Here is a 144,179-nt window from a genome sequence, read left to right as displayed (position 1 = left end):
CTATGTGCCCTGCGATTGGCTGACAACCAGTTCAGTGTGTACCCTGCCTCCTGCCCGTTGACAGCTGGGAAAGGCTCGAGCACTCCCCGCAACCCTTGTGAGGATAAGCGGAAAAGAAAATGGATGGATGGATGTTTTAAGAAAATTGTTACAACATTATTAACATGAATAATTTTAATAATGCGAGAAAAAGGATTCTTGCACTGACAATGGTGAATTTTAAGAAAAAACTTAACCATGTTATTTGTATTAATTGAAATGCAATGAAAAAATATTTTTCTCAAAAAGAAAATGAGAATACATTCATTATCATAGTAAGAATCTATTAATTAGTCATAAATCATTATGATGTGTTTTCCCCATTTAAAAAGTTAAATAATCCTTTAATGATCACCAGTAGGGAAAATCAACTGTCACAGCAGCACACAGTAGATGAAAATAAATAAATAAATAACATTCCCTACTATTCAACAAATAGTATTGTGCCCATACCGTATGTCTGTACTGGACTGCTCCGATACTACGATGCCAATACAACCTTTCAAGCCTGACAATGTCGAATTCTCATTTCTACCCTCCATGAGGCGGGGGTCTGTAGTTTGACAGTTAATGAGCAGTTCCTCAAAAAGAGACTTCTCAGCTATTAAACCAACCACAACACGATCATAAGAGATTTTGTGTGTCATACAGTGGTGTATAAATCCATTTCAGGGTACAAAGTAGTTGTCCAAGTGGGCCCTTTAAGAAAGTAAAAGTGGCACATGCCAGTAGTCACTTGGAGTGGGAGCCAGGAGAGCTCTTTACATGAAGAGAGGAAATTACATTTTTAGAACATTTATTCCCGCTCGGGCCCATTTGCTGGAGCCGTGGGGCTTGTTTGTCTCCACTGTGGAGACGAGGAAGGCTTTGCATTACGCCAATGCTTTTCGCTTTACTTGTTTCCAGAAGAGAGAGCGAGGGAGAGGGAAAAAAAACGAATAGCTTGTCAAAGTCACCGTAGTGAATCGTTGCAGTGTCTTTTGGGACAAAGCTCAGTCGGGGTGGCTGCAGAGTGCACTTCATCACCCAGGGGGGAGAGAATCACTTAGCGGGAGCTTTTCCAGACACAATAAAGACAAGAGGTTGCGAAGGAAGGATGTGGGGACTTCATGATACTAAAGCTGGGTATACATATCACGATTTTTAACATTTTAACATGTTTTTTTTTCCAACTCGAGAGCCCACACATGACAAGGGACAAATGTATTCAGCACATGTACTGTCGCTGATTGGCAGAGGTGGATAGTCACGCGATACATTTACTGTTACATTCACTCGAGTAACATTTTACATTGCCTGGATATGACAAAGTACTTTAAATGCATCTTATGTAACAAAGTATTGATACTTTTACTCCGTTACAAAGATCGACATGCCTTTTTATTTATCCCTTCATGTGTGAGCGTGTCTATTTTTAGACTCATCGGGCGCCCGTTGCAGCAATTAAACGTTACCACAGTGACATTTAACACACGTAACAGAAAGCAGTCACATGACTGCTCACATAGCCTTCATGAGCCAATCAAAATGACTCATTTTTGAAGAACCAAAAAAGAACAGCAGCACAACTGTCCCTACAGACCATAATGCTGCTTTATAATGAGACTGTCCAAACTTGGGTACTTTAGCCCACTTGAAACTTGCACTATGTTGCAGATGTTTGGGCAAAATTAGCACATTCACAAAGTCTCGTCAGCAAACAGCTTCTTCATGAAGTCATGCAGTGAATAAAGCAAATCCTGTTTCTGTCGGGCCCAAAGTAGGTTATTGTTTTCTTTTTTGCTGTTAAAAACTGAAGTGGTGACATATCTGTCGACTCATATATATTATTTTTCATTTGATGTTCACACTGATTAAAAAAAATTCTGAAGTTACAAATTATTCTTCACTTGAGTATTTTTTTCAGAGAGCTTTCTTACTCTTCCTCTAGTAAATATTTGGATGACTACGTTTTGCTTTTACTTCGGTCATATCGAAACTAACAGTAGCCTTACTTGAGTACATTATTTGGCTACTCTACCCAACTCTTCTGATTGATGGCCCTAACTGTTTTCCAAGAAGATTGGGGAGGAAAAATCACTCTTAACACAGCCCACACCACAGGATAATCACTTAGGATAATCCTTTAAAAACAAGGCTTCATTGAATTTTTCTTTAAGGGAGGGAATATGCTCAAATTCTTCCTTATGTGCATACCGCACTTTATGATTGATGAGTGGTTATTTTCAGAGCAGATTAGGAAGGAAAAATCTATCTTCACCCACCCCTCATGTCATGAAGGTCATTTCAAAAAGCTTTTAAAAACATCCGATAAGTTGGGGTTGGCTAAATTTGACCGCAAGTGAGGGAAAATTTACAATTTCAACTCCATTGTCTGTATGAGTGTACCCCACATTAAATGTGTCAGTCCTGACTGTTGTCTGAGCATATCAAGAAGAAAAAAAGATTACTTGTAACACCCTCCACACCACAGCACAGTTGATCACGATGATCCAATAATCAGGTCTTTGTGTATCTTGATTACGAGGAGGTGAAGTGGTCCAATTCAGCCTGATCATTTGCTTGTGGGTACCTTGGTTTACAATTGACAGTAGTGAACGTTTTCCAACCAGATTGGGTTATAAAAAAAATCACTCTCCACAGCCCTGAGACCACAGGATATGTGTGTGTGCACCCTTTTTATTTTTTTTTTAACAAATGTCAGCACTGACTGTCCAAACTGCTCGACCGAATTATCCCTCCCACACTCAACACACACAACACACTCCAGATCACATTATAATTGCTCAAGTCTGATAATCGGGGCCTTGCCCAACCAAGAAGGAAACTTTACCATAATTTCTGGCCTACAAACCGCAACTTTTGTCACACACTTTCAACCCTGCGGTTTATGCGATAATGCGGCTAACTTGTGCATTTTTTTCTAACGGCTGCAAAGGGGCACTCGAACGGAAAAGGTATGAATGAGACCGATGGAATATTTGTGCCGAGGGAAGTGACTTTTACCGGCCCTGTTAGCAGTGCACTAGCGTTAGCGCTGTACTAGTGTGTTGCTGCTGTGTTACTGGCGTGTCTCAGTGATATTTACTGGTAAATTTTGTTTTTTTTTTACCCGATCCTGTTAGTGTTAGTACTAGCTTCACTGCGGCGTTAGCATTAGCACTAACTTTAGTGCATGAAACTCTGTGTACCGTCTTTTGTTGTAAATATCTCATATTTGAATGTTGGTTTCAAAGTGGTTACTTGCGGCTTTTATACAGCTGTGGCGTATCTATGAACCAAATGGTATTTCCTTTACAAATGTAGGCCGGGAATTACGGTAGTCGGAATACTGAATCATCCACCCATCCATTCTCTACACTGCTTATCCTGTTCAGGGTCATGGGTTGCAGGTGCCTATCCAATCTGACTTTAAGAGAAAGGGAGATTACACCCTGAATTGGTCGTCAGCCTGTCGCAGGGCACAAATAGAGACAGACAACCATTCAAACTCATATTCACACTGACACTTTGTGGAAAGTGAACCCACGCTGCTGCCCTCAAAGCCCAATGCACGTCAGTGACTAAATACTAAAACATGAATTGCTCAGGATATTTGGTTACTCAGGCCTATGCTGACTTTGATCTCAAAGGTGAGAAAATGATCTGATTCGACACAAATCTAGCTAACAAGAGCTGCAAAGAGTACATGATTTTTTTTTTTTTTTTAATGAGTACTAAAAATTAGTCAGGAAGGACTTCATTGTAAAGCTCACTGGAGCGGATGCATAAGGAAAACATGGTTTCGTCATCAGTGCGAGGAATGACGCAAATATGAACCGCGTATTTGATTCAAAGATCGGGAAAATTCCGACCACGGGTGGTAATACACTACAGGTCCCCCTGGATACATGTTTTTTTTTTTTATTTCTTTTCTAATTTTTTAGAAATATTCCCATTTAAAAAAAAAAAAAATCTTTCATTCCAGTAAAGTTACTAGTTGGGTCTGGAACATGTCGGAAAATCAGCAAATATTTAGATTTTTCTTTTTTTTAGGATCAAAATAGGTGTTTGCAAACATCTTTTTTTGCTGAAACCCAAAGATAACCACTCATCTTTCATGGAGGACATCTGAAATATCAGGAAATTTACATAATAAGAAGAATTGGACAATTTAAGTTAAACAAGGTCTCCAAACACTGTTAAAATAGTTATCGATTAATTTGATAATTGATTTGTTGTCTAAGAATCAATTGTTGTACTTAGAATCCCCTACACCTCAGGATAATCATTTCAGGTAATCTTTTAGAGACATCTGATAATCGGGCCTTAGCTCAAATTCATCTTGATTTTTATTCATGCAGTAAAGAACTTTCTTCTGTTAAGAGGACAACGTACAAGAACATTGAAAATCAAGGTGTGTGTGTGTACAGTACGGTATGCCGCCTTCCACTTGTTATGAAACATAATTTTTCATATAATTGCAGCTAAAAGTACAAAATTACACCAGCTCATGTTGTAAACCAGCCGAGAGGTACAACAAAGCACTTTTCCCCTTAAAGGTTTCAAGTCATCACGATCAAGGAATAGAGGACAAATTCCAGGAAAAGCATCCAGCACCTGACAGGCTAGATAATTATGGCCAATGCGCGTGATTAAGGTAAGAGGTTCAATAAATTACACAAACATACTTTTCGTATCGCAGAGGGAACCGTCGATGAGGGTCCTATAAGAGGTAGAATGCAACTATTGATTTGCCTTTTTTCCCCTCTGTGGAAATTTATTTGGTCGCTGCTGAGCAATGAGGCCCACAGCCATCCAGCCGCCTGCCTACCCTTCTCCTCAGAAGTTCTTCCGGAAAGTGGAAGGAAGAATTTTTTTCTTTAAAAGCCTATGCAGCTGGCAACGATCTACCATTAATAGTTACACCAATTTAAAAAAAAAAAAAAAAAAAGGTACTTAATTTAATCATGTAAATGCACATGATTAAGAGGTAGTCTTATCCTCAAAATTGATCGAATAACATCCATCCACACATCCAGTACGTGAGCCGCTTATTCTCATGAGGATTGCAGGAGTGCCGGACCCTCTGTCACAAACGGGGCTCGAGGGTGGACCCAAATGCACGACTCCAGAGACAAGCAGACAGTGCAGAGGAAACCTTTATTCGGTCCAAGGTCTGGGATCAGGCAGACAGTCCAAACAATCAGAAGTAATAGTATAGCAGGTTTACGAGGATGGTCAGTGGACAGGCGTGGGTCGGTGCATGGAGAGCAGAAGTCAGGCAAACAGGACTGCGGGAACGAGGCATCAAGGACGACGATCTAGCGAAGGACAAGTCGTCCCCCACGTCCTATCTATACTGGGCGTCATCAACTGTAACACGGTGCAGGTCTGCTCTGACTGATTGGCTGGCCACGCCAGCCTGGGCAGGAAGCCAGGAGCATGACACCCTCCTTCTTCGGCCAGGAGTTGGGGTACACCCTCAACCAGTTGCTAGCCAATTGCAGGGCGCATACAGTATGTTAGTGAAACAAGTTTTAATCACTTTAATCAACTTCAGGTTTCATAGAAAAGTTTGGGTTTAAAATTAGGGGTTCAGCCCGTGATGTGGTTTTAGGTTTACGAATTTAAATGAAACAAGACTTTAAAAACGGGGTTATGTTTTCAAAGTACAGTTTTACAGGGTTAGAATTTTAAATTAGCGTCTGAATTGTGTTTGTGAATGGCCATTGAAGAGTCACCTACGAAAAGTCATAATCCTTAGTTAGGGTTTCAATCAGGGCTAAAAATGTCAAATAAGGGTTTCAAATTTGGGATTAAAGACAGGGTTACAGTTTCAGAATAGGGTTTCAGGCCAAGGTTGGGGTTTTAAATTAGGGTCCAAACCAAGGGTTAGACCTACCTTTTAAGGTAGGTCTTTAAACCTGGGTTACAGTTTCAAGACAAGGTTATGGTTTCCAAGTAGTGCTCCAATCATGGGTTAAAGTTCCAAACAAAAAGAAACATTTCAACTCAGACGTTTAGTTAGGTGAGGGTAATAAAACAGAACTTCGAATATGGGTTCAAATTTAAAGTCCTGGTTAGGGTTCGAAAGTAGGGCTACAAGCCAAGACCAGGGTGTCAAGGCTGGATAAAGGTTTCGAATTAGGGTTTTAGATTAGGATTTGAAATTGGGGTTTTAAGATTGGGGGATTAAAGTGGGGCTTCAAGACCTTATTAGGGGTTCAATTTAGGGTTTAAACCATGGATGCTCAATATGTGATCGGCTGGTCGATCGTGAGGCAGTTTTGGTTGATCGCGTGACAGCGTGCCAAAAAAAAAAAAGGAGGCGTCAACCTATCATCCATCTCGTGGCTTGATTCAGTTATAGCAGATACGTCAATCGCACTCACATAAAGGCGTGTTCAAGCAAGCTGGCCTCCTATTTAGGGTCTCTCTTTTGCTCTCTTTTGTCCCCCCTGCCCTGTCAATAGATTGCGAGAGTCTGGCTGCTTGAAAAGTAGATCTTGGGGTAAAAAGGTCTGGGCACCCCTGGTTTAAAGCCTTGGTGAAAGCTGTAGCTAGGGTAATTGTTTCAAATGAGGGTTTCAAATTCATTATTAAGTGTTAAGGTTTGAAAGTAGGGTTTTAAGCCTTCATACATCTAAGATGTCCTCAAAGTTTATATTTTTGAGATGATCGCACCTGCTAAATTTTGGATTTTTTTTCACCATTTCCTTTTTGTGATGTGATTAGAGGCAACTACTGCTGGCTTGAATGTACAGTACTGTGTCTGATGAAGTTGAGTAGAAAGCCTGAAGTGATAATTTATGGAACTCCTGTAAAAGTGCAACTTTGGCAGCATGCATGGAATAGCAGCTGGTGGCTTTTTCTTATTTTTCAGCACGGGAAAGATTTCCCAGTGCCAAGGAAGCATGCCTTCAAACTGGCTCAGGAGACTCACTGGCCGGCGTGCAATTGCACGGGGACCCCGCTGTCGTCTCCACGGTCAAAAACGCCACCTTTCAAGCTCCATCTGCTGGCCGGGAAAATGGTGCTGTAGCGGAAAATGCGGATTGTGCGGGACGTCTCCAAAGCTGGCGGCCCTGGCAGCTGTCCACAGCTTTTTCTCCCTGAGCAGGCTTAGAAGAGCGCATCACTTGTCGGGGATTCTTGGTGGAAGCCAAGACCCAAGTTTTTTTTTTTTTTTGCCTTTTTCTTTTTGTTCCACCTCTAGTTTCTCATGCAAACTTCTTGGGACAGCTAACGGCTACAATTGACACTGAATAAAACAACGAGATATACTTTAAACATAAACCTTAATTAAGGGTTTTATGCATGACTACTTTGTTTCTGGTATTATGTTTGTTACATGTTCGTGGTGCTTCTAGTCGTAAAAATAATGAAATCTAAAGTTGAGCAATAGTAATAGTTTTGGGATATTCAGTCAATGACTAACGCACATTTGTTGCATCTACTGGACATCTACAGAATTGGTTTGTGAAAAAGTATAAACCTCCTATCATATATATTATAAATACACAATTCTTCCGATTACTTAATTTAATTATGTAAACAGTACCACATCAGAGCTGTACTGTAATATATAGTACTGAGTCTAGGGTGTTTGATTTTAGATTGCAATGGTTGAATTTTTAATGATCAACCCTGATATGGTTGTGGTTTTGGGAAGACAAATTTGTGCATCCCCTTCGTAAATATCGTGACATCAGAACAGCACTTAAAAATAAAGCTAGACCTAGTCACTACAAAATTAGTACAGTTACAGTGCCTTATGAAAGTATTCGGTCCCCTTGAACTTTTCAATCTATCGCCACATTTCATGCTTCAAACATAAAGATATATATATATTTTTTTTTGTCAAGCATCAACAACAAGTGGGACACCATCGTGAAGTGGAATGAAATTTATTGGCTATTTTAAAGTTTTTTGACAAATAATAACCTGAAAAGTGGAGCGTGCAATATTATTCGCCCCCCTTGCATTAATACTTTGTAGTACCACTTTTTGCTGCAATTACAGCTGCAAGTCACTTGGGGTATCAGTTTTGCACATCGCAAGACTGAAATTCTTGCCCATTCTTCCTTGCAAAACAGCTCGAGCTCAGTGAGGTTGGATGGAGAGCATATGTGAACAGTAGTCTTCAGTTCTGCCCACAGATTCTCGTTTGGATTCAGGTCTGGACTTTGACTTGGCCATTCCAACACCTAGATAAGTTTTTTTGTGAACCATTCCATTGTAGATTTGGCTTTATGTTTTGGATCATTGTCCTGTTGAAAGATAAATCTCCGTCCCAGTCTCGGGTCTTTTGCAGACTCCAACAGGTTTTCCTCCAGAATGGTCTTGTATTTGGCTCCGTTCATCTTTCCATCAATTTTAACCATCTTCCCTGTCCCAGTTGAAGAAAACCAGGCCCAAACCATGAGGCTGTGTTCAGGGTCATGAGCTGTGTTGCTTTTAAGGCCAACATATTGTTTTGCATTGTAGCCAAAAAGTTGGATTTTGGTTTCATCTGACCACAGCACCTTCTTCCACATGTTTGGTGTGTCTCCCTGGCGGCTTGTGGCAGACTTAAAACCAGACTTTTTATGGATATCTTTAAGAAATGGCTTTCTTCTTGCCACTCTTTCATAAAGGCCAGCTTTGTGCAGTCTACAACTGATTGTTGTCCTATGGACAGACTCTCCCACCTCAGCTGTAGATCTCTGCAGTTCATCCAGAGTGATCATGGGCCTCTTGGCTGCATCTCTAACCAGTCTTCTCCACATTCGAGGTGAAAGTTTAGAGGGACTGCCGGGTGTTGGTAGATTTGCAGTGGTCTGATACCCCTTCCATTTCAATTTGAATGCTTGCACAGTGCTTCTTGAGACGTTTAAAGCTTGGGAAATCTTTTTGTATCCAAATCCGGCTTTAAACTTCTCTACAACAGGATCTCGGACATGCCTGGTGTGTTTCTTGGTCTTCATGATGCTCTCTGCACTTTAAACAGAACCCTGAGACTATTGCAGAGCAGGTGCATTTATACGGAGACTTTATTCTGAGATCCTCAATGAACTTCTGGAGTGAGTTTGCTGCACTGAAAGTAAAGGCCCCGAATAATATTCTACGCCCCACTTTTCACTTTTTTATTTGTTAAAACAATATAAAAATATCCAATAAATTCCGTTCCATTTCACAATTTTGCCCCACTAGTTGTTGATTCTTGACAAAAAATTTAAATTTTATATCTTTATGTTTGTAGCCTGAAATATGGCGAAAGGTTGAAAAGTTCAAGGGGGGGGGGGAATACTTTCACAAAGCACTGTATGTTTAGGTTGCTATTGTAACATTTTTCTTGGCATTTTTTAATAACAGGAAACCATTCATCTCTTTTTCTGTGATACCTGTGTGTCGTGTGAATAACTACATGAATAGCATGACATCACAGCCAGACGTAAAAACGTCAAACTGGGCCTACACGCCATGATTTTAGGAATATGTTTAAGAGAGTGTACAAATAGTTGAGTCTCTAGAGTGCATACTCAGCACCATGAAACTAAACAAATCTTTTGAAGATGTGTGTGAAAGCAAGAAATTCTGAATTTTGTCACAAGGTGATATCAAAGTGACACTAATTTACATTATACCGCCACGACACAAAGCTTCTCTGCTCAAGACCAGATCAAGTAGGCAAGGCCAAAATCCAGAGCCACTTTCAAGCGACAGCAGGGGTCCTGACGGCACTGTCTCAAAGATCTAATATGTAGCAATATCCACATCCCCACACCTCTGTGTGTCAAGTGCTGCCCCTTTGAAACACTTTCATGGTCTTTATGAGCTATTCATTGCGTTTTTGAGCTGGTAATTAATGTGTCACATACGTAAAGTGTATAACATCACAGCAGCTGTTCCATTAGGTGGCGCTAACATATGTCTCCAAGTCTTTCAAGCAAGTCAGGAGAATAACATTTCAAGCATTCTGTCAGCAATATGTTTTTTTAAAAAAAAACCTACAGTACATACTTGTTTCCAAAAGTCGGTAGGGGGCTCTGCGAGGTGTCTCAACAATTTGATGAAACACAAGTCATTAAATCATCTCCATAGCCTGACATTCATCAAACTGACAGCGAGCAGCATGTGCTATCAACCACATGCATAATGGAGATGTGACATGGCCGCTTGTGCTAAAACCACCTGCCACGCATACATCAACTTTTCCTCAGACCTCACTTGTTGCTGCACCAAACACTTCTTTAAGTACACTTGCTGGACAACAAAATCTTCCATTGCAAAGGCAATGAGAAATGGTAAATTAACACTATGTACTGTATACTTTTTGTCATTGCTGTAGAACTGGACTGCATCATCGTGGTAACTATCCATTTCGACCCTCAAATGTACCAACATTTCTGTCTGTGTCTAACTACATATCTGTCATTTCCGCAGCACAGTGAGCGACTGGTTGGCGCATCTGCATCACAGTTGTCAGGACTGGGGTTCAAATCCCGGCCTCACCTGTGTGGAGTTTGCATGTTCTTCCCGTCCCTGGGTGGGTTTTCTCCGAGTACTCCTGGTTCCTCCCACAAACCAAAAAACATGCGTAGTAGGTTAATTGAAGACTTTAAGTTGTCCGTAGTTGACCCCGCACCTGTCCGTCGTTGGAAATGTTGTTGTGATTCACTACAATGACATTGAATGTTACATTTTTTTTTTTTTTTTTTTTTAGCAAGTAATCCTTAATTCAGACTTTTATGGCTGCAACATGGTCATGTCACCATTCTATATCAACAAACATGTCAATGAGGCCACTCATACTTGAGGTACCACTGTGTTTTCGGGCCGCAAAGGTTTACAAACAGTGATTTAATTCTAGGATATTTTCCATTTTGCACTTTTAACTGGTACAGTGTCATCTGCGTGGCCTCATCTCGGTGGATTGTGTGGAGAGATAGCAGTATGTCCTCCATCCTAAACTACAAGACTGATTTGCAAGTCTTTCTGGGAATAATCCCTGCAGTCTGAATATAAAACTACCGTTATTTCCGGTCTATAAGCCGTGACTTTTTTCACATGCTTTCAACCCTTCGGTTTATGTGGTGATGCTGCTAATTTGTGCATTTTTTCTAACGGCTGCAAGGGGGCACTCGAGCGGAAAACGTAAGAGTGAGACAGGTGGAATATATGTGCTAAGGAAGTGACTATTACCGATCTGGCCCTGTTAGCGCTGCGCTAACGTGTTACTGCTGTGTCTCAGTGATTTTTTTCCCAGTGTGTTTTATTTAACCGGCCATGTTAGCGCTGTGGCGCTAGTGTTAGCGTTAGCACTGTTGTGCTATCGTTAGCACGGTGGCGCTAGCGTTAAACTCTCTGTACTGTCTTTCTTTGTAAATATCTTCAGTTTCAATGTGCACTTGTGGCTTTTACACGGCTTCACCCTATGTATGTACCAAATGGCATTTCCTTTAAAAATGCACTGGGTGAGGCTTATAACCAGGTGCACTCTGCTATTGATGGCAAAAACAAGTCTGTTTGGGTGTGCAGAAGCCTCGGAGTGGCTGCAGAATAAGTGAGAGCGAGAGAGAGAGAAGGTGGAGGTTGTGTGTGTTTTGAGGGTGTGGGGCGATAGTGGCATGAAAAATTCACGCTTTGCAAGGCGTGTCATACAGAAATTGCTTGAGGTCAGGAAATTGTGGGTTGCATCTCCATCTTATTCTCCTTTTCGGCCGTCTCATTCTGGTTTTCTTCGTCTTTACCGCTGTTCAAATGCCAGGTTTTTTTGATTTAAAAAAAAAAAAGCGAGACCACGATAAATCCTTTCAAAACGTGTTCGACCGTTAATCTGACCTATAACCTGTCAAGTGAAAAAAAAAAGAAATCTTTTCAATAGGGGATGTAAAAATAAAGTGAGATAATGTGATTGCATATGTGTGCACAGCCTCCTACAACTGGGGATGTGGCTGTGTTCAGAACGAACCAATCACGTTCAAACTCATGTTAAATGGCAATGATGAAACACCTGCTTCCATTTAAAGCAGGGGTCACCAACCCTTTTGAGGCTGAGGGTTACTTCGTGACCATCAATCGTAAAAAGGGCTACATGACCTGTTTGCGGCAAACTTCCAACATAGCAAAACTCCTTATACTTTACAAATATATAAATACTTCTAAAATGATGTTATTTTAAAAAGATCATTAACGTAAGCAAGTCATAATAAAAACTTAATGCACAACTAATAATAACAACTATTTGTGCCCGGTGCTATTTTTAGAGCATGCCTCGCGGCCGCCCTAACTGGTCCTCACAGGGAACCCCGCACCTGTGGGCACCGCATTAATGACCCCTGATTTTACGTGTCTCTGATTAACCCCCAAGTAAAGTTCAGTTGTTCTATTGAGGTTTTCCTAATGATTTTTTTGCTTTTCTTGCTGCATTAGTTACTTAGTTACAGTAACTTGGTTGCATTACTTCTTTGCAATTACTTACAGGTACTGTTAACTAAGCTTTGCACATTCCAGATTTTTGTGGTCGATCACCAATCAGCGAGTTTAAAAAATACAATAACTGATAACTGATATATTTACAATGAATAATGTGTCTTTGTTCATCTATTTATGCCAGTGAGGCATAGTGACAGACAAATTAACGGTCTTCTATGAGATGGCAGTCAGTACATACAGCAATTAATGTAACTTAACTTTTTGGGGTTCTGACCAGAACAAAGAGGTCTTAGCATATAACTCCAATTCTGTAGTCTTTACAGTGGTTTCCAGTCAGATTTAGAATAAATTTTAAAGTTCTGCTATTGGTCTATAAATCACTAAATGGTTTAGGTCCTGAATTCATGAAAGAAATGCTACTGAAATACAAACCCAGCCGGGCGCTGGGATCAACTGACTCAGGTCTTATAATGGAGTGCAGAGTCCAAAGCAAAGACGGCGAAGGAGCATTTAGCTATTATGCTGCACACAAATGGGATAAATTGCCAACAGAGGCAACATGAGCCTCAAGTGTGAACGTTTTAAATCCAGGTTAAAAATTTTGTTCTCATGCTTTTAATTGTGTTTCCATCTTTAAATGATAGTTCTTGCAGTGTATGCTGTATTATTTTTTAAAAAATGTTTTTTTAAAACATTTACTTACCTTGTGTATGAAATGCGCTATATGTACAATTAAATTTGATTTGCTTTGGTTTGCCTCCTTTTTGTGACATTTTTGTACATTGGTGTCCAGTGCGATTTTTCAATTGTAAAGTAGGTGCTCTGGCTCCAAAGAGGTTGGAATTCACTGCTCTGGTCAGATTATGTGTTCAACAACCATGGGTGCTAGCACAAGCTTGTTATGCCATGTAACTTTTTGTTGCCTGTTTGCGAGCTGTATCGTATTAAAAGTATTTGAACATACCTCAAAGAAGGCGTACGCAAAGTCCTCTCCTGCCATGGGCACCGGTGACCACCAACACGTCGCCCATCGCCATTTTCTTCTTAAAAAACAGTCGGCGAGATCCACTCATGTTGTCATTCCCACAGTAATGAGTGTATACAGTCACATTTGAGTTGACAAGTTAATGCCCAGCGATTGTAAACGGATGTTGTGGTATCGGAATACAAGATTTTATTGCAGTAGTCTGCAATAGTGCAGTGCATGAAAGAGCAAATTTGTCTTGCAGTCTGATCTGCACATTGTGTTGTCTCTCACCTGTCTCGTCTCTCCCATGCAACTGACTTTTCTTTTTTTAATAACTTAATTGGCCATCGGATATTTACAGATCATGATAAGTCGCTATTGATCTCACAGATTACTTACTTAGTTACTTAAATTCAGGGGATGTGACTTACTTGAACTTTTTTATAGTTTTCAATGTTGAGGTGTTTTGCTAGGTCAGACTGTGCTGCGCTAAGTTATGACGACCAGCAAACAAATTCTTCTGCATCCGCCATGAGGTCAATATTTCTCAATGAGAGAAAGAGCAAAAGCGGATCAGAGGAGTACAATAGCAATTCTTTGCTTGCAACACTTCAGTGCCAAAAATGAGGCAGATTCAGCACCATTGAGCTGTCCTGATTGCATCAGCGGAGAGGGGTTGAAATCCAATCAGAGCGGTCACTGAAGGGAGAGGAGTCGAGACGTTGGTCGTTTGGACGGAGTGTGAAGACTCAACAGGAATGGGCTCGCAAAGAGACAATTGGGAGAGGAGATTTATTGGGGGCAGGAAGTAGATGCTGAAAGGTCACATGACCAATCCTGAAGCGTTATTCGCTTGGGGGCGTCAGTGTCCAATCTTATTAGGGACAGAAAGTTTGATTGAAATGATGCTCTCGTCCCTTCTACTCCACCTGGTAACACTTTCCTTTCATTGGGTAGACCGAATGAGATCTATTACAAGAGCTGTGTCAAAATAAGAAGTGCAAGGACACTGGGTGGAGCCCATACCTATGCCAAGGTGGAAAGACGGCAGAGGGTATATGTGAACATTAATGACAATGTAAAAGCAACCATTTTATCTAGAAATGGTACCTGACGACCAGGCGTAAAACCGCATGCCAGATATCTATGGATGAATTCGCCAAAACCCCACCTAAAACAGAGAAATCGTAGTCATGTCAACTTTGGCAGATTTCGAAATTTTCATGTGTGGAGTTTGTCACTGATAAAAAAAATATATATATATTTTAAGGTTTGAAAAATCTTTATGTTTGCACCGCGTTTGGTCCGACACTGATGAGAGTGGGAAGCAGGGCAGTTTTGCAAATTGCGGATCGCGGAAATATGTGTCATGCCGTGAAAAGGTATTTGGTCCCCTCCTGGTTTCAGTTTTTTTTTTTTTTTCCATATCTATTACACATAAAGGTTTTAGTGTCATTCATTTCCACACCCAAACCTGATTACCACCATACTTGTTGAATCAAGAAATCACTTAAATGGAATCTGTGAGAAAACGTGAAGTAGGCTAAAAGTGCTCAAAAACCGACACATCATGACAAACCCATTTAAACATGGATACTCTTTTTTTCGTGCTCTTGCTATCTCGGCATGTATAATTCACTTTTTGGATCTTGCTGGCTACCTGCCAACTGGCTGGCCCCAAGCTAAACCCCTCTCCTTTGGTTTAATGACCACAGTGAAGCGACCGCCACCACTTGTGCGAGCGCCCGCCGCAAACCAAGCCAGCGGCGTTTTTCAATCGTAAAAGCATGAATCGCCGATCGCCTTTGCGGGCCACGACCGATTGACATAGCTGAAGCCAGCAGTTACCGGCATTCCCAGCCAGCCATGTATGCACCTGACTGCGTGCCAAAAGCTCAGTTCACCACCAGTTCATCTGGCAGGAAAGTTACACGCACACCTCAAATGAGAAAACAACTTTTCTTCTACCTATTTTTGTTTGTTTTGGCTTCAACCAAACCTGCCTTCGGGCTCCCAATGTCTGGGGGAGGACCACTCCATTTAACTGCTGTGCTGTTAATAATTTTTGAAATTACTAGTTTTACACGAACCCTCAATGTTGTTACTCCCACAGACTTATACATTAAATGCCAATGCACCTTTTGGTCTGTCCATCCATCCATCCATCCATCCATCCATCCATTAATCAATTTTCTGAGCCGCTTATCCTCAGGAGGGTTGCAGGAGTGCTGCAGCCAATTCCAGCTGTCATCGGGTAGGAGGCAGGGTACACCCTGAACTGGTTGCCAGCCAATCGCAGGGCACGACGTGGGATGAAACTGGAGTGCCCGGAGAAAACCCACGCAGGCATATGGAGAGGATGCAAACTCCACATAGGCGGGGCCGGGATTGAACCTTGGTCCTCAGAACTGTGAGGCCAATGCTCTACAGCTTTTTCCACTGTTCCGCCTATACACAATGTTTTATTGTTTATTAGTTTGTTTGCACCACCGCCTGATGAGTCACCAGGCGGCCCTGCCACGTTGTCAAAAGCCATTTACATTCCTTCATGGTCCACAAACACAATGGCCGGATGGCAGAACACTGCAAGAAACAGAAATAATGACTCTGTTCCCTCCCGCCAATGAGCAATTTTAAAAATTCATGTTTATGATCTAATATTCATGTCCAAACAGAGGATTTAATCCACATTACTGAGGAGCGAAAATAAAAAAGATCCCTCTGTGTAATTTTGGTCGTTAAGACGAAGCTGCTCGTTTTATGCCTCACACGTGATATTCACAGCATGCCAACACCATGCTGACACCAACGCCTGCACCTCCTAACGCAAAAATATGAGACTATTATGTGTAGAAGCATATACTCCCCGCGCCCTTTTGTTGTTTGTTTTTTTTCTTAAAAGACCTGGCAAGCCCACCCACTTGCACACGAACACTTAATTGTGTAGTTGTAATGAAGGTGGAGAAGCAATCAAAATGTTTGTGTTCTTTCTCAAATGTCAAAGCCTTACTTTTCGCCATACTGAAATCCATTAAAAAAAAAACTCAAATCGTTTCACGTATCAATCTCAAATGCTTTCATACATGCTATTGAAAATTTTTTGGGAGGGTTATTTGAGAATATTGTGAGGCCCTGTAGCTCAGTGGTTAGAGCACTGGTTTGATAAACCAGGGGTTGTGGGTTCGTATCCCACTGGGGCCTCCACTCCCTGAGAAGGGTTGCGTCAGGAAGGGCATCCGGCGTAAAAATTGTGCCAAACATATGTGCGTTCATCTGAGATGACACGCTGTGGTGACCCCGAAAGGGACAAGCCGAAAGAAACAGATTTGAGAATATTGTCCAAAAAATTTCAGTGATCATAGATTCTTAAACACTGAGGTACTTCCCACCTAATTCCTACATTAAAAAAAAACACTTTTTTTATTCAAGCATTTATTTTCATTTTATATTTTAAGTTTTTGAGGTGGCGAACTGGGGGGTTGTTTGCTATGAACTATAATCATCAAAATTATACATATATATTATGAAATACTTCACTCTGTGTGCAGTACATCTCTGTAATGAGTTTAACTTTTTGAACTGAGCTTCCTGACAAAATAAAAATTGACTCTGCATGTGAGCACAATCGAGGTGTACATAGACGTGATTGATGTGAGTGTGGATGATATTGACGTGTGCGTGAGCACCAGTGACATGCTTATGTGAACGCGTTTGTCTTGTGTTTATGAGAGCAAGACTTTTTGTGGTGCTTATGAGTGTTTGACGAGTGTTTATAGGAGCATTTCTGTAGTGTGTGAGAACATTTTAATAGAGAGTCTGAGAGCTAATGCTGGATAATGTCCCTAGCGGCCCATCGAATGACAAAAATTTGAACTTCTTCACATTGTATTTAATTGTACAGTTACTGTTATTTTTTTCTAAGTACAATATTGCAGTGTACCCATTACACTTTTTGTTAATTTCGTTGTGAGGCCGAAATAGTTTAAGTGCATTTCTATTTCTGACCAGTTGGTGAGCATCTGTTTTTGCTGCAGAAGTAAATACTGGCTTGTTTGCATGGAATATCAACAATTGTATGAAAGTTATATGCACTCTTCAAGGTGGAGAAAGTATGGAGCAAATGCACAGTGACAGGACTCCCAATGGAGTTCGATTAGAAAATCAATGCAGGATCTGTGGACAAAGGGTCTACTGATGAACAGGAAATTTGTCGCCGCACCGCTGCCACCTGTGTCGATAGCAAAACAAGCTCACCTTGTCTTTTTGGCTGCCGCGAGAGGTCAATTGGAAAAACAGCATGTGGTTCTTAGCAGTGAGGTAGGATTCTTTTCGTAAAGACCACCACCACCCATCGCTGCCGCCATTTGTGTGCATAATTGTGTGAAGTCCACGTAATGACTTGTACTTTCTGTGCTTTTTTTTGCACCTGATGGAACATCTCAAAGGCAACAAAAAAGACAAAATCAATAATCTATTCCATTTAGTTGGCAGAGCAGGCAAAGCTGTAGCGACGCTTCCAAATGAGGGGGGAAAAATCTGATCATACCCACCTATTTTCCAAACCGCGTATCCTCACAAGGGTCGTGGGAATGCTGAAGCCAATCCCAGCAGTCATCGTAACTTTTGACTTTAACTGTGAAGTCCGACACAAGTCAAAATTCGAGTTAAGTCCCTACTGTGGAAACGGATCTCAGGCGTAGACTGAGGACCCCCTGTATTCCAATTCTTAGCCTCTTTAGTTAAGTTTTACTAAGAAGACAAAAATTCCCAACAGTCTGCTTGGAAACATCTGCACTTTTGATGCCGGTCACCTGGCTATTATTTCCCTCCAAGTGATGCATGTTTTTGGGGTTGTAGGAGGAAATCGGATTGCCCAGAGAAAACCCACACAGAGGGAGAACATACAAACTCTACACAGGCGGGGCGGGTATTTAAACCCTGGTCCTTAAAACTGTGAGACCATTGCTCTACAACTACGGCACTGTGCTGCCCAAAATATGTATTAGTACTAAAATATTAAAATATATTAAGTATTTAAAATACATTAATTGATAAAAAAAAAAAAATATCCACCATCTCCTTTCAATACCACTTAGCCTACCCCAGTTACTTTTGGGCCAGAGGTGGGGTACTCTTTTAACTGGTCGCCGTCCAATCACAGGGCACATATAAACAACCATTTGGACCTACCGCCAATGCAGAAATTTTAACACACCTACCATTCTTGTTTACCTGGAGAAAACCCATCCAGGCACAAAAAGACAATGCAAAATCCACACAAGAGAGGCCATATTTGAACCCAGATCCTCAAAACTGCGAGGCACATGGGCTAACCTCGCCATCAAAAATGAAACAGTACGTACCACATACACCGTATTGAATGATCCCGCTTCGGCACAGTTTGGAAGATAGTGAACATTACGCCAAAAAAAAGTGGCAAAGTCTGCTTGCTGGAAATGTTTTGCTAGTTCCATCTGTTAAAAATGCATAGTCGACTCGTCCACATTCACATTAAAAAGTAAATTTTCCATTTCTCCATTCTAGAGCAAACTAACTATATGTTCAATCCATTGTACATTTTTGAACATCACAAATGCACTATGTAATGTAATAATTGAATGAGGGTCATAGTGGAGAAATAACATTTTAGCATTCCATGTTCATGTTGGGCTTCGCAGATGCCAACACCTCCGGCTGGGAAGACGCCTGCAGAGAGCCCAAAATTGGCGCAGCGCTCAGCGGGAATCAAACTCGTTTGTGCGTCTGAATAGGCCATGATAACAAAAAGACGCTTTAGAGGCTGAAGCCTGCAGGCCAATTGCGTGCATTTACTGCTCTATGCTGTCCTTGTGTCCTGCATTTTCTCATAAAGAAAGGAAAATGAGAAACGTTTGTTAAAATTCAAACATTATTATTATTAATGTTATCATTATTATTTAAAAAAAAACACCTTTTGATTCCAATATTGGATTCCAATACTGTATGCCCATCCCCATTCACAGTTACCTGTTCATGGTCCCACATACTGAAGGATTTTACAGTTTTTTTTCCCCTATAATGCAACATATTATCACAACCATAAGGTGCACTCAAAAGTCGGCGGGGCGTCTTATAATGTGCGCCTTTATGTCCACACCAAATTCCAAAATCTTTAAATGTTGGTGTATGCTTGTTCCAGCGAAGTACTACAGCCAAAGACGTACACATCACATTGTTAACATGCATGCTATCATGTGTTTCATCGAGCATGAAAGTTACCATGTGACGGCGCTCACAAGCCAGTGAGGAGCAACTGCAATTTTATATGTGTAAGCAGAAGAAGCTGTCATGATCCTGCCGGTCCAGTCCTGGCTGTGCGGGTGCCCGCGTGGCACACATAATTGGCATGTTGTATTATTATGTGCCGGTCCATTTTGGAGAAAATCTAAGACTTTCCAGTGAGCATTATGGTCACGAAACTATGGTACATATCATACATACAGCTTTTAAAACTCCATCAATAATTTGTTGATTTTCAGGATCGGGGGTCATTGCCCCTGCAAACAATGAGGGAACACTGTAAAACTGATAAATTGTCCATATGAGGAGAAATTTAATTTTTGTTTCTTAGCATGATTAGCTGTTTATTGGTTATTTGCTTTCCTGGAGTCCACAACACCGTGAAGCATGTGAAACTGAAGAAATTGTTTATATAATTTTTTTAATATAAGTTTGTTATTTTGTTTGATCGTTTGTTTGACTTAAGTACAGATGCTTTGTATTGACGTCAGGCCTAACACATGTTTTTTGTTTAAGACACCATCTTGGACGACAAGATTGTGTCTACATATCATTGCGGACTCATCATCGTCGGACCTAAACTCGACGGTTTTGTCAGATATTACACAACAGTTGGACAATTATCATAAACAACGATATACAGAAAAGATACAGTCAATCAGTCTAGATTGCATTTTACTAGTTTTATTGATTTCGTTTGTAAGCCAGATCTACGTTATATTGACATTGACGACTACACATCTTGTGATTGTTGCGGCGTGGAGATATCAGAAAAACCAGACTCTTGAAGAGGCAGCTCATGACTCTCACTTTGTTTGGAAGAAAGGGAAGGTGTTCAGCTACCCCGATTACAGCTCCCCGTCCCCTCACCACCACCATCGACATACATATGTACAGAACATGTACCTACCAGAAATGAAATGCTTGCTGCACAGTCCAGAGTACATGGTGGGCACCCAGTTGTCCCTCTTCACGGGAGATACCCATCTGCCGCACCTTTCTTTGTTGGCTGGGAAGCCATAAAGGTGTATAATGTAATGTTTTAGATATGGTTATCGTTTGATCTTTTATCTTGAAAGTCCTCTGACAAACGAACACTGTAACCAGAGGTGATTGAGGCACTTGTGCTGGAGTGAGGAATAAAGAAAGAAGCCACATGTGAAACTCGAGAGTAAGTATCGTCTGGTTATTATTAGATTGAGCTATGGTACTTCTCGTATATAGCAAGATCATAACATGGTCTCAGATAGATGGTAGTATAACTACGGACTCGCGCGGGGAGGTTGGGGGGGGACAACGAAGACGAGGAATTGACCACAATGGAGGCATTCAGTGTTCCAACCCCGAATATGGACTGAGACTCATCCAATTTACCAGATACGTGGCAGAGAGTCAAGCAACACGCCGAACTCATGTTCACGGGATCGCTTTAAAACAGAGCTGAAGAGGAATACTGCAGTTTCCTCCTACTGTGGATCGGTGATAAAGGATGTGACGTCAGCAATACATGGACACTGACTGTAGACGAAGATAAGTCGCTAAAAACGTATTACGAAAAATTCTCTTGATTACCCCACTCCAAAAGCAAACCTCGTATTTGCTGGATATACGAGTAAGTATCATGAGACGGCGCAAGGTAACCGTGAGTCATGTGAGCACTTTGTGACAGAACTCTAGCTGTTGGTTAAAGACTGTAACTACACAAACAGTGATGCGATGGTCAGAGACTGCAACGCTTTCGTTTCCAACTCACCGAGTATACGCCAAAAGTTACTCAGCCATTATAGTTGTCTTGAGGTTTTTCCATTCTTACAAAATATTGACTTGTTCTCTCAAATTTATTTTTTTCCTTTTAAATGTTTTGTTTTCAGTTTGCCCCAAATACTCTGTGTATTGCTTGAATGCAATTCTCACAATCTGGTCTCCAATTGGGAAAGGCTTCATTCTTGGTGGAGATTTACAAAAAATTAAGTGCCACTACTGATTGACAGTATAATGGGAATAAAATGTTGAATTAGTTATTTTCTTCCCTTTCCCCTTGTAAATCTGAATTTTATGCATTTCAGTAGCTTAAGTGACACTCATTTCCACAGTAAAATGTTAATTTCTGTCAAAATGTCAACTTTTCATTGCTCATAGAGATTTTACACACCATGAATGTAATGAACTTTGAATTAACAAGAAAGTGAAAATGATACGCACCAGTACCCAAATATGAAAAGTATTTAAATGTTTAAATATGTTCCTCAGAGAACATCGCTTCAAAGTTTCACTATCTTTCACTTGCCAAATACATGAATTATTTTGTTTGAAATAACATTTGAAAAAAAGGGGAATCCCCTTTCCATCATTCTCTTTATCTGACGTTGGAAGTTTGCTTCAAAGCTGGGAGAAAAGCCATGAAGGATGTCCTTGTGCTAGTTTGTTAAAAGGCTCCAATATTTAACCATTTTCATAAATCGTGTTTGTTTGTTTGTTTGTTTGCTTTTTCTAGTGCTTGTCAAAAATTTCTGAGAGGAAAATGCTGTTTGGTAAACATACCTCGAGAGATGTGTGGTCTCCCCCTATTGGTGGGTGAAAGTATCACTGACTGCATTCAATCCCGTTTAATTTATTTAACTTTCTACTTCAATACATTTGAATGTGATGATTAAGAAAAGCTATTGTTTAAGAATCTATTTAGGTACAATTTTTACTTCAACTGTATCACTCATACATTTTAATTTAGTCATTAAGTACAAGTCTAATCATCTATTTTGTTATATTTAAGTTCTGTGTCGAGGTTCAAACTGTACATAAACAGCACTTTGCAATAATGTTAAGTTCCGGTATACTTTCTCAAAATAAAACATCTGTCTTGTTTTTTTATGAACACTTGGGTCTACTGTGCTGTTGTATTTTAACGATCATGATGGTAGTAATTGGAGATTGAAGAACTGCAACACGATGTACTTTAATATTGTATTGTTATGACATTTCACCTGTCAAGACAAACATTAAAAACGATGGTTACTTCAAGCAGATGGAATTGATACTGTTGTCATGGTGATGCAATGTCAGACGTTTCCAGGACAACGAGCATACCCCACCCATCTGCCCCGCAGAGGGGAAAAAAATAGTCCAAACTTTATTTTTTGGATGTAATTTATATTCTTACATATAGCAAATTACAATTTTTGTGCTGTATCTTTGTTTTTTGTAAATACATTAATATGACATTAATATCAAACCACAAATCTATATTAGTTTTATAAGTGTAGTTTGTATTTTTCGCCTTTTTTTGGTTGAGTTCTAAGGAGGTTCAAATCCGGCCTCGGCTGCGCAAGTTTTTTCCAGATATTTCACTTTCTTCACATATCACAAAAACATACATGGTAGGTTACATGAAGTCTCTAAATTGTATGTAGTTACCTATTATTATTATTATTATTATTACCAATAGTACAAGTACATATGTGTGTTATCTGTGAAAATTACGAATTAATGTACGTATGTTTTAAGTCGTTTAGTTGCAATAACTCACTCTTCAGGGTTGTGGTTGAAATGAGAACCAAAAGATTTCAGTACAGTTTTGGCTTTTTGAGAGGCTAACGAGTTGTGATTTTTTTTTTTTAAATATAATGTTATTCATGGTCATTATACACGTGGCATGATTTATTATTCCATCCCTCATATTGCTTTTAGAAATGAGAAATCTATTGAGTTACAATATCAATCCCATGTTCATGTTTTATATGTAATCGAGATTTTTGTCATTCATTTTCATAGATTTGACTTTCCTACAACGTATTTTTTCATCCATCTTTCAATTACGGTAGTTTAGTTCAAATACCACTGCTCGTGTGTTATTCCAGTCAGAGGACGTGTGCCACAATATTTCATTTTGCACTCAAACTGCGCTCAAGTCATCCTCGTACGCCCAAACGCATCTAATCATAGGCAGAGGCGGACCTCCTGATGTCAAGCGCAGGCTTAACCCACCATTATTTGTCGACGACACGCTCTCCTTCCCGATTGTCTGCAGTCCTTCACATCTCCTCTCCTCCTCTCTCGGGGTGACAACGCACTATTATGCGCCACATAATTGCACTCGGTCACGCCACACATTACCCCAGTATGGAGAATTGCAGTTATTACCAAGGTGGATATAACATCCAGTCATAGCAAATCCATCTTTTGCTCCCTGAAGTACTGTAATACTATGAATATATTTTATAGTTATTTATCTTTCAGTTACTCTGCTCGAAACGGCGTAGTCTCCGGGGGAAGCCAATTAGCTACAGAATTCATTATGATCTGGATGTAAATGAGACATGTGGACTGATAAGCGGTTGTCCCTTGGTGTCCCACCACCCGCAGTCTCTCAACGGGGGCAGATGGGCCTTCCTGTCCAATCCAAGGTCATGTTTTGCTGCTAAATCTTGTCCTTTACCGTCTGATTTGTGAAGTTGTTTTATGGATGACTTTCAACTGATTATATGTCGCTGCTCATGCTGCGTTATCCTTGCATCCCGAAAAAACATTTACCCTCCAAAATATGGCGTGTTTGTTGAGCCATTAACATTGCATCTTCAAAAAGAGGCAGCCATTTTTAACACTATTGATTGGTTCATAAATTGGAAACACACATATGAAAAGAGCCCCGTGGAGAATGACCAGTGGGATCATTTGCAGGAACAAAAAAAGGAAATTGGACAGAGAAGGTTTCCCACAAGACCGATAATGTAGAGAATCACATTTATTCAGTGTGAACTGAAGAAAGGGAAGTAACCCACTAGGGATAGTGACTAGAAACTTACTTTTATGTGTGTGTTTGTGTACTATGCCATTTCAGGTATGATTCTGACTGAAGTGACAGCATCTGCATTTGATAGCTTGGGCTTTGCAGTTTTTTTTATCATTCCCTTCCTCACAGCTCATCAATTGACATTGAGACAGCGTTGCAAAATTGGTGCGTGACAAGAAAGTTTTGATGTCTTCCACCGCAGTTCAATGCCAATTTGAGAAGGATTCTCTTGTCGCACAGCTCCAATGAATTGTACCGACTATTTATAGTAATTCACAGTATCCATGTCAACTTCGTTGAAACAGGACCTGTTCTTGACATATGTTGACACAGAAGGCGACTCTTAGAGCAGGCTCTCGCACAGAGCCAGAGAAGGTATCTGGAGGGCTGTACTGGAACATCAATAATATTAATATTTTTCAGGTATTTTTGTAAAAATAGTCATAAGGGGGCGACAATTTTGCTAAATATAGCAACCCTACTAAGTTGTTAGCAAGTAGTACCCCTCCCTCAGTCGTAACGCTCAACCTAACTTTGTACTAGAGAAAATTGGTTAGCCCTAAAATGGTTGCCGGTCAAATGCAGGAGGGCACTTACAGTGGGTCCATATTATTACATGTGTAATATGTAGTATTCAGACTCTCTGTTATATCGCAACCATTTGCTAAAATTATTTAACTTAATTATTAACCACATTAATGTACACACACCAAAGCATATGTCAGAAAAAATGTTGAATTTTTTGTCAATTCATTTAAAAAACACAAACTGAAATATCACACAGACATAGGTATTCACACCCTTACCTAAGTATTTAGTAGAAACAACCTTTTCAGCTATTACAGCCATGAGTCTTTTGGGGAGTGATGCAGCAACTTTTTCACAGTCTTGGGATCCTCTACCATTCCTATCTCAGCCACTCTCACATTTACAACGATGGACGAATTTAGACCAGAGGTCACCACCCTCTTTGAGGCTGAGGGCTACTTCGTGAGCACCCACTGTATGAAGGGCTATATGACCTGTTTGTGGAAAATCTCCAAAATAACAAAGCTCCTCTTATAAATACTCAATATTATATGACCTTATTTTAAAAACGTCATAAATCTAAGTATGTCAGATTCAAGATTAAAAGCACTAATTATAATAACAATTTGTGACCTGTGCTATTTTTAGAACATGCCTCGCGGGCAGCCATGCAACTGCAGTCACCACATTGGTGACCCCTGATTAAGAGACTTCATTTAACCTTGAATGCACACTTTTGGAATATGGGAGAAAATCAGAGTTCCCAGAGAAAACACACAAGCAAACAGAGGAAACTGGAAGGTTGAGATTCAAACCCAGAACCTAACTAACTAACTAACTAACTAACTAACTACTGTAATTTCCAGCCTACAAGCTGCAACTTTTTTCACACGCTTTCAACCTTGCGGTTTATGCAGTGATGCGGCTAATTTGTGCATTTTTTCTAACGGCCACAAGGGGGCACTCGAGCGCCAAAGGTAACAGTGAGACTGGAATATATGTGCCAGGGAGATGACTTTGACTGGCCCTGTCAGCGCCGCTAGCATTAGTGCCACGCTTGTGTTGCTGCACTAGCATTAGCGTTAGCACCGTGCTAGCGTTAAATTATTTCTGTGTATTATCTTTCTTCGTAAATATCTCGTGTTTCAATGTGGGTTTCAATGTGGGCACTTGTGGCTTTTACACAGCTGCGGCGTATGTATGTACCAGATGGTATTTCCTTTACAGATGTACTGGGTGAGGCTTATCACCAGGTGCGCTCTGTTGGCCGGGAATTACGGTAACTAACTAACTAACTAACTAACTACTATTAACCTTGTGTTGACCACAAAATTCACAACAGCACATTCATTCAAGTGTTCTTGACTGTCTACCCTGTTTGACTTTTTCTCCCCCCCCTTCATATTTTAGTTTTTTTTTTCTTCATGTCCTCTGCTTAAATGACATTTACAAATGAGAGTAAAATCAGAAAGGCAGTGGATCTGAAATTGGGGGAAAAAAGCACCAGAGGGAAGATAATACCACGGGCTGCTGCATGATATCAAACCAAAATGATATGAAATGTCAAAAGATGTGATGTCGTCACGCTGATGAATTTGATGCACCCGCCCTATCAAAGGAACTTTAGGGTTTTTTTTTTTAATCCCCTAAGGACTTGTGTTCAAATTTACAAGGCAGTTCAAACCGGGTGAAACATGCTATTTGGGGATTTGAAGTGTAATGTTATGGCATGCGTTTTTTTTTTAGAATAATGATGGGAGGATTTGGATGAGATAGTACTAAAACCTAGCTTTAAATCACATGGCACACACGAAACCATTTTTTGTAGAACCAAGACTGACCTATGAGAGGCACTGGGGTGCTACAGGACGGAAGAGTAGTACTAGAACAAGACAAATAATAAAGCTATAAGTAAAATAAAACTGTCAGTAAATCTGGTAACTTCAGTGCATCGTTTTGTTTCACACCACAATAACGAATTTCGTGGATCAGATTTGCAACCGTAAATATTGAACGGGTTTCACAATGACAATTGTCGAAAAAAGGACATTGGGGATGGGAAATAAATCACTCTTACACACTCTGTTATGTCACAAGATAATAGCTCAGGATAATATTCTAGATGCCTGAATTCTACGGCAAGGATAATTTTAATTTAAATTTGAACGATAATCTGTATCGTTACGATTGTCAGTCATATCCATTTTCTGAGCATATTGCCAGAGTAAAATCAGTTTTACCACACTTCACATAATTGAATAATGCCCCTGGATAATCCTTTAGAGACTTCTGACAATCAAGTGTTTTGTTGACTTTGTACGGGATGGTAAATGCTCAAGTTTGGCTCAATTATCAGTATGTGTATACCCCACTTTACAATAGATACTTTTCATTGACGTCACGGCGACCACATGTTTTTTGTTTACAACGCCATTTTGGACGGCAAGATCGTGTCTACATATCATGGCTAGGAAGCGCTAAATGTAATGTTTTGGCTATCGTTTGATCTTTTATCTTGAAAGTCCTCTAAGAAACGAACACTGTAACCAGAGCTGATTGAGGCACTTGTGCTGGAGTGAGGAATAAAGAAAGAAGCCACATGTGAAATTCGAGAGCAGGTATTGTCTCGTTATTATTAGATTGAGCTATAGTACTTCTCATATATATCAAGTGTGGTGTAATTGTGATTGTGGCGACGTCAGCGGGGCACGACGAGACAGGACAATAAGGAAGTGAGCTAGAGAGGTTGTCGGGGGGTAAAAGCGAAATAAATATCACCCACGTTAAAAAGTACAGTTGGACTCACGTCTACGTTATTCAATAACACGACAGCAAGATCATAACATAATGTCAGAGTGACGGTCGTATAACTAGGACTCACGGGGGGAAAAAAAAACGAAGACAACAAGGATGCGTTTGGTGTTCCAACTCATCCAATCTACCAGATGCGAGGCGGAGATTCAAGCAACACGCCAAACTCATGTTCACGGGACCGCTTAAAAACCGTGTTTAAGAGGAAAAATGCAGTTTCCTCCTGCTGTGAATCGGCGATCAAGGACGGAATGTCAGCAATACGTGGACACTGACCGGAGATGGAGATAAGTTAAATACTTATTACGAAAAATTCTCTGATTACCTCACTCCGAAAACAAACCCCATATTTGCTCGATATAAGTTTTACGAGAAGGCGCAACGTAACTGTGAGTCATTTGAGCATTTTGTGACAGAACTCAAGCTGTTGGTTAAAGACTGTTACTACACAAACAGCGATGAGATGGTCAGAGACCGCATACTTTACGCTACCAACTCACCGAGTGTGCACGAAAAGTTACTCAGCCACGCTCGAAAAAAGCTATCGGGATAGCCCGCTCCCACGAGTTAGCAAAAGTGCAGCTAAAGGCTATGGCAAGCGACAGCTACGAGGTTCGCGTTACCCACCGCAAACCTGAAAAGCAAAGTTTCACTGCGGGTGCTAGTCGGCATATTGACAGCCCAAAGCCCTCCATAAAGATATGTAGCAAGTGTGAAGAATACCAAAGTAAATTAGCTGAATGCCCAGCAGAGGGTAAACAATGCCTGAAGTGTCAGACCCTTTTTTCTGTCTGTTCTTACAACCATAAGTCACACAATGAAATATCATCATGAAAAGGTCGTAAGACGCTCATAAGCAAGCCAATAATCACAAAAAGATCACTAAAAAACACGAGTTGAATTTTAGTTTTGCCGTCCAGTGGGCGTCGTAAACAAAAGTCATGTGACTCGTGACGTCACGTGAAAAGTATCTATTGTTGGCCCTGACTGTTTTCTGAACAGATGAGGGAGATAAAATGACTCTTACGGCTACAGCATAATCACTCAAAATAATCGTGTAAAGACTTCCAACAACCTGGCCTTCGTTGACTTTGATCATAAGGATGTAAAAACATCCTCAAATTGGTCAGATTAATGATATGCGTATGCCTTGTTTTATACATCATACATCTTTTTGTTTTTTATTTCATTTTGTTGGAGCAAAGTCCTCTCAGCTCCAGCTTTTCATCGTTGGTCCCCTGAGGTCGGGAGCAGCAGTTAATTTGCAGTAATTTGTGAGACAGGGGAAAGAGGGGTGGGGGTGGGGGTGGGTGAGCAGGATGAGGGCCCGGGTCATTGTTTAACTCGAGCAGTCAATTACACCCATTCTAATGAGATCAAAGTGATGGAGGCCATCAGGATGTAACATAAAGCCTCATCAATTGGGCAGATTAATAGAGTCAGGCTGGAGCCTTCGAGATCCTTGACTTTAAATGAAGTTTGAGCTCTGGCAAACAATCTGCTGGTCAGTCTATTAACCTTACGAATCACGCCGTGGATTAATGACGCATAATCTGTGCGGGAACTCTGAAAGTGAACAGCATATGGATTTAAACTAATTAAAACCAACGCGGATTATTGTTTTTTTAGCTTTCTTGTGCGTTGAACCTGTAAATCCAGAACAACGGAGTGAGCGACTGACATTTCCTCACCACTACCATTCTCCTGTTTGATTTACATGTAAAACAGCAACAGATAATAGCTGCTAGTTTGTACCCCAAAGATGTCTCCAGTACTTGTAGTGGTGCCTTGTCCATATTTTTGCCAGATGTACAGCGCTCATGTTGAAAAGAGAAAGTGTCTGTGTACGTGTATTGTACGTGTCAACCTGAGGCAAATGAGCAGATGCTTCATTATCTTCTGTTGTGTTACATACAATATATCTATATATTCTTATTCAGAACATAAAGGTAACTTGACTTCCAAGTAACTGGACACCCAAGTCATTTTTTTTTAACATACAAGTGATTTTTTTTTTTTTTTTTGTCTTGGATTGCAGACAAAAATAGCGTTTACGAGTGTTATGTGTAGTAGCAGCAAACTTTAGCACTTGCAGCAATTTTGCAGATAGTGATCAATTCTTCACAGTGCTTAATTAGAGTTATTTTATTTAACCAAAACACATGAACTTGGTTTTATGAAAGTTCAATAGTATAATGTACAATGACATGTTATAAAAACTAGCATTGATGATGCAGTAATTATAAACCTTTTCATAACTTTGATTTGAACACAGTTGGTGGCAACATACTGTGGTCATTTATTCAAGAATATTTATTTTTTATCATCAGTGGAAAAATTACTGTTTTTGAAGCTTATTTGAGAAAAGTCATGTGTTCCATCACCATTGGTTCTTGTACGATGTCAGTATTCATATAAAGCCCAAGGTGTACACACAAGAATGAGCACAATGTCTGTTGAATAATGAGACACAAATGCTTTACCTTTAATTGTGTTATTGAGTGAACCCTTTTTCGGGTGGTGGGGGTAAGATTCCAAAAATCTACTTAAGTACAGTAACATAATTATACTTTATTATCTCCCACCATTGGTGCTGATTTGTCAATATTATTAAAGGTATAATGAAAAGTGAGACCGATTGTATAAAATCCTAATCTGACAAATTTCAGAAGAACCTGTGAACGATGACTGCGATAGATTTATTTTAATCCCACTGTGTTTGTCCTTTGAACCTAAAAGTCCAAAGCAATGTCAGTCCACATGGTGCGGGGCAGGACTCTGGAGAAACCAGATGGAAGATTATCAAAAAAGCACTTTTTCATCCTGACACAGCGCATTCAGTTAGAGGGCGTTTTATGACCCTGGCGAGGACGCTGTACTGAATGTGATGCGGCCTAAACACTTTCACACTGAAGCACACACAAATGTAAAAAGGTGATGGGGTTTTTTTAATGTTGATTTCTTTTCATCTTCCCACTGCTTTTTTGAAGGTGCATTTTTCGTTCCTTTTCTATTTTTCTTTTTTGTTTGCAGCACTGGAAAGGCCGGGGGTCAGCCGCCAGGGTTTGCGGCTAATCTGAGGATTGGTTGCGTGTCGACCACTTCCATGTTGTCAAGGAGCTGTTTATTTTTTTGGGGGTTGTTTTTTTTTTTTTTTTTTTTTTTTAATCCGTGATAATAAAACTATCTGGCAATGAATCCTTTGAATGATTCTTCATGAGATTTGAATCCTGACACTCGAGTTTCTTGGGTTAACCGTGATGCTTTCATTCATTTAAGGTGGAAAATATGGTGGAAAGGAAGTATTGGGTCATCTGGCCATGACTTTGGATGAATGATAGAAACCATCTAAACCTATTTGGAAGACCTGTAACGGAGCAGCACGGCAGGCCGAGTGGTGAGCACATCTTCCTCAAAGTTCTGAAGATAAGCTGTGATCAGGCATTGTATTCACTTAGGTAACGTTAACCATTTGACGACACATTAGCCTTGTTAGCCTTGATTATTAAAATAAGTGAATATGTGCCCAATATATACAATATATGGAATGTGATCAATACTAAATCTTGCAATATTAGAGTCAGCAATTTGATGATGCAGCCACAATATGTAAAAGTAGTATCGGTGATTCTGGCCCTCTGTTTACTTGGTATGAGATTGTGAAATCTTGCAGTATTATATTTGGAAATATGTTGATGCAATCTGGCTGACTCTTCAAAAATATCAGGAATACAGGATCTGTATTTACTTGATAACAGATTGATACCTAATACCTCAGTATTAAATATAGCAATTTCATGATGCATGACCTTATTTATTGCAGAGTAATGTATTGGTATTACCATTGGTAATACTAATGGGCTTTACACGATCAGAATTTTTAGAGCCAACCAGCAAGCAAAAAAAGATCACTGATCCGATCATAAGATGGAGCAATGTTTCTATTTAAATGGCCTGTTCATTTACGTTATATACTTGTGTACTTGATTCCTCAAAAAAATTATATATATATATATATATATATATATATATATATATATATAATTTCTGCTAGTGAGGCATAGTAACAGACCAAACAAATTAATGATCTTCTATTAAATGCCAGTAAGTACATACAGCAATTAATATATCTACTTTTTTATGATGTTTTTGTTTGTTGATGTGCTGTTAGATTTTTAAATGTAAAATATCTGAATTGGCCCCATAAAAGTTAGAAATTACTGCTTTGGTCAGATCATGTGTTGTAATCATTCTGGTGAAATCAACATTACAAGAAGACAGAAATAATCCTTACTAACTTTCTGTCATTCAATTGCATATTGTAAATAATTTACTTCCTTTACTTTAGCGCATGACTTGATAGAACGGCAGCATGTTTGCATTGCATACAACCGCTAGCATGAGGGGTAGCACTAGCTTGCTAGGCTACATACCATTTTTATCATACTTGCAAGCCTTGTCGCATTCAAAGTATGTGATCATACCTCAAGCAAGCCTTGAATTGAAGCCCTCTCCTGAGCATCGGTGGCTACCAACATGTGGTTTTCCCAATTTTGTCCTCATAACACATTCTGCTCAATGCACTCGTGTTGTTGTAACAAGTGTATTTCATCGCATTTGAGTTGACAAGATAAAGCCCCGTGAATGTAAAATATGGGCTGTGGTGGTCTCGGAATTAAAGATTTTATTGCAGTAGTTTGATTTACTGGCCCTGTATCAGCTCAATATCAAATCTCATCAATTTGATTATTAATGTGTCTACACTAATTATCGATATTAATCATTGTTCAATTGCAAATCTTTATCCACTGTCACAATTCATGTCATCACTTATCAAAGTTAAAACTATTTTTGATAGTAATTAATATTAGTAATTAATAGCAGTTTAATAATACGCACCTACCTGTCATTTGGAACCCGTGAACCTCTCATCCTTTGCACCCATTTAATCCATTTTTCACGAAAAAACGGGTGTTTTGGAAAAGTGTGAAGAGTGAATCCATCTTCCCCAGTGTTCAAGCAATATCCAGCAATACATCCAGCATTTTGGCTAACACAAAGGAACAAAGAGCTACCTTCCCGCAGGTAAAACTAGTATAAACACACAAACCCGCCTGAGTGGGCTTCTGCTAATAACGTCACTTCCTGCTTCCTCTTCAAAACAAATCCCTTGTGAGGATTTTCATGGCGGGCTTTACAAAATGCCATATACGTCAAAATCATGTCGTGTGGTGAAAAATTGGTTGGGTCCATTCCAGCTGCCTTTTTTTTTTTTTCATTAAAAACATACTAAAAATAATGCTTTTCGTGTCAGTGGGACTCTAAGGTAGAGTTTGTTTTTGTTTTGTTTTTATTAATAGTGATTGACGTCTTTTTACATTTGTGACAATAAATGAAATGTAATGCCTCCTGACAATTGTACAAATGTAACGCCTCTGTCCTTAAAACACCTGCCATGGGAATAAATGGATATACATTTCATTCATTAAACGTGAATGTCGTACCAGGGCGGCACCTACTGCTGGAGACAAATTCCTTTTCCTTGTGTGTTATTACATACTTGGCCATTAACGGTGATTCTGATTCTGATTGAGTCTAGGTCGGCTAGTAGAAAACCAGCTCTCAGGTTGACAGTTAATGGAGTCAAGTTCCTCTCCACCATAGACACTGTGACAATGATGTACTTATTCATTTAGATATGAAAAAAAGGTCCAAAGACAGATTGGCTGCAGCTGCTCCAAGACATTAATTACCATATTGCCCCGCTTTTATCAATAAAGAACCTTATTTATGAAAAATGTTCGTCACTGACATAAGAAACAGCAACTTGCGGCGTGGGAGGTGTTTGTGTGTGTGGGGAGGGACTTTTTTTTCTCCCAATACAATTATGCTGAGACAACAGCTATTATGGCCTGTTGTCCTTTGTGATTGGTTTTTCCAATACACTGCGACTTGTTAATAACTGTGCCAAGAGCATGGGAAGGACACCCGCTCACTCCCATCAGCGTCACTGTCAATGAACAGCAGTCCCCACGACGACCAAAGGAGGATAAGATAGTTCAGTGCGCTGCTAAACACTGGAAGTTGCTTCTGACATTGGGGACCGAGACAGGAATCCTGGGAGAGGGCTTCTTCAAATACCACACGTGGATAATTGCAGAATTGGAGAATTTACATACTTTCATTTTTGCAAAAACAACAGGTATTAAAGGATCATAGAGAGTTACAGGTGCATGTTTCTGCAGGAACCTGTGCTAATGTGGTATGAATACAAATATTTCTTGGAACTGTTTCACGCTCCATCTTGAACACTGTTGCCACTCTCCAATGCAAAAATAAAAAATACACATACAGGTATTAATGGTATGAAAACTTTTCAAAACGTTTCAAAACTCCTACCATTACCACCATCTACATACAAAATGTGAAATCATAAATGATTTGATTACCACATTCATCGGAAACATCTTTCTCTGAAATATGATACTTTTATGAAAATATATAACTTTTTTACTACTAGATTTAGGAAACAAAATTACTCCTTTTGGGGGGAAAGCATTCACACACATTTTGAGTCTTCAATAAACCTGCCATGCATGTTTTTGGAGTGTGGGAGGAAACCGGAAAACCTGGAGAAAAACCTCCACAGGTGTGAGGACAGCATACAAACTCAACACAGTTGAGACCAGATTAGGACCCGAGTTCTGAGAACTAGGAGGCAGATGTCTTTACCAGCCATCTTGTGCTGCACTTCAGAAATATACAACTTCTTTTAATAAAGAACATTATATAAGATTCACAAATACTTGACATTGACTTATCACACAAAGGTAAATCTAAAATCCATTTTAGCTGATGTCAAATTTAACAAAGAACAGCCTCATTGTACACAGATCTTGTAGCATTTGTACAAAAGAATGACCATTTAAAGTATTTGAATCGAGTGGATTTTGGCTCACTTTAGGAAAAGCCCTAAAAAAAAAAAAAAAATCAAAGGGGGTCAAATTCAATCGGAAAAATAGGTAAGGGATAATCATTCCTCTGTAATAAACATGAAATTTCCTTCTGCCCCTTTCTACTGGTCGAAGCTATATAAAGAGCCTTGTCTTTCTCCATAGCTAACTGCTCATTCCCGAGTGTCCCTTCACATTGGCAGTGAACTCCAGGTAATGACAGTTGGTAAAAAAAATAAATAAATAAAATGAAAAAAGTCCCCATGCTGCTTTTGAGCCGCAAGCTTGACAGTTTATTGATCCCCCTCTCGTCTAATCAGTAGCCTTGTCACATTATAACAAAGGGGAGCTGAGGCCAAAATGAAAGCAATTTATTTCAGCTTAGCCAAGATTGCAGGAACGGCTTGGCCGCGCTCGTTTTCCGGGCTTTTTCAAGACAATCTGAGAGGGGGAACAGACTGGCTGGAATCAAAACAATGGCATGGCTTGTTCCGACCGACGTCTGGGGCGAACAGACACAGCGACTGAATTGCTTGTATGACTGCTCTTGTTCCAGTTGCCCAGATGAGTGCTGAATCAACAATGAACAAAACAAAATGTGCCTCTACAAGGAGGACACAAACAATTAAGTATATGGTCAGATAAGAGGTTGCGGTGGAGGATTTAACAGTTGTTTTTTTTATCTGCTACAAACATAAATAAGGGTTGCCATATCCATTTAGATAGGGGAGGCTGGCCCGTGGGCTCAACAGGCATGATAGAATGAACACTTTCCACTGTATAGGAGGAGAAAACCTGGTTGCAAACACTCAACATCTTCAATTTCCTCTCGCTGTTAGATGTGTCGAAACACACAATTAAGTTCCACAGGTGCCTGAGGTGCTCTAGTTTACTGCTACAGGCGCTGTATGTATGATTGTATGGTTGATTGGTTGAATTAAATGTTAAACAGTTACTGTAGATCACTCATTTAGTTTGTTGATTGTATGCTTGGGAGGTATGTTGGTTTGTTACACCAGTTATACAGTTGGTTGGTCCAACTTTGTACAAACCACCACCATCTGTCTTTCTTTTTTTATTGGCAGTTACGGCACCCCATGACCCTGATACAGTAGCTGGGTCACTTTTCTCATGACACTACCGAAGGATGCATGTCATGGCCATGGCCTGGCCACTGCCGTGGGCGGCGCTTCCTCTGAGGGCTGTGGCCTGGGCACTGCCCTGGGCGGTGCCACCTCTGACAGCTGTCACACCTGTGTGCATTTTGGGACATTAATGAACCAACTACTTAAGTGGTAAATGTGTCATTGGCATTTGCCAGTTCGTTGCGTATGCTTTACCGTATCCTGGGTTACTCTGCTGCTGTGCATAAGTTCCAAGTTTAGTGTAGAGCGACCCTTTGTCACAGCGAGCCTGTGTCACTATGGTCAAGTCATGTTTTTGTTCATGTTTCCAAGTTTTGCCTCATAGCCATCAGACCTCGTTTCATGTTTTTGGACCTTGCCTCTAGCCTATCGATTTTGTGCCTCTACCTTCTTGGACTGCTTAAACTGTGTATGACCTTAGTTGGGAATAAACCACTGTGAACATTATGCCTTTGCCTGAGAGTCCTGCATTTGGGTCCGGCCCCGTGCCACTGGCTCATGAAAGATGCAAAAGTGGTTATGGTCATTATCTTTCGATAGTGGTCTGGTTTGGCCGAAGGATCTCGTCTCTGCTTTTGCTTATGTGGTTATACATAGTGGCTTCAATGAGCTGTGACCTTCTGACTCTCTTCAAATCCTAAATGGTGGTTCTTAGTCAGAAGCGGGGTTGATTTGCCCAGTGGGTTGGGGGGGAGTAATCTATCAGGATGAATCAAAAGATCGACAGATGGATTGCAGCACTCAGAGATATGCAATTGCCTCTTGATTAGCAAACGCTGAATCAAAGCTACTCGACTGTTCTTGTTTGTTCAAGATGTTTCAGCATTAATCCAAAAAGCTTCTTCAGTTCAAAATTTTTGGTGAGGACTCGATATTTCTGCCTCACTGGGTGGGTCCCTTTGGTGTGTTAAAAAAAAAAAAAAGCAGCATCCTCTCTTGGTATTTCTGTGTCCACTTGATGAAGCTATGGCAGCTGTTTCTGCCCACATTCTTCTTATGGTTGATGAATTGAACCCAAAGAGTGGCAGAGGGCTGACTTAACCGCTTGGCTATGGTTGCCAGTAGTGCTCAGTCTAAATTTACCACCTTCACCCTGATGGCTTTTGGGAGTGTCTGAATGGACAATGGTTGCCAATACCTGTGGCAGAAATGAATTTCTTCAACAGTCTCTGGGTATAGCGTGGTGCTTCGGGAGGGATCCATCTATGGTTGTGAATGCCTCCTCGTTGTTTCCCTCCATTCTAGATTGTCCCTGTCATGAGAAAGCCTCAGGGAACAGCTTCACACTGGAAGAACGACATTTCATACTGTAGCTAATTTGGGGATGACAACTATCTTAATCAATAGAACCGTAAGAGCCAAGTCTGGTCATCCCTGCTCAGACTGCCACTAACACTTCATGAATGGAAAGATGGATGGTCTCAGAATTAGTTCGCAGTAAAACTAAAGAAGGAGGTGAAGGAAAGGGATCCCTCCTAAGTCTCCTTCTGATGTTGGGTTGAAGGGTTTATTATTAATTATGGTGCAGATCCTTTTGGTTCTTTTGCGCAAAAAACAAATGCAGTAAATCCCAGACAGAAATCAAAAGTATGAAACATTTAGTCGGCTGTCATGCTTTTTTTCAGGATGCCTTCTTTGTTTTTCTCTTTTTTTGTATTAACAGAATTATCTTACAGTAAGATATTGTTGTAATCATTTAAAAGCTGTTTTGTTTATGGTTGTTGTTTTTTTTCTCCCACCACATGGCAAGGGGTAATGGTGACGAACAAGGACTGTGGTGGCAAGATAAGGTGGCGAGTCTCTTCGGCTGTCTTATCTGTTTCTTCCTCCGTCTCAGTGCCGCCACCGCTCTGTCGGGAAATGACAATAAAAAGCTTTTTTCTTTTGTCTGCAGATGGATTTGCAGGATGTTGAAGTGTGAATGCCGTAGCCAAGTCTCGCTATTTAACACTAGCCCGCCTCATTTAGTCATGTGTTGTTGACACTGACACACTGTGAGGACCTCTGCTGTTTCTTTTATCAGAATCAGAATCACAATCAGAATCAGCTTTATTGGCCAAGTGTGTAAGCTTCCACTTTGCCTTAATGGAAAAAATATTAAATTACAGGGTTGATTTCTGTACTTTTTGCATAACTGCTTGTCTCACAGCCGCTGACTTACATGAAACTGACTCAAGACTATGTTTGTGATTGGTGGATAAGACCATCAGACAGACCATCTTCCTGCGATGTGAGAAAACACTGATGGGCTGATAGACCTTAGCCCATGTTTAGTGAAGATAATGGGGTGTGACTTATAAATGTATGACAGATAAGCATAGAGAACTACTTTTGTGCATATATGAAAATGTAATGTAATCTAAATCTTAAATCTTTAATCTTATCCATATCGACTACAGATTTAAAGACCCCATATTATGTCTATTTAGACATCCATGGAGTCGACTCGACTCTCGAACATGGACTTAGTACAAAAGTGTCAATTTCATTTGGCCATTTTCGCATCTACCTCTGTTTGACCCAGTTTTGTATCTGCTTTTTTTTATGTTTGGCTAAGACCAAAAAAAAAAAAAAAAAAAAAAAAACATGCATTTGTTTTGTTGATAGTGGTGGCTTGGGAAGGGTGGGGTTGGCGGAAAATTTCACCAGTGACATAGATCATCTTGAGAAATTCGAATGATTTTGGTGTGGCCGACACAACCTGGAGCTGAACGCACTAAAGATTGTAGAGATGATTGTGAACTGAGGCATCCTTCGCCACAGAAGCCCCTCACTTTTAAGGTAGCACGGCTTGCCACGGGAGCTGCTGGGACAGTTTTACACAGCGGTTACAGAATCAGTAGTGCATCTCCATCACAGTCTGGTTTAGTGCTGCCACAAAAAAGGGCAAACGCCATCTGCAACGCACATTCAAAACTGCTGAAAGGGACTCCTTGTGTTTCTGACATATTTGGCGAATAGAGATGATTCTGATTTTAGCTCATGAGTGAGTCTGTTACACTCTGAATCTTTTCCTGATGAACTTCCCTGATCTTTCTCCCAAAGCTAAAATTAAAAACAATCAAACTTGAGGCCGCATTTATTAACCCACAAATTCTGCCCGGAACAGGTGAACACCAATCCAGGAAATAGAAGCCCAGCAATTCTTTTTTCAAGAAATGCTGCAGTTATGATCGTTGGAAAAAAAGCAAAGAATGTTGAATTATAAGGAATGTGGCCCAAAGGCGACCATCAACCAGAAATCTGGGTAAATTTTCAAAAGCAATATTTCTGTGGATGATAGTTGGTTAATTTATTTATTTTTTTTAATTAATCATGGACACTTTTTGGAGCCATTATGTGTTATTGCAGGTTACAAAAAGCAAAGCAATGAAAAAATATCAAATGTTTGCATATTGCAGTGTTCCACAAACTCTGGCAACCATCAAACCAGGAAATAGAATCATCCATTCATCCATTTACACAGTATACAACAAAAATTACATTGGACCACATATATATATATATATATATATATATATATATATATATATATATATATATATATATATGCATAGTGTGGTTGTATATTTAGTTACTTCAGTGTAAGTGTAGATGGCACCACTATTTTGTTGTCATATAAAAAAAAACTGCACACACAATCAGGTCTGAACGTTCAAGTCGGGCCATTTTTGTTCTGTTTTGCCATTGACCCGATGACCGGGCTATTCACAAAGCGCGATTGGCTGTGAAAAGGCAAAAGAACAAGGCTAGAAAACATGAGGGGGCAGGGGGGCGAGGTGTTCAAACACCGCTTGGAAAGCAGCAGGAGTGACATCCCCCCAAACGGCTGCACAGTGCCATCTAGAGGGCTTGGGTTTGCAGAAAAAGAGGGAGAAAAAGGGTGATCAATGCCTTGTTTTTGCAAGTTTGCACTGTGGGTATCAAAAACTGGGAGAGGCTCCAGCACCCCTGCGACTATTGTGAGGATACGCGGCTTGGAAAATGGATGGATAGTATGAAAAGGTGATTTCATTTGAATCCTTTTCCAGTCCTATGGAGAGGTGTTTTTTTCTTTGAGGTGACAAAAAGGGTAAAAACAAAAAATCAAGATATAACACGCTCATCACTTTTCCTGCCCACTGAGCACAGTCTGTTCAAGTTTTCACCAAAGTCAAACATCACTTGTTTCGAAAATGATTTTTAACGAGTGACAACAAGAACAGAAGCCTGTGAACACTGCAAACTTTGTTGGGAAATTGACCTTACACAAAAGTTATTTTGACAGTAAATACACGTATAGAAAAAAGAATTCATTCAGAACTTTGTAGATTTTTAAGGCATTGACCAAGGAAGGATCCATTCATATGGAACTATTCCTTACTGTATGTAGCATAAAATGAAGACTCATGATGATTTTTCCTTTGTTTTGTCCATCATTTCTTCATTTTATGATAAACTTTCTCATGTTGAGGAGGTTTTTTTCAGCTTGATTGCACAGAGACCCAAAGCAAGGCTGTAACAAATGCAAAATTTTAGCATTTGGGTATTCTATTGAAAATCAAACAATTGAGTATTTGGACAAACATATTTTTGCTTGGTTAAAGAGCAAATATGAATGCTAAAGATTAAAAAAAAAATGACCTTCCACTTAGTAACCGATGACTAATGGACCTTTCCGACATGTCAATCACTCGTACTGTAATAGCCAGTCAGATAGCTGCATTGTCTTACCCCCCTGGCTTGACGCGACCCTCCCGACCATGTTGTCCCACAAGCAAAACTGGTTGTCAGTAGCGTGCGCTTGTAAAAGTTAATGTTACAAAGAAAATGGTCCCCAGATCCGCTTTGGGAAAGTGCAATTCTGATGAAAGATATCCTCCTAGATTGATTCATTTTCCAAAGCCTAAAAAACAGTTGACAAAGTATCTATGATGGATTAAGGCTTGCGGAAAACGGCACGTGCAATTAAATGTGAACAATATTAACACAAGGCTGTATGTTCGAAGGTAAGTGAGGGAGTGAATTATTATCAGTGCTTTATACATTGCAGGAGAACAACTTTCATTTTGTTAGTGTATCACTGACCTGCTGAATGAAGTGTGTGATGTTTTATGCCGAAGAGTCGGGTTGGGGATACGTAAATGTGCAATGTCATGCAAAAGAAATGTCTATTTGCCCATTTGTATCACATGAGACTTTTAAGACAGAGCACTGGGTTCGATTACAACCCAAATCAAATGAATACACCACCCACCTATAAAGACTACAATGATATTACTCGTGATCTTTCCAAATGAAAAGTACTCACCCTGCTTTACATGCACAGTACGATTCCACTATTTTATCCTGTTGGATTTCAATATGAAGTTTGTGAGGTGTCAAAGTTTTTTGCATTGATCGCCAACGTTTCGCTGTAACTTTGACATTGCGTCCTGCTCCATCCAAAATCTTAATTCCGTGTACATATCCTTGCATGCAATAGTTGAGACCTCTCTGTAGAACTCTCTTGGACAAGTCGACGCATTTGGCAAAAAACATACCCCAATATAATATGGAATACGCGATAGAGGACACAGTTCAAACCTACTATGTTTTTGTATTTTGGAAGATTGTGGGGCATGGCAACTGTAGCTAAGGCGGGCAGAGCTGAACATCACCAGTCGGAAAGGTCCATTGTTTTTGGGCACTCTAGTTTCCTCAAACATTCCAAAAAATGCTTGGCAGGTTAATTGAAGACTCTAAATTGCCCATCGGTACCAATGTGAGAATGAATGCTTGTTTCTATGTGCCTTGCGATTGGCTGTCACCCAGTTCAGGGTGTACCCCTAAGACTAAGAATAATCTCACTGATTTGCGCTGTTAATTTCACCTACGTCTCTCAGGTCCTATGACTCGCTGTCATACTCAGCAGAGAAAAAAGTCTATGTTACAACAAATGGGATTGGATATCACGATGGAATGCTCCCATACTTTGACCATTTTCTGTCGTTGTCTTGCAATTAAGTCACCAATGCGTGGACAATGAATTGGAGCTATTTGGCTAAGGAACAAAAAGAGATTAGGTGGAATATCTTGACATCTGCATGTATATTTTTTTTCAAAATCAAAGGCAAGTCCAGAGCACACATACTGGCTCCTACGGCATGACGTAGCTCATATTTGACTACTACCCTGGCTCTTGCCCAGAGATAACTGCCGCACCCACAACCTTAGTGAGGATAAGCTGTTAAGAAAATGGATGAATGAATTTGTATGAAAAACATCTGTAGGCCAGAAATGTACAACAATCTCATTCAACACAGAAAATACAACATTAACTGAGCGTACCTTCTACTATCATGTGAAAAAGTATGGTTACGGCATCAGAATTCTGATATTGGTAACATTTTTACCGAGGACTGCCTGTCATTTTTTTTTACTACCTGTTAGCAACCCAACTAAAATGGCTCCATGACCCACTTATTATTAATTATTAATCACTGGTCTAGGTTGCCTACTTCCGACGGGTTTGTTTGGGTGAAGTTTCTCTCTGGAGTATGTCGAAGTTTGAACCCTGACATTATCCTAAAATGGCTGATGTGAATCAAAGTGGGAGACTTCCTGTTCAGTTTCTGGCATGGGTTCTTGAGACTTTTTCACACAACTTTTAATAATTGACATTTCCACCCAATTTTGTGTCAGTGGGTCATTTTCTTTTTTTTTAACGTTTCTAAGAATCTCGCTTCTGGGTGAGTTTTGTGTGGGTTGTGTTCTAGACTCCTAAAACGCATACATTTTCACCAAGATGATCACGTGGGTGGTGGCCGGGTGAACTGAACATTAGAAGAGAAAGTAGGATATAAGTGTGGCGTGAGCAATGTCCGAGTGAAAATTGATTGGTGCCATCTTGAAAGCAGAACTCTATTTCACCACTCGATGATGACAGAGGTCAGAAATCCTGCAGCTCTCGTCCTTCCTTCCCATCTCAAGAAGACGACGATGAAAAAGAAAGGTTCCCTCTGGCTTTTTTTTTTTTTTTTTTTTTTTAGGGCAATTACTTTTTTTGGTAACGTCTTTCGCAGCCCATTCTGTCTGTCCTGGGATAATTATGCATCCATCCATACTCTGTCTCCTTTATCCTCACTAGGGTCGCAGGGTTACAGTGGGCTATCCCAGTTAACTGGGCAAGAGATAGGTTACACCCTGAACTGGTCGCCAGCCAGTCGCAGGGCATATAGAAACAAACAACCATTTGCACCAACAATTATGCATTCTGTTAATAACTCTTTAAACTGATTTTATGATGTGGAATTATGACTACAGTGGTGCCTTGACTTATGAGTGCCCCGAGTTACAAGCAGCCAGTGCGTTGATTTTTATTTTAGTGTTGCCACCCCACATTGCAGTTGCAGGCAAATTTCAGAAAAAGTATTTCAAAAAAAAAAAAAAAAACAATGCCAGGCTTCTTCATTTGAAGTTTTGAACTTTGATTAATTTAAAATAGATATATGACATTACTTTGCTGATGAAACTTGCATCCTTCACAAGTGCTTCAATATCAGGTGTCCAATCTGGAGTGCCAGGCAATTGCAGAATGTAAATTAAGTGGTAAGTAGTCATTTCAGGGCAGCACGGTGGAGCATCTGGTCCGAGCAATGGCCTCACATTTTATGAGGAATTAGCTTCAAATCCTGACCCCAGCTGTGTGGAATTTCCATGTTCTCCGCGTGCCTGGGTAGGTTTTCTCCAGGCTTTCTGGTTTCCGCCCACATCCAAAAAACATGGACTCCACAAACGTGTCGCTTTCTTGCTGGCTCGTGGCCGAAGCTTAACCAGACTGTTTGACTAAATTTGATTTTTAATACACGTCTCGTATAAATGAATGAGACGTTCTTCGCTAGCATAACATTGCTACGTGTGAATGATTGAATGAAATCAGAAGCATGGCATCTCTCAGTTCAGAATGTATTGTATTTAGAATCTATAATATATTGTTGATTTGAATGAAATCAGAAGCATGGCGTCTGTCTCAGTTAACAATGTATTGTATTGTATTTGCCATTTTTTACGAATTGTTTGTCTTACGTCAGCGCACATGGCGTGACGTCACTTCGGGAGGCGTGGTTAAGTGCCCTGTACGGAGGGGTCAACTGGGATGCGATTGTAAAACTTGGTGGCCACACCCTCAAATTTGGGCTGAAACTGGTGAAAAAATTGCATTAGTGTATTTCGGTAGGATATGAGGGCCGATTTATTGTTGGGCTTGTTGACCTTCACCACAGCTTAGGTTATTTGTCTTGAGGACCAATGTACACTCTACGTGTACCTTGTCATTGGTTTGTGTGGGTGTACATCTCCTGTTTATGTATGCCTTGTTTTGATATTAATGACTATATCGCTGAAGCAACCGTTTCCTGACGTCTGTCTGCGTGTTTGTGTTATTACATGATGACACAAGACAGCCGCAGACTCATGGAAGAAACAAACTACAGGGCCAATGGATGGTCACGTTGACCGGGTCTTATTACCATGGGAAAGCTAAACATCACCTTGGTAGTCAAGATAGCATCTCTAAGTTCAGATGACACAGGTTTAGTGGTACTGTATATCGTTTTTGGACATGATAAATAGTCTATTTGGCTCAACCTCGCTCCTCCCTGACATACTGTTGATCTTACAAGAGTCAAGATCTATCTTTTCAACATACTTCTTTGGCACCAATTCCTACTTCCCACCTAGCCAGGGCAAGACCTTGTAAAATTGCAGGGTGTTTAAAAAAGAGGACAAAAACAGCGAATAGGTCTTTCATCAAAGAGCTGCTGATATGCTCGACAGAAAAAAATAAGTGAAGTTGTGAAGAGCGAACCACAAATAGGCAGGTTCACTGTAGTATGGAATTAAACAACATTCTTACAAAATTATTATTATGGATTTCAAAATTACATCATACAGCCCAAGTATTATGTTAATAGTAGAATTTTACAAGAAATAGTAATAAGACAGACTTTAAGTCAATATTTTTTGAATATTATATATTGAATATTTTTTTCATTACAAATAAAGAAAAATCTTAAATATTGTCAAATTAATATTACAGAAGAGATAAATGTCAGCAATTATTTGGAGAAAAAAAAACTGTAATTTTAGTTACCATTTTTAGATTGTAAGTAGCCAACCGGCCTCTCACACGAAATCCGTTCTCCAATAGGACCATCTGCCCAAAACCAGCTCATTTTGGAGAGGCACAAAAATATTGTGTAATTCTTTATATTTGGGGAATGCACAATGTTTACTAATTGAGAGGTACAGCTATGGGTAACATAACCCGTTTATATTTTCTGTGACAGTACATAATATTGATTGTACATAAAATGTACTCCATGTACAGCATAACATAATCAGTGTTCCGGAAGAACAGATGTGCAGTGATCTCGGTAACATTAGGTTTCTGGTGCGTTTGCATAAATATAGTTTTACATTTTATATGCTGGGTCTCTTATGATATACGTGCACTCCTGTATGTCAGTGCTTCATGTGAAACACAAGTAGTGACGTTTCTTGACAGAACGCTGCAGACCATTCCTGAAGGGAAGACGCCACCTTATTCTCAATATCCCATGTGGACATTTCTGGCATTATATTGATCCGCCTCGCAAATCCTCCATGTGGGATCTCTCCCCTTGGCAGAGTACCGCGTGGCAGATGTTGCTCGCTAGCAGCATGTTAATCTTGTGTGAGCGTTTTCGAGAGCGATGGGGTGAAAAATCACTGCACGGAATTTCGTGTCTTATTGGATATTTTGTCATGCTGCCGTTCATATGTTGTAGCATCTTGAAGCGGGTGCTTTGGTTGAAACTAGTTTGTTGATTAAAACATGAAACGAATTGCAACAAAACTGTCAAACAATGCCACGCTCGGGGAGCCATACTAGGCTCAAGTAGCACTATTTCACTTGGATAGCAGTACTTCATTGTACTGTTTAACAGAGACTAACGGGAACAAGAACATAATTGCAACGAAACTGCTGATGTTGAGTTATAATCCTTCATTCAGGCAGTACTTTGTACTAAAGTACTTTGCTTCGGTACTATCACATCACACAGTTAGCAGTACTTTGCTCAGGTAGCATCATTTGACTCAAGTAGCAGTACTTCACCTTGATAAGATCACTTCACTTGTGGAGCAGATATTCGCTCGGATAACGGTACTTTGTATAGATAAGTATCTCTCTCATGTCTTGTCCCTTTACCTGGCTAACAGTATTTTGCTAGGGTACCATTACTTCGCTGATGTAATGGCTCTTTGCTTGGATTAGTGTACTTTGTGTAGATAGCATTACACTGCTCATGTAATGTCACTTCACTCAGGTAGCATCACTTTGCAGAAGTGTTTAACAGTTTGCAACTGGAAGACCTCTTTGTATTTTGGACTTTGCCCATGAGTTACTGATGGTGTAGTGGCACACTTGCCTGACTCTTGTGCAGGCAACGCTGCGAGTGACAACGACCAGTTCAGGGTGTTGTCTGCTTTTTTGCCGAAGTTAGCTGGGATAGGCTCCAGCACTCCTGCGACCCTGTTGAGGATAAGTAGCGTGGAAAATGGTTGGATGGACTTTGCTCATGTAGCAGTATTTTGCTGGGGGATAATCACTTTGCCCATGTAACAGTACTTCAATGGGGTATCATCAATTAGTTGTGGTAGATGTACTTTATTGCGGAAACAGAACTTCACTTTGATCGCATCATGGCACCGAAATGTTTAACAGTGTGCAACTGGAGACTCCGCGTGGCTTGCAATAAAACTGTCAGCTGCTGCTGAGCTTAAGTAGTAGAACTAGGTAATGGGACTTTGCTCAGGTAGCATCATTTTGCTTGGGTAGGTGTTCTCCACCTGAGTGGCAGTACTTCGCTTGAGTAGCATCGCTTCGCTCAAGTAGCATCACTTTGCTCAGGTCATAGGTCATTTGAGTCGCCGTACTCCGATTCAATAGAATCACTTGGCTCTGGTAACCCCTTTTCTCTTTGGTTGCAGCCCTTCACTGAACTGTTTGTTGTTGGACTGTAACTGACACACTTTGCAGCTGGAAGATTGAATGTGAAAATGATCGCTAAGAAGCTGCCACCTGCTGCTGAGCTCCAATAGTGGTACATAACTCGGATAGGCTCGCTAGCTCAGGTAGCAGCACTTTACTTGGGTTGCAGTACTTTGCTCTGGTAGCGTCACTTTACTAAAGATGACTATTGTGGAAAAGCTGAACTTTTTTTACACTTCACAAGTGGAAGACTGCACGTGAAAATAATTGATAATAAACTGGCAGATGATGCTCCTCTTGGGTAATAGTACATTGCAAGCGTAGCATGATACGACTTGGGTAGAAGTAATATACTTGAGTTGCATCACATCTCTCGAGTAACATCACATTATCGCGGGAAAAGTCATGCACTTTGGTTGCATCGACTACATAAGAGTACCAGAGCATAGTATTTATCTTGTGAAGTGTAGCTTTGCTCTTGTGCAGTACATCACTCAGGTAGTGACAATCCTTCAGGTAAAAATACTTTACTCAAGTGCCATGCAGTCAGGTTGCATCCCTTTGCTTGTGACAGAGGAATTTAAGGTGGAGGTGGGACTGCATCAGGGATCAGCTCTGAGCCCCTTCCTGTTTGCAGTGGTAATGGATAGGCTGACAGATGAGGTTAGACTGGAATCCCCTTGGACCATGATGTTAGCAGATGATATTGTGATATGCAGTGAAAGCAGGGAGCATGCAGAGGAACAATTAGAAAGATGGAGACATGCACTGGAAAGGAGAGGAATGAAGATTAGCCGAAGTAAAACAGAATATATGTGCGTGAATGAGAAAAGTGGAGGGGGAAGAGTGAGGCTACAGGGAGAAGAGATAGCGAGGGTGGACGACTTCAAATATTTAGGGTCAACAATCCAGAGCAATGGTGAGTGTGGTAAGGAAGTAAAGAAACGGGTCCAAGCAGGTTGGAACAGCTGGTGGAAGGTGTCTGGTGTGTTCTGTGACAGAAGAGTCTCTGCTAGGATGAAGGGCAAAGTTTGCAAAACAGTGGTGAGGCCGGCCATGATGGACAGATTAGAGACGGTGGCACTGAAGAAACAACAGGAAGCAGAACTGGAGGTAGCAGAAATGAAGATGTTGAGGTTCTCACTCGGAGTGAGCAGGTTGGATAGGATTAGAAATGAGCTCATTAGAGGGACAGCCAAAGTTGGATGTTTTGCTGACAAGGTTCGAGAGAGCAGACTTCGATGGTTTGGACATGTTCAAATGCGAGAGAGTGAGTATATTGGTGATTGGGTGCTGAGGATGGAGCTGCCAGGCAAAAGGGCGAGAGGAAGACCAAAGAGAAGGTTTATGGATGTGGTGAGGGAAGACATGAGGGCAGTTGGGGTTAGAGAGGAAGATCCAGGAGATAGGCGAAGATGGAAAAAGATGACACGCTCTGGCGACCCCTAACGGGAATACCGAAAGGAAAAAAAGAAGAAGTTTCTGTCGCACCGCTATATTCGACACAATAATAGGAAAATGCTTGAACCATGCTTCTAACATATTTATACTGATAATAAACAATAAACAGTACCATGTCAACCACAAGTTTTGTTCCCTCTTTTCACTAAGGCGGCATCATCATATAAACTCATATTTTATTGTGTAGCTTCTTCCAGTATTCCAGGTACAAAAAAAAAAGAGAAAAAACACCCTGGGCAATTCTCTTCATTGGGGATTTTTTTGAAACGTGGTGGGAGAAGCGAGACGGAGGATTCACCAGATGTTTCCTCGGGAGGTAGCGGCATTGCCTCACCCGCGGCACGGCAACAAAGACACGGGGATGACAATGAGTTCGCTCAATCATGAAGTTATCGCCTCTCCCTTGACAATCGTGTGTGTCGCTCATGTTCAACTACATGCTTCAATCAAACGCAATCCATTATGTGACTTCCAGGATATTCTCAAATCTTTTCTACCCCTAGGAAATAATCTCAACTGAATTAGAGTGATACGTTGATCACAAGCACCTCTACTTACGAGTTGCTTGAGTTAGAAGTTGTTGCTTGTCGATTTTTTTTTCTGTCCTTCATTGCCACACCTGGTTGGCAGTACCTTGTATTCAACCAAATATGTATTTAACCAAACTACATAAATATGTCTTGCAAAGGTTAGCTAGCTTACTGCTCACGCATAATGTGAAACACCTTTGAAGGGGCTAACGAAATTAAGTTTGATGTTGGAGTAGTTGGGAACCTTTTAACAAGCCTGATTTGACTTGTTCAGCTGAAGTCTCAAGAGATTTGCAGAGTTCATATTTGATGATGGTTGGAAGTCTAAGCTTTGTTGGACTTTCGAGGCATGAATTATTGGTTGCTTGCCAATTTGTACCAATTCTGAGGCTTTACTAAACTTTTGAAGGCCCATGGCCAACTGTTCAGATTTTCAGTACTTTTCACACAATTCACTGTTCTCAAACAAGAAGATGAACAGTAAAATTCACAATGAGTGTTTGAAATGTTAAAATGTCCAGGATGTCCACATCTCTGCAATTCTGTGACTCTTCTAGTCTCTCTGCATCTGTTTCAACCTGATGATGAGCATGCCCACTTCTCTCTGAGAATATCATCTTTGAACTCTCGCAATGCCTAATGTGCAGCTGTAATTGAACCAGGTCACCTGTGGTGAATTTTGCCATTCAGCTTCTTTTTCCAGAACAGCAATTTGTTGTGGAAAAAGTACTGCCTGAGACATTCAACATTTAGTGAAGGTAACAAAAAAAATAAAAATTCACCAGAAAGCCAATTATCCCAAACTTATTCTGAGTAGCGACTCAGAAAGGGCCCTCAGTAGGACGCCATTTGATACACTTTGTGTACCTTTTGTGCAATCAACCTCGAAACAGGCACAGCATCAATGGAATAACTGTGTAGGAAAAAAACACCTGAAGCCTCAGAAATGCTGGCTGAATAGAAGTAGAGTGGGGGGCGTTATTTAGTGACACCAAGTGCTGCGGCTCCCCTTGAAGCTCTTTCAGCTCACAACGGTGTTCTAAACATAATGCTGTCATCAACCTTGCTGCCCTTTTTTCTACCTTCGCGACATATGATTTTTTTGCTGCATAACAAGACTCTCATCAACCAGCCACGAGTGACTGGGTAGACATATGCAGAGTTTGTGTTCATAGAAATGAATGCAAAATTCCCTGAACTATTGTTAGTTAGAAGAAGTAATAGTAGTCAAATTACTTTCCTGAGAAAAGTAACACATTACCTTGCTTGTTACACAAAACGGTTGCCGTTTGGGAGGAATATGATATAATAGTAATACTATGGCATTACTTTGACACTCATTACCAGCATCACTGACTGCTCCTTCACTTTGGTCCTCTGAAGCGTGTCGTCGGTCATCCGATGTAGGTCACAAGCATTCTAACAAGTCACAGTGTCTGTTCCTATGCTTAGTTGTTATTGTTTTTGTTGTTGACTCACTTGAGGCGCCTGAGGATGGTCCTCAGAAGTGGTAGACTCTTTGTTTTTGTTTTCATCCCAGCCCCTCTTCGCTCCATGACCAGTGACTGATGGCCAAGTCATTTCTCTCATTGTAAAGCACAATTCGCCAAACGTCGGATTGTTGGGCCACTAATTGGAAACGTCATCTGAAAGGGGACGTGGGTGAAAATGAAAAGAGAGGGGGATATTTTGAGGTTATGCTCGTCATCTGCGCCTATTCATTGAAATTGAACCTGCCAAGATGATTACTGCAAGTTTCACTATTTCATCCACTCTTAGATAATAAATTCTGAATATTATAAGTAAGTGGCGGCACGGTGGTTTAGCTGGAAAGAGTTGGCTTCACAGTTCTGAGGTCCCGGGTTCAATCCCGGACCCGCCTGTGTGAAGTTTGCAAGTTCTCCCCGTGCCTGCATGGGTTTTCTCTGGGCACTCCGGTTTCCTCCTACATTCCAAAAACATGCAACATTGATTGGACTCTCTAATTTGCCCCTAGGTGGGATTGTGAGTGTGGCTCTTTGTCTCTGTGTGCCCTACAATTGGGTGGGAACCAGTTGAGGGTGTCCCCTGCCTCTTGCCCGTTGACAGCTGGGATAGGCTGCAGCACTCCCTGCGACCCTTGTGAGGATAAGCGGCTAAGAAAATGGATGGATGGATGAGTAAGTGTTGCAAGACAATGTGCATACGTCAGTGTATTTTGATGAGTTGTTAGGGGGTGAGACTCGTTCACTTAAAAGTCATAAATGCCGTGTTGCCGTACAGCTGAGTTTAGTCGGTGCATGGCCACCAACCAGGTATGTTAATCAACAAAAGTACATCAAAATGCCGGCAAATTCAAATCCATTCATTTTGTAAGCCTTATTCCATTTACTGGCATTTGCATTCACTTTACAAACCACATAGCTGTTTTAAACTGTCACAGACTCATTTGGGGCTATGTTATGCATGAAACCTTCACAAAAAATACTGAAATAAATCAAAAGAGTATGTTGAATTGAAATAACTATGGCAATCAAGATTTCACCAAAAATCTAATTACTATATTGCGTTACTTCCCACCTTTTGCGATTCTGTTCCTCATGTGTTGATCACCATTATAATATCATGTTTTTGTCTCGTTTGGCAGTAGCCTCTCTGAGTAAGCAATTGAGAATAATAATAACCTTCTGTAAATCACATCTATCTATTTGTCCTGTTTTGACAGTTTTATTTGACCCATGAAAAAACGGGCGGTGAATAAATGTGGCGAGTAAAGGCTGCATGGCAAACATGACAATGAGACACAGCCGGAAAATCTGCGACAAGACGTGATTGGACAGGACAATCTGGGACGTGAGTGGGAAGATAGCACCAAGTTTTATGTGCTTGTTTACTCGTGATGATGAGAGAGGACAGAGACTGATGGTGGACACTAGGTCGACGTGACAAGCCCAGCTCATGACGTGAGATTCTTGAAACGAGACAGGAGGTGAACCATGACAGAAGTACTTTGCTACGGGATACCACGTTCTGTGCTGTGTGACATCAGAAAGTAGTTCTTTTCCAGTCAACAAATAAACACCTCACCTCAAATGAACACCTACTTTTTCCCCCACGGTTACAAAAACAGCAAATTGCTGATTTTGCATCTTTACAGCTGCCATATCAGGTTTCGAAGTAAAATGTGTATAAAGGTGACAGGAAAATCAGCCCTCCCTTCAATAATACTAAGCTTTATATAACTACAATATTATAAGACTGTGATTAGTTTCCCAATACAGTGGTACATCTACTTACAAAATGAACTCGTTCCTGAAGTCATTTTGTAACATGAATTTTAGAAGTGCGTTTTACATGTAAATAGCCTAATCCATTCCATACCCCCCCAGCCCACAAAAAAAGCATTCAAAGTACATCATGTGAAGAATAATAAAAATTATGTTCATTTACCTTTGACATTGGGCAACTATGCAAAGGGAAGGGTGAGTAACAAGCAAAAGGCAATGTGGGGGACGGAGGAGGAGGCAAATGTTTTAAAGCTCAGAGAAAACATACATATGAACATACACACGCACGCAACCTAGTTCCACCAAAGTTTCTTGGGTCCCATGGTCAAGAAACATGAATACATTTACAAAAAAGTTGTACTTCACCAATGTGTGCAACTCTGTGACAAAGCTTGTGAAAGCACTAGCTTGTGATTCAGTGACGCTCAATTGTCAAAGGGAAACAAAATACATCATGGGTAAACATTAATGTCCTTCTTAGCCAATGAGATGCCAGGAAGATGCCACGGTGATAGCTCATGCGAGAGTAGTGCTATCGTGCTACACAAACCAAAAACAGGATGTTTACGTTCGGTGGGATTTGGGGGCTGTGAATCCAGCACCTGTTTTTTCCTTCCGTATCCCAAATTTGTCTTCGTGACAAAAGACAATATTTTTCTGAAGAAGCGTTTCATAACCGAATTTTGGAGTAGCATATCCTGCCATCCAAGCAAAAAATTTTTCAGGGATATCCCTGCTTATTTCAGCAAAACAATGCCACACCATATTCTGCATGTGTCACAACAGTGTGGTTTTGTAGTAAAATTGCTTGCTGTTGTTGAAAGGAAAGGTGCTGTAACACATTGGTAAACATATCTATGTACCACTTTTTAGGGAACATGCTGAGTGTGTGTTTCTTTTGGCTTGTCCCTTTCAGGGTCACCACAGTGTGTCATCTCAGATGAGTGCATATATATGTTTGGCACAATTTTTATGCCAGATGCCCTTCCTGACACAACCCTTCTCAGGGAGTGGAGGCACCCAGTGGGATACAAACCCACAACCCCTGGTTTACCAAACCAGTGCTCTAACCACTGAGCTACGGGGCCTCCTTTTTAGGGAGTATGCTGCAGGTCTCAAATTAAAAATGACCAAAACATATAATGTTTGAACTTAACTAAAAACTCAACTTTTTTTTTTGTTTTGTTTCGTATTTGATATCATGTCATCATTCAATTGGATATATGTATGTTAAATCATTGTATTCTTTTTTTTATTCCCATTCTACACATTGTGTTTCTAAAATGTAAATTTAAAAAAACTGTGAAAGGGAAAGCCAAGAGAAAAACTGGTTTGATTGAGTCTAAATAAAGTTACACCCCCACACGTATGCTTTTAATGGTCATACCCGATAGAGCAAAGCATTCTGGAGTCAATGCGGACATAAAAATATCTACAAAATCAACAAGGTACTTGCTCAATGACGATACTTCATGTAGGTTTGATGTAAATATTTTATCATAATGTTGATTAAAACTAAAATTCCATCAATAATAAGCACTGGTTAATTATCCGGGCACCTTTTCAAGTGGACCAAAATGCGATGGAAGATTCTTCTCGCTCTTCTTCTTAGTCACCTTGCTGCTGCCGCTGCGCATTCAAGCGCGCCGCCTCACAGTAAACACGTTGATGAGGAGCCCGGGCTGTTAGCGATTACAAAAAATGAGCGTGAAATGAGTTTCCCCACTGTTGAATAACCATATCAGGATCAATTAATGGCGTGCGGTATTAATTAACTCACAAAAAGCTGGGAGATGAATGCATGATGTTGACGCTTTAGTTGCTGCAGAATGGAATTCAAAACTTTTTCATCACAGAGATGTCATTTATATTCTCTCCAGACGGTATAAGGTCAACTTTGGCACCATAGCTGAGCCCAATGGTTGGTTATCAAACTGTTTACACCAAGTGCTACTTAAAAATAAACTTAACTCTCCAAGCATGACCGACATACATGACCAAAATACAGTAACATTGGACAACAAAACTGTAAATAAATAGTCATTAAAAATGAATTGTACATTATAGTAAAATAAAAATTGGATGTTCAGTAAATGTATGAGCACATAGAGACATGTAAATGATTTCTACTACAAATTTAGTCTTCTTCTTCTTCTTTCGGCTTGTCCTATCAGGGGTCATCACAGCGCATTATCTTTAATGCACGCATATGTGTTTGGCACAGTTTTACACCGGATGCCCTTCCTGATGCAACCCCTCTGTATTTAGCCAGGGAGAGAAGCTTATAGCATCTGGTATTCCCAGGCGGTCTCCCATCCAAGTACTAACCAGGGCCAAACCCGCTTAGCTTCCGAGATCTAACAAGATCAGGCATTCTCAGGGAAGCATAGCAAGCAAGCTTCTATTACTACTTTATCCATCCATCCATTCATTTTCTTCACCGCTTATCCTCACAAGGGTCGCGGGGAGTGCCGGAGCCTATCCCAGCTGTCAACGGGCAGGAGCCGGGGTACACCCTGAACTGGTTGCCAGCCAATCGCAGGGCACATAGCGACAAACAGCCGCACTCACAATCACACCTAGGAGTAATTTAGAGTGTCCAATTAATGTTGCATGTTTTTGAAATGTGGGAGGAAACCAGAGTACCCGGAGGAAACCCACGCAGGCACGAGGAGAACATGAAAACTCCACACAGGCGAGTCCGGGATTGAACCCGGGACCTCAGAACTGTGAGGCCAACGCTTTACCAGCTGAGTCACCATACCACCCTACTAATACTTTAGTAGTTAATAAAATACAATGTACACAAAGTAAAAAAAAAAAAAAAAAAACAACAAAGTATATAACAGTCACGAGCGCACCCGCATGCCATCGTACTCGCAAATGTCCACACTCAAGCACGAAAAATCACACGCGTAAAATTTGTTATGGGTAGAAATACATATGTATTGAACGACGTCGCTTATTTTGTGTAGTCTCGACCAATGTTCCCTCTAAGCTGTGCCATTGCGCAATTGGGCACTTCTCACACACTCACAGTGCACATGAAAACCGGTCCAGCGTCATGAGCCACAGCTTGACATCTTTTTTTTTTAACATGGAAGCACAGTGTCTCTGCTTAGCCTACTTCTACTTCTAGTTTACCTGACACCGCCCCCGTGCGCTCTTAAAGGGGTACACTCATAATTACAATCAGAACACACACCAGCAACTTGACTTACCACACACATATATTTTTCAAATGTGAGTGACTGGTATTACATTGCATCCAAACATTTAATGCACAAGAAACTACTGTTACTACTTCTATAACTATAATTTTTTCAGTTGAGGGAAAAGAATTAATCAACAATTGACAACTAATCTATTGTCAAATCAATGGACAACATATTTTGATAATTGATTAACTTTTTAGAGATATTGATTAACATAAAATGCTTGGAATTTTCAGCATCTCAACAGTCAATATTATTTCTGTAGTCCTCCATGAAAGCAGAGTGATTATCTTTGTGTTTAAGCAAAATAAGATATTTAGAAACATTTACTTTTTCTTTGGAAAGGAATGTTTGATATTTTTGCCCATTTTCTGATACGTTACAAACCAAAATGGGCACTGAATCATAATCACTTTGTTTGTGAGATTTTATGCGGTCAAGTTAAAATAATTCTGTTTTTTTTTTATTAAATGGAATGACATTTAAAAGATGTTTTGTTTATCAGACTGATCAGTTAATCTAAAAAAGAATCAACAGATTAATTGTTTATTAAAATAATTATTAGCTGCACCCTGACAGCAAAACATAGCCTTGAGTATTTTTTTTTTGTGCTGAAATTGACAGCTTGCTTTGAATTTTATCTTTCATACTTTAGAGCAAGATATTTCAATAAGAGCATCCTTGAATATTTTTGTCAGTGTTTTTCTGAATCCACGTCATTGCTTTTGGAGGCGAGTGGTGCATATGTACTGTAACGCACAGTGACAGAGGCCGTGATCAAAACATGCACTGGGCAATGAAATAAGAAGCGACACTTAGCTCCTGAAGCTTCAGGGTGGGATGTGGAGGGGCACAAAAAAGTGCCATGTTTTTCCTTCCCGCTCAAAGCCCGCTATGCCCACCTGCTTGCCACTCGCTCTCCGGAGGAAGGCTTCCCGTCGAACGCACCTCCATGATTTATGAGCCATCTGTCGCATCTGATGTTCCTCTGGCCCAAGACTGGATGTTCCCGGCTGGCGTTGTGCTCCGCCCAGCCGTGCACCCCGCCGGGGCGTGCCAAGGTCCACTGTAATGAAATTAGAACGGATTTTCTCAAAATGCGCTGTGGGTAACACTGGTAGTACTCGGGCTCGCTCGAGTACTATGCAAATGTGTTGTAAATAACTGTATTGTAATGGTGGTACTTTAATGGATTATTTTTGTTGTTAGCGAGCCTCGCGTGGATAAGTTGTACAGAAAAGTGATGAATGGATGTTATTGGAGGTTTTCATTGCCATTTTAATTTAATTTCCTGTAGTAGTTGCTTTGTGAAATTTATGTCAATGGGAGATTTTGTTTTTTACCTGGTCCCAAAATGTAGCAAGCTTGAAAAGGTTCATATGAAAACTAATATTGTTTAACAGTCCCTGCCAACAAACCAAGAGTATAAATTTTGATTCAATCGGACAATAAATATGTGCTGATTACACCTTAAAGTAAGCACCTTGTTAATATGGATGAAGCACTAAATGTTAATTCACACTGGGTCAAACTTAATTTGCATCTCATTAGTGTTAGGTTTTTTTTGGGTGGTTTTTGTGTTCACTTACTTTTCAGACTACACTAAATTGTGAATAAGCACAAAATCCATTTAACATCTTGAACACTTGGCACCGTTGTTTGATTCCGTGTGTCCTAAACATCATTTTTACATTCTACATCCATTTAATGTTTTGATTTATTTCACTGGACGACTTTATCCACTTTTATAAAATGAATGAATGTTTTATTTATATATATATATAGATAGATATATATATATATAAAAAGGCATGGCGGGTCAGCTGGTAAAGCGTTGGCCTCACAGTTCTGAGGTCCTGGGTTCAATCCCGGACCTGCCTGAGTGGAGTTTGCATTTTCTCCCCGTGCCTGAATGGGTTTTCTCAGGGCACTATGGTTTCCTCCCACATCCTAAAAACATGCAACATTAATTGGACACTCTAAATTGCCCCTAAGTGGGATTGTGAGTGTGATTGTTTGTCTCTATGTGCCCTGCGATTGCTTGGCATCCAGTTCAGGGTGTTCCCCACTTCCTGCCCGTTGACAGCTGGGATAGGCTCCAGCACTCCCCACGACCCTTGTGAGGATAAGCGGCTGATAAAATGGTTGGATGGATGTATATATGTGTGTGTGTGTGTGTGTGTGTATATACAGACCAATTTCTTTGCAAAAAAATGTTTATTTTATGTCATTCATCCAGGTCACGATGATAATCCACAAAGGTTGACCCTAGACAACTTAACTAGACTATTTTTGTTTGTTAAATTTCTTCTTTTGCCTATTTTTTAAGATATTCAAATATGACCAAGGCATTTTTGCTAACTAAAACTTTTTTTCCTCCAAACACAATATTCATACTTTGACTTTCAATATTTGCACTGGTTTCCAAACTATTAACTTTTTCTTCTTGTTTTTCTTTGCCTTCCAGCTTGTCCCTTTAGTGGTCGCCACAGTGTGTCATTTTTTTTCCATGTGTGTGTGTGTCCATCTATGTTTCTACTATCCCTTCATGCAATCGCCCCCCCCTCCCCCAACCACCAAGTGTCTTGTTTACTTCCGCAAACACTCAGCCACAAATGTACTTTTGAAATGTGTTTCGCCCTGAGGCAATTTTGCAGAATGTGTGGGTGTGTAACGATGGCAGCTTTTCAGGTGAGCTCATTTAGCTCTGAGTTAATGTCACACTGGCTGCTACGTTAATTAAACCCATACACACACGGCATATACAGTCGTCTTAATCATGCTGTGAATTGTGTGAATGGGGAAAAAAAATTACCCCAAACTTTAACATCCCTACTATTGTCACTGCTTTTAATTGCAGGTCCATCATAAGGGAGGGATTTAAGATGGGTCTAGCACAGGAAGCCATTCAAGTTAGAAGGCTGACCCCCACCCACATATAAATTTGTGGGCGGTTTGTTATTTTGATTTCTTTATTAAAAGAAAACCTGCTCATCATCAACAAATTCTGACTGATGTATAAACAGTGAAGCAGACTGTACTTGTGTATTTGCACACATTCTGTTCCGCATCCACATCCTGTAAAATTAAAATGTAAGAATTACAGTAGTGTTGGATATACTGTATATTTATAGTATAGTTTATTGCTTTCCTGCATGCCGTGAATTAATATTATGTATTTACAGTGCTGTCTGCTCTTGCCACAAAGCGAGCGGCCGGCCAATTACGCTGCCCGAAATGTGTTATTCAGCAAAAGCAAAAAGACTGTTGACTGCTGTGAGGCGGCGCAGTGGGGGGAGAAAAAATGGGGGGAAAGATTCAATCACAACTTTATACAAGAGCTGCTTCCTTTTCTTTAAAGTAGAAAAAAACAACTACTTAACAAGACAAGGTATAAGGAGAATGACTCTATTCTTACTCTGATAGACCTTGAAAACACGATCCTATTACAAACCATTTCAGTGTTTGTGTTGTTGTCTGCGGGCCTTACGAAAACCATCAAGAAATCGAACAAACAGTTGTTTATGCTGATATAAAATGAGCAGGTTTTTGTTTTGGGTTTTTTTTGTCAATGTTTTTGGGGCTTTGGGAACTGCTTAATGGAATGGCCCAGAGGTTCGTACTTGCCCCACAGATGGCAGATTGCCCACCGCTGTTTTATGATCTGTTTCCAAAATTGAATGTACCAAACCGCACAGTGTACACATCATTCATAACAAACTGCAATTTGAGCATATGTACGGTCAATAATGACCTCTTGGTGTGAGGCAGTAATTCATTGGTTGTAGCTTAATTTATTTTCAATTGTTTGTTCCCAAAGTATTATTTTTAAAAGCATGTTATTTTCATATATATAATATTTATATTTAAGTACAATAACACAGTATGTCCTAGTGAGGAGAAGCATTGCAGAAAACAAATAGCTATTATCATGCTGCATTTATACAGCATAGCGTATTTGAACACCCTGCAAAATTGCAATATCTCCCACTTACAAATCATGAAGGGGTCTGAAATTTTCATCGTAGGTGCATGCCCACTGTGAGAGAGATAATCGAAAATGAAAAATCCATAAATCACAATGTATGATTTTTTTAACAATTTATTTGTGTGATAAAGCTGCAAATAAGTATTTGAACACCAGTCTGTCAGCTAGAATTCTAACCCTCAAAGACCTGTTAGTCCGCCTTTAGGTTCTGGCATGGCCTAGATAGTCTCCAGACCTAAACCCAATTGAAAATCATTGGAGGGAGCTGAAACTCCGTGTTTCTCAGCGACAACCCAGAAACCTGTCTGTTCTAAAGAAGATCTGTGTGGAGGAGTGGGCCAAAATCCCTCCTGCAGTGTGCGCAAACCTGGTGAAGAACTACAGGAAACATTTGACCTCTGTAATTCCAAACAAAGGCTACTGTACCAAATATTAACATTGGTTTTCTTAGTTGTTGAAATACTTATTTGCAGCTGTATCACACAAATAAATCGTTAAAAAAAAATCATACATTGTGATTTCTGGATTTTTCTTTTTAGATTATCTCTCTCACTGTATGTCATTGTCATGCACCTAGGATGAAAATTTTAGACCCCTCCATGATTTCTAAACGGGAGAACTTGCAATACAGCTGGGTGTTCAAATACTTATTTTCTTCACTGTATACTGAACATATTTTAAAATCCATATTTATCAAAAGAAATAAGACAAACAAAATGAGACACTGACTGCATAATGAACGACCAATTGATTTCCTCTTTTAGCTCATCATCTGGAGGCGGGGGGGTGATGGGGGGAGACAGGTGGATGGTGACAGGTGGCGCACACACCAGCAACGGTGGCTACAAGCCAAGTCCTTGCCAAGTATCCAGGAAAGCTCCAAAAGCCCTCCACACCTCCCAAATGACAACAGTGTATGGAACATATCCTGAAAAATCACCAGCCAAGATGCTAAATATTAGCCTAGCTCGCCATGACACGTACTCGAAAATATGTGGTTTGTTTGGTCGTATGTAAAAAAAAGTTTGAAAATGCGTGAGTCTGAGATGAACGTTGTTTTTGATTAATCAATATAACAGCGGTGTGTGCACCCCTGCCTGCACCGTAATGAAGCGAAGACCAATCATCAACATCCTTCACACCTTTCATATCTACAAAGCCAGTAGAACAACGGGAGACATGACCTTCATTTTCCTCGCCTCTTTTTTGCCACCATTACCCTGAACAATCTAATGAGATCAGTATAAAAAGAATTGCTTTAGTTTTAAACGAAAAATTGAAAGTAAAAAGCTATCATATAGGTAGGCACACAAATTACCCCCCCCCCCACACACACACACATTCACGCACACAAACACACACAAATAGCTCCCGTTTTAGGAAAGCCAGTATGATGTGCATACAGAATGGTTGGACCTGAAAATAGGTGATGTTATTAATACTATGATATAGATATGTATACAAGTTCATTATGAATTTGCTTTTGTTGTGTTAATTGTTTAATGTTAATTGTCCACTTGTTTTCACGTCTGCATCACAGCTCAACAAACCGGGGCTCAAATCACGGCACCACCTGTATGGAGTTTCATTTTTTGCCCTGTGCCCGCGTGGGTTTTTTGTGGGTACACCGGTTTCCTCCCACATCCCCAAAAATGCATGCTAGGTTAAATGACAATGCTGAATAGCCCGTAAGAGTGAATGTTTTTTTTTTTGTTTGTTTATATGTGCCCTGCGATTGGTTGGCAACCAGTTTAGGGTGTACCCCGCCTCAAGGCTCCACCCTAGTGAGGATAAGCGGTATAGATAATGGACGGATGGATGGATGGCATCATACTGAGAGATCTTTTTAGGACCTCGGTTATCTTGCACTACATGGGACAGTAGAATAGCTCCAACTTTGGAGGGGACAAAAACACAATTTTAAGAACATGGCATACCTTGGGAATGTGGAACAGAGAGCTACATTGATTCAGGACATCGCTAAAATTGCTGATGAGTGTATTTGTACCAATGGAATCATACACACTGCTGACTTCATGGTTCTACGGTGTCCCGCATTAGTGTAGAATCTACACCTTTGGAATTAGCACTCGATACTGACCAAACAATCCTTAATCGATAATTATCATCGACCACGCTATTATAACATTGTTAGTTTTCATAGTAATATTTAGTGATATACTTTGTTCTCCATACACTCATTTTTCCTTCCGATTTCATTCTCCCAAAAATCCTCCTGAACTGTACCGGCCATGCCGCTCCAGCTGCGGGGTGCGTCCAGATGTGCGGTATTATCCGCCAGGCACCTGCAGACACAAGCCATCTTATTCACTGGGTGTCACAGCCTGGCTTTTTTTTTTCTTGGCACAAGCTTTCCGGAGCCTGCAAAGATAATCATGGTCCAAAATGGTTGAACTCCCAGCCTGCTGACACTCAGTCTGTACAGTCTCTCTCTTTCTCTCTCTCTCTCTCTCTCTCTCTCTCTCTCTCTCTCTCTCTCTCTCGCTCTGTCTTTCTAATCCATTAGACTCATTCAAATTTTAAGGAGCAAGATCATCTTGATAAAGACTGGAGGAGTCTTCAAACTAAACTTATCACTCACTTGCTAGCAAACTTGGCAATGATAATCATAAATTATAAATCTCCATAACTCCATAGGTGAATTAACGCTTATGGGTATAAGTGTGAATGTTTGTTTGTCAATATGTGTCTGACGTGTTCCATAATTTGCTGCCGACCTGTCCAGATTGTGAACTCAAGTCAGATGAGGTAGAGAAAAATTAGGACAATTATATACATGGATGACAATAACATGTTACTTAATCATAAATAATTACAATGTCAGGTTTTTAATTTCCTTGCCCTCATAGCATAGCTGCCTATGTAATTCCTGAATTTAGTACTACAGTAGTTTGTGTGTGTGTTTGTTAAAAAAAAATATTTTTTAAAAACACGTTCAAATATGATGGGGAACGAGTATGCTATTATCTACGATTTGCAAGTTGTAAATTGTAGGTGTTTATGATCCAGTCCAGTCCTGCAGGTGGCAGTAATTTACATTTAAAATTTTTCTTCAGTCAAAAAATTTACAGGCGGAAAACTTAATTATGTTTTTTATTCTTATCCTTTCTTATGACAAACAAGGGAATGTCTGTTTTCTGTCTATCAAATGTCAAAGCGCAAGTGGCTCGAACAGCAAAATTATTAATTGGAGTGGTTTTTGCTGACTTTTGCTTGTATTGCAAAAAAAAGAGGAAAAAAGCAATTATGACATAATTGTTGATTCATCGTTACTTTCAACTTGGCTTTCAGACAACATGGAAGTAGCTATGTAATTAATGCACACTGAGAGATGTTTGAGACATTGCGGTGAAAAATGGAACCCGCCAACGTCAGTACAAGGCATGACAGGTGCTCGCATCCCCATCGCATTCCGCCGCCAGCGACCATTTGGGCCAATTCACAAACAATATTTGCTGACTTCTCTTCCCTTTAATTGGTGTGCAATTTAAAAAAGGAACACAGGAGCGGCTGTGATGTAAATTAGACTGCAGGGCACTTCTCACTTTTTCGTCTTCCTTCTCAAAGAGCCAGGAGGGAGTCGCAAACATTAGTCTGTTAGTCAAGTGACGACAAAGACAGGCTCCAAATTAATTGTCGCAAACTGCAGGCTCAGCGTGCTCTGCGCGTGTGAAACTATTATTTTGATTGCAGCATGAACAGGAGAGTTGCTAATTGTGGAACAGCACGGCATCATTTTTCTTCTTCTTTAAATAGAAAAAAAAGTTAGTTTGTGAAGCTGTTTTGAAGGTTTCCAAATGAGCTCATTCATGCCGGCTCAGCTTTTATGTGCCCACCTACACAAATGACAAGCTATACTGCAGTCTTTTACCGCTTAAGAAAATCACCACTTTTGTTTTATTTTTGTGCTCTTTGATGTTCAAGCTCGAACCGTGGTAAACCGAACTCAACTGAGAGGGAGTGGCTTGAGTACATTGAAACCGCCAAAAACAAGAACAGCATCTGTTGCAGTAATCCTCTGCTGAGTCCTGCTGCCAATAAACAACAACAACAAAATAATGATTGACTCATCCTAAAAACGTTTATAATAGTTTAAACATAAATACGTCGCTATGATTAACTGGTTAGTTCATTTGCGTTTATATTGGTCAGCTGGACTCCAACACTATATTACTATTGATTAATATGTACATCAGGTTTATTTTTCTACTGGTAGGAGTGGAGAAGGGATTTATCCAGTTTCCTTGTAAATCTCAAGTTTATAAACCACTATGATGACAAATAGATCCCTTGAGATGGAAACCTTCCTGCTTGTCCCCTCCATCATGAGGGAAACAAATGCCACGTTGGAAATCGGACAAGGTTGGGCACATGATTTTGAAACAGAATATTCATATGACAAATAAACAATATGTAGTAGAAAGTATGATGCGGTGAATGTGGAATACCATGATGGAATACCAAAAAAAACGCCACTGATGAAACCGCTTTTCTTGGTGGAATCAACCCATATTCTACTGCTGACTACTAAAAAAGGAAAACCGCTTTTTTTTGTGCTCACACTTTCATTGAGCACAATATTCTGTGGATCTGAATATCCATCCATCCATTTTCTTTTTTTGCCGATTAACCTTAATGCTTTACCAGCTGAGCCACCTTGCCGCCAGATCTAAATATATCAGTCAAAATTCTCTAAAATTGCTACCGACACGGGTAACTCTTCTGTGAAAACAGCTGGCAGTAATGAGTTAAATCCATTTGAACTTTATCTTACATTATCTTTAAAGATAAATTACACAGGAAAAAAAATGCAGAAGTCTGCCAATATTCGCTGGAACTTCCACCAACAACCGAGGCAAAATAAATCCCACCCAGATGTTCAAAGATGCTAGTTTCTCAGTTGAGATGTTTACAGGAAATGTACATCATTGACACAAATTATTACTTTCCTCTTAGCATCTTGTGGCATCAGAGCAATGTGCAATAAATGCGTATGCGAGTTATCTTTCTCTGTGTGCCCTGTGAGCGACTCGCAACAGGTGCAGGGTGTCAGCTCCAGATCTAGATACCTGCAACCCCGAACATGATTAGTGAAATAGAAAATGGATGGAATAATCGGAAGTTAATTTGTTCACTCTTGGCTCAAGCTGTTGCCATCATAAAACCTTTATTAACTCTCGAGGCGATGTTTGAAGTAACATTTAAGGATACGTGCCAACATCAAATAAAAATGTTATCACTTAGGAGTCTTTAACGGCAGGTGATGAAATATACACCTTATATAGTATACGCTGTACTACCATCATAGCAGATGTTAAAGTACACCTGGACCATGAGGAAAACATTCCAGATGACATCATCATGCAGACATTGTTTCACTTGAGGATATACAATCTTAATATTATACCACAGTGAGGAAATAATTGTTTTAAGAATAAAAAGATATCACTCAATTGATACTATCTCCAAGACATGAGGAAAACATCCACGGGTTAATGTCAAAGAAAAATCTTAATTGGAGGATGAAAAAAACGAAAACAAAATCTGTTCTTCACATGTGGATAAATTAAATCTAATTGACAAAGTATGACTCCTTCGAAGTTACCCAGATTTCTGTATGATTTGGTGATAAAATTTGATGCCTTGAACTACAAATTTAAATTATTTCGTCGCCATGTTCATAGATCAAATCATGTTTCTCCATTGAATTGGAAGCAAATGCTATTGATCTGTTCCAGCTTCTCAGAAATATTAGTGTTCTTAAAAAACATACAGTAATAATATCCATCCATTTTCTGAGCCACTTATCATCCGTGCAGGAGCCTATGCCAGCTGTCATCGGGCAAGAGGCGGGGTCCACCCTGAACTGGTTGCCAGCCAATCACAGGGCACATGGAGACAGACAAGCGCACTCACGATCACACCTAGCGGCAATTTATGGTGTCCAATTAGTGTTGCATGTTTTTGGGATGTGGGAGGAAACCGGAGTCCCTGGAGAAAACCCTCACAGGCACGGGGAGAACATGCAAAGTCCACACAGGCGGGGCCAGGACTTGAACCTCAGAACTGTGAGGCCAATGCTCTAACCAGTTTCCCCCACCGTGCCACCCAATAATAACATACTTAAATAAAATGTAAAGAAATTAATTGCTTTGGTCATACTTATTGTTTTCATTGAGCGGCCATTTTATGATCAATATGAGACATACAGAGATACAGTGAGATAAGGGAGATACCACAACTTCTCAGCAGTAATGTTAGTTGCAGAATATAAAGAACACATCTGCGAGTGTTGTGATATCAACTGTCTTTGTGTGCTGCTTAATCATTTGCCAATACACAGTTTGAAGCCCACTTTTTTAAAGAATTGTTCACTAATTTTATCTGGCAAATTACTGCTTGTTTTGAAATGAGCCACTATTTGTGCACTGCCCATATTTCCAGTATGCGCTCGCAAGTCAAAGCAAAAATTTGCCCAACATTGCCTTGCATTTTGTAAAGCCCGGAAGTTGGGCAAATTTTTGCTTTGACTTGCGAGCGCATACTGGAAATATGGGCGGTGCACAAATAGTGGCTCATTTCAAAACAAGCAGATTGGTTCACTTGTACCTCAAGGCACCACCGTACATATATTTCTTAAACTCACAGTAAGCCGTACTACAAATATAGCATAAGAGCCCAAAAATGTCATAACAATGTAAAGCTGTGCATACTGTATAACTATTTCATTCACTCCTGACTCACTGAGAGAAACACACAGAGCAAGACACTTGTGCAAATGTTGTTTCGTGATACTCGGTTAGCTTTGAGAGCGCTTTGCGCAGAAGATTTCACCGTCGACACTTAATTAGATTGTGTGCTTCTTCATGCTGATGGCAATCCTCCGAGGACCCTCTATTATTGGGACTAATTGATTCTCATTCATATTTACACCCCTTTGGAACACGAGTCAATGGCAAATATGTGCGCTGTTTCTTTATTCATCAAAAAGCAAAAGCAAGCAGCACTGCTTTGGAAGGAACTGTTTTTGCTGGACACAGTCTTTACTAGGAGAGTCCGCAAAGTGGTGTCAAAATTTGACACCAAGGCTCCGGCTCATAGCAAATGAGCCCCGCGGGAGGACTCGGGGCTCGACTGGACCTCCAGAGGCAGCGTGTCAAGCGAACGGACCATGCCCTGTTCCATGCCGAGTCAAGTGTACAATTCCAAACAGACTTGAAGGTGCTCTTAAGGCTTATTTTTAATAAAAAAAAATTTAAATAAATAGATAAGTGTTGGGGGAGCATGGCAAGCTGCTACGTTGCACGCCTGCATCACCGTTCTAGCAATCTGGATTTGAATCTCGGCTCAGACTTTCCTGTATATAGTTGGCATGTTGTCCCCCGGGCGTACACGGGTGCTCCAAATTCCTCCCTCAAACATGCATATTGGCTTTGTTGAAGACTGAACTGACCCATCTAGATGTTTTCTGAAGACATTTCTGTCTTGTTATGAGAGACATTTCCACACAATGTCATGTTCTCTTATGAAACAGCATAGTGGGGAGTACTGTATTTCTTTTTATCCACCTTGTAACACACCCTGGGAGTATCAATTCACTGTTATTTATATACTGTAACCCTTCCATAGAGAAAACACTCAAGCTTCAAGGTCACCAGCAGCCATTACGAGAAAAACATATCTTGGTGGACACGTCCAGCTGTTCTCTCTGAAATCGAGCAAGTACTTTCCATTTTGTGTGGCTTTTCTTCTCTTTGTGTGTGTGTGTGTGGTGTGTGGTGTGTGTGTGGTGTGTGTGTGTGTGTGTGTGTGTGGTGTGTGTGTGGTGTGTGTGTGTGTGTGTGTGTGTGTGTGTGTGTGTGTGGTGTGTGTGTGTGTGTGTGAATATCCAGTTGAAGCTGCGGGTGCTGTTTGACCTGTAGAACAAAAACGAGCCTCCTGAATACAAAACGCGCAAATGCTCATCATCCTCATCATCCTCTTTTCTATATCTGCTCTTCGTAGGGCATGCCTTTTAGTGATTGTGTGTGGTACCACAGTGCCATCTGTTGGTTCTCATGGAGGCATTTTTTTTCTTGACTTTTTTTTTTGTCTTTTTTTTTTGTTTTTTTGCTTTTCTGTTGGCTCATAGTGTTGATCACAGGTGCTGTTTGACAGAAGGTCAAAGCTTGGACAAATCCCGGGATCTCTTCTCAAGTGTTGTTTGGTGCTACTACCTCCCCCGCCAGGCTTTTTAACGGTGGCGTGTGCTTTGAGGGAGTTGTAAATTCACTGAAGACATAAATTCAGGGATCATGTGCACAGATCTACTGTACACAATGTATTTGTCATCACACATGTACAACCCAAGAACAAATATATATATATATATCTATATATATAGATATAGATATATATATATATATACTACTACCCCCAAAAAAATCATTCAGAAGACTATTTTATATATAGAATTAATCTCAAAATGATGAACCAAAAATGCTATTTTGTGACAAATCGATACAATCGGTCAGTCATCGTAGTGTTAAAAATTGAGAAATTATCTTTTGTCATTGGCCAACAACAAATACGTGATTATGTGTGGTTTTCTTTGGTTAAGATACAAACCATGTTTTTCTGATTTGAAAAATAATAAAAGAAATAGGACACAATGGAGACACATTCATTTTTTATTCAATTGGAATTTAATTATCATCTCTGGCTAACAAAGAACAAGTATTCCCAGATTTTGAGTTTATTTTGTTATTATTAGAAACTTTTAAAAAAAAGGTTTTGTTCTACAGAAAAAAACTATTTTAAATATTTTTAAGAAAACGTTTGGAAATGCCTTTTTTAAATATTGTTTTGTGCAAAATTTAGAACATAGACCCACAATGTCCATCAAAAATTGTCTCACTCCAAATTCTGTAAAGTTTTCTTTTGTCAAAACTCCATCTTTTTCAGCGTCAAAGAAATACGAAATAAAATTTTAAAAAAGCAAAAATTTGAGATCCTTGTTTTTTTATTCAAATTCATTATTTTTTTATTCAAATTCATGATATTACTTTTGTACTTGTTCAATGAAAAGCATCCAATAACTAGAGTAGATAGTGTTGAAGCAATATTTAGCGATTACAGGTTATGAAACAACAAATTCAGCCTTCTACCGTATCTTATTTTTGTCATTACCATGCCTTGTCTTGCTTGTATGTGTGTGTGTGTGTGTGTGTGTGTGTGGTGTGTGTGTGTGTGTGTGTGTGTGTGTGTGTGTGTGTGTGTGTGTTTTACAGTAATACTTTGAGTAACTATATAGTTTCTTATGTACTTGTGGATGGAAAAGCAAAGCGTAGAGAGTCTCTGTCACTGAAATGCACAAGTACAATCAATGAATATAAGTAAATGTATTGTTTTATTCATCATTTAAATCCTCTCTTTCTTTTTTCTTTCTTTTTTTAAATAAAGAGACACTCCGCTTCTTATCCAGACAAACCTCGGTCATGTTTAAAAATTAATACAAGTACAATGGACCCGTGACCCTAGTGTGGATAAGCGGTTAAGTAAATGGATAGATGCATGGATGAGTACAGTGGATATGGTGTCTCAAAACATTGACCTAATTAGAGCTGGATTTCCATTGCAATGATTTGATGAGGTGAACAACTGCATTTGTTTTGCGGTTGTCCAGTTGATGTGAGTATGTTGAGCCATAGAATTTTAGTTGACCTGTAAATATTCACCCAAGTATTAGAAATGGTAGTAATAGTCACAAAAACATTTGTGAAATCGGAGGTACTCTGTATTTTTGTTTATATGTTTTATTCTCCATCTTTCTGAGCTGTATATGTAATGACTTTATTTTTCTAATGGGGATCGCATGCATCATGTTGAACAAAATACCATGCGAGTGACTGCTTGTCAAGTCTCGTGTTGTACTTTTCCTCATCATTTGCAGCCCCAGCTCCTGACTGCTCATTGTTGTGCCGTGTAGCTCCGGTAAACGGCCAGCAGAGCTCTATTATTCTCACCGATCATTGTTTTATAAGCCTCTTTTCTCTGAATAGCCATTGTTCAATCGTCTCATTCCAGGCCACCAATGCGAGTCGTTTCCAGGCGGGCACTGTAGAAGCGTCGACTTACAGCTGAGCTGAGGAAAGTCTTGATAACTAAGCTATTGCATGATCCCCTGGATATTGTGTAGTGCACAGAGAGATCCGGCACTGTCCAAAACACAATGACTGCACAGGTGGTGTTCACAATGCCCCATTTAACAGGTGTACTTTGAGTATTGTAGTAGTATTGAGTATTGATCAGCACTAGAACATCTTTGATATCCTTATTTTCTATTAGCTAAGTTCCAGAAAGATAATTTCCACCCCTTTCTTCAAAGTAATATGTTAACATATAGTAGTAGGTTTAGTATCCCTTTAGACAATTTTTGGAAGACCCCGATGATGATCTGTATTTGGAGGTTTCTGATTTTTCAACATTTAAGTTAATTAGAAAGCCATCTGTTGATGAAAGTGAAGCCATATCTGAAACCCACTGCTTTAACATCAGGGGAAAATCAAAAGAAATCGAACAAGATGAGAATGGTTCATCCTTGGGTTCAATTTCCAATTGTCTGAAAGTGCCACATTCATTCGTTCAAACAATTATATGGACGTATGAATATGAGGGTCCAATCGATACAAATTATTTGAGTCTGATGTCAATTCCAACATTTGGACAGAGGACATTAAGATTTTTGTTGATCTGTTTTAAATAATTTCGCACCCATGCCCACATACTTACCACTCTTTTGTGTCAATCCAAACTCACCAAGATTATTGTCATTGTATTTAAGTCATCAATTTTTTTCATTTTATTCAACAAAAATTAACATTAGTTCAAATTGAAAATGCAGAAAAGGACTACATATCAGTTGACCATTATTCAGTTACTGATGGTCTGTAAAATCCATCAGAAAATCGGTATAATGTTGACGATTGTTTTCCAAAGCGAAAACTGATGTTTGTAATTTTCATTAAATATAAGGATAATCAGTCTGATTTCATGGAGATCTCCAGAAATCTGAGAATATTTACGATTCATTTATGATCGAATCAGTTGTAGATTAATTTCTTAGTTATTTTTCTTTTTTTGGTTGTTCTTTTTCCTCCATTTCCTTTTCCTCTCACATGATGTTGTAACACTTGAAGCAACACTTATCCTCACACCGCCTTCCTTGGCGTGCAGTTAACAGCAATGTGTGTACGTAAGTGTTGCCATGGCCGTGTGTTTCCCCCTCAACACTCTTGTCCCGCCGCACTCGGCCATAAGGGACCTGCACTAAGTGGGAAGGGAAATCAATAGTCAATTTCATTTTGCCATCACACTGTGCAACGGATACGAGATAGGAGTGGATTGGGTCTGGAGCTGGAGTGCAAATCCAAGCATGACTGAGCCCTGATTCTCCCTCTGCCTTGTCTCTTTTTACATTTCTTCATCTCGAATGTGGAGGAAATTTAGGCTTCATTGAGTATGACTGTGCTTATGAGCCTTTCAAAGCGTATCCTTAATTGACTTGTTATTTTTTTTTTGTTTGTTTTTTTTAAGTGACACTGCCAAGGAAAAATGTATTTAACTTAAGGTGCTACTGAAGACTGATGGTTCAACTCTGGTTGAGCTGAACTCTAAGTTCATTAATAGCATTTCTACTCCTTTCAGTGGGAAAATATGATTTAAGACACGAGTGTTTTGAGTTATGAGTGTGGTCACAGAAAGATTTAAACTAATATCTTGAGGCACCATTGTATGCAATTAATTAAAACTGCCTTTTACAATTTATATCTAATAATATACCGTAATTCCCGGCCTACAGAGCGCACCTGGTTATAAGCCTCACCCAACACATTTGTAAAGGAAATACCATTTGGTACATACATACGCCTCAGCTGTGTAAAAGCCGCAAGTGCCCACATTGAAACACGAGATATTTACAAACAGTAAAACAGTACACAGAAAGTCTAATGCTAGCGGCGCGCTAACAGGGCCAGTTAAAAAAAAAAAACATACTGGTAAAAATCACTGAGACACGCCAGTAACACACTAGCGCAGCGCTAACAGGTCAGGACCAGTAAAAATCCCTTCCTCGCCACATATATTTCAACGGTCTTACTTTTACTTTTTCTGCTAGAGTTTCCCCTTGTGGGTGTCACAAAAATGCACAAATTAGCTGCATCACCGCATAAACCGCAGGATTGAAAGCGTGTGGAAAAAGTCGCAGTTTATAAGACGGAAATTACGGTAAATCAGCACGGTGACTGCCTGACTGACTCAAAGTGGGCAGTGGCTTGTCTCGGCACCGTCCCGTGTGTATTCGGCATCGTTTGGCTTGACTCGGGTACAAGTTCATCATGTGCTCAGCTTTGTTTAGGTGTTTGGACTCAGAGAATTGAGTCGAACACTGATGTATTTTTAGGCTGATTTTGTTTGGGGTCGTAGTCCGATTTGTACGACCCCTAAGTCGTTCGAACTAGAAGGTTCCGCTGTATTTCACATTTTAAGAGGGGGGAAAAAAAGACAAGACCAAGACAAATCAAACAAGCATGGATGCAAGCATCAATGAAAACAACAAAACAGAAAATGAAACAAACATCTGCCCAATTATCATTAATAATGACCCATGTACACATCCATGTTCAAAAGGTGGTAGGGAGAAGCAAAACTTGTTCCTTCCACTTTAATCTCCTTTGCCTGATCAATGTACAGAATGAACAATATTTTGGCACTTTCATTTACTCCTACCATAACATGAGATACAATATTAAATGCTTTGTACACAATTACCAGTCTTTGTAACTACCACTTTCCTACCCACTGACCGTATCTGAATATACAATATTTATACTTTATATAACAATCTGTCTTGCTACATCTCAAAATGATTGTCAAATTGTCTTTATCAGCACCACGAACTCCTCCCAAGTGTGTGGGTATGTGTGTGTGTGTGTGGTGTGTGTGTGTGTGTGTGTGTGTGTGTGTGTGGTGTGTGTGTGTTGTGTGTGTGTGTGTGTGTGCAGGTTGCGTGCATGTGTGTGAGATCGTGCTTGGTTTTTAGTTCTTGCAGGTAGGCTATGTTGGAGTCATTCAGGTGCTGTAGCCCATTCAGGGGCCTGTAATGGGGCCAAGACCAACCCTATGAATTTGTTGCTGATGATTAGTTCCAACCACCCCACCACTCAGAGACGAATTCCTTCGGCCAGCCCAACAAAGAATTTATGGAGGTGCCCCTGATCCATCCATCCATCCATTATCTACCACTTTTCCGGGTCGGGTCCCAGGGGAATTAGCTTCAGCAGGGATACCCAGACCTGATCCCATCTCCAATTAGGTGCCTTTCTTAAGATGGACTTGGATTCCACCACACTCCCATATTTTCAATACTCTTTGTCCAGTTCATACATCCAACCACTCAATGTATTTGTACTTGAGACCTTTTTGAATACTCAGCCTGACTCGTTTTGATCTTTTACCAGCATGCTGTTTGTTCCACGATCCCTGCAAGTCTGCTCACTCCCATCACCCTGTCGACATGAACTTGGCGCCCAAATCTTTTCCCCAAAGAGCAATTGTCCTCCTGTGGTTTGCAAGCTCTACACCACCTGTTATGCAATAAATAGTCATCATCTCAACATGCTTGTTCCCTCTTGTTTCTCCACTTGGGACTCCCCACCACTAAAACCCTGAGAATGATTTGATTTAATCTCTTCAAACAATTCACTTGTATTTTTAATCTTCTTTTCCTTTCGGCTTGTCCCGTTAATGACATACATAATTGCTTCGTTGTTTTGTAGTTTTGGCACAAAACACCCGCTAACACTAACCCTATTAAAAACAAAAGTTTGTATAGTAAGTAAACCAGTAACTGTGTGAAATTGTACCATAGCTAATTTAGGTAGCAAACTTGTTGGCAGTGATCAAGTGAAGGTTCCCCCACCATTTGTTGCCAGGACATATTTTTAAATATTTGAACACATGCTTATTGACTCAATATAATGTTGCTTGAATGAGAAATTTTCACACAATGGACTCACTTACTGAATCATTATGCCCCTTCTTATTGCTAAATCTATTCGTCATTATACGTCATAAAAAAAACTAGATGAATTGACCGTGATTCGAAGTGTCCTACGAGACAGTTTGCATGTCTGCTGATAATAACACATGAGAAGAAGAGGAACAGAAAGCCATTCACATGCACTCTTTGTCACATTTCAGCACATATGCTTGCTCCATCTGCATGCAACTAGAAGCACATTTGCATTTTAACAGCAGGCGACATGTCACTCAGCAGACAACGTACAATTTCATGTTTGTCGCAGGCAGGTAGACATCAATGCAGGAAGGAAACAGCAGGGGAAAAGGATGCCAAAACAAGTCACTGGAGTACATCAAAGACAGCCAGTCAAAAACTCATAATGAGAAATAATTTTATTGACGTAAATAATTTCATGTTTTGTTTAAGACCCCAAAAATTAACTACACCCATGTATTTTTTGTTTCCTAACATTGACTGATTAATTGATTAATTCTACATTGTGCCTTATGGTTAGTTACTATTTCAAATGAGCATCGCTAAGATGCTAACATGCTATGAATTGATATTCCAGTATAAACCATGACAGCAACCTGGTTAGAAAAAGCACAAAAAAAGACAATGATTTTCCATTATGCCCTGTAGTTAGGTACAATCTCTAATCAGAATTTTACATTGTACTATTTGGTCCGGTACTATTTCTCATGTGAATGACTTGAAAGCTAACGTGTTAACAATGATATACAGGAAGATATCGCCTTAAATAGAAAAACACCAAGACTGAGCTTGTTCAGAATTTTATATCTTGACCTGTAGTCAAGTACAAGATAAAAGGTAATGAAATTCTAACACGCTAACAGATGATGTGCTAATATACAACCAGTGGGCAGCCTAAGCTTGATAAAGAAATAAAATGGATTGTCAAGGATTATCTATCTTGGCCTGTAGTCAGGAATCCTTACAAATAATCATTGGTGGAATGCTGACATGCCAACAGTCACTACACTGACATTTGTGATTGAAACCCAAGTAAAAAGTCAGATCAATTAACATTTCACATGTAGCCAATTAGTTTGAATGCAAATTGGCACAGTCCTACCAGTTGATGTACTAAATTGTAGTAAGGAAACATTATGAATACAGAAGGCTTAAGTTTCATACATGGTGGCCTTTAGTCAGTCAGATCCTTTGTTTGACCCCACTGAAGCAAGGACCTGAAACTCAATTTTCCTTGGTCCATTGCACCAGTTTTAGCGGGTCTGACTTTGGAGGTTGCACTCAGGCCTTCAACATTTAAGCATTAGCATCAGCAATTAGCCACCGTCACCGTGATTGCAACAGGCCCAATTGCGGTTAACGACTGTGTAATGTTGGCAGGCTACGACCCATGTGACTAATCTGAGCTCAGTCACGTCTGCAACAAAGAGGAGGCTGCCGTCTCATTAAGTACAGGAACAAGCGCGCCTATCAGAAAGCCATTAGCTTTGGGGGCTAATATCTCACGCTCGCTGAAATGTAGCATGTCATGCCCAGCGGACATAGGCAATCAACATGTCTTCTATTACTAACAATTAGCAGCGAGGCTCAAGCCAAGTATGCTCTTGTGGACTGACTAGTTAATGCATAGTGGATATAAAAAAAAAAAAATCTACACACCCCTTTTGTTGTGCCGTGTTTCTGTGATGTAATAGATTAAGACCAAGATAAATAATTTAAAGTTTTTTTCCAGGATTAATGTGACCTAAAAGCTAAAAAAAAGAATATTTGCAAGACTGTAAGTAAATTTAAATAACTGAGATAATGGTGGAGTCACGAATGGTGTACTGGTAGACACGCCTGCCTTTGGTGCGGGCAGCGTAGGATCGATTCCCGCTCAGTGATGGTGTTGAGACAGTATCCACCCTGCGACTGACTGGCGAACAGTTCAGGGTGTAGTTCGCCCAGAGCTATCTGGGTTAGGCTCCAGCTTTCCCATTACCCTACTGAGGATAAGCGGCTTGGAGGGCAGCATGGTAGCTCAGCTGGTAAAGCATTGGCCTCACAGTTCTGAGGTCCCAGGTTGAATCCTGGACCCACCTGTGTGAAGTTTGCATGTTCTCCCTGTGCCTCCGTGGGTTTCATCCTGGCACTCCGGTTTCCTCCCGCATCCCAAAAACATACAACATTCATTGGACACTCTAAATAGCCCCTAGGTGTGATTGTGAGTGCGGCTGTTTGTCTCAATGTGCCCTGCGATTGGCAAGCAACCAGTTCAGGGTGTACTCCACCTCCAGCCCGTTGACAGCTGGGATAGGCTGCGGCACTCCCCGCGACCCTCGTGAGGATTAGCGGTGAAGAAAATGAATGGATGGATGGATAATGGTGGTTGTAATGTGGTCTGAACATCCTCACAGAACTGTGATGTGGTGCAGGCCCTGAGAGAAATGTGAATACCCACCACCCATCTACATGTATCTAACGACTGTATAATTTTATGGAGAATACCAAAGTCATAGCTAGTGTTTTTTTTTTTACAGCTCAGGGCTTCTTAACCAACAACACCAGTGTTGTCACATTGATTGGACTGAATGAAGTAACTCATGAAATCTATTTATTTTTATATGAAACTGTAAACTGAAATTGGAGAGCCTCTCCCGCATCAGTTCATACATAAAAGAAAAATAAATACAAAATGTCATGTCATTATCCAAGCCGCTTATCCTCTCAAGGGTAATGGGAAACCTGGAGCCTAACCCAGTTAGCTTCGGGCGAAAGGCGAACTACACCCTGAACTGGTCGCCAGTCAGTCGCAGGGCAGATCCCACGCTGCCTGCAGCAAAGGCAGGCATGTGTACCACTACACCATCAGTGGCTACCTAAATAAAAAATAAAAATAAATAAATAAATAAATAAATTAAATAAATAAAAACACATTTGCAAAATGGGATGCATAAAAAGTATCACTCAAGATATAATTTGCGTGCCTTTGTATTAATAGTGCAGCTAGAGGAAAGATGAGAGTTGAGGGTGATGATTGCCCTCGGAAAAAAGGTTCCCCTTAGTCTGTTAGTCCTTGCTTTTGTGCATTTGTACCGCCTTCCAGATGATGGCAGGAGCTCAAACAGTTGATAATCGGGGTGTGTCATGTCCTAAATAATGTTTCGAGCTATCCTGAGGCACTGAGAGGCATAGATGTCTGTCACAGAAGGGAGAGGGCAACCAACAATCTTGCGCAGTGCTTTGACTGTACTCTGCAGCCTTGCACGATCTGCCTCAGTGCAACTCCTGTACCGAATGGAGACACAGTTTGTCAGCAGACTCTCGATGGATGAGCAGTAGAAGGCCAGTAGCAAATTAGCGTCCAGGTTGTTTTTTCCTGAGGACTTTCAGGAAGTGGAGACGCTGTTGAACCTTTTTGATGACCACTGAGATATTATCTTTCCAGGAGAGGTCCTCAGAAATCAGGACTCTCAGGATCCTGAATGTGGGGACTCTCGGAATCAGAACCAGATTTAATGGCCAAATATGTAACAACAAACAAGGAATTAGTTTCCGACAGTCAGTGCTGCCCTGTTGTCAGCGAATTCGTCGTTGATGTTATTTTTGTGGACTGAGCTGCAGTCAAAGTTGTAGCAACAGTACAGGAGGGGGTTTAGCACACAGCCCTGTGGTGAGCCGCTGCTCAGTGTGGAGGAAAGGTGGGAGCAATTCTCACAGTCTGGGGTCTGTTGGTGAAGAAGACTCTAGGTTAGCTTGACTCCTGACTCCAATTATCTTTCAGACAAATTATTAGCCAAGGGGTTCAGATATTTCCCACACTCTAGTGTTATGTCTAGATAAACATGGAAACGTACACAAGAATCGTTTGTGTGGTTTTAGTTTTAGAATACTCAAAAGTAAGGTGATATTTTATGCCCAGTCTATGCAGAAATCTAGGTCATTTAAAATGGTTTACAGAGCATTATGAGATTAAAATTGTTGTTAAAAAATTACAATATTGGAGTTGTTGTGTTTTGTTGTTAACTGATTTTTTTCATTAAAAAATATAATGAAAGGGATGAATTCATACTTTTTTGGGGGGGACAGAATATTGCAAGATAAAAGTTGAATTATTTTTTTTTAAGAAAATAAATCACAAGAATGAATTTAAAAAAAATCACAATGGAAGAAGCTGTAACTATGTAAAGAAAATCATAATCTTGCAAGAGATAAAAAAATTAATTTATGTGAATAAAGTTTTTTTTCTGGGAAAAGAACATTTGTCTTTCTCTTTGAAGTCAGTCATGTCTTTTATCAAAGGGAAAAGTCTCAATATTAGTTCTTCTTGCAACTGTCTTTGGTTAGTCTGCTTGAAAAACCTTTGTTTTGTCCTCCTCCTCCTCCACCTCCTCCCTGACAGTCCGTCATTCAAGGGCCTCTTCCCTTCTTCTTGACTGCTTCTACTTTCAAATCACTTACAACATTTTTCTTCACGACCACATGTGGTGTGGACGTAGCTAGTCCGAGCCCGGCTGCACGTGATCCTGCCGTCTGTGGTGAGTTGAAGTTCTCATCTGTACTTTATATTCAAAACGTTTGATGCTCTTTTTCCACAACTGATGATAACCATTTTACCACATACGGTCCATCAGCTTTTGCCTAAATGTGCTGCTACTTACTATCCTCCTCTTAAAGATTTCAGAGTTAGAAGATTTTCTTTTATGTTGGCATTTGGAAACATTTACCTTACAGTATGGACTTAATGTTGCTTAAGCAATGTCGTACTATCTGCGTAAAAAAAATATTTTCTTAATGTGAGATAGTATGGCGAGATTTTCCTTTGGTGTTGACATTCGGCAATGTTTTCCTCAGAATATGGACGTACTATCGCATGAGCTACTTCAGACTTTTTAAACAACTAGCTTTGGATATTATATCATTATTAATGCTTCACCAATTATAAATTGTGAGTTTGATGTTGATATTTTGCAATATTTTCTTCACTGTATCAATTTAGTGTTGCATGTTTACACTAAGTCTACTTATTTAAAAGAGGATATGAAACAACTATCTTTCCTCTTCTTGAAAAAATGTGGGATATGATTATTACCATTATTATTCCCAAATGATACCATTTTTCATGTTGGCAGATGGGAATCTTACCACACAATATGAACTGTAGTAATGCGTCATGTTTATTGTCTTTCTATTCTTCTATTAAAAACAGCATGTGAAACAATCAGTTCTCTTTATTAAAAAATTACAAAATCAATTAGTAATCCAGATCAATATTTACGATTACCAAGTGGTAGCCTCTTTTTCAAGTTGCCATTTGGGATTTCTTTCTTTATTTTAGTATGGATTAGGTAAGCTGCTACTCTTAAGTCTTGTTGATTGTTTACAGTGATAGCATTTTCATTGGAGGCGCGACAATTAATCAACGACTAATTCTTTATCAATGAATTATTGTGAACTATTTTGATGATCCGTTTGATCGTTGAAAGACCTTTTTTAACTTTTAAATGGTCCAAATCCTCACAGTTTCAGCCTCTCAACAGTGATTCTCTGATTTGTGTAGATCTCCATGAAAGCAGACTGATTATTGTGTTTGTTATAAATAAGACATCTGCTTTATTTTGGAAAACAATTGCGGACATTTTTTTCCTATTTTCAGACAGACATTAGAGACCAACCCACTAAGTGATTCATCATCACTTTATGTTTGTGAATTTTCTGTCACTTTAAAATAACGTCCAATATTTAATAAAGGGGGATTAATTGGACACTAAATTGCTCCTGAGTGTGATTGTGTGACTGTTGTCTGTCTCCATGTGGCCTGCCATTGGCTGGCAACTAGTTAAGGGTGCACCCCGGCTCCTGCCCGTTAACAGCTGAGATGGGCTCCAGCACTCCCTCGACCCTTGTGAGGATAAGCGGCTCAGAAAATTGATGGATGGATTTAATAAAGGGATGGAAAATATTTTTTTTGAAAATCCCATTGCTCAATTAATCCACAAGAATAATCAACAAATTTCTCAATTATAAGAGTAATCTTTTGTTGTGGCCCAATTTAGATGTTAGAATTTGTTGAGATATTCCTCACTGTACAACTGTGGCAAAACGAGAGCGTTGCCGTGTTCGGGTTTGTGCCATACATTTAATACTAAGATAATATATTAAACCTCTTGTAAACCTCTCTGTAGTAAACCTCTTGAAAACAAAAAGTGGAATTTTTATCCCAACTGAGTTAAATGTCAATTCATCTAAAAGATGCACGTAAATTTCTATTTCTTTCTAAAAAGTAAGTGGGCTTAGTGTGAGAAACAAATAGAAAAAAGGAGGAAGTGGTATGCAGTGTGTAATTGTATTGTGTGTCAAGGATATTGCTAAATCTTGAGTGTTGCAATAAACCTCCTCCTTCTCCTCCACCAGCAGCGGGAAAGGAAACATATGGAGGCTGTAGTAGAATCATCATTGCAACACACTTGCATATGTGTACACAACACAACTGGCACCTACAATAATGTTGCTTGGTTGTAAAACAAAAAGATGGATGGAAAGGACAGAAAAAACATGTGCTATGAGAATAAATCTTTTTTTTTACCCTGAAAAACCATTGAAAATTTTGAAAAAAATTTAGCATTTTGTCACGAGGCCCCCCCTGAACCCCAGACTGGTGGCCATCCAGGCCACCAAACACGAGACGTCCGGGCGGACAGGTCAGGAGGACAACCCGGACGCCAAGCACCAGGGTCCCCATGGGGCGATTCGGGCGGACGACCTCTGTGAGGAACCCAACGGCGAAGCAGGAACCAGAACGCGGCAGGCCACTGCTCCGGACGAGAACCTCCCACACCCTCGTTGCAAGACGACCAGGGATTGGTCGCCAACGAGGCCAGGTCATGAAGCGGCTGGGAGCCATCTGGAGTGAATAGGATGATGGAGAGAAGGACCAGAGCATTGACCGTCACCATCCCGAAGTCTCTCCAGCTCCGGGGTGGCTCATCAGAACTCCCCAGCTCTTGTCGGACAGCAACGTGAGAAGGCGGCGCCAGTACCGCCCCCCTCCTGGTCAGCAACGTGAGAAGGCGGCGCCAGTACCGCCCCCTCCTGGTCAGCAACGTGAGAAGGCGGCGCCAGTACCGCCCCCCTCCTGGTCAGCAACGTGAGAAGGCGGCGCCAGTACCGCCCCCTCCTGGTCAGCAACGTGAGAAGGCGGCGCCAGTACCGCCCCCTCCTAGTCAGCAACGTGAGAAGGCGGCGCCAGTACCGCCCCCTCCTGGACAGCAACTTGAGAAGGCGGCGACAGCACCGCCCCTCCTGGACAGCAACTTGAGAAGGCGGCGCCAGTACCGCCCCCTCCTGGACAGCAACTTGAGAAGGCGGCGCCAGTACCGCCCCCTCCTGGACAGCAACGTGAGAAGGCGACGCCAGTACCGCCCCCTCCTGGACAGCAACGTGAGAAGGCGACGCCAGTACCGCCCCCTCCTGGACAGCAACGTGAGAAGGCGGCACACCCATCGTCATCGCCACCTCCTCCTGGACGGGAGCGTGAGGCGGCTGGGGAACTGTCGCCACCTCCTGGACAGGAACATATGGGCGTGCCCGTCGCCGACAGAGCAGGAACGGGGAGCGACCGCGGGCCGGTCGCCGACAGAGCAGGAGTGTGGAGCGTCCGCGGGCCGGTCGCCACTGACACTCCAGAGCGCGGACGAGAGGCGGCTGTGGAGACGTTGCCACCTCCTTGACAGCAACGTGAGGCGGCATCGGGTCGGTCCCCACTGCCACGTGAGCTTGCAGTGCATCCGTTGAAACAGCAACGTGGGCGTGGCGCGGTGGCGAATCCGTTTCCAGGGCAACGTGAACCTGAGTAGGCAGAGAGTCAGTCGAACCTGACACGTGGGCGTGTCTCGGGAGCGGGTCAGTTCCAACTGCCGCGTGAGCTCTGCTTGGAACCGCCAAAACCTCGACGTGGGAATGGCGAGAAGGCGGGTCAGTCTCCACAGCTACGTGCACTTGGCGAGGTGGCGAGTCTGTTCCCACTGCGGCGTGCACTTGGCAAGGGGGCGGGTCGGTTTCCACGGCAACGTGAACCTGAGTCAGCAGCGAGTCCGTCGCCGTTGCGACGTCAGCGTAGCTCGGCTGGTTCGCCAATCCTTGCCGGACCTGGGTCGTGAGAGCCGCCAATTCGGTGCTCTGCCGCTCTATCACTGCCCGCATTTCACGGCGGAACCCCTCGTGATTTGGTGGCACCTCCTCCCTCTGGGCTGGAAGCTTCACCACCAGCTGCGGGTCTTCCGGTTTCGCCATTGCCGGCGAGGAGTGGGAGGACGATGTCTTAGTTGCCGCGCAGCGGGAGGCACCGGGGAGCGCCCGGCCGGGGCGTCTCCTCTGGCCGCCACGCGGAGGTCCCGGGTAGATGGCCGAGCGGGTTCCCTCGTACCGATAGGTGTACTTGGATCTACAGGGCGAAGTCGCTCGGGTGCTGGAAACGCGGGGAGGCGGAGCAAACTGACTGGGATGAAAAACCGGGCAAAGAGATTCAAAATCCAAGTCGTCGGAGTCGTACTCAGGCACCCGGCCAAACAAATCACGGTCCTCCTCATATTCCGAAAAGTCAGAGTCCAGAAGAATATGAGGAGCCGGACGGGTCGTGTTCGGGACGTATTCATACCTTGCTGGCGGAGCGTAAGACACGGGAGCGGAGGACATCAGAGAGCCTACCCGGATCGGACAGGCTTGGTCCTCCGGCAGACGGTCTACCTTGCGTCGGTCCCGGCGACGCCGGGTCTTTCCTGCTGGGTCCTGTGAGGGCCAGTTCGTTCTGTCACGTCCCATCGGAAACGAGAGTAGGACCCAAATGCAGGAACTCGGAAGACGCAAGGTAGTTCAAGAAGAGACAAGTTTATTGTAGGCAGAGGATCGAGCAGGCAGTCCGGTGCAGAAGGTTGGTCGGAGAACGGACGAAGGTCGGTACACACAGGTTCAATCAGGAATACGAGAGTGCTGGAACGGGACATAAAGCTCAACGAACTGGCGCCGGACCAGTCGTCACCGGGTCCTATATATACAGGGGATGATCAGCCCGCATGAGGCGCAGGTGTGTGCCTCCCAATTAGCGCAGCCACGTGGGCACCCGCACAGCTCGTGCTGAAGCGGCAGGATCATGACACAAGACCGCCAGGATGCAAACTGGATTTTAGGCTGGCATATGAGCACTTTAGAGCGCCTCATTGTCATGGTGTGGAAACTGAGATTTAGTACGTACAGTCATCGGAGGATTTAGGTTTTTGTATTTTCTCTTCTCCTATATGGAGACGTGTAGGCACACAAAAGATGGTAGACCCAGTAGCATCCATTTTGCAGGTTGTAGAATTTGTAGTTGATTGACAGATTAGGTAACGGTTAAAGTGCTTGGCACCCTAATCATATTTGGGTCTACTATGGAAACAAACACAGTGCAGCTCAGCCTGTGAAGGTACTTTCATCTTTTGCTATTGTTTTCATGGTAGTTGTCTACATTTTTTCAAAACAGGAATTGGCGTGTAGTCCTTTCCTAAAAAGAAATAATTTAAGATTGCAAGTACGGTATTATCACCTACACTCTTGCATTTATGATTTACCCATAATTATCTTTATAACAGAATGCCAAAAATACATTTATATGGATAAAATCTTGTGCACTAATATTATTAATAATTAATGTGTGCTTCCTCCCCTTCAATCCAGCGCAGACAAACAAATTCCAGACTTCAGTCACCCACAGTTTCATGTGTGTGGAAAGGTAAGTAGTGGAAAGATATTCTATCATTATTTTACTCGAAGAAGCAACAGCTTGTTGATGCCATGAGATTACACGTGCAATTTAGTTGAGCATCACTCTCAAATTATTATTTTTTTGAATCCTTCATCCATCTAGCCCAATAACTTGAAAATAAATTATAGACATGTCGGAAATGTGACACCCAATGTTTTTTTTTGGGGTGGGGGGCTGCTTGACAGGTTTTGGCGTCATGGCGGGCGCATGGATGTCAGTGCTTGTCACGCTGGCGGCCATGAACGCAGCAAAATACGGTAAGTGTCACTTTACGATGGAAAATAGCGAAGCCCGAGATGATTCCCCATGTCATCGTGTTGCTATTACTCGGCTGTCAGAACTTTGTGAGGTGTCGCGCAATTTTAAATTAGCTTCAGAAAATGTTGTCAAACACGGGGGAGTACAAAGGAGTGGTAGGGCCGCACGAAACAGACAAACAAAACTATGCAAATAAACCCCTTTATAGACTTTAATAGTTCGAAAGTGGTCATATTAAAAATAAGTTATATGACATTTAAGTTTTCTTTCAAAAGTTGCATCATTATGAGAACAAAATGGCATTTAAGTGTGTAATGATGTGATGTTCAAGTCTTTTTTTTTCCAAAGAATACCATTTAACCAGATTGACATATTATTTCCACCAATATAATTTTTGTAAATAAATGGTTATGATATCATCAGAGAATTCTTTTTTCCCACAAAACACTACATTCCAAAAAAAAATTCTTTTGGAAGAAAACAGCGCCATATATTGTGCTTTAAGACATTTTTTGGTCTTAATATTACTAGAATAATGTATTTTTCTCAAAAATTTGTATGCTAATAATGTGAGATTAAAGTAAATTTCTAAAAGAGATAAATCATAACACAGCCACATTGCCATTGCAATTATTCTCCCCCCAAAATTGCAAGATTAATCTGAGGTTTTTTTTCTCCAATAAATTAGTCATAACATTACAAGTTTACTCATTTTTAGGCATTTTTTAAGTCTAATAATTCCAGTACAATTTAGTATTTTCTAGAAAGTGAGTAGGATGTCATCATTTCTTTAATTAAAAAAAAACACAAAATAAGGTAATATTGCAGGATTAAAATAATATTTAATGTATTTGTTACGAGTTAAAAGTCATGAAATTGAGCCTTAAACTGACATAAGAGTTCTCATCTTAAATGCATTGTCACACCCCAATTGATGAGCAAATATTGAACAATTTTCATCTCTTCATTCATACTTAAGTGGCTGACGGGCAAGCATGCGCTAGCGTCTATGCATCCAGTTTAGCGGTCACGCTGGGCTCGCCAGTGACGGCCACCTGCGTCATCAACGACGACTGCCCCGCACTAGCCGGACAGGTCAGACACGATGTTGAGTGGCGACTTGACGACCGGGTCCTCCCCGGCGTTATTCGAGTGGCCGACGGGAGCGGCCGACCAGCCTACCAGGTGCTGATCCCGGCTTTCAACCACAGCAGGGCCACCCTCACCTGCTGCCTCGGCACCTCGCCGGGTCACATCGTCGGGGGGCTGGAAATCCGAGCCGGATGTAAGAATTTTTCTTTGTTTTTTTTAGGGTGGGGGGCAGAATTAAGTGATAAATTTTGAAGTGTTTAAAAAAACAAGACCTTTATTTTTTTTGTCAGAAAAAGAAAGATACGATAGTAAAAGAATAAATTCTATATGGCTTAAAGTTAATATTTTTGTTAGGAGATTAATGTTTTCTTGGGAGAAAAGCATATTAAAAGTTTGATGTCATATAAAAAATATACTTACATTACAAGAATAAATTTGTATTTTCCTTGATTAAAAAAAATAAGATTACAAGATGGGTTTTTCTTTTGTGCGTCAGATCAATAACATCTTAAAGTTTTTGTGAATACATTTGTCAGCCAACCAGTATCACAGAAAAGATTGTGTTCTATGTTGGAGGCTAAACTAATACAGTGTACGTACGTGCATTGTGCGTACAATTCTGCAATACGTGTAATGTTTAAGGCTCACATTGCAGATCCACCACCGGTGCCTCAGCGGCCAAGCTGTCAGGCCAACTTGTCCATCCCCGAAAGGCTGACCTGTCAGTGGGAAGCCAGCCTGCCGGATACAAACCTGCCCACCAAGTACACCCTCCACACGCACATTCGGTAATCAATAAAGAATCCATTCAATTCTCGGAAGCTGAATGAACGTGTCGGGATTCCAAAAGTCTGCAATCTTCTTTAGGGATTATTTCAGGGATGATCATTTGAACCACACGTATGAGCTGCAACCGGGGGACCGCAGCTTCACCATCCCTCGCTCCGGTTTCGCCTTCTTCTCGGAAATGGAAATCTATGTGAAGGCTGTGAATCCGCTCGGGGAGGCAAGATCAGAACCACTCACTTTGGAACCAGTCAGCTCAGGTAGTCAATGTGGGAAAAATGGGATTTTATTTCAATCATTTTTTTTCTGTCAGGGTTCATTCGTATCAGTGCCTTATTAGCAATAGCCAAAGTCATATTTGAATTTATTTATTTTGGGGGAGGGGGGTGCACGGTTACAAATTCAACAAACAAGAAGAGCCCGGTCTCTTCGATTCTGTCACGAACGGGGCTCGAGGGCGGACCCAAATGCACGACTCCAGAGGTAACCTTTATTCGGTCAAAGATCAGGCAGACAGTCCAAACAAGCAGAGGTAATAGTAACGGCAGGCTTACGAGGGTAGTCAAGGGACAGGTGTGTGTCGGTAGATAGAGAGCAGAAGACAAACAAACGAGAGTGCGGGAACGAGGCATCAAGGGCAACGATCTGGCGGAGGACTAGTTGTCCCCCGGGTCCTATATATACTGAGAGTCATCAGCCGGGACAAGGTGCAGGTGTGCGCTGACTAATTGGCTGGCCACGCCCAGCCTGGGCAGGAAGCCAGGAGCATGACAGATTCTTTTGATTTTTGATTCACTTGGATTTTGCAGATTCTTGTGGAAAAACTACTTTTTGGGGGTGTATGTTGTTTCTTTTGATCAATATTATGACAGTAAGTACTTTTAGGGCTCACAATTGCAGGTCAGTTCTTCTTAGTTTTCACCTCTCACCCTTTAATACTTACTTTAATAGTTACATTACTTGCCTATTTGTGTTTTTATCGCATTTGATAGATAAAAGGGCATCAAAGAAAGAGTTTTCCATCAAGCTATTGTGTGGCTATTCTTCAGGAGTAAAATTGTTTTATTTCATTTAATGTAGTAATTAAGTCATTTAACTAATTTCTTGTATTTATTTGTTGTTGTTGTTTATTTGGGTTTTTTGGAATCCTTTTTAATCAATATTATAAATGATGGGAGAAGCCAAAAGTCAAAACAACATACATTAAATGTTTATTGTGTTATGTATATTAAAAATACAACAGGTAGTACTGAGCAATGAAATTCTTACTTTGCTTGTCTTTCCCGCTTGAACAAAGAATATAAAAGCCTTTTTTAAAAAAAGAGCTTTTTAAATAACGAAAGATATGTATATTGTGTAAGTACAGTATTGTGTGTTGCTGTGGTATTGCACAGTGTAAAGTTTAAAGTGAGCAGGAATATACGAGTACTATAGTGCACAGATTGTGATCTCATACAGTATGTTCTGTCTGCTGCACTCCTGAAGTGTTACCCAAATGAGAAAAGTTTGAAAAGTATGTGCGGTGGATGTTTGCTGTTACTGAAAATGTTGTGTGCCCTCTTTGAGGCACATCTGTCATAAGTGCAGTGTAGTGATGTTGAGGCTCCTCCCAAAAATTTGCTGTGTAGTTTTGACGACAGACTGGAAAGCCTTCCTGTACAATACGATCCAGGTCTCATACCATAATGTGATAGAGGTGATCAGGATCCTTCCCACTGTGCATCTGTCAAGGTTGTTCTCAACAAGTACCATCTCTATTGAGCCTTCCTGTCGATGTGCTGTGTGTGAAGTCTTCAGAGTATGAAGGTTTTCCCCCACTCCACCTGAGTCCGACAGATGACCAGCTGTGTAAACTAATGTGCCTTGGATCAATAATCATGTCTGTAGTCTTTTTAGAGTTTAAAGAGGGATTATTTTCATAGCACCAGGACACCAGCTGAGCCATCTCATTCCTGTTGGCTGTCTCTTCTCCACCGGTGATAAGGCTATTGACCATTGTGTCATCATGGTAGGAGATGGAATTGTGGGTGAAGAGAGGGCTGAGAACACAGCGTGGTCTTCTCTGTCCTCGTGTCTGGTTAAGAGAAAGAAAACTCACATGAGTGCACAGGAAGGTAGTCGTTTCGACAAGGTAACTCGATTTTGCTAGTAAGGGGTACTAACGTGATGGACTTGAAACACGTGGCCCGAGATAAGTGAATGTAGTTTAGGTTAAAGATGACGGCAGGGCTCAGGTAGTAGAGTGGTCGTCTCCCAACACGAAGGTTTTGCGTTCGGCCCCCTGGCTTTGTGACAATGTGAAAATGTCCATGCGCAAGATACTGGACCTCAAGTTGCTCCAGATGTTATTCGGTCAGTAGGTCAATGAGGAGACAATGTGAAAGCGCTTTGAGTACCTTGAAGGTAGAAAAGTACTACACGTGTGAAAGTGTGATACCGTCTGTGAAGAGCAGACCTTCACACCTTGACCAGGGATTCAGATTTTTTTTGTATTTGTTTCATGTCCATTGTCCAAGCCGCTTATCCTCGCAAGGACTCTAATTTTGGCCAAAAGGCAGACTCCACCCTGAACTGATCACCAGTCACTTGCAGTGGAGATTTCAACACCCATCACTGAGCGGGAATCAATCCCACCGCTGCCTGCACCAACGTCAGGCGTGTGTACCACTACATCATTGGTGACGCTAATTTGTTTAAATCGTATTTTATTTTCAATTATTTTGTTTTTTTTATTTTTCAGATTTCCTTTTTATGCAGGGGAGGAGGAGTGCAACTAGCTCATAAAACGCTTTATCGCTGGTTTACTTAATTTCATACTTGCATATATGCAATTTTAATGGTGGTCACCTTTTCATAAATTTTCACTTTTCCCCGTCTGGAACGGTCCCCATGTCACGGTTAATTAAAATCCATGTGTACTATGTAGTATTGTGGTGGGCCCCATAGCTCAGTGGTTAGAGCACTGGTTTGGTAAACCAGGGGTTGTGGGTTCGTATCCCACTGGGGTCTCCACTCCCTGAGAAGAGTTGCGTCAGGAAGGGCATCCACTGTAAAACTTGTGCCAGACAAATATGTGCGTTCATCTGATATCATACGCAGCGGTGACCCTGAAAGGGACAAGCTGAAAGAAACACACACTATGTAGTATTGTGGTACTGCTAATCAACAAACAAGCTTTAATGCTTTGTAGAAGTAATTAACTTGTTAAATTTACTGTTTTATTCCAGCAAAATTTGACCCACCAAAGATTATGAAGCTGCAAGCTTGGGGTCTTAGTTGCCTCAGGCTAAGGTGGGACTTTCAGAAGCACCAGGTCTGGATGAAAGACTTTGTCAGTCTTCAAGTCCGATTCAAAACAGCGGCGAACAACTTGTGGGACGAGCGACCAGTAAGTACACCACTCAACTTGTCTATCAAAATACTGAGACCTTTATAGTTATACCTTGACTTAAGAGTTTAATTTGTTTGATGAAATGAATCGAAATGCTACTAATTTGATTCAGTCTGTGAAAACAATATATATATATTTGTTCTGGTTTTGATAAATAGAAATAGCACTGTATTGTAAAATACAGATAATAAAAATACATTAAATTGGTTTTCTGAAGTACTGTATACTTAAGTCAAAAGTAACACACCAAAATGTTTCCATATGCCCTAGTTTTTGTAAATTTTGTTTTATCTGAAATGTTGTCCCAGTTTTTGTACAATACGGTCAATATTCACACAGTTGATAAACGGTCCATTGATTTATTGATTTTTGTTTCTTTGTATTGTTTAATTAATTGTTTTTAATTGTTTTCTGATCATTCAACTAGAGTTACTCTAAGTAAAGTGGATTATATGTTCATATATGTGGATGTCTGGAATAGATTGTATTTAAAATATTCTCATTAGAAATTTTGCTTCAGTTTTCATACAATTCAGTTTTAGTCTGATTTTTGGGGGGAGAAACAGATAAATAGCAACAAATGAGGCTTCCACTGTAATTTGAGTGTTTGGCTTCTTGTCCCAGTCAATATTAATATGAAAGTGCTTTGGTGATAGTGGTGCACCTTTTCTTTTTTTTTGGGGGGGGGGACCCATAATTTGTATTACTCATAAATTGAGGTACCACTGCAGTTTCATCCACAATGACATTTCAGATCTTAAACGAGATGACGCCCAAGAGGCCAATGTACCAGCGTGGTCTGCTGCACGGGATGCAGTACATGGCCCAAATCCGAGTTAGATACCAGCAAAGTCCCTGGAGTGAATGGAGCAGCAGCCAGTCTGCGGTCACCCTGGAAACCGGTAGGCATTGACACCAATGACATCGATTGTGAGGTAGTAACGGAGGTGAAACAAAAACGGGAGTGGGGCTGGGTGAAAAAGAATGCCATGACCAGGATGTGAAGTTTAACAACTGACATCCCGTTTCAGGTGAAAGCCATCAAAACGCAAGTGGGCAAGGTCAACGTGCCATTTTGCCAGCTTCTGATGTCGTATCAGAGGACGAAGTGATATTTAAAGGAAATAGCAGAAAGTAACACTTGACAGTCACCTCTCCTGATATGTTCAAAAAACAACGAACTGGTTTTCAAATTAATAAACGTTTCTTTTGATAATCGATTACTCTTTTAGAGGTATTAAGGTAAACTTGTCCAAATCCTTGGAATTTTAACCTCCCAAGAGGATCAGTAAATATTCTTAGTTTTCTATTGTCCTCCATTAAATTAGACTGGTTGTCTTTGTGTTGAATCAAAATAGAACATTTGGAAACATCTCTAGTACTAATTTTTATATGACTGAATTCTTTGCACTTTACTGCATTCCTTTAAAATTGGTTGGACTATTGAATAGTTTGAATGGTATTTTTTTAGCCAATGGATATTTGTGGGGTTTTTTTTTATTCTTGTCTTTCAGTCATTTAATTCAGCTATCAATATAAAATGGAAATTTTATAAATGGAGAAAAAAATCTGAACAATTACCGTTATCTTCGCGTAATTTAAAGGAAAAAATTATATATATATGTTATCGCAATAGAAAACATTCGGATGTACAATTTTGTCCATCTTCCACCACTCGAGTTACAACCCTTGAAATTTGTAGAAAAGGGATCAACACAGAATGGAAAGATGGATTGGTTGACGACAGCCCGACAATTTGTCGACTTTGGAGGTAGTATCAGAGGCAAAATGACGGCTGTGTGAAAGGAAGTACCCGGAGAGCACTGACTTCACCCTCCCTTCATTTGTGAACGAGGAAAACATAAAGAGGAAGAGGGTGAAGGTGACAGGTCCATAGGCAGTATTATAGGTGCAACACTTGCAGTTGTATGAAGGTGATTTGTGAAAACCCATGAGCAGGATGTGAAGGAAAACACATGCTGTACTTCTGCTTTCTTATGTGAAATGTATCAACACGGTGGAGGAAGGCAAAGTGCAACCCGCCATTTTATCGAAATAGTGGTTCTGTGAAAGAGAATGCAAGTGGAGTGGAAAACCAAGCCAAGCAGTAGATTTTAAAATGCACTTCTCCCACCTTCTCGTGTAAAAAAATGATCCCACGGAGTGGGGTTGCAAAGCACAACAAGAAATTTTCCTGCTTTGGAGGTAGTATCAGACACAAGATGGCAGTTGTGTAAGAGAAATGGCTGGAAAATTAGGAAACTGTGTGGTAGGGAATTGCAGGAAAGCCCACAACCAACACTCTGCCGGAAATTTATCGGCTTTGGGCGTAGTGGCAAAGGTAGGATGGCAGCTATAACAGAGGTAAAAAGATAAAGGCAATACTGTATCAGCTTGTCAAGTCTTAGTACCTAATATTAGGAAATAATGGAAATCTAGGACCAGGGTCTGAAGTTTAACACCCAGCAATGCCTTCTCCTGTGTGAATGGGACTGCAGTCTCTAATTTACTGCAGGGTTTCTGATTTCTCACTCCTCAGTCTCCTCTTGGATGAATTGTGTCTCCTTGCCTTCGTTCTCCTCCAGTGTTGCTTTTGGTTCGTCCTGTCTCTTTCCGATTTATTCAAGGCCGAGTGATTTTCACTCACTCCTCTCACCTTGTCGTGTGAATTGGACCAGTCTCTACTTTGCCACGGTGTTTCTTTTTTTTTTTTTTTTTTGCTGCTCACGTCCTCCTGAATGAAATGTTTCCTTGCCCTCGTTCTCCTTAATTGTTGTCTGATAGTTGTATCTCGTTACAACGGATGCCATTTAAAGCTGCATGGTTTTCATTCACTTCTCTTGACCTGTTGTGGGAAAAAGGCCACAGTCTCTCCTTTGGTGCAGTATTTCTATTTTCTCACTGCCCACAGAATCCTCCTGAATACGATTTGTCTCTTTGACTGGGTTTGTTTGCATTTCTCGTTTCAATGTGTTTAACATCCTGTGGTATTCAAAAGTTCTCACAATACAACTTTGGAAGTATTTCATTGAATGTCATAGTTTTTTTTTCCTATTCTTTTTCATCATAATTTTTTTGTTTTCCAAGCTCCCACTGGAACTCTCGACACATGGATGAGGGTTATCGGGGATCACATGCACAAACAACGCAACATGCTCTTGTTTTGGAAGGTACACATTTGTCACCTGCACACAATCTGCTACGTTTGGAATAGCTGTTATTCAAGGATCTGCAATCCTTTCCTTTGTCCTTTTCAGCCATCGGAACGATTCCGAGCCAACGGCCGGAACGTGTCGTACGTGGTGTCACTGCTGAAAGCATCGAGTGAGAGGGGGAAGCTGTGCGCCACGGCCGGGAATCACTGTTCTTTCCAGGTTCCCAGAAAAGCCAGGAAAGTGTATCTGATGGCCCTGAACGCAGTTGGGAAATCCACCCCAGCGTCAGTCCGAATCTACCATCCCAAAGGTACAATATGAAACGCTTTGTCTTGGGGAATAGCTCATTCATGACAATTAACCGTTCTGATCCGCAGACGGTGAGGCAATTTTCGACATTAGCACCACCACACGTGATAATGGGTCCATTCTGGTCCAGTGGGAAAACATTGTGTCGCCCACTATCGTCGATTACGTGGTGGAATGGAGACCTCTGTTCAACAATGACCTGTCCTTTGTTCACTTTGAGATTGCAGGACGAAATCTATCGAGTCTCGTTTTAGCAGGTATCTTTCAGTGTCTTATTTTGTGGCATAATTTGAGTATGGGCCATAGTCATGATTTTATGTCATGTCAAAATGTGTTCATATCTGAATTGAACTAAATGGTATTACAGCTAAATTGGAGTGAATCGTGTTACATCATGCTTTGAATGAATACCACGTCGTACATCTAGTAAATTGTATTGGACCTCAAATGGAGTGAATGGAATTGTACTGTGGTTGGATTCAGACTTGTCACATTGTAATTGACCCCTCCGTGGATATTGCGCTATCCGCGTCACTGACCAATCAGAGGCCAGAGATCTGCATAAACCAAAGCCCGTTTTTGCTCCCGCCATTTTCTCAGACAACATTGCATGGTCCAGTATAGGTTTAGTTAGCGTTTTATCGCGTATTTGGGTTATTTAACAAAAAATATGGTTAAGAGGTGTAGTCACGGACTTTGTAATAGTGACGACAGGTATCCTGAAAGGCTAGTTGGTGGAGTTCAATTCGTACCCTTTCCAAACTGAAGACCCAATACGAAAAATGCCTTCGATGGATCAAACATTGTGGAAGACCGCATCATCAACTAAATCCATCTAATATCAACCGGAACACATATATTTGCACGAAGGTATGCCCTATATTTGATTTTCAATACATGTCTCATATAAATGAATTCGAAGTTCTTCGCGAGCATAACACTGCTACGATTGACACACTTATTCTTTGTTGAGCGATATTTAGCGATGATCGGACTGCACAAACGTATTGATTTCTTGCTGGCTCGCGGCCAGAAGCTTAACCAGACGGTGTTTGCACGAAGATATGCCCTAAATTTGATTTTTAATACACGTCTCGTATAAATGAATGAGATGTTCTCCGCTAGCATAACACCGCTACGTGTGAACGATTGACACACTTATTCTTCATTGAGCGATATTTAGCGATGATCGGACTGCACAAACGTATCGCTTTCTTGCTGGCTCGCGGCCGAAGCTTAACCAGACTGTGTTTGCACGAAGATATGCCCTAAATTTGATTTTTAATACACGTCTCGTATAAATGAATGAGACGTTCTTCGCGAGCATAACATTGCTACGTGTGAATGAGTGAATGAAATCAGAAGCATGGCGTCTCTCTCAGTTAAGAATGTATTGTATTTAGAATCTATAATATATCGTTGATTTGAATGAAATCAGAAACATGGAGTCTGTCTCAGTTCAGAATGTATTGTATTGTATTTGCCATTTTTACTGTTTGTCTTACGTCAGCGCACGTGGCGTGACTTCACTTCAGGAGGCGTGGTTAAGTGCCTTGCACGGGGAGGGGTCAATTGGAGTGAATCATATCATATCCCATCGTGGATGGAGTGAATCCTATCATATTGTAACTGGAGTGAATTCCTTCATGTTGTACATTGATTGAATCATACAGGAAAAAAAAAAGTATTTGAACACCCTGCTACATTGCAAGTTCTCCCACTTAGAAATCATGGAGGGGTCTTCAATTTTCATCGTAGGTGCATGTCCACTGTGAGAGAGATAATCTAAAAAGGAAAATCCAGAAATCACAATGTATGATTTTTTTTAACGATTTATTTGTGTGATACAGCTGCAAATAAGTATTTGAACAACTGTCTATCAGATAGAATTCTGACCCTCAAAGACTTGTTAGTCCGCCTTTAAAAGTCCACCTCCAATCCGTGTCTTAACCTGAATCAGATGCACCTGTGTGAGGTCGTTAGTTGCATAAAGACACCTGTCCACCCCATACAATCAGTAAGACTCAAACGTAACATGGCCAAGACCAAAGAACCGTCCAAAGACACCAGAGACAAAATTGTACAACTCCACACGGCTGGAAAGGGCAACGGAGAAATTGCCAAGCAGCTTGATGAAAAAAGGTCCACTGTTGGAGCAATCATTACAAAATGGAAGAAGCTCAACATGACGGTCAATCTAAATCGGAGTGGAGCCCCATGCAAGATATCACCTCGCGGGGTCTCAATGATCCTTAGAAATGTGAGGAATCTGCCCAGGACTATACGACAGGACTTGGTCAATGACCTGAAAAGAGATGGCACCACCGTTTCCAAGGTGACTGTTGGTAATACACAAAATACACATGCACCTACAAAAAAAAAATTAAAACCCCTCCATGATTTCTAAGTGGGAGAATTTGTAATATAGCAGGGTGTTCAATTACTTATTTTCTTCACTCTGTTTCATTGTAAATGGAGTGAACTGTGTCACGGTTGTAATGAGATTAAATTATATCAATCTTATCAAATCAAGCTTTATTTGGGTATCCCATCCCTTTTTATGACATCACACTTGACTTTCTCCTGCATTTTAAACAGGTGTTGTTTCACATTAGATATAATTAAGATAATTCGCACAAGTGGAGCAAATACACATTGTGCAAGATGTGCTCTGTGAAATCCGCTTTGTAACTTTAAACCTCCCTAATGTTGATTCGTAACTCACCAACAGGCGCTCGCTTCACTCCCCAAAAATTCGCTCGACAGGGACCTGCCTTTTACACACTGTTAGGAGTTTACGGATACATTCCAACCTCCCTCGCTCTTTTCTGCAGGCATCTTTGAGCCGTACAAGCCTTACGGGATCTCCGTGTATCCAAGATTTAAGGACGGAATTGGCCCGCCTCGCACTTGTAATGCCTATTCATTGCAAAAGGGTGAGTAAAAAAAAGCTGACTGAGCCAGACAAGGCACAGGCGGAAAAAAGGGGAGAAAACTCGACTTTAGTCAAGATGATGTGGGGGAGCTGTTTTGTAATGTAACAGTGCCCTCCTGTGGCTGGAATATAAACTTTTTTTATTGGCCTAAACGCTTTAGTTAATGAGGGTTGTTTTTGTGTGTGTGAATGTGTGTGTGTGCCAAAATTAAACAAGAATAATCAAAATTAAATAGAGAAATTAACAATTAATTATAGTGTTTTTTCAGATCATACATCAAGGAAAATGTAATCATTGATTTCATGCAATAATTCAATTTATATATTAAAAAAGAATTCTAATAAAGACTATGAGACGGATTTAGTTTGTATATGGTCCATACATACAATGTGTGTGTTTTTGTGTATGCATAAAATGGTTATGTGGTAAATAATGAATGAATATGTTAAATATAATTATTTCTGACTATCTTTCACAATGTTTAATTAATTCATAAATGAAATCATTATTAGTTTTATTGTGATAAATTATTTAAAATTTTAAAAAAATTACTACACATTGAAATGCTTAATTATTCAATATATTTTAATGACTTTCTCTAATTTTTACAAAAAGAATTAGCCATGAAATGAATAATTTGTAAATAGTTTGGATTTGTTTCACAGTATGCATAATAAAAGTTTAATGCATGTTTAGCCTTTTAATGAAGTAAGATTTGATCATTTCTTAGCACATTGTAATAAATTATTGTACACATTAAAATATTTTACAATTTCACAAAAAAGCGGAAACTTCATATATAAACAAAGAAAACCACTGTTATACATTAATTTACTCTCCAAGCAGTCAATTGACGCTGTAATCCATTAGCTAAAATTTTCAATTTCAAAAATTGTTTATTTACCTTTTCACAATTTAATAGTGATTTATATTTCAATAATACAAATGACATATATAAATAATAATCAACCAAATATGTTTCCCTGTACCCTTGCAAAAATAACTTACGAACTAGAATGATCATTAACTTCTTTTTTTTTATTTAAGCTCCATCTATGGTTCCAAAGATAACAATTAAAAAGACCTGGCAGTACCACGTGGAACTCACCTGGGATGAAATACCTTTGGAGCAACGGAACGGGATCATCCAAAGCTACAGATTGTTTTACTGGGATGAGACAAAAACAGTACAGGGTAAACAAATTTATTTGAAAAAAAAAAAAAAAAAAGTTTTGTGTACTTAATTTTATGTAATGTATTCATGCATCACTGTCATTTTAGTGGCAACAGGAGACCTAGAAGAGCGTAAAGTGGTCCTAACAGGCCTCAACTCCTTGTCTGTTTATGATGCTGTGTTGATGGTTAGCACGTACGGCGGGAGCTCCAACGGGTCCATGGTTCAATTTGACATCAAGGAAATGAGTTTGTATTATTTCACATTATTACTTTTTCCAAATGCTTGTAAGCGATAGCCGCCATTCCAGGTGATTAAACTCAAAATGCTGATGGCAACTTTTCATGTTTGGGGTTGCACAGTCAAATACTCCAAAATACATTGACCGACCACTGAGCATAAAGAACTTAATAATGGTTGTTTAGTCATCAGTTGTGTTTCAGAAAAAAACAACAGTTTTTCAGTATTTCAAAGATTTTACCAGGGTATGTAAACTTGGGAAACCGGATCCAGCGTCAGAAGAAAAAGAGGAATGCACAGAGCCTACAACTGAGTGTAGGGACTTTGAATGTTGGGACTATGACAGGAAAAGCACAGGAGTTGGTTGAGATGATGATTAGGAGAAAGGTTGATATTCTGTGCATCCAAGAGAGCAGGTGGAAAGGTAGTAAGGCTAGAAGTTTGGGAGCAGGGTTTAAATTATTCTACCACGGAGTAGATGGGAAGAGAAATGGAGTAGGGGTTATTTTAAAGGAAGAGCTGGCTAAGAATGTCTTGGAGGTGAAAAGAGTATCAGATCGAGTGATGAGACTAAAATTTGAAATTGAGGGTGTTATGTATAATGTGGTTAGCGGCTATGCACCACAGGTAGGATGTGACCTAGAGTTGAAAGAGAAATTCTGGAAGGAACTAGATGAAGTAGTTCTGAGCATCCCAGACAGCGAGAGAGTTGTGATTGGTGCAGATTGTAATGGACATATTGGTAAAGGAAACAGGGGCGATGAAGAAGTGATGGGTAAGTACGGCATCCAGGAAAGGAACTTTGAAGGGCAGATGGTGGTGGACTTTGCAAAAAGGATGGAGATGGCTGTAGTGAACACTTATTTCCAGAAGAGGGAGGAACATATAGTGATCTACAAGAGCGGAGGTAGAACCACGCAGGTAGATTATATTTTGTGCAGACGATGTAATCTGAAGGAGGTTACTGACTGTAAAGTAGTGGTAGGGGAGAGTGTAGCTCGACAGCATGGGATGGTAGTATGTAGGATGATTCTGGTGGTGGGTAGGAAGATTAAGAAGACAAAGGTAGTGCAGAGAACCATGTGGTGGAAGCTGAGAAAGGAAGAATGTTGTGCGACCTTCCGGAAAGAGGTGAGACAGGCTCTCGATGGACAACCGAAGCTCCCGGAAGACTGGACGACGACAGCCAAGGTGATCAGAGAGACAGGCAGGAGAGTACTTGGTGTGTCATCTGGTAGGAAAGGGGAGAAGGAGACTTGGTGGTGGAACCCCAAAATACAGTGAGTCATACAAGGAAAGAGATTAGCGAAGAAGAAGTGGGATACTGAGAGGACTGAGGAGAGGCGAAAGGAGTACATCGAGATGCGACGTAGGGCAAAGGTAGAGGTGGCAAAGGCTAAACAAGAGGCATATGAAGACATGTACACCAGGTTGGACACGAAAGAAGAAGAAAAGGATCTCTACAGGTTGGCCAGACAGAGGGATAGAGATGGGAAGGATGTGCAGAAGGTTAGGGTGATTAAGGATAGAGATGGAAATGTGTTGACTGGTGCCAGTAGTGTGCTAAATAGATGGAAAGAATACTTTGAGAAGTTGATGAATGAAGAAAATGAGAGAGAAGGAAGAGTTGAAGAGGCAAGAGTGAAGGACCAGGAAGTGGAAATGATTACTAAGGGGGAAGTCAGAAAGGCACTACAAAGGAAGAAAAATGGAAAGGCAGTTGGTCCTGATGACATACCGGTAGAGGTATGGAAGCAATTTGGAGAGATGGCTGTGGAGTTTTTGACCAACTTATTCAACAGAATACTAGCGGGCGAAAAGATGCCTGAAGAATGGAGGAAAAGTGTTCTAGTTCCCATTTTTAAGAACAAAGGGGATGTTCAGAGCTGTGGGAACTATAGAGGAATAAAGTTGATGAGCCACACAATGAAGTTATGGGAAAGAGTAGTGGAGGCTAGACTCAGGACAGAAGTAAGTATCTGCGAGCAACAGTATGGTTTCATGCCTAGAAAGAGTACCACAGATGCATTATTTGCCTTGAGGATGCTCGTGGAAAAGTACAGAGAAGGTCAGAAGGAGCTACATTGTGTCTTTGTGGATCTAGAGAAAGCCTATGACAGAGTACCAAGAGAGGAACTGTGGTACTGCATGCGTAAGTCTGGTGTGGCAGAGAAGTATGTTAAAATAGTACAGGACATGTATGATGGCAGCAGAACAATGGTGAGGTGTGCCTTAGGTGTGACAGAGGAATTTAAGGTGGAGGTGGGACTCCATCAGGGATCAGCTCTGAGCCCCTTCCTGTTTGCAGTGGTAATGGATAGGCTGACAGATGAGGTTAGACTGGAATCCCCTTGGAGCATGATGTTCGCAGATGATATTGTCATATGCAGTGAAAGCAGGGAGCACGCAGAGGAACAATTGGAAAGATGGAGACATGCACTGGAAAGGAGAGGAATGAAGATTAGCCGAAGTAAAACAGAATATATGTGCGTGAATGAAAAAAGTAGAGGGGGAAGAGTGAGGCTACAGGGAGAAGAGATAGCGAGGCTGGAAGACTTCAAATACTTGGGGTCAACAATACAGAGCAATGGAGAGTGTGGTCAGGAAGTGAAGAAACAGGTCCAAGAAGGTTGGAACACCTGGCGAAAGGTGTCTGGTGTGTTATGTGACAGAAGAGTGTCTGCTAGGATGAAGGGCAAAGCTTACAAAACAGTGGTGAGGCCGGCCATGATGTACGGATTAGAGACGGTGGCACTGAAGAAACAACAGGAAGCTGAACTGGAGGTGGCAGAAATGAAGATGTTGAGGTTCTCGCTCGGAGTGACCGGGTTGGATAGGATTAGAAATGAGCCCATTCGAGGGACAGCCAAAGCTGGATGTTTTGGAGACAAGATTCGAGAGAGCAGACTTCGATGGTTTGGACGTGTTCAGAGGCGAGAGAGTGAGTATATTGGTAGAAGGATGCTGAGGATGGAGCTCCCAGGCAAAAGAGCGAGAGGAAGACCAAAGAGAAGGTTTATGGATGTGGTGAGGGAAGACATGAGGGCAGTTAGGGTTAGAGAGGAAGATGCAGGAGATAGGCTAAGATGGCAAAAGATGACACGCTGTGGCGACCCCTAACGGGACAAGCCGAAAGGAAAAGAAGAAGATGTAAACTTGGGAGTACACACTGTATATACAGTATCTGCAGTCACATGTACCCCTGTCATATTGGAATGAAAGTGTGGGCGACAACTTTTTCAGAACCAGGAGTTGGCAGTGGCATACTAAAATGAACGTGTACACGTTTTTCTTTCATAACCTCTAGGTGGTGGTGTGGTATTAGAATGAAATTTTACAACTTTTTAATAACCTCTAGATGGCAACATCGATTTCCAAGATGTGAAAGATTGTTTAATTTAATCAATAATCATTGCAACAAATACACACAGTTGACTTTTTTGGAGAAAAGAAATGTGCATTATACACAAGAAATTACTATATGTCAGAATTTCCACCACCTGTATTTTGGAATCAACTCAACTGTTGAAAAGTAAAATGAGAGCGGCATTCCATCCCCCATGCAAACAATCTACCTTCGAGAACATCTTCCTTTCAACCGACACTTCACACATCATGACAGTAGAGATGAACGCTCGAATCATTGTTCAAGTCAGTTACCCTGCTTTTGTAATCGCTCTCTACCTTTGTCAATTAACCTGAAAAATGTGTTAACTAATGTCGCAATTGTAAGTTTTGTCACCTGGAGGTACGTATGACGTGAAAAGATATAAAATCATATAACTAGTAACTGTCATGTGATTTTTGTGTTTTTCACCTCAGATCCTATTTCTTCTGCGATGATTGTAGTGGGTACATCAGTTGCTGTATTTTCTGTGATCATTTTTATGGTCATACTCTGTTCCTCCAAACATAATAGGTAAGCAAGATAGAAGCTGAAGGATGCCATGTTTCTCCTTTCAGGCTGTGACTCTGTTGGATGTCTTTCATTCTTTATGGTTCCTTCTCACAGGCTGAAAGTGCATTTTTGGCCAGATGTTCCCGATCCTGCAAACAGCAGCATCAAAAGCTGGACCTCACAATCCACACAGGTGGCCTGTGGCATTTTGTGCTTCTACTTTGTACCATTCTTGCACAGGATCTGCCGCCCCCACCCATGATTAATATACAAATATACAAGAATTTTCTTATTAAAAATCTAAAGACACAACCTAAAATGGCCCCAATGGCCGTGCAGCAAGTGCAAAACATTAATGGATCTGTACGTAATGTTTATACTGTCGATAAGCCCTCCGCACTTGTACACAACAATATTGATACTGTCACGTAAATGTTTAAGAAAATAAAAACATAGAACAAACAAAATACAAATTGACATGGTTCTGATGCCATTCAGCAAGTACAAACCTGATCCAATCTTTATGTGGATATATTGAAAGTGTTTTGTCAAGCTTTCAACCCAAAAAAAAGAAAAAACACCTTCTTTTCCTTTCGGGGAAAATAAAGACATAAAATGTACCAATGCAAAAATTGGTGTGGTTTTACAGACATGCAACAGGTGAGAATCTGATTTAATCTGAACGTAATGCTTACAAGTGTCTCTACCACTCTTAGACAAGAATTTTGACCATGTCAAATAAACAGTATCACCAATGGAGAAAATAAAAACAATGAACAAAGAAAATGATCTTACAGCCATGCACCAAGTGCAAACAAAAATAGTTCTTTAGAACCGCAACCTAATGGTTGTAAAAGTGCCTCTGCGACTCTTGAAAAAGTATTTTGATGTCAAACACAATTCGGAATGTAAAAACATTTGATAAACAAAATACATGTTGGCAAGGTCTTACGGTGGTGCAGCAAACACAAACAAGCAGCGTTTGCTGCTCGGGGCCTGATTCCATCCTGAAATGAATACAGTCGGTCACTTATTGAGAAAATTAAACCATACAAAATAAATATCCATCAGCATGGTCTTAAACATGTGAGGCAAGTGGAACCCAGAGTACAGCTTACATCTTTACGTCAATCTTATTATAGTGACTAGAACAAAGCTCGTGGGTTTCTCACGACTTGAAAGTGTTCAATCTCCAGTATGCCTATTACAAATAAATATGTTTGCTACTTACTGTAGTCCACTACAGTCATCGCTCACTATATCACCATTTGACTTTTGCTGGTTCAGTCCTCGCATATTATTTTATAGCACAGAAGTTGTAATGCGGATTACTCGCTACATCGTTGGATTTTGTGCCCATTGTTTTTCCACAAGGACTGTTACTCCTGACTCACATAGCAATATGTGCAAGCCAAGAGGAAAATACTTTAAAGAGAAACAATGTCCAAAATTTGGAATCATTTTACCTTTAATTAAAAAAAAAAGCTAGAGTGCAATATGCCATTTGGAAAGTACAACCGGCTTAGGTCACACAACTACACGTCTGCAATAACGTAAACATGAGGTAATTGAATATAGCCTACAACCTCTTGTTAGGAAGAATTGTAATCCATAAGAAGTGATTTGGATAGAGGGCGGATGGAAACGGCCGCTGGTGTTCCTTCAATCACTTTATTAAACAGTAAGAAAATACAATAAACATATTTTTAGCTGACCTGCCAACAGCCTTGAGCTTCAAAATACATATAAATAATACAATAAATTCACTCCTTTGGGGGATTATTGTACATTGACTAAATGTCCAATGACTAAACTTTCCCTTTTTGCAGGATATCCGATCTTCATGGGACTCCAAGGAACCAAATCCAATATACCTGTCCCACCTGAGCTTACTGGAAATACCCCAAAAGCCCAACAAGGAAGACGATGTCACTGCCTGGTTGAACAACACAGAGGACAGTAGCGACCTCGGAGAGTCTCTCTGCGACTCCCCTTTCATCCCAGGGTTCTCCTCCTCCAACAGCGACTCGGTGCCCTACGCCACCGTCATCTTTCCTGCTCGGCATCCTCACGAATACCTGCGCTCTGAGTCCTCGCAGCCCTTGCTGGAGTCAGAGGAGCTGCCCAGTCCAAAGAGCTACCAGAACGTGGACGCGACAGAAGGTTCAAAGTGCTTTTTTGGACTGGCCAAGCCTGAGGAGGAGCCACAAGCGGCCACCATCCAGTGGGAGGACTTTCCTTTCCTCAGAGCATTAGCCATGAATGACACTCAGTGATTGAAAATGCTTGTTTTGACTTTGTAATGTAAAGTGGTGCCTTGACTTGGGAGTTTAATTCTCTCTATCACCACACTCATAACTCGAAACACGTTCATCTTCTTCTTTTCCTTTCGGCTTGTCCAGATCACTTCCATCAAAACATCTTTCACACTGAAATACAGAAGCTGAAATGGAAATGCCATTATTAGGAGTTTATTATTAGAAAAATAGCACTTTAAAGTATGGTATTTTATACAAGCATATGAACATTAATAACATAATTGAACAAGATGTAAATAATTAACCAGTTTGTGTGTCATGATTTCATGCTTGCATCCTTCTTTTTCTAGTATGCCCGCGTTGGCCACCAGCGAGAAGTATAATACATACAGACATGCTCCACATAGATTTGATGATGAAGCACAAAACATTTAATTCTATATTTTTTCGTAGAGGGTAAATAATATTTGCCTGTGAGTGTTAGTCCACGTTTTACTACTGTGTGTATTCAAATATAAGTTGTATAAAGATACAACTATATAAACACTGTAACATCAATGCCAGTTTCCTTAGCCTGTCTATGGCATTTCCCATTATTTGTTAGCATGAAGCCAAGTGATTTATGTAAGGCAAAATTATGTGGTTTGGTTGAATACAGAGGCGTTAGGGTAGACAACGGGGTAGCATATCAGCCTCACTGTTCTGACAACCAGGGTTCAAATCCCAGCCCCACTTGTATGGAGTTTGCATTCTCCCCATGTTTTCAGTGGGTGCTCTTGATTCCCGCCCACATCCCCAAAAACATGAAGTAGGTTGTTTGAAGACTCTAAATTGCCCGTATGTGTGAATGTGAGTGCAAACCATAGGTTTTGGTTGTTTTTTTTTCTCGTTTTTTTTATATAAATGTGGTAGGTTAAATGAAGACGCCAGTGACTCTAGTGAGGATGAGCAGTTTGGAAAATGGATGCATGGATGGATGGATGAATAGGTTCAATACACAACAGCGTATGTACTTGGGTTTACAGTAAGCACTCACAAGTTCTCTTTTTGTGGAAATTGTTCACCATCTGCCAAACTGCTGCTTGTTGACTTTTCACCGCCGCCATTTAATGCCAGTAACTCCAAATTTTGTTTGCAGTACAAAATAAATAAATAAATGGCTGGGGAACAGCTCATATCTACAAAAAACTTGGATGTGTTGGTACTACTTTGATCCAGGAGTTTATGTTGGTTGATTACATTGTACATGCACATGCTTTATCCTGTTAATTTTCGAAGTAAAGAATGTTCTTTATTTTTAATAAAGAATTATTTTTAAGATTCCCCCAACTAAAATGTCAGTTAATGTATATTTATTATATTATATTATTATAAAATCTAATGATGGTAGTGGTACACACGTCTGCCTTACTCAGTGATGATGCCGATATTTGCCCTCGGACAGACTGGCGAACAGTTTTTATTTTTTTTAATCGACGTGTTCTGGTTTCGTTTAGCGTTCCTCGATCGACGTTTGACAACTCGTAAGGTCTAGCCAAAATGGCGGAGAATGTCTAGCGGTCGAGAGTAGCTTTCTCCCCACGGCATTTCTAAACAATTTTGTGGATTAACAAAAACTTTATTGCAAACATATTAGCACAACATTAGTCATGTTGTTGAATATCGCTTTAAGGACCGTTTTAAGGTCTTCGGTAAGTGTTTCCAGGGAAAGCCACGGCATTTCACGGACGTGCTGCACGACGCTGCTGTCGAGAAACAAACTAAACAACGGTAAGCGAACAACACGGTGACAGTAACAAAAAATGAGGGTTAATTTATATATAAAGTGGTTTTAAATTCAATGAACCTTTATCGTAGCAAAATGGCCGACTCATGAGAAATTGCGCGTGCGCAGTTCGCTTACTCTTCAGTACGTTGGCTATGCATTGACATTTCTGAGCCGCGTATCCTTATGAGGGTCGCAGGAGTGTCGGAGCCTATCCTAGCTGTCATTGGGCACGTGGCCCAGCAGGGCGCATCGAGACAGACAACAGCCACAATCACACTTAGAGGCAATCTAGAGTCTCCAGTTTATCTATGTTTTTGGAGATGTGGATGGAAACTGGAGTACCCGGAGAAAACCTCCGAGAAAGCAGCCACGCGGAGAACATGTAAACACACAGACGCGGTCCTCAGAACTTTGAGGCCAACGCTCTAGAGCTGCGCCTCAGTGCTGCCATGCTTTAACATTTGAATACAATTGTTGTACACCGACAACCCCCCAACCCCACCCCCACCAAAAAAAGAAAAAAAAAACGGTCAATGTCGCAAATGATACTGTAGTGTTGTAATAGTTTGATTTATTAACGTCATATTCCAACTTGTTAACGCACATTGTATGTCATACGATAATCAGCAGACTCAGCTCTCAGTATAATACAGTGCTGTTGTTCACCAACCACAATTTTGGGGGTAATTTAAAAAACGAAAAATAGTAGAACCTATATCTCTGATGGAGAGTTGGATACAGCAATTAGACCTGAAAAAGTTTTCCAATAATCATAGAATTATATTATTGTAATATATAATTGTAAGAATTCTAAAAGCAAATCTATAATTAATGTATGATTTAAATCACCATACATTCATCTACTACCGCTTATCCGAGGTCTTGTTGATCATTTAGTCATGAATCTTTGTCTCTTCACAGGGTTAGGAGTTTTTGCCTCTTCAGCACCAGTCCGACATTATGCTCGCGCTACAAAGAAAAAGGTCGCAGGTAAGTAATTACTTTGTTGTTAGACCTTATACTGATTGGTATCAGACGCTAATTATCATTTTTAGCGTTGGCTGATCAGCTTTAAAGCTCAAGTGTCGTCAAACGGATGATTTTTGGTATATTATTAATGAAAAACCCACAGCCAATATAGTCCCATGTGTTTTTTCACCACAAAACATGATTTTGATGTATACAGCTTTTTGTAACTCCCGCCATGAAAATCCTCCCGAGGGATTTATTTTCGAGAAGAAGCAGGAAGTGACGTACAGGACAGAGGCCCCCCCTTGTGGACTCGTTTGTTTCCATTAGTTTTACCTCCGGGAAGGTAGCTCGTTGTTCCTTCGTGTTAGCCAAAATGCCAGCTCATTGCATTGCTGGACATTGCTTGAACACTCGGAAGAATGGATTCACCCTTCATAAGTTTGAAAGAGACCCTGTTCGTTGTGAAAAATGGATTGCACGGGTGTAGAGGACGAGAGCTTCGTGGGTTCCAAATATCAGCTAAGTGTGTATACAGTTCCAAAAAAAAAAAAATAGTTCGGGGCGGACCACGTAATCGGTCTCTCTCATCACGTAGCAAAAGATCCGTGTATGAAATGTGTTGATGTGCGCATACAGCCACCAAAAAAAAATAATAGTGTGGGGCAGACCACGTAATCGGTCTCTCTCATAATGTAACAAAAGATCCGCGTATGAAATATGTCGATGTGCGCATCGCCCAGCCAACAATATCTCGATAGTGTTCATCGAGTACTGCGGCGACTTTGAACATACCCCTAAAAGCAACATAGCCAGGCTCCACCTCCTCCTTATATTCCACCACAGGCTCGAAACTCAGGCACACTGGCTGAGGCACCGCGTTCGGCGGTCACAGCTTCTGCGAAGGCTGCGCGTCGGGCTTTGCGACTGGGGCGGCTCTGAAGAACCCATCCAAGAATGCGTTACTCAGTGGCGTGCGCGCATAAAGCGGCCCAGCTAGACTGTGAGCACCCCCCTTAAAGCAGCACCGCCCGGCTCTGTCATAAGCCACACCGGCCGGGTGCGATGAACTGCTATGGCTCATCTCCGCCGCGGGAGTGGATCGGACGGGATGTGGTTCGGCCGTGATCGGATATCATCTGAATATGGCTCGAAACAATAGTGTAATATTGCCCTGAGGGCTCCAAACAGTGTAATATTGCCCCGGTAACTTCACTCTTCACACTTGTGTGGTGTTGTCCTTTTCGAAAACAGATTCGGTGTCAGAAGGGACGTCGGAAAAATACGAATATCTCTGTTGTTCGGCTTCCATAGTAGTAGGCACTGTGCGTTTTCAACTGCGGAAGTGACAATGACGTCAAGCACGGATGACGCGACTAATATGGCGACCACTTGGATGTCGAGGAACACTCAATTGCGCAACTTTGTCCATGGATGACGCGCTCTCCGCTCACTTTTTTTTTTCGGATAGACATTGAAGTGAATACTGTTATATGTATTTTTTATAACAATATTTTTTTAGAATGTTTATAGGGATGACACCCGGGCTTTAATGGAATAATGAGCCAATCCAATTAATGATATAATTGATTGGCTCCACAAAAGACATTTAATCCCTGTCGCCACGGTGTACAGAATATTTGAATCCAAAGTTTATTTTTAACCTTGTTGTTTGTCTTTTGAGGTAATACTGTAACGATCTGATAACCAATAAAGTGAAAGAAACATGTCGGCGGTGTGTGCATCTGAGACAGAAAACGACAAATCACTGAGACACGGCAGTAACACAGCAGCAACATGCTAGCACAGTGCTAGCGTAGCGCTAACAGGGCCAGTCAAAAAAAACATACCGATAAAAGTCACTTCCTCGCCATATATATTCCACTGCTGTCACTCTTACCTTTTCTGCTCAAGTGCCCACTTGCGGCCGTTGGGGAAAAAATGCACAAATTGGGCGCATCACTGCATAAGACGTAGGGTTGAAAGCGTGTGAAAAAAGTTGCGGCTTATAGGCCGGAAATTACAGTACATTCATTTAAGGATTGATTAAGGTATGTTCAGTTTAATATAAGTTTTAATATGATACGGCTTGCAATGTGTCAACAAAAAAAATATTCATCTTAACAAGCTAGTGCTAGCACTAATAGTTGTATGTAAACATGCCGGCGTTATGCCAAAATATGCTCAAAGTTTCGGTGTGTAAAGTAATTCAATTACAGTAGAGTAATTGACCCCTCCGTACTGGGCACTTAACCACGCCTCCTGAAGTGACGTCATGCTCATGTAAGACAAACTGTAAAAATGGCAAATACAATACAATACATTCTTAACTGAGAGAGACGCCATGCTTCTGATTTCATTCAATCATTCACACGTAGCAATGTTATGCTAATGGAGAATGTCTCATTCATTTATACGAGACGTGTATTAAAAATCAAATTTAGGGCATATCTTCGTGCAAACACCGTCTGGTTAAGCTACTGGCCGCGAGCCAGCAAGAAATCAATACGTTTGTGCAGTCCAATCATCGCTAAATATCCCTCAACAAAGAATCAGTGTGTCAATCGTAGCAGTGTTATGCTCGCGAAGAACTTCGAATTCATTTATATGAGACATGTATTGAAAATCAAATATAGGGCATACCTTCGTGCAAATATATGTGTTCCGGTTGATATTAGATGGATTTAGTTGATGATGCGGTCTTCCACAAAGTTTGATCCATCGAAGGCATTTTTCGTACTGGGTCTTCGGTTTTGGAAAGGGTACGAATCGAACTCCACCAACTAGCCTTTCAGGATACCTGTCGTCACTATTACAAAGTCCGTGACTACAGCTCTTAACCATATTTTTTTGTTAAATAACCCAAATACGCGATAAAACGCTAACTAACCCTATACTGGACCATGGAATGTTGTCTGAGAAAATGGCGGGAGCAAAAACGGGCTTTGGTCTATGCAGATCTCTGGCCTCTGATTGGTCAGTGACGCGAATTGCGCAATATCCACGGAGGGGTCAATTATATTACAGTATGTTCCCACAGATTGTTGTTGTCATGTTGGATTGGCCTGAATGATTAGAATACATGACCTGACAAGGGCAGTAATTTCCCACCCTGTTGGAGCCAAGGCACATATTTTACAATTAGAAAATCTCACAGACCACTAACAAACAAAAATGTAATAAAAAGTAGATAATACAATAATTACCAGTACCGTGCGATGAGCATTTATTTGTTCTGTCTGTCGCTATGCCTCACTGGCATAAATAAAGGAACAAAGATACATTATTTATTGTAAATTAATGTTTTTTAACCAGTTAAGTAAAATATAATTAATATTTTTATAATTTCCCACTTCACACCTCAAGAACGCTTACAGCGCACTAATGTCCCACAAAACACTAGTTGGGAACCACAGGACTAGAAAATAGTTTTGAAGATTCTCGGTATACGGTACACAAGTATATACTAAATGAACAGGTCATTTAAATGGACACATTGCTCCATTTTATTATCGTTTTTTGTAAACTCGCTGATTGTCGCCAAAATTCCTGACAATGTTAAGCCTACTTATTGTCTTTCTGCTCTCCAGTTCCAGAGAGCCAACTCAGCGACCTCCCCCCAACCATGCTGAAGATGGATTACGCCGCTGTACCCCTCGCAGAAACGTAAACACAACTCACAACATGTTGAAGGGCACACATCGTGGAAGGTTTACTTTTAGTTTAGACACAAGCCAAAGTCAAAATGTCAAAGTGTGTGTGTTGAAATAAGGGTTGAAAATTCCAGGAATTTTTAAAGTTGGAAATGTTCCATCGGAATCAGCAGGATTTTAAAAGAATGAACCAGAATAAGAAATATTCCAAATGGACATCATACTGCCAGAATGGTTAAAAAAAAAAGTCGCTTGAGGATAACAAAGTCAATGTTTTGGAGTGTCCATCACAAAGCCCTGATCTAAATTAAATAAAATATGTGGACTGATTTGATAAGGCGTGTGTGAGTAAAGCAACAGACAAATCTGATTCAGTTACACTAATTCTGTCAGGAAGAATGGGCCAGGATTCCAGCAGTCTTGTCAGAAGCTTGTGGAAGGCTTCCCAAAACGTTTGACCCAAGTCATGGAGTTCATAGGAAATGCTACTCTGTACTAACCAAATTACTGTAAACTTTTGACCTCAAAGATAATAATATAAAGTTATCACTCTCATTATTATGGAATTTAACAAAATTAATAGTTTCGGTGATCATGACTGACCTGAAACAGGAGAGGTTTAGTCTGATTTGACTTCAGACAGTGAGACAAAAAATGAAATGTGTGTTTTTGCACAGTGTACGTAAACTTCTGGATTCAACTGGATGAACAAACAACCATTCACACTCACATTCACACCGACGGGCAATTTAGAGCCTTCAATCAACCTACCATGCATGTTTTTGGTGATGTGGTTAGAAACCGGAGTACCCAAGGGAAACCCACGCAGGCACAGGGAGAACATGCAAACTCCACACAGGCTGGGATTTGGGCTTCCGTCTTCAGAACTGTGGGGCAGTTGTGCTCAGTAGTCGTCCACCGTACCCCAAGACCTATTATCTTTGTGTTTTATCAAAATTAGACATTCACAAACATCATCAACATTTATGCAGATTTTCTGACAGATGTTACAGACTCAACCTTTAGACGAACTCAATTTATTCTTGATCCATTTTCTGTAGTATCAATTAAAAATACCATGCTCCTATTTTTTAATAAAGAAATGGAAATTATTTTTTTTATCTGATTCATTGATAAATTGAAAAAAAATACATTAATCTGTTATGAAATTAATCATTAGTTTCATCTCTCAATGGTACGTTTTAATGAAATTATCCTCAGTCACATCTTAAGAGGCCCTGTAGCTCAGTGGTTAGAGCACTGGTTTGATAAACCAGGGGTTGTGGGTTCGTATCCCACTGGGGCCTCCACTCCCTGAGAAGGGTTGCGTCAGGAAGGGCATCCGGCGTAAAAATTGTGCCAAACATATGTGCGTTCATCTGAGATGACACGCTGTGGCGACCCCGAAAGGGACAAGCCGAAAGAAACTTCTAAATGCAGCCCTATGGGGGCACAAACCAGTGCAATCTGTAGGCCGGTCCCAAGCCCGGATAAATGCAGAGGGTTGCGTCAGGAAGGGCATCCGGCGTAAAAACTGTGCCAAACAAATATGAGCGTTCATCTAAAGAATCCCATACCAGATCGGTCGTGGCCCGGGTTAACAACGCCCGCCCCCGGCACTGCTAACCTGCAGGGCGTCGGTGGAAATTCAGCTACTGTGGGTCGAAGACAAAGAAGAGGAGGAAACCGGATCCAGCGTCAGAAGAAAAAAAAGGAATGCACAGAGCCTACAACTGAGTGTAGGGACTTTGAATGTTGGGACTATGACAGGAAAAGCTCAGGAGTTGGTTGACATGATGATTAAGGAGAAAGGTTGATATTCTGTGCATCCAAGAGAGCAGGTGGAAAGGTAGTAAGGCTAGAAGTTTGGGAGCAGGGTTTAAATTATTCTACCACGGAGTAGATGGGAAGAGAAATGGAGTAGGGGTTATTTTAAAGGAAGAGCTGGCTAAGAATGTCTTGGAGGTGAAAAGAGTATCAGATCGAGTGATGAGACTAAAATTTGAAATTGAGGGTGTTATGTATAATGTGGTTAGCGGCTATGCACCACAGGTAGGATGTGACCTAGAGTTGAAAGAGAAATTCTGGAAGGAACTAGATGAAGTAGTTCTGAGCATCCCAGACAGCGAGAGAGTTGTGATTGGTGCAGATTGTAATGGACATATTGGTAAAGGAAACAGGGGCGATGAAGAAGTGATGGGTAAGTACGGCATCCAGGAAAGGAACTTTGAAGGGCAGATGGTGGTGGACTTTGCAAAAAGGATGGAGATGGCTGTAGTGAACACTTATTTCCAAAAGAGGGAGGAACATATAGTGACCTACAAGAGCGGCGGTAGAACCACGCAGGTAGATTATATTTTGTGCAGACGATGTAATCTGAAGGAGGTTACTGATTGTAAAGTAGTGGTAGGGGAGAGTGTAGCTCGACAGCATAGGATGGTAGTATGTAGGATGATTCTGGTGGTGGGTAGGAAGATTAAGAAGACAAAGGTAGAGCAGAGAACCATGTGGTGGAAGCTGAGAAAGGAAGAATGTTGTGCGGCCTTCCGGAAAGAGGTGAGACAGGCTCTCGATGGACAACCGAAGCTCCTGGAAGACTGGACGACGACAGCCAAGATGATCAGAGAGACAGGCAGGAGAGTACTTGGTGTGTCATCTGGTAGGAAAGGGGAGAAGGAGACTTGGTGGTGGAACCCCATAATACAGGGAGTCATACAAGGAAAGAGATTAGCGAAGAAGAAGTGGGATACTGAGAGGACTGAGGAGAGGCGAAAGGAGTACATCGAGATGCGACGTAGGGCAAAGGTAGAGGTGGCAAAGGCTAAACAAGAGGCATATGAAGACATGTACACCAGGTTGGACACGAAAGAAGGAGAAAAGGATCTCTACAGGTTGGCCAGACAGAGGGATAGAGATGGGAAGGATGTGCAGCAGGTTAGGCTGATTAAGGATAGAGATGGAAATGTGTTGACTGGTGCCGGTAGTGTGCTAAATAGATGGAAAGAATACTTTGAGAAGTTGATGAATGAAGAAAATGAGAGAGAAGGAAGAGTTGAAGAGGCAAGAGTGAAGGACCAGGAAGTGGAAATGATTACTAAGGGGGAAGTCAGAAAGGCATTACAAAGGATGAAAAATGGGAAGGCAGTTGGTCCTGATGACATACCGGTAGAGGTATGAAAGCAATTTGGAGAGATGGCTGTGGAGTTTTTGACCAACTTATTCAACAGAATACTAGCGGGCGAAAAGATGCCTGAAGAATGGAGGAAAAGTGTTCTAGTTCCCATTTTTAAGAACAAAGGGGATGTTCAGAGCTGTGGGAACTATAGAGGAATAAAGTTGATGAGCCACACAATGAAGTTATGGGAAAGAGTAGTGGAGGCTAGACTCAGGTCAGAAGTAAGTATCTGCGAGCAACAGTATGGTTTCATGCCTAGAAAGAGTACCACAGATGCATTATTTGCCTTGAGGATGCTCGTGGAAAAGTACAGAGAAGGTCAGAAGGAGCTACATTGTGTCTTTGTGGATCTAGAGAAAGCCTATGACAGAGTACCAAGAGAGGAACTGTGGTACTGCATGCGTAAGTCTGGTGTGGCAGAGAAGTATGTTAAAATAGTACAGGACATGTATGATGGCAGCAGAACAATGGTGAGGTGTGCCTTAGGTGTGACAAAGGAATTTAAGGTGGAGGTGGGACTGCATCAGGGATCAGCTCTGAGCCCCTTCCTGTTTGCAGTGGTAATGGATAGGCTGACAGATGAGGTTAGACTGGAATCCCCTTGGACCATGATGTTCGCAGATGATATTGTGATATGCAGTGAAAGCAGGGAGCATGCAGGTGGAGGAACAATTAGAAAGATGGAGACATGCACTGGAAAGGAGAGGAATGAAGATTAGCCGAAGTAAAACAGAATATATGCGCGTGAATGAGAAAAGTAGAGGGGGAAGAGTGAGGCTACAGGGAGAAGAGATAGCGAGGGTGGATGACTTCAAATACTTGGGGTCAACAATACAGAGCAATGGAGAGTGTGGTCAGGAAGTGAAGAAACAGGTCCAAGAAGGTTGGAACACCTGGCGAAAGGTGTCTGGTGTGTTATGTGACAGAAGAGTGTCTGCTAGGATGAAGGGCAAAGCTTACAAAACAGTGGTGAGGCCGGCCATGATGTACGGATTAGAGACAGTGGCACTGAAGAAACAACAGGAATCTGAACTGGAGGTGGCAGAAATGAAGATGTTGAGGTTCTCGCTCGGAGTGACCAGGTTGGATAGGATTAGAAATGAGCTCATTAGAGGGACAGCCAAAGCTGGATGTTTTGGAGACAAGATTCGAGAGAGCAGACTTCGATGGTTTGGACATGTTCAGAGGCGAGAGAGTGAGTATATTGGTAGAAGGATGCTGAGGATGGAGCTGCCAGGCAAAAGAGCGAGAGGAAGACCAAAGAGAAGGTTTATGGATGTGGTGAGGGAAGACATGAGGGCAGTTGGGGTTAGAGAGGAAGATGCAGGAGATAGGCTAAGATGGCAAAAGATGACACGCTGTGGCGACCCCTAACGGGACAAGCCGAAAGGAAAAGAAGAAGAAGATCCTCAGTCACATCTTAAATTCCCATAATTCCCATTTAGTGTTTCAATTTGGATTATTTCTAAATTTCGCCACCTTAATTTTCCTTGAAAATTTACTGGACTCCTTCCTTAAATGTACCAGAAATGTTCCAATTTGAAAAGCCCGCGCCCCCAAGTTTTTGTCAAGAAGTGACTTAAAAGTTAAGCTAATTTAAAGCTAGGCCGGGTGAGAGACAGTTCACAGCTCATTATTACCACCAATTGCTAATTTAAAATAATGGAAATGAACACCATCTCCATTTTTAAGACAGCCGTAAACTGCATTTGTCTCATTAAATTAAAGATGATTGCCCACATTTTCACCCCCAAAAAAAAACCTAAACCTTGATTTATTGTTCCTATACCTACTTTTGATTTATCTGCTGTCACACTACAGGACAGACGATATTGTCAAGAGACTTCTTTCGTTGGAATTAGCCAGTCAGGTAAGTTATTTACTGTAAATGGCTCATAATGTCTTCCAACGGCATTAATGAGTGCTTGATTGATTGGGTGTGTTTTTGCCTCCAAGTCCGTGTGTGTTCATTCGATTGCTGATTTTCAAGGGGAGCAGGTCTGACGACTGCAGGGAGGCCAAGTCTAGTACCTGCACTCTTTTACAACAAAGTCACACTGTTGGAACACACGCAGAATGTGGTTTGCTATAGCCTTGCTGAGATAAGCATAGTTGTCATGAAAAAGACGTTGCTTGGATAGCACCACATGTTTCTCCAAAGCCTGAATGTACCTTTAAGCATTAATGATGCCTTTACAGATGCTGTCTTATGGACTCTGTGTCTATAACAGTCCGGATGGTCCTTTTCCTCTTTAGGCAGGAGTACACGACAACCACAATTTTCCAAAACAGTTTGAAATGTGGACTCGTCGCACCACAGAACACTTGTGCATCAGTCCATCTTAAATGAGCTCAGTCCCAGAGAAGTCGGTGATGTTTCTGGGTGTTGTTAATAAATGGCTTTTGCTTTTCATTGTAGAGTTTGAAGTTGGATTTACGGAGGTAGTTTTAAAGTATAAACTGCCAATGTTTTCTGAAGGTTTCCTGAGCCCATGTGGAGAAATCCTTTCCACACTGATGTCTGTTTTGATGCAGTGTCGGATGAGGGATCAAAGGTATTCAGTGTTGGTTTTCAGTTTTGCCACTTACAGTGAAGAAAACAAGTATTTGAACACCCTTCTATATTGCTGAAATTTTTTTTGTAGGTGCACGTCTTAGTGTATTACCAACTGTCACCTTGGAAACGGTGGTGCCAGCTCTTTTCAGGTCATTGACCAAGTCCTGTTGTGTTGTCCTGGGCAGATTCCTCACCTTTCTACGCATCATTGAGACCCCACGAGGTGATATCTTGCATGGGGCTCCACTCCGATTCAGATTGATCGTCATGTTTAGTGGACCATTTTTTATCAAGTTGCTTGGCAATTTCTCCGTTGCCCTTTCCAGCCGTGCGGGGTTGTACAATTTTGTCTCTGGTGTCTTTGGACAGCTCTTTGGTCTTGGCCATGTTACAAGTTTGAGTTTTACTGATTGTCTGGGGTGGACAGGTGTCTTTATGCAACTAACGACCTCACACAGGTGCATCTGATTCAGGTTAAGACACGGATTGGAGGTGGACTTTTAAAGGCGGACTAACAAGTCTTTGAGGGTCAGAATTCTAGCTGATAGACAGGTGTTCAAATACTTATTTGCAGCTGTATCACACAAATAAATCGTTAAAAAAAATCATACATTGTGATTTCTGGATTTTCCTTTTTAGATTATCTCTCTCACAGTGGACATGCACCTATGATGAAAATTGAAGACCCCTCCATGATTTCTAAGTGGGAGAACTTGGAATATAGCAGGGTGTTCAAATACTTGTTTTCTTCACTGTACGTGGAGTGCTTTCTCCAGATTGTCTGAACCTTTTGATGATACAGTACGATTGACTGTAGATGATGAAATCCCTAAATTCATTGCTGTTGTACATTGAGGAACATTGTCTTTAAACTGTTCGACTATTTTCTCACATAGTTGTTCACAAAGAGGTGAACCTCGCCCCATCCGTCTTTACTTGTAAATGACTTAATTCAGGGAAGCTCCTTTTACATGGCACCCGCCTGTTCACCTGCGAGATGTTCCAAACAGGTGTTTGATGAGCATTCATCAAATTTGTCTGTCTTTTTGCCACCTATCCCTTCTTTTCTGGAATGTGCCGTAGCCATAAAATTCTTAATGATTATTCGCTAAAAACAAAGTGTAGCAGTTTGAACAATAAATCTTTTTAGTGTATTAAATTAAGTATAGGTTGAACATAATTTGTAAATCATTGTGGTCTGTTTTTATTCCACACAACATACCAACTTCACTGGAATTGGGTTTGTATGAAAGGTGATATCCAGATAAAGTTGATTTGTTTTGTCTGTCATCTGTCTTAAGAGTGAAAAGTTGGCACTGAAAAAGGAACAGCTAATTGCTAAGGTTCAGCGGGATGAGAGCGACCGCACCTCGGTGGAAGTTCGGAGTGAGTACAATCACAAACACACAAAAGTGAAAGAAAGTTGTTGATTGCCACACACATGTTTGTGGCTTTAGTGTAAGTTCCCTAGAGGACCCTTCTGTTGTGTTTTGCAGTCGCCATTTTGACAGCAATGATCCGCAACGTTCAAGAGCACTTGTTCAAACATCACAAGGTGAGCGGAGAGAATTCATGACGCAATCATGTTCATTTGAACTTCAACGTGTCAACACGTTTCCTTTTTGCAGTGCACGCACACACAAACACAACACACGCATATGACAGGATATCCTGTGTCAATCATAACACACACAAGATGATTGCGGTCGGAAAAGTTCCACTTTTTCGACACAGACTGTCGTTTGCTCCTTATTTATTGATCCCTTCCTTGACAATTAGGTTTTTCTCTCACGTTTGCCCTCATTTGTATCTTGCAGGATAAGGCGAACAAGAGGCGCATGCTGATGGCCATAGACAGAAGAAAGAAGTTGCTGAAGAACCTACGTCTGGAACGCTATGATGCCTTCGAGAAGGTGTGCGAGAGGCTGGGCATCACCTATACCTTCCCACCTGAGTACTACAGGAGGGTGACGCGACGTTGGCTGGCCAAGAAGGCCTTCTGCATCAAGGTACAAAAAACAACTCTTCCAAGCTCAGGTTGCTTCATCCATGTCCCCTCTGTTGGTTACCTGAATCAAAATTCATGGATGGCCACTTTTTTTCCCCCCACTTGTGGAAAATTCATTATCCGTTAAATATGAATCTCATATTTCACTTTTTTTTTTTCCACTTTTTTTTAATTTTGCTTCATCTCATCCGTAATTCAGTGGTTAGAGCACTGGTTTGGTAAACCAGGGGTTGTGGGTTCGTATCCCACTGGGGCCTCCACTCCCTGAGAAGGGTTGCGTCAGGAAGGGCATCCGGCGTAAAAATTGTGCCAAACATATATATGCGTTCATCTGAGATGATACGCTGTGGCGACCCCGAAAGGGACACGCCGAAAGAAACACACAATTTTGCTTCATCTTGCCCAGGTCAGTATTGCAAGTGAGAATTTATTCTCTAACTAATACCTAACACTAATAAAGGTTGAATGAAAAACATTAATTGAAACATTAATGAAAATAAATTTAATTAATTTGCAAAAATAAAAAAATATGTAAAATTCCCAATACTTTTAAAATTTTAATTCAAATATTTTTAAATGCCAAAAAAATGCAAATGTAAAATAGTTTACTTCAGATAGTAATTTTGCCCATCAACATGTATTTTTCAATATATAAATGTAATGAGATAGTACAGTTGTAAATAAAAATTAATCACATTTTCTTTTGTAACAATAAAAAAAACATAATATATAAGTACAAATAACCATGGAAAAACATAGTATAAAATAATACAATTATTTGTCATTGATAGTGAGATCTGTTTTTATTATTATTATTTTCAATGGTAGGACGATAGACGACTTATTATACCGGTCTAAGGACTGGAGTTCAAATCCCTGGCAAGCCTGAGTGTTATCCCCGGTGCTGGAACCTATCCAGCTGACTCTGGGTGAACGGCGGGGTACACACTGAACTGTTCGCCAGCCAGTCCCAAGGCACATCTAAACAACCATTTACAATTACATTCACACCCATGGCCAATTAAGAGTTTTCAGTCAATATACTATGCGTATTTTTAGAATGAAGGAAGAAACTGGAGTCCACCAAGAAAAACCACGCAGGCACAGCTAGAACATGCTAACTCCACACGCAGGCTGGATTTGAACCATGGTCCTCAGCATTCAGAGGCAAATGTGCTAACAATTGGTCCACCGTTTGGCCTACTGGCCCATTATGGGTACTATTAATAATTAATTAATATATTATCCATCCATCCATCATCTGAGCCGCTTATCCTCACAAGGGTCGCAAGATTGGAGCATAAAGTGTCGTGCTGAACACTCTTTTCATAATACCATAAGTTTAAAACACCAGCAAAAGCTATAAATTCCAATTAATCAAAATTCAAAAGTGTGATTAATCTGATTTTTAAAAATAATTATTTGACAGCCCTAGTTATTATGAATGGGGGAAAAACAAATTAAAAAAAACCCATTGTCATTTGTAATTTTTTTTTTTTTTTTTTTTTTTGGAAAATACCAAAGCGTGAGGTTTTTTTGTTTTTTTTAACAAGAACAAATAATAGTATGTTACAATATTTATCTAATAACATTTTAATGATAGAACAATTACAAATGAATCCCTTGTTTTCTCTAGCTTTTAACTGTGGCAATATCAAGAACCACAACTGAGCAAGTACTTGCTCATCCTGTTTCGACATTTCTGCCCAAAGCTAGTCAGGCTACAATTAGTCATTGCATTGTGCCTCCATTGTACCTTTATTTGTGTGTCCTCTGCTGGGGTATAAAGTTCATAAAAGGCTTGTGCAGTTTGCAGTAACACGTACACCACAAACAAATTGCATTGACATTAGAACAATAGCCTGATTTATTTTTTTATTTTTTGTATCTTCTCTCCTATGACGTTTGTGTGACCTTCCCCGCAGGTCTACAAGGAGGTGCAGAAACAGAAAGCTGAGCAGAAACTGAAATTAGCAGCTAAGATGCAAACTCCCAGCCAATAGATGCCATCACTTGCTGGTAAAAGAAAGCTTTTTTTTTTTTTTTTTTTTTTTTGCTGTGTATTTTTTTTCTCATGTCGCCCGTCTGTATAATGCAGATAACTGGGGGCCATTTGCAGCCCATTTTTCTGTGTGGCGATGTGATTACTACGTATGTAAATTAGTCCATCTACCAGCTGTAAAAAGATTTACTTGTTTGCCGAATTTCACACTTAATGGGAGGGATGACACTCCTGAAATAAGCTGTTGAAAAGTCAGGTTTCCACAATAATTCCCCTTTAAATGCGAGTCCGATACATATATGGACCGAAAGAAGAAATAAAGGAATAAAGCGCAGCATTTCGTCCGAGAATCATCTGTGATCTCGTCATTTTTGTCAACCGTTGAGTTTCACCAATAAACCTTTCTCAACCTAAACCCAAACTTCCTGTGTGGTGTCGCGCTCAACAGTTTGATCAGGACCAGCACACAGCATACACGTACACACTTCTGGTAAGTTGCAAAGGTTTTGTACTACCATGCAAAATATCAAATTACTTATTTTGGACCATAGTTAAAAAATACTTGCAATTGGATGAGATAATTAACTCATTTATTATACTTGACATCGTCACACATGTTTCCTCAGTCCATTTATTTAGTCTTATTTAGTCAGATAATCGTGGTATATCTTCCTAGAATGGAAAACCCATGTTGCAATATTGTATTTTAGCAGTACATAATACAATTACGTAGTCACATGTTTTGTTAATGAAGGAAAAGCCTTTTAAGTAAAAAAAAAAAAGACTTGTCTGTATTATAAGCGTGACAAATTATACATGTAGACAGTTTTGTATATTTTTAAAATACATTATTTTAATTATATTGTTTTAAAAAAATAAATGTAAATATACAATGCTGTGTAGTTTTCTTATTCCAAATATATTGTAAGTTATGTTGACGATGGAAAAATGTATATCATAATTGTTTGATTTGTAATACTTTTCTAATTCACTTATCTTTCCAGGTTCAAAAATACCCTTCTAAAAATAGCAAGAACATTTTTAATATACTGTAAAGATATAACTAGTTATATATTTTTATTTATGTTTGTATTGTTTATAAGTTTTATTTTATGACAAAATAATGATTCACGGCACAGTATATATTAATCTATATCTACTGTCTATTTAAGATTTTTCATTTAATTAGTGTAGGCCCTCTGGACTTAAATTGGCCCCTGATAGCGAAAAGGGGCTTAAAATCCAATATGATGGAGGGTATATTGAATTAAGTGCTGATGCAGAACCTTAGATTATCCACAAATAACATCAGCCTCCATCTTTTAGGCTTATTATCCACCCTCTAAAGTGGAAAAAACAAGCAGAACACAGCAATGTGGCAGGACTCAGATTCAGGTCATTTTTTTCTGCACAAAACAAAAGCTTGAAATTATAGGTGCTATTTTTTTCATGAATCATACTGATTATAAAATGTCTCAGAACCTGCAGCCCATATGTCAAACCCAGCGGTCACCAGCCAACCTGGAGCAGGTGGCTATGGCACCAACGTCCAAACGGGACAGTGGAGCACAGGCCTCTGCTCCTGCTGCAGTGATTTGTTGATATGTAAGTATAAAAATGTTTGGGGTTTTATTCCCATAACCAAATTATCATAAATTGCCATGAAATAAAATTCTTCACAGCGCCATGGTGGATAACTGACTCGCACATTTATTAACACTGTTCCGAGGATCATAGTTCAATCCCGGGCCTGCCTGTGTTGAATTTGCATGTTCTCCCCGTGCTTGCGTGGGTTTTATCTGGGCACTCTGGTTCCCTCCCACATCTCAAAAACATGCATTCAGTGGAGAAGCTAGATTTCTCCTTGGTGTGAATCACAGTGCAAATGGTTGTTTATTTGTATGTGCCCTGCTATTGGGTGCCGACCATTTCAGGGTGTACCCCACCTCTCGTCAAAAGATAGCTGGGATAAGCTCCAGCACATCCACAACCCTAGTGAAGATAAGCGGAACAAAAAATGAATGAATACATTGTTCACCAGGTGCTTTTGGCTGCATTTGCCCGATGGGGCTGGCCTGCTACACAGCGGACAAATATGGGGAAATCTGCTGCTTGGGCTGCATACCGGGCGGCTTGACGGCAATGAGGACCCACATGAGGCTTACGTACGGCATCCAGGTATGTGGGTGTGCTTCCAATCTTGAGAAGCACTTTGATTTCACTTACAGTTCTCACAAGAAAGGAAATGTTTATTCAAGTAAAATTGAATCCCACTTAAATACTATGAGCAGGTTATAGCTTGTCTTAAAGTTCAAGTGTTTAGCAAGGCTGAAGTTCCTATGACAAAAATCTATCATTCCAAGTTGGGTCTGCGCTAAATTTCAAGCAAGTTTGTTATATGGGTTACACATCTCATAATGCATGTCATACCATCTGGGTAAGTCAGAAAGAAATAAAAATAACACTAGATTGTTGTACTTTATAAATTAATAGTTCAATTGAATGTTAAAACGTTTTTTTTCTTTTACCCATTTTTTTGTTTCAATTCAATGGAAATTGTGGAACTCCTTTCGTGTGTGTGTGTGTGTGCTTTAGCCAAAGAGAGAGACACAAAAATCATAGTTGGCTGAAGTGACAGTAGTTGGTTTTGGAAAAGGATAGTGGTGGAGGGGTTTGTGTGTCTCAGTAATCCAAGGAACCAAGATGTCTGGAGTGTTATCCCCCTGGGAAGGTCACACACATGGCAAACAGGACTGAGGTGAAGGACCAGACATTGTATGACTAAAGGACCTCCTATGACAAATAAATTAAATTGATGTAAGTTTCCTTTGCCCGGACCCGTGTCACTTTCTCTCCCTCCAGGCCTAGAGGTAGGGCTCAAAAGTCAAGCGCCTGGAGGCCAGCTCTGCACCCATTGGAAGCCCACAAGGGTAATGTGGGTCTCCCTTCCCATGGGCTCACCTCCGTTGTGAGAGGCCATGGGGCCGTGGTCTAAAGCAAGTACATTGTTATTTTGATCCTCAGTGACAGAAGCTGGCTCTAGGGGCATGGAACAACATCTCTCTGGCAGGGAAAGAGCCCAAGCTGGTGTATTAAGTCTAAGAGTCCTGACTCTGCATTCTGCTGCTCCTCCGCAATGAGAATTAGGTGGCTGTGGCATTTGCTTGGAATTCCTCCTCGTTGCCTCCGTGGTGAAGTACACATCCCACTGGGAGTAGACTAGGACATGCTGGAGAGACTACACCTCCCGGATGGTCTTGGAACGCATCAGGATCCCGTCTGAAGAGCTGGATGAAGTGACTTGGGAGAGGGAAGTCTGGGCTTGCCTGCTCAAGCTACTGCCCCCTAGCTGGCTGGAATAAGCTCCAGCTCACCCGTGACCCGAGTGGCGATGAGCAGAATGGAAAACGGATGGATGGATGGATATTTGAGTCCAATTTACCAATCGAATGACCTAAGAAAGTCACAGTTTTCTGTTGGCCTTCACAAGCCAATCAAACGGAGTTTGTCAGAGTCGCATGTGACTTGTTTTTACATTACATACTACAATAAAAAAAATAGCTTGAATGTGCAGCGTAGTTTTGTCAATGCCAAAATTTAGATACTAGATCTGTCACTTCTGAACACAGCCACATAGCATATACTTGTGCAACCAGAATGACTTTTTTTCTCGATTTTAGATGAGCTTTTTTTTTAACCAGGTTAAAGGCCAGTTTAAACAGAACAGAATATTGTGTAGCGGTGACCTGGGCAAGAACCAGCAAGTTAAACGTCAAGTCCAAGTCATTCAAAGTCAAGTTTTTTTTTTATTTTTAACTCCTCCCCAAAAGGTATGTGTAAACGTTTGAACTTCTGCCTCACCGTTCTCAGGGCCCAGGTTCAAATCCGGCCTCACTTGTGTGGAGTTTGCATGTTCTCCCCATTCCCACGTGGGTTTTTAACAGGTGCTCCGGTTTTCTCCCACATACCAAAATCATGCATGGTTGGTTCATTGAAGACTCTGAATTGACGGTAGGTGTGAATGTGAATGGTTGTCAGTTTCTGTGTCCTGCGACTGGTGACGACCAGTTCAAGGAGTACCCTGGTTCTTTCCCAGATTCTGGCTCCAGCACTCTTCCGACCCTAGTGAAGATAAGCGGTACAGGAACTGGGTGGATGAATAGTCTGGGGGAGGCATCTATAGGCAAACCTTTAGGGGATTCTGGAGTGGCCTCATTTACTTGCAAATGCTTGCTATTTTTAGTTGACATTTTAGGGTTCAAGGAATGAAAAAGTCACTTATGTCGAATTTGTCTCCTATATCCCGTCTATCCACAGGGGACTATATGCAACGATGCCCTCATGTCCTGCTTCTGCGGCATCTGTGACCTGTGCAGAATGGCCAGAGAGATCCGCATCCGGAATGGAGAAACTTCCCCTTAATACCAGCAAGAAATTCAACAAATCATTTCTCTCCTCTCACGCCAGCCTCCCCCCTCCGAAGACGATCATACAAAATGCCCAATGCTAAAGATGTCATTTTTTTCCTGCTTTCACTCAAACAAAAAGAGAATTGTGGGGAGCCTCTTAATGAATAAAGATGGATGTCAATTTTATGCATTTGCCTGAAAATGTAACAATGTGCCTGATCATAATTTAAAAAAGTACACTTGCCGTTCCAGAAAGAACCAGATTAGAGATTAAAATGTGGTGTTGTTTATTTCCATAATTTAGCTATTGGAAAACTATTTCATTTTATTTAACATTGGATGTTTAACAAAAGCAGGATTAACCAATGTAAACATAAAATGTCTTTATACAAATTAAATTGAAATGTACCAATGTGGCAGCATGGTGGAGGAGCTGTAAAGCATTGGCCTCCCAGTTCTGAGGAGCAAAGTTCAATCCCGGCCATGCATGTGTGAAGTTTACAGGTTCTTGAGGTTAAGCGGCAAAAGAAAATGGATGGATGGATGTAAAGCAGAGGGTTTTTTTTTTCAACACAAATAATTTAGTAGAATTATTGCATAAATAAATAATCTACATTGTATTGTTGTATTATATTGGATTTTTAACTACATTAATTTCAGATTGTAGCCAAAACCTATTCATAAATTGATGGCAGATAATTTTTTAAAAATTTTGTGTTCCTTTTGACAAAACCAATTTAATGCATATAATACACAACCATCCTAATATCGATGAATGAATCAATTAAATCGTATTAAATCGATCTTTTGATTATTACACACATTTGTTAATATATACAAATAAAATGGAACACATTTTCACGGAAAAATACTGAGAGATTTTTAGTTTGTCAATGAAAAATTTTGTGCTAGTAGTAATGTAGTAATTTCAAATTATTATTATCGATTGCTCCAGCCTTTCCACCCAATCTTGTTTAACTTCCGGTTTTGGTGACGTTCTGCACTGCCATTGGGTACTTTCTCCGTGGCCTGGCAACCAGTGGAAGAGGCCTTAGCAACCAATCTCCTTGTCACTCGTCAGCTAGCCACAACGGCGAGCTTCTGTCGTTCTTTTCTCGAGAGAAGTGTTCGTCGTTCACATTTCCCCAGGTTCCGACATGTCGTCGAGGACTCTCCCGCTGCTCTTCATCAATCTGGGCGGAGAAATGCTTTATATCCTCGACCAACGGCTCCGAGCTCAAAGTATCCCCGCCGACAAGGCAAAGAAAGGTAGGTAGCTTTTAGTCAAATCGCTGAATTAAATTAAGTCAAAAAACAGAACACACTAATATCGATATGCGATCTTTCATTTTGTTACTCATTACTTCTCCATTGTAACGTCTGGTGAGAGGACAAGGAGAGGTACTATAAGGATGAAGAATAAGAGACAGTTGAGTTTACTGCCCCTTTGTTCATCAATCTGAAAATATCCAGTTTTGAATGCGCAGTCATATATCATTCAAGGCAAACCCTCAATCCCAGATGCGCTTGGATCCCGGAATGTAAAAAACAAAGTGAGCGCGAGGTGTCAAGCACCTGACTGCGTGGATTGTATTTTCCCTGGTGGGCCTGAAAATCAAAGAACGAATTGTGGGAATCCAAAAGTCTGGCAGATCCTTGGGTGCAGTTTACAAATGCTTGAAGGTGCTACGTGTAAAAATTATGGGAATGTTAAGCCATCACACCGCTCAGGAGGGAGATGAACACACTTTGGTCTGAAATGTGCAAATAAACTCCGGAACAAAAGCTGAAGACTTTGTGAAGATGCTGAATGAAGCTGGAAGAAAGTGTGATCATTCACAGTGAAACGAGTCCTGCACTGACATTGCATGAAAGGCCACTCACCGAGAATAAAGCCATTACTCATAAAGAAACATAAAAAAGACACCAAGACAAAGATCTTAACTTCTGGAGACATGTCCTGTGGTCTGTTGTTTCTGAAGTGGAGCTGGTTTGGCCATAATGACCAATATTACATCTGGAGGAAAAAGGGCGAAGCCCATAGACCTGAAACCATCACACCAACTGTGAAGCATGAAGGTAGAAGCATCATGTTGGTGTGGCTGTTTTCCTGCAGCAGGAACTGGAACTCGTCATAAAATAGAATGCATCATGAAGAAATAACCCTAAATAACAGATATTTAGGCAACATCTCATGACATCAGCCAGTGAGCTAAACGTGGGTCTTCCAAATGGACAATGACCCTCAGCATACTGCCAAAATGGTTAAAAAGTGGTTGGACGATAACAAGTTCAATATCATGAGGTGGCCATCAGAAAGCCTGATCTGAATGCCATCGAAAAAGAGTGGCCAGATCTGAAAAGGCGCGAGCAAGCATGGCAACGAGCAAACCTGCCTCAGTTACACCAGTTCTGTCAGGAGGAATGGGCCAGGATTCCAGCAGAGTGTTGTCAGAAGCTTGTGGAAGTTTACACAAAACATTTGACCTAAGTCAGGCATTTCTGGCTTCAATTGTATATACTGTATTATATGCACACACGTAATGCATGTTAACCTTTTCCTTGTGTTTTATCTGCGACTAGTCATGAATGACATCATCAGCACCATGTTCAACAAAAAATTCCTCGAGGAGCTCTTGAAACCACAGGAGCTCTACTCCAAGAAGGCACTGCGCACCATCTTTGACAGGCTGGCCCACGCGTCCATCATGAGGCTCAATCAAGCCAGCATGGACAAGGTCACCATGCGGCTTTGCATTGTGTTAGTTTAACATTTAACATGTATGCATGGGTATAAATATAATATAGTACATGAGTGAAAATGTTGAATTGAATTTTTCACAGAAATTAAATCACAAACAAATGTGTCATCAGATCAGATCTGGAATAAACTTTTTTTTTTACAAAAGAAAAACTGAAATATTACACAGCTGTAAGTGTTCAGAAGCACCCCTTTGAGCTCATACAGCCATGAGTTTTTGGGAACGATGCAACATGTTTTTCATACCTGGATCGTCTGCAAATCATCCATACAGATCCTTTCCAGTTCTGTCAGGTTGAATGGTGAACATTGGTGAACAGCCATTTCCAGGTCTTTCCAGGGATACTTAATTGGGTTTATGTCAGGACTTTGGCTGGGCCATTCAAGAACATTCACGGAGTTGTTCTGAAGTCACTACGTTATTTTAGCTGTGTGCATCGGGTCGTGTCTTGTTGGAAGGTGACATTTTTGGCTCAGTCTGAGGTCCGGAGAATGCTAGTGAAGGTTTTTGTTCAGGATATCCCTGTACTTGACTGCATACACACGCACGCACACACACACACACACACACACACACCACACACACACAGCATGATGCTGCCACTATCGTGCTTCACTGTTGGGATTGTATTGGACAGGTGTGCGGTCTTACCCTCAATATTATAAAAAAAGTGAAAAATTTAAGAGGGTCTGAATACTTTCTGTACCCACTGTAAATAGGTTTTTATTATGTTAATTTTTTCAAGTTAAATTTCAATCACCAAATCTGGATCTAATCTGGATCCATTTCACATTACAGCCTCTGACCCTGCCCACTCCTTGGACAGACTGTCTTTAATTCCTCTTCCTCAGCCATATTGGAGTTTCTTAAAATTAACTTTTTCTGACTGTTTAATCGTGATCCGATGTGGTTTAAACTTGGTTTTACATTAACATTCTTGTCCCTGTATAAACACCAGATTTTCTTTAGTTGATAAATAAACTGAGATAGATGTATAAACCTAAGCATGTTGAATTGGATTTAAAATTTCAGTTGGAATTACTACTAAATGTAAATCGGCTCTGGATTCAATTTATTTTTGCATTACGGTTTTTGACCCAGCCCACACCATAGGTTTAATTCCTTTTCCGCACGTGTACAAACATTTCATTTAAATGTGCACCGTAATGCGTAATTTGAATCAAATCTGAATTCAACTTGTTTTTGGCATTACAGCTATATGACTTGATGACCATGGCCTTCAAGTACCAGGTTCTCCTGTGTCCTCGGCCCCGGGATATCCTCCTGGTCTCTTTCAACCACATGGACGCCATCAAGGAGTTTGTCAAGGACACGGCCTGCATCCTGAGCCAGGTTGACGAGATGTACCAACAGCTCATCGAGGTGCACCAGCGTATTGTCCAGGGGGCAGCGGGTGTTCGTTTGTTCTGGTTTCAGTGGAAGGTAATGTCATTTGTTCCTTTTTTAGATGTACACTCCATTACCCAGCGGGGAATTCCAGCTGATTAGACAAACGCTTCTTATCTTCTTCCAGGACATGCACATAAGGGTGAGTCAATTCACTCACAGATGGGTTTATCCATCATAAATAGACTGGAAGTGCAAATCAGCGAGCAATTGATGCCCACCAAAATTTGCTACCACTTTATTTTCAAAATAGTAATTTCCATTTTTTTCCTTTATTTTATACCAGGTATCCATTTTCCTTCGGGACAAAGTGCAGAACTCCAATGGTCGATTTGTGCTCCCCATCAGCGGTCCTGTGCCCCACGGGACAAAAATCCCAGGATTGATAAGGTAACACAGGGGACCAATCGATCACGAGGCAGTCTTGGTTGATCGCTTGGTTAGACGGCGTGCCAAAAAAAAAAAAAAAAAAGACGTCAGCCAATGTTCTCTCTGAACTGCGTGCGTGCGCAATTGTGCACCGTTGATGCAGTCTCTTTGCAGATATTCTGGTTTGCGCGCAAAAAAAAAAAATCCAATTCAAATTGAAAGTATAACATACAGCTATTCAGTTTGGGCCATTTTGCAATGTTATTCAATGAGTGAGGGATGACTGTTACATCCAATGGCACAATTCACGTACGTAATGTAAAAAATGAAAAGAAAAGCCACTGGTTTCTTTAAGCAAACACATGGAACTTTCTCGAACAACGACTGCTGCTCCACCACACTCTCTTTTTCCTAGTTTACCTTACACACACACACTCACTCTTAAAGATGTACACTCATAATTACAAATGTTAGAGTACTTACACAGCCCATCAGTGTGTTTTATAATGACAGCGTCCACCACTGCTGCTTTAGTTAGCAACACAGTCTGGGCAACGTAGAGCAAAGATGAGCTAAAACCTGCTGCTTATGTTTACTTTCGATATTATTAGTGAAAGTTAAAAAATAAATGGTTTTTTTTAAAGTGCAATGACTGTCGGAGCATGGGAATAATCGAAGAAAAAGTGGTCTAATTGGATGAGATTTTCTCTTTTCCAAGTGGGAAAGGTCTGGTCTGAAACCAAAGTAGAATGTACAGGATGAGATGGTGTATAATTTAAAACAGCCTGATCCAAGATGAACGCACAGATAATACAGTGCACAAAAAGCTAATTCTGTAGTTTAAATATAGGAGCCAACATAACATTAACCTTACAACGGTTTGGGAGCATCATCATCACCCTCACCCCCACCCCACCCTCTGTGTCGTCAGTAGCTCACGAGAGGCTGGCTGCTTGAAAAGTAGATCTTGGGGTAAAAAGGTCTGGGCATCCCTGAGATAATACCTACACCTGCACTTCAGACAATGTTGTTCAGTCCTGGTTTGGAAGCAACCCTGGATCTTGGCCCATCCTATCTGCCAAGTCATGGGTGGAGAAATTCAGTGTGAGGGCAGTATTATGTAAATTAGTGAAATAGAAAATTCAGAGCAGCTCTCTCACAGACATTTTGGCAAAAAGGGAGCTCACAAACCATTTTCTTGGTACTTTAATTTCACACTTAATGGCTTAGCACGAACCCAAGAGACCCAACAATAGGTATATACAAAAAAATAAATATATGAAATGATACATCCGCTTTGAGAGTGGTGACGATGAATACCCCTCACTATGTATCTCTTTCATTTGGTCTATGTTGCAATGCTACCATCATCCCGTAACGTCAAGCTGAAATTGACCCACGTGCAACTAATTGACCCCTCCGTGGATATTGCACAATCCACGTAACTGACCAATCAGAGGCCAGAGATCTGCATAAACCAAAGCCCGTTTTTGCTCCCGCCATTTTCTCAGACAACATTGCATGGTCCAGTATGGGTTTAGTTAGCGTTTTATCGCGTATTTGGGTTATTTAACAAAAAATATGGTTAAGAGGTGTCGTCACGGACTTTGTAATAGTGACGACAGGTATCCTGAAAGGCTAGTTGGTGGAGTTCGATTCGTACCCTTTCCAAAACCGAAGACCCAGTACGAAAAATGCCTTCGATGGATCAAACTTTGTGGAAGACCGCATCATCAACTAAATCCATCTAATATCAGCTGGAACAGATGTCGAAGTTCTTCGCTAGCATAACACTGCTGCGTGTGAACAATTGACACACTTATTCTTTGTTGAGCGATATTTAGCGATGATCGGACTGCACAAACATATTGATTTCTTGCTGGCTCGCGACCGAAGCTTAACCAGACTGTGTTTGCACGAAGATATGCCCTAAATTTGATTTTTAATACACGTCTCGTATAAATGAATGAGACGTTCTCCGCTAGCATAACACCGCTACGTGTAAACGATTGACACACTTATTCTTTGTTGAGCAATATTTAGTGATGATCGGACTGCACAAACGTGTCGCTTTCTTGCTGGCTCGTGGCCGAAGCTTAACCAGACTGTGTTTGCACGAAGATATGCCCTAAATTTGATTTTTAATACACGTCTCGTATAAATGAATGAGACGTTCTCCGCTAGCATAACACTGGTACGTGTGAACGATTGACACACTTATTCTTTGTTGAGCGATATTTAGCGATGATCGGACTGCACAAACATATTGATTTCTTGCTGGCTCGCGACCGAAGCTTAACCAGACTGTGTTTGCACGAAGATATGCCCTAAATTTGATTTTTGATACACGTCTCGTATAAATGAATGAGACGTTCTCCGCTAGCATAACACCGCTACGTGTAAACGATTGACACACTTATTCTTTGTTGAGCAATATTTAGTGATGATCGGACTGCACAAACGTGTCGCTTTCTTGCTGGCTCGTGGCCGAAGCTTAACCAGACTGTGTTTGCACGAAGATATGCCCTAAATTTGATTTTTAATACACGTCTCGTATAAATGAATGAGACGTTCTCCGCTAGCATAACACCGCTACGTGTGAACGATTGACACACTTATTCTTTGTTGAGCAATATTTAGCGATGATCGGACTGCACAAACGTGTCGCTTTCTTGCTGGCTCGTGGCCGAAGCTTAACCAGACTGTGTTTGCACGAAGATATGCCCTAAATTTGATTTTCAATACACGTCTCGTATAAATGAATGAGACGTTCTCAGCTAGCATAACATTGCTACGTGTGAATGATTGAATGAAATCAGAAGCATGGCGTCTCTCTCAGTTAAGAATGTATTGTATTTAGAATCTATAATATATCGTTGATTTGAATGAAATCATAAGCATGGAGTCTGTCTCAGTTCAGAATGTATTGTATTGTATTTGCCATTTTTACCGTTTGTCTTACGTCAGCACACGTGGCGTGACGTCACTTCAGGAGGCGTGGTTAAGTGCCCTGTACGGAGGGGTCAATTGCATTACTGTTCCTTCTTGGACCTTGCATTCTAACTTTAGATGTGTTGTGTGTTTCCATTGTGTCGCTTAAGGCTATTACAAGTAAGCACACGGGGACATGAATCAAATCCAAGTTCAAGACTTTTTTTTATAGATGGGCCAGAAAGAAAACACAAATAATTACTGGTAATGTATAAGTAAGATAATAAATATTTGTCACCTGCTGCCACTCTATAGTGGTAGAATACACTTTTCTCACACTGTGTACACAATATATACAATAGATTGTACTTGACCAACATAAAGCAGGTTTGTCTGAAAAGCATTTTTTTTTTTCAGGCTAAAAAAAAAAATAAATGGATATAAGTTTCCGTTGGCTGGACACAGGTCACGAGGGCCCCCCTCTGGAGTCAGGTCTGGAGATATGGTTCGGGAACTGCCCGACAAGGTGACGTGCCTACCCCTTCCCATGTTGTCACCACCTGTGAACGGGGCCATAGGGATCAGGTGGAGTGCGAGCTGGGCAGTGGCCGAAGGCAGGGGCCTTGTTGATCTGATCCCTGATGACAGAGCTGGCTCTAGGGATGTTGAAAATTACTTCTGTGTCAGGAGAGGAGTCCGAGTTGGTGTGTGACGCTGAGATGTTCCCACTTGATATCGCCACAAACGGCCTGGGGTCTGGTACCAGTCCTCTTGATGGAGTTGGACTTCCACTTTGGAGTTGCCTGTGTTGAGAGGCACTGGGATGGTGTGGGTATACTTCATAACTCTGGCAGAGCGCCTCTACATTGGGGTTCACTCCAATGGACGAGAGGGCAGCCTACCTCCAACCTGACTCTTCTTTGTTTATACCAAACAGCAGTTCAGATTAACCACCCTTTTTAGTCTTTTTAGGGCTTGCTGAAAAGTTCTGTCTCCATTGTTCTGCTGGGAGACTTCTATGCTCATGTGAGCAATGACAGTGAGACCTGAAAGTGCGTGATTGGGAGCAACAGTCTCACTGTCCGGAATTCAAGTTGGGTTCTGTTATTGCATTTCTGCACTCACCAATGATTGTCCATAATGAACACCATGTTCAAGCATACTACAAGGGTGTCCACACATGTATTTGACACCAGGGCACCCTCGGTCAGACTTCGATGATCAATTTTGGATTTTTTTTCTTCTTCGGACTTGGAGTCGCATGTTTTGGACACACCGAGTGAAGAGAGGTGTGGAGCTGTCAACTAATCAGCACTTGGTGAATTTGCTCCAATTGTGGGGAAAGATGCTGGTCTAACCTGGCAGGTTGAAACATATTATGTCGGTTTGATTTATGCCAAATCCCACTAAAAGGATTTTCAACTCTCACCTCTGGCAGAACATCACCCATGACCCGGGGAGGTGGGAGACATTGAGTCCGAGTTGACCAAGTTCCGTGCCGCCATTGTGTGGATTGATGTGGAGTGGGAGAAGGCATAAGGGTTATGTCTTAGAAGTCACAACTATGGTATGACTGGGTAATTCTCCAGTAGCTTCTCCATATCTTCTGTTATCTTTGGTCTTTACTTTGTAATGCTAGTCAGTCGTTTGGCAACACTAGCTGCTTTTATTACATCTTTATTCTTTAGGATAGTCACTTAACTTAGCCATATGAGACTGGTTAGCAACTTGTTAGCTGATTTCTTTTGATTTCCCCATGATTTCAAACAAGGAAGCAGTTTTTGAGGTGTGGTGTTAAATACGTACATCCTCAGGTGTGGCGTCAATTGACCCCTCCGTACAGGGCACTTAACCACGCCTCCTGAAGTGACGTCACGCCACGTGCGCCTACGTCAGATAAACAATTAGCAAAAAGGGCGGCACAGCAAGAAAAGAATAGAACGAAACTGTCCGATTTTCTTGCTGGTTTCTCACTCGCATTCTTAGCTAACAGTGAAATATTGTTGAAAAGCAGACAGCAGGGCTTCCAAGTATTTCAGCGAGGGATATTTCAATGGTATTTACATGCATATCGACGGAGAAACCATTGATATTAGCGCGAGATCTTTCCGGAGTCAGAGGAAGACCGAGAAGCCACATAATATAATATATTATAACCCAAAGACGAATTCGTCATTGACAGTTTCCTATTTTCGTGTTACATATCACACTTGTGTGCAGAATCTGTATATGTATCTGTATAGCCATTTGTGAACCACCGTATGAAGGAAAAGAAGAAGGCGAGGCTTGATTTACGAATTGTTTCTCTCGTTTTCTTTGTGTAACGTCACGCGCTCCCCTCAATAATTATTCTTAAATTAGTGCTGAACCTACGTAAGTCCCGACCTAGTAGGACAATCACTACTTTATAGTGTCCTCAAACATCCTTCCTTCAGTCTTGGTGTCTCGGTGCACGTCGAAGGCTTTTAGGACTGCTAGTCCGGTTTAGCTTAGCTCATTAGCCGCGAACAAAGGGACACGTTTGTGCAGTCAGATCATCGCAAAATATCGCTCAACACAGATCAAGTGTGTCAATTATTCACACTTAGCTATGTTATGCAAGCGAAGAAGTGCTAATTCATTTATATGAGACATGTATTGAAAATCAAATATCGGGCTTACCTTCGTGCAAACGTATCTGTTCCAGTTGATGGATTCAGTTGATCATGCGGTCTTCCACAAAGTTTGATCCATCGAAGAAATTTTTCGTACTCTGTCTTCTGTTCCGGTTGATTTTAGATTGATTCAGTTGATGATGCGGTCTTCCACAAAGTTTGATCCATTGAAGACATTTTTCGTACTGGGTCTTCGGTTTTGGAAAGGGTACGAATTGAACTCCACCAACTAGCCTTTCAGGATACCTGTCGTCACTATTATAAAGTCCGTGACTACACCTCTTAACCATATCTATTGTTACAGAACCCAAATACGCGATAAAACGCTAACAAAAGCGATACTGGACCATACAACGTTGTCTGAGGAAACTGCAGGCCCCAAAAGGGGCGTGGTTTCTGCAGATCTCTGGCCTCTGATTGGTCAGCGACGCGGATGACGCAATTTCTACGGAGGGGTCAATTAACCCACATGTTGTCAGTTTACCTATCAGGAGATTCCAAAGCCACAACCTCAACATCTGGGCTTCCCCGTGTTCTTTAAGGACATAGTACATTTTGTGTATGTGACTTTTGACTTCAAAGAAAACAATCTCAAAATTCTCTAAGAAATTCACTCTCATTATTGTGGTATTTAACAAAATTAAATTATTTTGGTGATTCTGACCTGAAACAAAAGAAGTTTAGTCTGATTTGACTATAGGTCAGTGAGACAAAAAAAAACTGTTTTTGCACAGTGTATGTAAACATCTGGCTTCAGCTGTATATACCAGTAAATAATGTTAAACAAATCTTGTTTTATAATTGGCTTTCTGTTTTTTATGTTTTTGAATGTGGCTATTCCAGGATGCATAGCTGCACTGGCGAGGAAACGAGCCAGTTGCAGTTCAACAACGGCGGAAACTACACTGCTGCACTCTGCGAAGGATCTTTTGAGCTTTTCGGTGACAGGGTGACCAAATTAGGCACTAACATGTATGGCTTTTCCAACACTACACACACACACACACAAAACACAGTATAGTGGTACCTTGACTTCAGACTAATTATTCCATGACCTTCTCAAATCAACTTTCCACAATGTCATTAATGGAAATGCCATGAATCCATTTAATCTCCCCAAACTTTAAAAAATAGCACAGTACAGAAGTTTACTTGGTGAAACCTTACAGGAATAAAACAAAATAGAATGTAAAGACATTTTTCCTGAGCTTTTCGCTGAGTGTCGTCTCTTTCACTGCTTTTTTGCGTTTTCAGCACTTTTCACTTTCTTCATTTTCAGAAGCTTCTTATAGACAGAGAAAAGCATTTCGAGGTAACTCAAATTCGTTTATATGATTAAAAACATTTTTTTAAAAAAAGGAAATTTTTTTTTAAAGTTTTTTTTAACGACTTTGTCTTACCTTAATTGACTCCTTCTGGTTCTGTATAGTACATGTGGTAGAAATTCTACTGCATAGCCAATTTGACGACATGCACACCTTGCTTATTTTTTTTCTATTATATCAAGGAAGGATCTGGCAGCATGGTGGATGGCTGGTTAGTACATCAGTTTTTAGGACGTGGAGTAAAATCCAGCCTTGCCTCTGTGGACTTTCCATTTTAGTGTGCCTCTGTGGGTTTTGTCCAGGCAATCCGGTGTCTTCCCATATCCCCAAAAAAGCACAATGGCTTAATTGAAGACTCTTAAGTTGCTCGTAGGTGTTAATGTGAGTGTGAATGATTGTTTGTTTTTATGGGCCCACGGATTGGATGGCAACCGGTTCAGGGTGTACACTGCCTCTCACCCTAACTCAACAGAAAGAGGCGCCAGCACCCCCGCAACAGCTGTACAAAATATGGATGGATGGATAATTGGATAATTGTTTCACTTTCAATTACTCGTTTTATTGCAGCATCTATACAATCAAGATTTAATTCAACAGACATCATCCATTTCTTTGTCTCAGCAGTTTGTTCGGAACCATGCGCTATTTTACCAAATTTGGCAAAATAGTGGATTAAAAAAACTGGAAAAAATGTGGAAACAAAATGGGTACTTACACTGCAAGCTAACCAACTGACTGCGATTCTCGCTACCAGTTCATGGTGTACCCCACCTCTCGCCCAGATTCAGCTGGGGTAGGCTCTAGCACTCCTGCGACCCTAGTGAGGATAAGCAGTTTGGAAAATGAATGGATGGATGGTCACCAACCACATGAACTGCTGGTGGCAGGACATTGTGAAGTTCACTTGTTGACGTTAAGCTCACTTGTAAGTCAAATTTTTGCTCAAAGCTTTTATTCAAACTCGAAAAACTCTTAAATTGTGGCACTCATAAGTCAAGGTACCCCTTTACTGGCAAAGTTCAGAACATTAATTTCCCCAGTGTTTCCTCACAGGTACAGTGTGTGCCGTCCAGTGGAAACTCACATGTCGGGAACCTCCAAACACTCAGCTCAGCACACTAAGGTGAAAGAAAGTTCTGTTTTTTTACCACACATACACAAACAAGCAGAGTATCTATTACCACACACATACACAGTCTTAATGCTCAAGTGAGCTGTTGTGTTGTGGACAGGTCAACTTGGCTCCCAACCCTCTGGCTAAGGAGGAGCTCAACCTCTTAGCCAAACTAATGGGAGGCTTGGAAGTGCCTAAGGGAGGGAATGCGGACGGCAGCTTCCGGGTCAACCTGTTCACTACCGATGAGGAGGAAGAGTGGGTAACATCTCCCGAAATTTGACTGATTTTATTCACAAGTAACTTCTGCGCATCCTTTGTTGTCACAGAGAGGCGTTAAAATCCAGACCTGATGAGCTGTCTTATGGATTTATAAACATCCAAGCTACAAAGGTATACTGCACCTATTGTTATGAACTGCAAGACGATCAAATTAGAATATTAAAGGGAAATTTTCGTGGTTTGGATTAACAATGTATCCAATAGGTCATGTGAAATGTACTGTATCTTGAAAATGTGATGTTAATCCTCTCTCATTTAGTTGTGTTTTGAGAAGATTTTTAATCGACAATTACGAATTTTCAGGGGCGCCGCCATTTTGGTGAGTCACATAACCTACGTGCACGGTTCTGACGTATTACGTGCCGCACCAAAGGCTCGATTACGATGGGACACAATTATGGCCAGCGCTGATTTCTCGGATTTGTCCTCATATGATGAAGAAATACTGTGACAAGTGAGCTCCGGCGGCCCGGCCGCGAGCGAACACTTGCGATTCTCTGTGAGTGAGCTCCGCATCATTCCCGTCCGAAGATCCATCCAAATATTCACCGTTATTTAGAGCCACAGGTTCAAATCTGTATGGACGTATTCCTCCGTCTTCCCGATCAACCCGATACTGCCATTTCTTCATCTGATGAGGATAAATCCGAGAAATCAGCGCCGGACATAATTGTGTCCCATCGTAAGCGAGCCTTTTGTGCGGCACGTAATACGTTACATCCACGCATGTAGGTCATGTGACTCGCCAAAATGGGGGTGCCCCTGAAAATTTGTAATTCTCGATAAAAATTTTCCAAACACTACGAAATGAGAGTGGATTAACATCACATTTTCAATCTACAGTACATATTACATGACCTATTGGATACATTGTTAATCCAAACCACCAAAATTTTCCTTTAAACAAAAAGAGTACTTGGGAAGAATGAAACAATGCCAAGGCATTTCTCAAAAATCCCTCAAAAATTGTATAATATGAAATGCAGCACACCTTTTCAAAGATATTTTTCAAAAGCCATAAATGTCTACAAATTTTGTGGGACTTTACCTCAATAAGCATCTAAGGCAGTGATTCTTAAAGTGTGCTATGAGTACCACTAATGGTTGGCAAGTTCCCTGTCGAGGTATGTAGGTCTGTCCAAGAACATGCAACATTCACCAGGCTAGGGCTCACCATTTAAATCCATATACATAGTATATCACATGTAAGGATGACGGCCCCAAGTGGACCAAAGTAATACCCAAAATACGCAATACATGTCAAGTTATATGGTTAATAATTTTTATCTGATTATGCAATTAATTAATGGAATAATTGGGTCTAATGCTCAAAAGTAAAAATATTTGCTAGCTCTAGCCCTAAACAGAAGCAAAGCATCCTTTCAAAGTACTTGGTCTTCCTTGAAGGTTTTGTGTGCCTTTTTAGGAGTGTTCTAATTTGAACATTTACAGTGGCCAATTGTGTTCCACAGGACCAAACTGCCAACACTGAGCTGGCCAAGATTATTGGCGAGTTCAGCGAGTCTCGGGAAACGCCTGATCAATCGTCATGCGCCAGCAGCAAAGGAGACGATCTTCTAGCCATGATGGATGGCCTGTGACGCCATTGGATACCGCGTGGGATGGACCGCAATTCAATGTCTGCACCAGCAAAACTGATGTGGCATCATGTACATAGAAAACCTTCAAGTGCTTTTTCTCCCTATGTAGGGAGGTTGTATGCTTCAGGGAAATGTCACCCAGCAACAACAGTGTAGTATATGCCGAGATGAGAAATCTACCATCTAGATTTCCCAACCTACCAAGTGTGTACGGAAAGTATTCAGAAACCTGTAAATGTTTCACTCTTTGTTATGTTGCAGCCATTTTCTAAAATAATTTTTCATTTTTTCCCCTCAATGTATACATAGCAGGTGATCTTCACGGGGTGGGGGGACAAAATTGTTGAAATTTTTGCAGATTTATTAAAAAAGAAAACCTGAAATATGACACAGCCGTAAGTAAGTGTTCAGACCCTTTGCTGTGACACCCATATTTGCAGTCCATTTCTTCTAGTCATCCTTGAGATGGTTCTACACTGTCATTGTAGTCCAGCTGTGTTCGATGATACTGATCGGAGTTGATAAGGAAAGCCACACATTTTATATAAGACCTTACAGCTCTCAGTGGATTTTAGTGTATACGACAATCACAAAGCCAAAGGAACTGCCTGAAGAGCTCAGAAAAAAATTGTGGATAAGTACAGATCTGGCCAAGGTTTCCAAAAAATTACTGCTGCACATAAGGATGATCAGAACACTTCCTAGAGCTGGCCGTCTGCCCAAACTGACCAAAACCTTGGTGAGAGAGCTAAAGAAGAATCCAAACATGATGCTCCAGAGATGTAGTCAGGAAATGGGAAAAAGTTCTACAAGGTCAACCATTATCGCAGAACTCCACCAGTTGGGTTTTATGTCACAGTGTCCGGATGGAAGCCGCTCCTCTGTGCAAGACATTGAAAGCCAACATGAACTTTGGTTAAAAAAAAACAAAAAAAAAAAAAACACCTGAAGGACTCCAAGATGACGACAAACCAAATTTGCTGGTCTGATTCGACCAAGATGGAACTTTTTGGCCTTAATTGTAAGTGGTACATGTGGAGAAAAACAGTGAAGCATGGTCGTGGGCGTAAAATGAAGTGAGGGGGGTTTTCAGTTGCAGGGGCAGGACGACTGCTTGGAATGGAAGGAAAGGTAAATGCAGCAAAGTACGGGGATATCCTGTACAAAAACCTCCAGAGTGCTCAGGACCTTAGACTGGACCAACGGTACACCTTCCAACAAGACAATGTAAAATAATGTAATAAAGGAGTGGCTCAGAACAATTCTGTGATTGGTCTTGAATGGTCCAGCCAGAGCCCCTTCAACTCAATTGAGCATCTCCGGAGCAACCTAAAAATGGCTTGCCACCTACATTTCACCATTTAACCTGACAGAACTGGAGGAGAAAGGAGAAGGAATGGCGGAGGATCCACAAATCCAGGTGCAAAAAAATTGTTGCATTATTCTCCAAAAGACTTATGGCCCTATTAGCTTAAAAGAGTGCTTCTACAAAATACGTATCAAAGGGTCTGAATACTCCAATGGTTGTGTAATATTTAAGTTTTTCTATTTGACTAAATTTGCCAAAATGTCATCAAGGGAAGAAAATAAATTTAAACAATTTTAGCAAATGGCTGCAATATAAGGAGTAAAAAAATCTAAGGGATTCTAAATATTTTCTATACCCACTGCATATCGTGTGAGTTTTTCCAGAATTGGAGGACAATTTAAACAACAATTTTGAAAAACAGACTAATTGATTTTTTTTAATATACATATTTCCAAGAAAAACAAGGTAATAAACTTCAGCCATTAATAATACGCTTTTGTGAAATGATAGATTATTTTTGGGACAACCCTGTTACAGATAGATACTCAGACACCTGCAGAAAAATGTTTAAAATATAGATTTTAATCCTTTCAAGTTAGTTACATTTTATTTGAATACACATTTTAATTGTAGTACTGTAATTACAGTAACAGGATTGCAATAGCTCTGTGTTAAGTGCAATGCTAACTGGTCAAGTACAAACTTAGCAAAATCGTGCAAAAACGAAAAAAAAAATGTACATATCTGATAAGGTTGTATTGGGTTGACAAAGCCATTGTCACTAACCACAAATTTGGGAAATGTGAGTTCTCAAAAAGTGATAACCCCCCTCACATTTTTGTGCATAAAATATTTTATTCTTGGATGGAACAACACTGTCATCATTGTACACTTTGTAGAGCTCTGAAAATTTACTATCCGCTCACAATAACTCAACACAGAGCCTTTGCTGTCCAAACTCACTGTCGAAAATAATTGTAAAAAAGCAAGACCAGAATTTTATGTTGACAACCACAAAACGTCTGGGAGAAGAGAGCGAGAGATGCAAAAATGAAGAAAGAAAGGAACACTGTCCTTACTATTAAACACGGAGCTGGCTCTGTTATATGCCAGTGCTGCTTTGCTGTATCTGACAACAAGGGTCTTTGCAAATTGCAATATAATCAATACATGAAGGTATTCTCGAGGGAAATGTCCTGACAAGTGTTTTAGGGCTTGGTCCTAGTCAAAGATCCTGAGTTTGGCAGCATGATAATGACCCAAAACAGCGAAAAACACTTAACAATGGCTAAGAGCAAAATATTGGACTATTCTGAAGTGGCCAGCCATGATTCCGGATCTAAATCGTATCTACCGTCTGTAGAAGAAATTGAAGCATGATGTCTGGAGAAAGCAAACCTTCAAACCTGAGAAGCAAACAACTACAGCAGTTTAATGCCTGCTGAGAAGAGCAGAAAGTTACAAAAATCCTTTGATTGCTTCAACAGCTTTTTTAACAAAATATTCAGGATGGTATCATTCAGCCCTTTTTCATTAATTTGATTTAAAATAATTCTGTTGAGCCACAATTCAAAGGCCAAAAGCAATCTCTAATTTTCAATGTTTTTTTTCCATTTATCATTCCTGTTGTCAGATTAGTTATTTCTATGAACACCATCAGGTTTTCTTTCATTACCAGAGAGGTATCAACAATTTTGCCCATTTGTGGATCTGTTTGGTTATTTGAAAGAATGCACTGGCGCGGGGATTTTGCAAAAACCCAAGTGCTCTTTTTGAATGTTAGCCTAGTTGTGTCAAGACTGGGATGATGAAGTCAACAGTAAGATCTTTGCACAGGTGTGAATTATGTTCGTGATGGATTATTGAGATCCAGGACAAAAATGAAAGAATACAGTGCCTTGCAAAAATATTTGGCCCCCTTGAACATTTCGACATTTTGCCACATTTCAGGCTTCAAACAAAGATATATATATATTTTTTGTCAAGAATCAACAAGTGGGACACAATCTTAGTAGTAGTAGGATTAGAAGAAGTACAATGAAATTTATTGGATATTTTAAACTTTTTTCACAAATAAAAACCTGAAAAGTGGAGCGTGCAATATTATTCAGCCCCCTTGCATTAATACTTTGTAGCGCCACCTTTTGCTGCAATTACAGCTACAAGTCGCTTGTGGTATGTCTCTAGCAGTTTTGCACATCAAGAGACTGAAATTCTTGCCCATTTTTCCTTGCAAAACAGCTCGAGCTCAGTGAGGTTGGATGGAGAGCGTCTGTGAACAGCAGTCTTCAGCTCTGCCCACAGATTCTCGATTGAATTCAGATCTGGACTTTGACTTAGCCATTAGAACACCTGTATACGTAGATTTGGCTTTACGTTTTGGATTATTGTCCTGTTGGAATATAAATCTCCATCCCAGTCTCAGGACTTTTGCAGACTCCAACAGGTTTTCTTCCAGAAGGGTCCTTTATTTGGCTCCATTCATCTTCCCATGACTTTTAACCATATTCACTGTCCCTGCTGAAGAAAAGCAGGCCCAAACCTTGAGGCTGCCACCACCATGTTTGACAGTGGGGATGGTGTGTTCAGGGTGACGAGCTGTGTTGCTTTTAGGCCAAACATATCGTTTGGCATTGTGACCAAAAAGTTGGATTTTGGTTTCATCTGACCAGAGCACTTTCTTCCACGTTTGGTGCGTCTCTCAGGTGGCATGTGGCCGACTTTAAACGAGACTTTTTGTGGATATCTTTGAGAAATGGCTTTCTTCTTGCCTCTTCCATGAAGGCCACATTTGTGCAGTGTACGACTGATTGTTGTCCTATGGACAGACTCTCCCACCTCAGCTGTAGATCTCTGCAGTTCATCCAGAGTGATCATAGGCCTCTTGGCTGCATCGCTGATCAGTCTTCTCCTTGTTCGAGGTGAAAGTTTAGAGGAACGGCCGGGTCTTGGTAGATTTGCAGTGGTCTGATACGCCGCCCTTTTCAATATGATTGCGTCCACAGTGCTCCTTGAGATGTTTAAAGCTTGGGAAATCTTTTTGTATCCAAATGCAGGTTTAAACTTCTCCACAACAATATCTCGGACTTGCCTGGTGTGTGTTCCTTGGTCTTCATGATGCTCTCTCCACTTTAAACAGAACCCTGAGACTATCACATTCACTGGTTTTATCTGTCTTCTGTGAATAGATGTGCATATTTGTGTAATGCAGCAGTTCTAATAAAGTTATTATTTTACAGACGCAGTTGGATTCTTATTTGCGGGCTAAATCTGGTTTAGGGATTAGATCTGAATTTCATGGGTTGGATGTTCTGTTTTGTTTGGGATTATTTGAGGGTTAAAAGTTTGGTTTTAGTTTAGGGTTGGATTGGGTTATGTATTGTTTGGGGTTAGGATCGCACTGTGTTACTGTTAAAGTTTGGGGTTAGGTCTTGGTTAAAGTTTGAGTGTTAGGGATAGGGTTCTCCTCTGGAAAATAAATTGAATTGGATTAGCACTAAAGTAAGGCGTTATTGTTCATTCTGGTTCGGGACTGGGGTTAAATCAAGGTCACTCTTCAACTACAAAAAACTACAAAAAAAACTGGTTTTCCGATAGAAGTACAACTACTGACATTTATTCAAGGTAGATTTAGGGCTCTTTGATAATACCTTACATGTGAGTTACTAATTCATTCAGTGTAAGTAAACATTTCTTTAAAACATTTAAAGGACGATTTGTCAATTTAATCCACAAATTCAATACAATCTCAAGGAGTGAAATCATTAAAAAGTGGTTATCAATATGCAAAGGGGGATAACAAGTCATGCATGCATTATTAGGATGGGGGAAACACACCTGGACAATTCTCAGATTGGATCTGGGGCATATATGAATAAGAAAAGAAACAATATACTGTGAAAGACAAACGAGAACAAAACTGGTTTCAAACTCAAGACCTGGTCGGTGGGTTGTTGAGTGAGAGCTGGCCTGCAAAAACCTGAAAATAATGTGTGTGGTAGGTAGTTCATGCTATCATGGTTCATGCAATTTGACTTATGAACTACTAATTTATGCCGACAAAGAAGTGGGGCATGCGTGACACAAAAGATTTTTTATGTGGCCTGGAGCCAATACTCTGCTGAGTCACACAAATTCAAAGAAGCCCTCTGTCATTTAGGCTGCCCTTTTGTGCCGTGCATGCTTTCAATTTAGACTTTGATAAGCCTTTCTGTAATTATTCTCAGTCACTATCATTTAAACCTGAATCATTGAGTAACTTTGTGATCTTTTTTTCCACATTTTTTTTTTTAGTAGAACTGAATTGCTTTAGTGGATGTAATAACCCTAGCAAAATATACATTTCATTGTTTTTTGTGCATATATTGTATTTGGGCGGCATGGTGGAGCAGCTGCAGACCGTTGGCCTCACAGTTTTGAGGACCAGGGTTCAAATCCCTGCCCCCACCTCTGTGACGTTTGCATTTTCTCCCAGTGCCTGCGTGGGTTTTCACCCGACACGCCTAAAAACATGCAGTGATTGGAGACTCTAAATTGCCCGTAGGTGTGGTTATGAGTGTGACTGTTGTCTGTCTCCATGTGCCCTGCAATTGACCCCTCCGTACAGGGCACTTAACCACGCCTCCTGAAGTGACGTCACAACACGTGCGCTGACGTAAGACAAACAGTAAAAATGGCAAATACAATACAACACATTCTGAACTGAGACAGACTCCATGCTTTTGATTTCATTCAAATCAACGATATATGAAAGATTCTAAATACAATACAATTCTTAACTGAGAGAGACGCCATCCTTCTGATTTCATTCAATCATTCACACGTAGCAATGTTATGCTAGCGGAGAACGTCTCATTCATTTATACGAGACGTGTATTAAAAATCAAATTTAGGGCATATCTTCGTCCAAACACAGTCTGGTTAAGCTTCTGGCCGCGAGCCAGCAAGAAATCAATACGTTTGTGCAGTCCGATCATCGCTACATATCGCTCAACAAAGAATAAGTGTGTCAATCGTTCACACGTAGCAGTGTTATGCTAGCGATGAACGTCTCATTCATTTATACGAGACATGTATTGAAAATCAAATGTAGGGCATACCTTCGTGCAAACATATCTGTTCCGGTTGATATTAGATGGATTTAGTTGATGATGCGGTCTTCCACAAAGTTTGATC

The 144,179-nt window shown here is 40.7% G+C and overlaps 4 protein-coding genes and 1 non-coding gene across 7 annotated transcripts; all 5 read left to right on the top strand.

Moving 5' to 3' along the window:
* The first annotated feature begins 77,797 nt into the window (after positions 1-77,797).
* csf3r (colony stimulating factor 3 receptor) lies at positions 77,798-104,029 on the top strand. Of its 2 annotated transcripts, none has more exons than XM_061819863.1 (17): positions 77,798-77,951; positions 83,125-83,179; positions 83,398-83,469; positions 84,450-84,755; positions 85,218-85,350; positions 85,430-85,608; positions 88,576-88,736; positions 89,494-89,641; positions 91,827-91,909; positions 91,997-92,204; positions 92,272-92,460; positions 95,038-95,139; positions 96,187-96,333; positions 96,421-96,561; positions 100,376-100,472; positions 100,566-100,644; positions 102,281-104,029. In XM_061819863.1, the coding sequence occupies exons 3-17, from the start codon at positions 83,409-83,411 to the stop codon at positions 102,725-102,727; spliced, it is 2,481 nt and encodes an 826-aa protein (XP_061675847.1). In that variant the 5' UTR covers positions 77,798-77,951; positions 83,125-83,179; positions 83,398-83,408; the 3' UTR covers positions 102,728-104,029. The 2 variants fall into 2 exon arrangements, with proteins under 2 accessions (XP_061675847.1, XP_061675848.1); XM_061819864.1 differs by lacking the exon at positions 77,798-77,951 and adding an exon at positions 82,592-82,873.
* On the top strand, positions 88,285-88,357 carry trnat-ggu (transfer RNA threonine (anticodon GGU)). The gene has a single exon. It is a non-coding gene; the product is annotated as a tRNA-Thr (tRNA).
* Positions 104,030-104,185: 156 nt separating the features above from the next.
* On the top strand, positions 104,186-119,204 carry mrps15 (mitochondrial ribosomal protein S15). The gene is made up of 8 exons (XM_061819865.1): positions 104,186-104,479; positions 105,399-105,467; positions 109,037-109,112; positions 114,096-114,144; positions 116,133-116,217; positions 116,328-116,386; positions 116,649-116,840; positions 118,765-119,204. The coding sequence occupies exons 1-8, from the start codon at positions 104,359-104,361 to the stop codon at positions 118,840-118,842; spliced, it is 729 nt and encodes a 242-aa protein (XP_061675849.1). The 5' UTR covers positions 104,186-104,358; the 3' UTR covers positions 118,843-119,204.
* A 71-nt stretch (positions 119,205-119,275) lies between these two features.
* On the top strand, positions 119,276-123,898 carry LOC133500764 (cornifelin-like). Of its 2 annotated transcripts, XM_061819866.1 has the most exons (5): positions 119,277-119,331; positions 120,168-120,236; positions 120,321-120,446; positions 120,883-121,019; positions 123,159-123,898. In XM_061819866.1, the coding sequence occupies exons 2-5, from the start codon at positions 120,215-120,217 to the stop codon at positions 123,261-123,263; spliced, it is 390 nt and encodes a 129-aa protein (XP_061675850.1). In that variant the 5' UTR covers positions 119,277-119,331; positions 120,168-120,214; the 3' UTR covers positions 123,264-123,898. The 2 variants fall into 2 exon arrangements, with proteins under 2 accessions (XP_061675851.1, XP_061675850.1); XM_061819867.1 differs by lacking the exon at positions 120,168-120,236 and having other exon boundaries at positions 119,276-119,331; positions 123,159-123,895.
* A 381-nt stretch (positions 123,899-124,279) lies between these two features.
* oscp1b (organic solute carrier partner 1b) lies at positions 124,280-142,155 on the top strand. The gene is made up of 10 exons (XM_061820627.1): positions 124,280-124,519; positions 125,834-125,988; positions 127,228-127,395; positions 127,481-127,561; positions 127,706-127,809; positions 134,217-134,345; positions 135,752-135,821; positions 135,931-136,070; positions 136,142-136,205; positions 137,567-142,155. The coding sequence occupies exons 1-10, from the start codon at positions 124,408-124,410 to the stop codon at positions 137,693-137,695; spliced, it is 1,152 nt and encodes a 383-aa protein (XP_061676611.1). The 5' UTR covers positions 124,280-124,407; the 3' UTR covers positions 137,696-142,155.
* Positions 142,156-144,179: the final 2,024 nt, after the last annotated feature.

This window comes from Syngnathoides biaculeatus, chromosome 5 (genome assembly GCF_019802595.1).
Source record: "Syngnathoides biaculeatus isolate LvHL_M chromosome 5, ASM1980259v1, whole genome shotgun sequence".
In the NCBI taxonomy this organism is placed as follows: Eukaryota; Metazoa; Chordata; class Actinopteri; order Syngnathiformes; family Syngnathidae; genus Syngnathoides; species Syngnathoides biaculeatus.
This window is presented reverse-complemented; position numbering and strand designations above follow the sequence as displayed.

Bases quoted from the DNA above. Each gene is read 5' to 3' on its own strand.
- mrps15 (XM_061819865.1), top strand. From the start codon at position 104,359: ATGTTGTTGAATATCGCTTTAAGGACCGTTTTAAGGTCTTCGGTAAGT. The intron at 114,145-116,132 runs GTAAGTTATTTA...ATCTGTCTTAAG, and splicing joins CGTTGGAATTAGCCAGTCAG to AGTGAAAAGTTGGCACTGAA. The intron at 116,841-118,764 runs GTACAAAAAACA...CCTTCCCCGCAG, and splicing joins AGAAGGCCTTCTGCATCAAG to GTCTACAAGGAGGTGCAGAA.
- LOC133500764 (XM_061819866.1), top strand. From the start codon at position 120,215: ATGTGGCAGGACTCAGATTCAG. The intron at 120,237-120,320 runs GTCATTTTTTTC...AAAATGTCTCAG, and splicing joins GTGGCAGGACTCAGATTCAG to AACCTGCAGCCCATATGTCA. The intron at 120,447-120,882 runs GTAAGTATAAAA...ATTGTTCACCAG, and splicing joins CTGCAGTGATTTGTTGATAT to GTGCTTTTGGCTGCATTTGC.
- csf3r (XM_061819863.1), top strand. From the start codon at position 83,409: ATGGCGGGCGCATGGATGTCAGTGCTTGTCACGCTGGCGGCCATGAAC. The intron at 84,756-85,217 runs GTAAGAATTTTT...CTCACATTGCAG, and splicing joins GCTGGAAATCCGAGCCGGAT to ATCCACCACCGGTGCCTCAG. The intron at 92,461-95,037 runs GTATCTTTCAGT...TCTTTTCTGCAG, and splicing joins ATCGAGTCTCGTTTTAGCAG to GCATCTTTGAGCCGTACAAG.
- oscp1b (XM_061820627.1), top strand. From the start codon at position 124,408: ATGTCGTCGAGGACTCTCCCGCTGCTCTTCATCAATCTGGGCGGAGAA. The intron at 124,520-125,833 runs GTAGGTAGCTTT...ATCTGCGACTAG, and splicing joins CGCCGACAAGGCAAAGAAAG to TCATGAATGACATCATCAGC. The intron at 127,562-127,705 runs GTGAGTCAATTC...ATTTTATACCAG, and splicing joins TCCAGGACATGCACATAAGG to GTATCCATTTTCCTTCGGGA.